This window comes from Microtus oregoni, unplaced genomic scaffold (assembly GCF_018167655.1).
Source record: "Microtus oregoni isolate MIOR12 unplaced genomic scaffold, Mior012 000034F_ref0000314, whole genome shotgun sequence".
Lineage (NCBI taxonomy): Eukaryota > Metazoa > Chordata > Mammalia > Rodentia > Cricetidae > Microtus > Microtus oregoni.
In genome coordinates, this window is record NW_024543093.1 from 13,393,212 (window position 1) to 13,537,390 (window position 144,179).

The following is a 144,179-nucleotide window of genomic DNA, read 5'->3' on the forward strand; positions in this document are numbered from 1 at the left end:
AAAAATAACTTCAGGAGAATGTTTGAGGCTCTTAAAGAGAAAATGAAATATTCCCTCAAAGAAATGGAGGAGAAGACAAGCAAAAAATTACAAGAGATCCGCAAACCCTTAAGGAAAACCAAGAAAAAGCAACCAAACTGGTGAAAGAAACAATTGAAGACTTGAAAAATGAAATAGAGACAATAAAGAAAGCACAAACCAAGAGAATTCTGGAAATGAAAACTATGAGAAAATGATCAGCAACCACAAATACAAGCACAAATAGCAGAACACAGGGGATGGAAGAGAGAATTTCAAGTGCTGAAGATACAAAAGAGGAAATAGATTTATTGGTCAAAGAAAACATGAAATGTAACAAAAGTTTAACACAAAACATCCAGATAATATGGGATAGCATAAAAAAAAAACTTCAGAATAACAGGGATAGGAGAAGTCCAACTCAAAAGCACAGACAATTTTTTTCAACAAAATCATAAAAGGAAACTTTGGCAACCTTAAGAAAGATGCACATAGGAAGACACAAGAAGCTTGCAGAACACCAAACAGAGTAAGTAAAAAAGAAAAGTCCCACCCCACATAATATTCAAAACACTAAACAGAATAAAGTCTTTACTCCCAGAATGCCTGAGGCAGAGGAAGGTGAGCTCTGAGTTCAAGGCTAGCATGGTCAACACGTTGAGTTCCAGGACTACAGCATGAAAGCCTGTCTCCAAAAAACAAACAAATAAAACAAGGAAAGAAATAATGAATTAAAACTAAAATGAGAGTCAACATAACTACACACATAAGAGTAATAAATACAACATAAATATAATCCACATTCAAGTTAACTTTCAAATAAAAAACATTTTTTTATTACTAGAAAGCACACTTATCTTCTCTCAGATGAACATTCTAAAGATTCCCGACCGGATAGAAATTACATTCTCTGAGAAAATCAACTCTCTGAGGTTAACAGAACGAGAGGAAATATAAGTATTTTTCTCAGGTACTGCAACACTGTAAATGACTTGTTTATAGAATTGACACTCCCAACCCCTTCTGTTTAAAACAGCCTGCAGCAAACAAAGAAGCAGCCACAGAAATGCAATGCCAATTTGATTCCACTCTTGGCCACTGTCCATGGCATTTGACATACTGCAAATTTTGAAAATTCTATTTTGGGTCTCACTGCAAACAAGTAAAATGTGAAGCAGATTTAAATGTCTCCCTTTCTTCAGACCCGTAAACTTGAAAAATTGCAGTCAGGAGAAAAGAAAAAAATCTCCTACAATATTGTTTTAAAAAGGTAGGGAGAAGGTGGGGAGGGAAATGAAAAAAACATAGAGGATTTCTGTAGTGCCAGCCATGATAAGCTAAATATGAACAGTTCACCCAAAGGAAGTTCTTTCCTTCCAACCATTATCACCTGCCAGAGTAGAGCTCAGCCATTGATAAGTTTAACGGGGCCTGAGTCTCCGGAGTTACTTGTTACAGGATTGACACTCCCAATCCCTTCTATCTATTATCAGCCCACATCCAAACAAGCAGCAGCAACAAAAATAACAAGCCACGCATTTTTGTTTTTTTTTTGTTTTTTGTTTTGTTTTGTTTTGTTTTTCAGACAGGGTTTCTCTGTGGCTTTGGAGCCTGTTCTAGAACTAGCTCTTGGAGACCAGGTTGTCCTAGAATTCACAGAGATCCGCCTGCCTCTGCCTCCCTAGTGCTGGGATTAAAGGCATGTGCCACCATCGCCCGGCTTCATGAAACTCTTAAACAGTCCCGCCGACCTTCGCACATTCTGCAGCTTTCCAAAATTCTAATTGGAGCCTCAAAAAACAAAAATGCTGCAAACAAATAAAACATGAAGCAAATTTAAATTTCTCTGACTTCAGACTGATAATTTTCAAAAACTGAAATCAGAAGAACAAGAAAAAAAAATCTCCGACAATATCATCAGAAAAAAAGAAACATGCAAAATCTATGCCGGATATGGTGATAGGGAGTTAGACATATCTTTATGGCAAACTTCATTCACAAGGGGAGGCATGGGGATCAATTCTGAGGCAGACTAGGGAGGGGAGTGAAGGAGAGGAACGAACTCCAGTGTGATACCCGAAAACCTAAATCAGCCCAAAGCCAGGCACGAGAGGAGAACGGACTATGAAAAACGCACGACCCTACACAGTACAGCCTGGACTCAGCATCACCAATCCTCCAGTGCAGCAAAATCTGTTTGGATGCAAGTCCGGCATGGACGCACCCAAGACGGGTGGCGATTGAGGAGGAAGCAGCTTCTCCAGGACTGAAAAGCAGAAGACCAGGGGCCCATGGCGGCCTGTGGGCTGCACAATTCAAGAGCACTGGCATAGACATTGCTGGGCTAGAATACTGCCTTCCACTGGACTTCATAGCACCAGGGGAAAATTTCACTGAGGGTGCCATAGAGAAGCTACTGCCCCAAACTCGCCAGGCAGGATTCCAGGAGCCCAATGCGCACTCACCATTTCGTACTTCTGATGGGTTTCAGTTTCCTCCCTAGAGGCCTACAGTCAGCAGAACAGACAGAAGTCCAAAACGAGTCCTGACAAGGATTTCCTCTGCTAAGCCATACTTTAAAACATGACTATCACAGATGTTCTTCATATGACAGTGACTGTTTCAACTAATCTTATCATGATGTGACCGACTGTCCTCACAGCTAAACAACCCCCATATTGGTGAGTTCTAAAATGTTCCCTTGAAGAAGATGATCACGTCTGGGCTTATTGACCATGTATAGCACATATGGAGGGATGGAGGAAGGCAGAAATTTCTCAGCTTCTCACCATGTGCCCACAGATGAATATCTGCTGAGAAAGCCTGTCTCCCAACAGAGCCTGCTGCCAGGAGCCAAGTGGCCTCTTTGGTGGACAAGGCCTGAGAATAACATGAACAAGTTCTCCCTTTTGGGAAGGTCTGGGGGAATTTAACCCATTTTTGGCAAGGGTGATGGATAGATTGCTGTATATTTGGGACATGACCCCAGGAATATCTGTGCTACCGGCTCACCTTGCTTTCCTTACACAAACCATACTGCTGGCTGCCTCGAGCTTCACTTTCTTAGAGCCCAATAGATGAGATGGCTGTTGCATTTGGAAAAACTTTCCCCTGATGACTCTCTGGATGAGCTAGGGGATGTTGTTAAAAACGTACAGTGGACATGATTCAGCTGCTAAAGTCTTTGATGCTTCGGTGTAACTGTGAATTCAGGATTTCCAAGGACAGGATGTTGTCTGTCCAGTTTACCCTGTGACTAGTTTGAAAGAGTCACAATAGTTCAAGACATGACAAATTTGCATAATTGTCCTGAAAAGAAGGATCCTAACCACAAGAGTCTAAGAGACATGTAATGAAATAGATGATATCAAGAGTTAATGAGAACAGTCTATGAATGGTAAAAATGAAGCAAATCACAGAAACTCAAATGCCCTCCTTTCTAATAACTGTGTCAATAATGTAGGACTCAACAGTGCAGGAAGCTGAGAAGACAGGGACTTGAGAACAAGAGATAAGCAATGCCAATTACGAAAATTAAGTTTCTAAGTTATGTAATCTAAAGGATGATAGGGGAAAACCTGGTATATCCTCCAAAGGAGATACAGAAGTATAGAATATAGAACAAAGTGATTCAGCCTTGGCTGATGAGTTGATTGTGAGAGTTTAGACTTCACTACAGCTAAATATTAATCACCAAAGCTAAATTTCTCTTTTGCTTTGCACCACACTGTAACTGCAAAGTCTGCCGACTGGGCACACTCTTCTACCTGTAGATGTGCCTAGTGAGAAAACTTCCTTTGTTGCTTGCTTTACTGCTCACGCTTGTGATATTAAAGTTATAAATCAAGTAGGTAAAGATTACCAGGGGGGAAGTTGGGGCACAAAAAGAGAAGGAAATAAGGGAACAAACTGGCAATTATTTTAATTGTTATTAGAAACCTAAGGAAACAAATATGAGTGTAAAACTGTTCCTGCAAACTATTGAAACTATGAATAAAAATGACTCATGCCATCCGGGGCCACAGCCACTTGTTTGCAACAGATGTTCTCAGTTTTCTTTCTTTCACCGACTTCACACATCCATCCCAGGTCATGGGACCCATTAGGAGCAAGGCTCCTAGCAGCCTGTGTCTCGTGGGCAAATGATTTCCAAAAGGAGAGACTGCATAGCACGGTTTCCTATAAGGAGTTGGTGCAATGTCCTCATTGCAAACCCGCCCCCATCAGCCCTATGAAGGATCTCTGCTAGCTTTCTCCCATTGCACACCTTCCCTGCATAGCAGCAAAGTAGGTGCCACTTGATAATGAGCTCTTTGTCTTCTGAAGTCAGACTCCACTCTCCTTCCTGCTTTTTGTCTTCTGTATCCTGAAATGTAGTACTAGTGAAAATGCTATTTTTGTCTCCAAAGATGTTCATCCTGTAAAATGTTTAATTCCTGATTAAATATTCCTTCATGCAATATCTTCTACTTGGAGAAGCCTAGACCAAAATAAGCAAACTACAATGCAATTCCAAGCCCTTCACTCGCCTCACAGAGCTCCCAAAGGGCAAACCTAGGAATGCTTTTCAAATATCCTGGTTTTGCCACAGAACTGGTAGTGAAAAGAAGTCTGATATAAAATTCTCTTCCTCCGTGACTGGGAATGGTGACAACTGTGACACCCTCTTACGGAGTAAACCATTTGATCATTGATAAACATGATCATTTTTAATGGACAAAACATACACAGAGTGATCAAATTTGCTTGCACGATCCAGCCTAACACCCAAGCATTTGTTTAACCTTATGCAGTGCATGGCTTAGGGTTCAAAACTAAGGAAAATATAAATTCATAAAGGTGCTGATAGGAAAACTCTAAAGCATCACAGACATAGCTCTTAAGGAGTCTACCAACAGAGTACACAGTCACTGACATTCACACCTTTGGGAGCCCACAGAAGTGAATCCATTCCACCTTAGCTGAAGGTCAGAGAGTTTCTGTGATAAATGCCATGACCAAAAGCAACATAGTGAAGAAATGTTAATTTGGATTACACATCCATGTCACAGTCCAACACTGAGAAAATCCACAGCAGGAAGACAAGAAGAAATCATGGAAGAACTTGATTAGTGGTTCCACTGTAGACTGGATAATGAACAGATAACTTATATAATAGAGGACCACCTAGCATGTGATAGTGGTGCCAAATATGTACTAGTCCCCCAGCCACCAATCAAAAGAATCCCTCACAGACATGGATGGTCACAGGCTGTACTGACCAATACAATTTCTAAATTGAAGTTCACTCTTCCAAGGGAACTTGGAATAAAATCTCAATCAAATTCATCAGTACACTATGATACCAAGCATTCATTTTCTAGAGTCAATCTAATTTTCCAATACAAACTGATTTTGTAAGAAATTACTTTGAAACCATAGAGATGACATTGTTAACAAATTCAGTACTCATTTGCACCACAGTGTCATTATCAGAGACTAGTCTACAGTACAGGTCTGCTCTGTTGTCCTGTGACTGCCATATATACGCTATGGGACACATACGCCTAAATTTTCATTGACACTCTTTCTCATCATCTCCCACTCTCTCTCCTTCCCTCTACCTCACAGTATGAAAAGAAAGGCATGAATTATCCCTAGAGTTGGCTCACTGAAGGAGTTAGAGTCTCTTGATCATTTCCTGTCACACATGATCGTTTGCCTCTCTGCCTGGGATTATGCAACACAAAGGATATCAGTAGAAGTAAAGCAATGGGACTTTCTAACAAAAAGAAAGTATAGGAATTAGACTGCATTCTTTTTAAATAATTGTGTGTGTGTGTGTGTGTGTGTGTGTGTGAAAGAGAGAGAGAGAGAGAGAGAGAGAGAGAGAGAGAGAGAGACTCAACATGGCTTCTGGGAAGAACTCTGGTCACCCACGAGAACATAAGAGCTCTTAACTGCTATACATCTCCACACTTATGTTGTTGGTAAGTTCTTTGTTCTGTAGTATCCTCCTATAACTACATACCAAGACATAAATTACTTAGGCAAACTGAAAATTATCATTTGTACATGACTGTGAATAGACATTTTTGCCATTTTATCACTCAGGAAGCTGAAGCCAGGGTACCTTCAAAGCAAGCCTTAGATAAAGAGCAATTCAATAATAAAACTGTTTAAAATGAAATTTACTATTGGTATTGAAGATATTTATGGACCTAACCATCAAAACAAATGGAAATTGAGCAAGACCAAACCTGACTAGAGATTAATTTCCAAGAGGTGGAATAAGGTAATAAATCAGAATAGTCAAAAGACATGGCATCGAGGCATGATTAAGTTCCCAGAGTAGATACATGTACATGTGCACTTCCAACAAGCCAACATGGTGAGACTCATCATTTGTTAGGCAACACACAGTCCTTGCAGGTGGTGTTGGTGGTCAAATATGTATGAAAATCACAGGACATTGGTTGACTTGAAAATCTACTGTGCTTAAAATAACCTGCCCAAAGCACACACAGATGATTATCTATGTGGACAATATCCCAGTGTTTATATTGGATGCAAAGTTGAAACTTTGTCAGTCTTGTGAGAGAAATATTTTGTGATATCAGCACACATAATGACAAAAATTTCTTGAGGAGACACAGAGGTCACACTGCTAATTAGTTTCCCCTCTCTCATCCTGTGATATTTTAAATTTATTAGTAGAGCATGCAATACTATATGCTAGACTATATTACATCATGGGACTTTTTCTTACCTGTACCTGAATTTCATTTGATTTATAATTATAAATTCTTATATAAACATAATTAGCATTGTTGTCACCACACCCACAAAAGGGAGTTTTAGTTTGTCCAAGATGAACCTCAAACATATTGTGCTCTTTCTAATGCATCCTAATAGGATAATAACAAGGTCACATCTTCCAGTTTTCAACAGTTCATAGTAAAATTTAAATGTGGAGTAAGGCTATCCTCAAGTTTTTTAGAACTCATGTGTGAGAAATATTATGTGGTAATGAAATGAAAATGTGGTAAATATATACAGTGTAAAATTGTTACATGGATATAAGCGTTTAGGTTATTAAATTTGATTGTAGTTAGATGGGTTTTGGAAAATATCATGGGTGAGTGAACCTGACACAGAAGGAAAAAACACATTTTTTCTTGCATGCAGATCCTAGCTACAACATATTCATGTATGTATTTAACCATATGTACAGGAAAGACCATAAAGATGGGGGTTATTAGAGGGAAGAAGAGTTTGTTATAACACATCACATAATATATTGGCAGACTGTATAGCAGTGGGTTAAAAGGTATAAGCAGAGGGCAGTTTTAAGATTTGAATAATAGGGTGTGCATGTGTATGTGGCAAAAAGTCACAATGTCTGTATCAGAGAGAAAGCTAGTTTGAAACCATGGTTAAAATATAGACGATTCGATGGATATTTGTCCATTAATGATCACTGCTGCCCCAAGTGCTATTGGTTACTAATGAGAAATTAGTGCTAAGGTTGGGGCAGATTCCTACTATTTTTTGACCCAGGAGGAACCAAGGTATCCCTCAAATTTCAGGTTATTGCCAATATTCATTGTTGCCAATTAGAAAGTTTTTGCTAAAGGAAGCATATGGTTTGGACACAGTACATTGAAAAACCAAGTTGTAACTTAGCTCGAATTTTTCTTTCCGATAACTAGCTCCAAAATAGAAGCCCTTACTTTGCCACCTGGTAGAAAAAAAAATCCCAGTTCTTACCAGCAGTAAATCCAGTAAACCATAATAACAACTGGTCAGAAAAATATATGTATTTTCAAACACTAGAATGAATATTAGAAGAATAAATCACTGCTTTTTCACTAGATTTGTGAAGACCACGAAAGACAAAATACATATGTGAATTTCTTAAACTACTCATTTTTATGTAGTTTATGAGTAAGAATGTGTGTATGTTTGTGTGTATGTGTGTTTGTTTGCTATGTGTTTGTACATGATTCCTGGGGCAAGAAAAGTATAACTGATGTGTACAATGTGCAAAATTACAGTGTAACTCACCAAATGTGGGTGGTTGGAAAAAAAATGTGGGCATTTTGAAGGACAAGTATGTGTTTTTAGCAACATTGTGTTGTAAGGAGGCTGCTTGTTGGCTCCTAGCTCCTCATCCCTGAAATAACCACACAGAAATTATGTTATTTAAGTCACTGCTTTGTACAATAGCTCTAGATTCTTCTTGGCTAACTTTTGTATGTTGATTGAACCCATCTCTTTAATCTGTACATCACCACAAGGTCGTGACATACCAGCAAAGTTTCAGCACCTCTGTCTCTGGCGGTGGCTCCATGGCTTCTCTCTAACTCCTCCTTCCTTCTCCCAGCATTCACTTTAGTCTTCCCTGCCTAACTCTATTCCCTGCCCAGGTCCAACACAGTTTTTTTTTTTATTAACCAACGATATTCACAGAATAGAGGAGAATCCCACACCACCTCCCCTTTTATGTTCAAATAAAAAGATAGGTTTTAACCTTAACATAGTAATATTATATACAACAAAAAAGGTATTAAGCAATAATTACAGTTGCAATATTTATATCTACTTTATCTTTTTATCATAACTAAGGATATGTCAAGTTGGGAGCATAGGCCCCTGCCCCTCGCATCTATCCCAGCCCCCAGGCCTGGTCTGGACTCCAAATCCCAGCAGGCCAGGGTATTTAAGTGATCCCCCAAAAGAGGAACAAGTGGTCTCCCTTTCTTCCTCTGGGGTTGTTTTTCTGCGGCTTCCTGGTTTCCCCCTGGGGGCCACCCAAGAGTGCAGAACTCTCATTAAACCTAGATATTTTTTTTTTAATTCGGCTTATTTTGATTTGGCTTGGTAGGGAATTTTTGCATTGGCAAGGAGCTTGTGTTAAGAAATATTCCTAACATTTTGGAGGTTCCACCGAGCTAGGGCAGGCCATATGTTGAAAGGCCCCTAGTCTACAGTTTGAGCTCTCTACGCCACGCTTAAAACGGGCTTCTGAGCTACAGCAGCTGCATCTTGGTGGGTCCCTTTTCTTGTCTATGCTATAGGGTTTGGGGGGGACCCATTTGTATTTATTTTTGTTGTTTTCAGATTCCTGCTGAAGTCGTGAGCTCACGCAGGGAATTCGAGTCCCAGATGGTGGTCAATTTCATGGGATCGGGCTTGGCTGAGGTGGAGATCTGTTTGTTCCAGGACTCCGGGCATCCAATCTCTGCTGCCCCTTTTGGACCTAAGAGCCATTTTGGAGGATGCTCTAAAATGGACTTAGCCACGTGGTTGAGCATAGACTCTAAAATGGGCACTTACAGTTCAAAGCCATGTCTGCTGTTTCTCCTGTAAGCCTCTTATAAAAATCTTTTAAAATTGAGCCTATCTGATACAAATAAACAGAGCTTACTTATATATGTCCATGGTTTTTGGTCTCTGTGCTCTCATCCCCACCCCCTTAGAAGCCATTGTCTTACAGCACCAGAGGCACTGGCCCCTCCCCCACTCTCTCAAGCTGACACTTCCCAACCACCCCCCCTCCTGCGGAGCAATATTCTTTCCCCTGCCTTTCCCAATTTGGAGGTTCATGGTCAACTTCCACCTTCCCCTCCCCCTCCTACCTCTGCTCCACTCCTGGACCTCCTCTAAGCACTGGGCTAGCCCATTGCTTGCTCCCTTTTCTCTTTTAAATCTCTCTCAGGTAGAAAAGCAGCTAGGTTCCTTTTCTACTAATCATTCTGCTTCCTCAGTCAGTACCAGATATTAGGAAAGAGTTTTTTATTTTTAAAGCCTCTCTATATAAACTTGAAATCAGGAAATAGTGAAGAATTCATACAAGAGAAAGACCATATTCATGTAAATGATTGGATAAAGACTCTAGATATCATAGTTGCCATCAGTTTCAAAGAGAAAAAAAATCTTTTTCATTTTAACCTCGAAGAACGTAGTTACTACCATGTTCCCTCAAGACTGATGGTGGAAATAACTACACTGTGGTCTCTATTTTGCAACATTTGAAGTCGATTTTAAAATATGCTATATATGGCAAATCCACTTGCTAAATTTTATTTTGATGTCCTTATATTTATTCTGTGACTTTGCTCTTTCTCCATTGTGCTTCTCCTTAATGATAGTTATTTTTCTGCTGCAATGTATTAAATGGGATATCAATCACCAAATGTGTCAGTTTGTGATCATAATTTGCAAATAAATCTGTCTGTGAAAGGGTCAAAAAAAAAAAAAGGTTGAGGATGATCCCCAATCTCTTAAACGGGAATTGGTGAAAATGGCCTTTAAAGTTTTTAATGCCCGAGAGCAATCAGCTGAGTCTTTGACAGACAAAACTACAACAATCTACAGGCACAGGCCTTAGCAGCTGCCCTAAGGTCACAGGAAGGGGGACAAGGGAAGTCAACCACAGGGCTCTATTAAGTGTGGCCTAAATAGTCACGTGGCACGATATTGCACTACACCTGAGTGCCACTGTGTAGGCTTGTCCTCTATGCCAAGCCATGGAGGTCCAGCCTCATCACCATCGGCAAGTGAAACTGTGCCAGCCTTCAAACGTCTCAGCCTTGCAGAGGATTGAAGCTGCCCAGACTTGGTTTATCCGGTCACCCTCTCTGAAAGACCCTACAGACCCCCTCCTCAAAACCCATAGCTAGCATGCTCCCGGGGGAACGTCCTGTTTGCTTTAAAAAAATTCTCCGGATCAGCAGCCAGCCTGCTCCCCTAAGAACATCCCATGTGCCTGAGAGAGCAGGAGATAGGAAGACTGCAAGGCAAGATGTCAATAAGATAGGATGTCAACAAAGCAGGTTAGCTATAAGATAGGAACAGGATGATTGTTGCCAGGCATCCATGCTGAGAGAGGAAACCATTCATGCCCCCGCCTCATTCTGGTCGACTGATAACCACGCTTTTGCTTCTGTAAACTTGCTTTTTGCTCTTCCCTATAAAAAGCCCGCCCTCCAGTTGGCAGGTGCGCAAATCTTCCAAGAGATCTTGCTGCCCACAGGTACCTGTGTCTACTCAATAAACCTCTTGCGATTTGCATCCATGCAGTCTCAGCCTGTTCCTTGGCGTTGGGGAGGTCTCCCTGATAAAAAGGTCCTCTCCGAGGGTCTTTCACTCTCCTAGCCTAGGGTCATGCTACAAGTGGCGGGTAAGTCCATTACTTTTATTCTCACTCAGGCCTTAAGTTTCCCTCACCAATTTCAGCTATGGGGGTAGATGGGACCCGTTCCTCCCCACTTAAAACTTTGCCACTGCCCTACCATCTTGAAGGACATTTTTTTCTCATTCTTTCTTAGTGACACAGGATTACCCAGCACATTTACTGGGTGGGGATATCCTTAGCCACTTGCCCAAAGCTTTGTTATGCTTCTTGAAGCCCCTTTTTAACCCCACCATCTCTTCTATTTTACAGGTTCACTCCTCCTGCCAGATGTGTGCCCAGGTCAACCCACAAGGAGCTCTCCACATACACCAGGTTCATGGACACCAACCAGGCAAAAAATGACAGGTTAATTTTACCCATATGCCTACTCATAAAAAACTCTGTTATCTCTTAACACTTGTGGACACTTTTACAGGATGGATAGAAGCATTTCCGGTCTCCAGGGAAACAAAAGATGTGATGACTCACGTCATGGAGCTCATGTCAGAAGCTCTCAACATCTTTTGGATAATGGGACTCATCAAACAACAACTAACCAAGCTCTCCACTGAATTCAGGTTCTCTTGGCCCTTGCCTCAGGGCCATCCCACGTTCCTCCTATGGGCCTGAGCCCTTTTGAGTTGCTTTATGGCAGGCCCTTTCTCCTTAACCATCACCTCCCAGTTCAAACTCCTTCACTGGCGGGATACCTACCCTACCTCTCCCTTTTAAGGTCCCTTTTCAGTTCACATGCTGACAGTTGTCTCCCTGCCCCAACACCAGTGGGCCCTAATGCCCCTAAACCTGCCCTGCTCTCCCCAGAGGACAGAATACTCTTTAAACAGTTAACTCCTAGGTCTCTGGAGCCTCGATGGATAGGACCTCACATGGTAATCCTCACCACCCCCTTGGCTGCCAAGCTCTTGGGACACCCATGCTGGTACCATCTCTCCAGGTTCAAGCGGACACCTACTCAAGACACTTGGTCTGTCCAGAAGACAGGACCCTCCGGTTTTCCAGGACGCTACGATGAAGGGCCTACCTGCTCCTCATTCTGGTACTCACCTTTAGCGATAACAATTTTTTTCCTAGACACCTGCCTTCTCATCTCCCCCAAGGAACAGATGCCTGCCTTCTCTGGAATGACAGTTCATGGGATGTCTTTCCAGCCACGCCTCTCTCTAAACGTGGACACCTGGCTCTCCCCTTCCCCACACTGCCCCGTGCCTGCAGGAAGTAGCCGCATTTGAGTCTACACCCCCCTTTTTTTTCCCCAAAGAGAGCCTAAATGTTTGTCATAATTACCATTCCAGTTTTCTGTCACCCTATAGCCAAAGAGTCTGGAATGTCAAGTTGGGAGTGTAAGCCCCTGCCCCTTGCATCTATCCCAGCCCTCAGGCCTGGTCTGGACTCCAAATCCCAGCAGGCCAGGTCCTGACCCCTGCCTGGGGGTGGGGTTAGGACCACTCCCCAGGGTATTTAAGTGATCCCCCCCCAAAAGAGGAAAACATGGTCTCCTTTTCTTCCTGCCGAGGGATTGCATTTCTGCAGCTTCCTGGTTCGCCCTGGGGGCCACCCGAGAGTGCAGAACTCCCATTGAACCTGGATATATTTTAATTTGGCTTGTTTTGATTTGGCTTGATTGGGAATTTTTTGCGTCATCAGGGAGCTCATGTTAGGAAATATTCTTAACAACTATAACTATAAATTCTTCAACTCCATTAAAGACTCCAGAAGGATATAATACATAAGTAAAGAGGAGGTGGATTGTAAGCAACTTCCAAAACTCTTGAAATGACAGAGACATCTTGTTACCTGGACAGTTACCAAAGTTCTTATGTACCATTGGAGCATCCATCTTCAGCCTATAGGCCCATAGCATTTAGCAGACATTTTGAAGAAGCAGCAAATTTCAAAGACGGTTCAGCCTATATTGGCAGTTTGTCAGTCTTTTTCTTCTGTGCCCCAAACAATGTCATCTCTTTAGACCTCTTTTCAGGTTCTTTCAACTTGGTCTACAAGCTGTGACTGGGGAGGACATTGTGCATAGGGCAGAACATATATATTATATATAATTTTCCAAAATGCCTTAGAGGATGTTTATGAGGAATGGAAGGGGAGGGTGGTAGATGGGAAGCAGAGGGGGTACCAGTGAAGAGGTATGTAAAATAAGTGCAAAATTTTTATTTAAATGAAAAAATAATCATAAAAATTATAAATGCTCAACGGATACCTCAGACATATTACTAACTAGCTCTTACAACTTAAAGTAAGCTATTCTCTCTAGCCTCTTCCTGATTTATCAATGAAATTCAGCTACAAAGAAATATTCTATCAGAACATGGTTTGATAGAAGGAATCAACTAAAAAACAAGTGTATTAATGCAGACTCAGAAAGCAAATTCTCTCTTCTCCTCTCTCATTGAATCTCCTAACTCCAAATCATCACACATAAGAAGTAACCAGGAGTAATCACAGAACTCACATCTTGCCTTCCTAATGAAAACATAATGGAAAGTAAATCTTTTGCACAGGAATGGGCCAATAATAAAAGTTCTCAATATTTGAATGAGCTCCTTTTAAGCTGTTCATTTTTAAAATTTTTGGAATAATTTCCAGAAAGTATTTATTTATGATATAAATTTCAAGTATATAAAAAATTTCACAACATTACTATCATTTAAAATAACTGCTTTTTTATAATTTTGCTATAAAAGCTTCTTTTCATTACACTGGGTTCTCTTTCTCTGGGTTTCTGTCCTGTATCTGCAATGCATCAGAGTGAAGCATCTTTGCCAGGGAAGTGTTATACTGGGCTTGGAGACGCAGAGGATTGGAGTCTGTGGTGGTGGACCAAAGGCATGGCAGCAACAACAACTGAGAACTCACATGAAAATCTAAAATCAGCTGGGCAGTGGTGGCACACACATTTAATGCCAGCACTCGGGAGGCAGAGGCATATGGATCTCTGTGAGTTTGAGGCCAGCCTGGTCTACAAGAGCTAGTTCCAGGACAGGCTCCAAACGCTACAGAGAAATCCTGTCTTGAACAAAAAAAGAAAAGAAAAAGAAAAAAAACACAGGAATTATTGCACATATTGCAATTGGTTTTCATTTTATATATAGAAAGTATTAGGAGTTAAATTACATATTTACACACTTCATAATCTCTTTTGTTCCATTTTAATTTTTTATTTCTTAATTATATCATTACTCCTACGAATATTTTATTTTCTTACGCATTGGTATCTCTCTCTCTGTGTATGTGTGTATGTGTGTGTGTTTATTGAGAAGCCTATGTGATTGTTAGAAGACAGCTTCGGAAAGTGATACACTATTTTCACCACATAAAATCCAGGGAGGCAATGCAGATAATCACATTTACTGGCAAGAATCATTACGAGCTGATACATCTCATGTTCCCAGAACATTCTTTGATTACCCACAAGAGAAGCAAATTTACCAACACAGCATTACAGAGTTACTACTGATGTTTGTTCTACACACTACTTCTTTTCACTGTGAGATCACAATGGACTTCAGCAGGGACTTAAAACACAGAAATTCTGGAACACACTACTAAAAATTAAAGGACAAACACACTTAAGTTTCATTCATTCTAAACACTTTGAATACTTTTCCACATTTATTCTAAATAAAGGTTCTCACCAGTGAAAAAAGTTATTGAGTATAGTAGGAAATGCGGTTGCTAAAAGATTTTTCACATGGTCATACATGTAAAGTCTGTCTCCAGAGTGAATTCTTTTTCCCCCCCAGAGTGAATTCTTTAGAACATCATAGCAACAGGAACTCCTGAAGACTTGGAACAATACTTAAATGTATATATTCATTACAATTCTTTCCAGGATAGATCTGTGCATGAGGGTTACAGAAACTGGATGTGCTAAAGACTTTCCCACAATACAGACACTGTGTGAGATCTTTATGCTTGTTAAAATGACAAGAACAAAGAAATAGTTTACATACCATGTTTATATACAAAAGGTTTCTATCCAGTGGAATGGTTATACTCTTATACTAAGTGAATCTAGTAAAGGCTTTCTGACAGTGGTTACACACATTAGGCTACTGACTAGTGTGAAGAGTTTCAGACCTGTTACGATCACAAGAGCAGCTGAGGGCTTTTCCACAATTCTTATGTGCATAAGTCTTTACCTTCAAGTCAACTATTTTATTTATGCCTGTTAAAGTCTACAGAATGAACAGTTTCCACATCTTTTACACACAAAGAGTTTTTCCTCTAGTGTGTGTTTTTTTTTCCATGCAAATCAGGAGAAGTTGAAGTGTTAAAAGGTTTCCTGTAATGTATACGTGCAAAAGCCTTCTCTTCAATTCGAACCCTTTCTTGGATGTTCAGCTGACTGGAGGGGGTAAATGTTTTCCACAATGCGTACATGCATAGCACTTCCCTTCAGTATGATCTCTTTCATGAACCTTACATGAATAGAAATTGGTGAGGGGTTTTACACAATGCTTACATGAATAAGGCTTCTCTATCGTGTGACTTCATTTATGTATGTTATGACTACTGAGGTCACTGAAGGCTTTTCCAAGATGTTTACATGCTCAAGACATTTCTCCTGTGTGAATCCTTCCATGACTGCTCAGGTGACTGGAACAAGAAAACACCTTTTCACACTGCTTAAATATATATGACTTCAATGTGAACTCTTTTCATGAGTCTTACAGGAAGTGAAATTGGTGAAGGTTTTTTCACAATGCCTACATGAAAAAGGTTTCTCTGCAATGTGACTCCTTCCAAGTCTGTTACAACTACTGGGGTTGTTGAATGATTTTCCACAATGCTTACATGCATAAGGCTTTTTCTCCAGTGTGAATTATTCCGTGGATATTCAGATGACTATGCCAGGAAAACGTTTTTTTCACAATGCTTGCATGTATGAGTCTTCTGCTTCCTGTAGTGTGGCTCCTTTTGTGTTTGTTACACCTACTGAGGTTGTTGAAGGCTTTGCCACAATGCTCATGCACAAGGTTTCTCTGCAGTGTGGCTCCTGTTATGTCTGCTACAACTACTGGGGTGGTTGAAGGCTTTTCCACAATGCTTACATGTATAATGACTCTCTGTCATGTATACCCTTTCATGAATGTTACAAGTACTGGAACAAGGGAATGATTTTCCACAACTTACATGCATAAGGTTTCTCTCCAGTATGAATTCTTTCATGAATGTTACAAAACGCAGAACTGGTAAAGTTTTTCCACAATGCTTGCAGGCTTAAGGTTTCTCTGCAGTGTTGATTTTTTCACGTCTGTTACAACCACTGGGGTCACTGAAAACTTTTCCACAATACTTACATGCATAAGGCTTTTTTCCAGTGTGAATTATTTCACGGATATTCAGATCACTGGAAGAGAAAAAGGCTTTCCCACAATGCTTGCATATATAATGCCTCTCTGCCATGTGCATTCTTTCATGAAGGTTACAATACACAGAACTGCTGAAGTTTTTTCCACAATGCTTTCAGGCATAAGGCTGTTGTCCAATGTAATTGTTTTCATGACTGTTATAAACACTGAATTTGGTGAAGGATTTTCTAAAATGTATAGAAGCATATGGCTTCTCTACTTTGTGAGTTACTTTTATCTCTCAAAACATGTTACATATTTAAATGTTTTGCCACATTGCCTACAAATGTACCTTTTCTCTTCAATATGACTTTTTTCGTAGTTGGTAATGTCACTGGAATCAGTGAAGGCTTCTTCACAGACATTACATACAAATTGTTTCACTTCTTTATAGATTCCTTCATCATTCTGGCCATATGGGAATTTTACTAAGACATCCTCATTGAGTTTATTTTCAGTATGACTTCTCTCCTGAGGCTGATCAAAACAGAGACTCCTACAGGCTTCATTACACTGTTGAATTTTACAGGGTTTCTCTTTAGGAGAAGTTTCAAATACCTGAAGTGATTAAGAATAACTGATATCTTTCCAATGTTTCTGATGTACAAAAGTTTTTGCTACAATTCCCTTATACAGGGGTGGTTTCCCTCTAGATTTTTTCTCTTAGATACTCATGTAAAGATAAATGACCAATAATGTGTCTTACATGCAACGGAGTCTCATGAACTCTTATTCTGGAATGCATTTCTTTATTGATCATACTGTCTGGAATAGGTTGCTGGTTTGTATCACAATCATTTTGACATTCATATCATTGGTCTTTCACAATCCCCTGATATCTGCAAAAAATAAAAAAAAATAACAATAAAAAAGAGAGGAAAGCAATACTGTAGCCAAGAGAAATATTGGAGGCTGGCCTGTGTGGAACACAACTATACTATCTCAGAGGGAAGAGAACAATGGTATCAATGTGAAGAACATTATGTATGGCATGGAAAGACCCAGCCATGTATAAAGAAGTAGAGGACTGCTTTTATTTTTCTCAGATTTTTTTTTTTTTTTTTTGATTTTTCAAGACAGGGTTTCTCTATAGCTTTGGTGCCTGTCCCGGAACTAGCTCTTGTAGACCAGGCTGGCCTCAAACTCCCAGAGATCCGCCTGCCTCTGCCTCCCAAGTGCTGGGATTAAAGGCGTGCGCCACCACCCCCCGGCTTTCTCAGAATTCTTAAGGAGCTGTATCACGAACTTTGTGGTTAATAACAATTCTCAATCTTTAAGAAAACCAGAATTAATGACAAGGATTTATGTGAAGAGCTCACAAATTCTGATACACTTGATATGAAGAATTTCTTGCATTTTTTGCCTATCACAAATGTTTCTGACAAAAGGTTTGCATAAAAACATAACTCAGATACAATTGATATATAATTTAACTAAGAGGTGTAAAAGGATGAACAGGGAGAAAAAAATCCTGGTCTCTGAGGACAAAAATAGCAAGCATATAAAGTGGAGAACCACTGTGGCATGCCAGCATTCTAAATACTCAGCCAGTGTGGGTTAGTTAGTCATCAACTAGACCCATCTGTGGTCATAGGACAGGGTCCCTCAATTGAAAAATGACTCAATCAGATTGGCCTGGAAACAAGTCTGTGAAACCACTTTCAAATTCCTGATAAAGGAGGTTTTACTGTGTTGGGTAGTGTGCCCATGGGAAGGAGATCATGTTCTGTGTATGAAATGTATGTGCTAGTTAGTTTTGATCTACTTGACACAAACTAGAACCCACATTTGGGAAGAAGCAACTAGACAGCAGAAAATGGCTTTATCAGATTGACATTTAGACATGTCTCTGGTAGCTTTGTCTTGATCATTGTATGAGGTGGAGTGGCCTAGTTCACTATGGGTGGTATCCCCCTAGAGATGTGGGCTAAGGCTGAGTAAGGCACGTAGCTGATTTAGGGATGATGATCACTCCTGTAAACAGGATTTCTCCTTCACTTCTACTTCACTGCCTACTTCCAGATTCCTGTCATGCTTCAGTTCTTCCCCTGACTTTCCTTTATGAAGGGACTGTGACAAGGAAGTGTAAAATTGTCCTCCACCACACACATGAAATACACAAATATTGAATGTCACAATTCAAGGCTCCATTACAGGAATTTGTGTAGACTCATTTTTCACTTAGGTATATTTGGAGCACTTGGCAGGTTCTTAAATGTCCCTTAAGTCCCAAATGTATAATATAAATTATTATTTTATTGAATATAATTTACCCCATATTCCTGCTGAGACCTTTAGAGTCCTCTTCAGTATTTTCTTCTAGTGTTTTTTCTACAATAAAATCCAGAGAATATATTATGACACATTCATATTCAACATAAAAATAATTGCAACCTAGTTCTTAGGATATGGGTATGCACACTAACTAAATACCCACATCAAGAATTCAATACTAACATAACATGCATAAGCAGGAGACAATTGTTCACTGACTGAATAAGCAATGGGAACATGCAATACTTTTTACCTATGGAGATCAGGTTCAAAAACGTGTCCTTCACGTCTCTGTAGAGCTTCTTTTGACTAGAATCCAACACAGCCCACTCTTCTGAGGTGAAGTTCACTGCCACATCCTCAAATTTTACTGGATCCTATGAGTACACACATTAATTAGGATGGTTAATTTTCACTGACAGACTGACAGGATACAGAATCATCTTGCATGTATGTTTCTGAAGATACCTCTGAGTTATTATATCAATAGGATTTACTGAAGAATATCATGGGATGCTATCTTGATTACTTGATGTCCCACTGTCTCATTTACTATTTATTAGCGTGTCACTCACTAGCAGCTTCACACTTCTGAATTTTATGAACTCGACTCTTCAATTGTGATATGAAATAAACTGCTTCTTCCCTAAGTAACTTTTCTCATAATAATCTGTGACTGCCAGAGGAAAAGCCTGATATAAGGAACAGCAAGGCAGGAAATCCAAGCAGAGAAGAGGAACAAAGAAGGCAGAATCAGGGAGCTTCCATAAAGCTGCTGAAGGAGAAAGAAGCCAAAAGTTTTCAGGTAAGCCACAGTCTTGTGGTGATACATAGATTAATAAAAATGGGTTAACTTAAGATATAGAGTTAGTTACTAAGACTGACCTAATAAGCCAAAAAGCACATAATTAATATTAAGCCTTAGAGTGGTTATTTCATAAGCAGTTGTAAGAGCTAGTGAATGGGACCCAGTGGGTGAGGACAAACTGGTCCAGGGGGACCAGAGGACTGGAGAATATTTGTAGCTACATAATGGTGGCCAATATTTGTCCGCATACATCTACATAAAGCCTAAGAAAGCTTTAAAAAAAAAGGGGCTTTTAGACCCACAAATGCAGGAGTCAACTGGAGCTTCTTGGTAGCCACATTTTTTCAGAGAGCCTCTGCTTGCTGGTGGCTACGAGAGACACTGCTCCTTTAATACATGGCATCCTGGATCATGCTGGTATCAGGCTCAGCTCTGGCGCTTTTGGTAGGTCCTAATGTGGAGCATTTATGGGGTTTGTGGGAAGCTTGTAGCAAGTGCTTGCTGGAGATGTGCTGGCAAACATGATTTGCAGAGCTAGTGGTAAATTTACCTCCACCATATTGAAAGGTTGAGAGAGGGGAGTCAGCATCCACAGTGTCAATAACCATACTGCTTACCATTTAAAAAAACTAAACCAAACAAAACACTCCTTGTCAGAAAAGTATTTCAGAGACAAAATAGGACAGAATCAGACATAAAAGAACTTTAAATGAGCAACAGTGTGCTTTAAAAGGGTGTACAGGCTTGGGAGAGAGTGCAAAAATGAGTATAGACAGGTATAAAAAGAAAGTTTTAAAAAAAGTCTTTAAAGGGACAGTAAAAATTATGTAAAACAAATAAGTCACATATAAATGGAAAATACACAGAGAATCTGAATTGTGCACATTATTGTGTTTTCTTCGAATTCTTTACTGCAGAGATACATTTGATTCTAGGGACTGCTAAGCTAAACCAACATACATATATTGAAGGTATCTTGACTTCAAAATTTGAGTTTAAGAATATGTTACTTTGGAAAAGAGGTTCTGCTTTCGTTTCATAGGTGATGAGAACTTGTAAATTCTTTACACACAAATATGTTTTGATAGAACAAAAGATCTCCATGTACTCTAAAAATACTTCATCCAACAAACAACAGGAATCAGTTTGGAGAAAACAATACACAAATTCCCAAAATGATTCTTTATAAATGTTTGCTTTTATTTAAAGTGGGTTGATTATAAGTAGTTAACAGTCACAGTCAATGTCTTTCTTAAAAAGGGGGTGGGGTGGGATATGATATAGAAATAAATACTTTTTTGTGTTTTGTTTTGTTTTTAGAGACAGGGTTTCTCTGTAACTTTGGAGCCTGTCCTGGCACTAGCTCTTGTAGACCAGGCTGGCCTTGAACTCACAGAGATCCGCCTGCCTCTGCCTCCCGAGTGCTGGGATTAAAGGAGTGCGCCACCACCGCCAGGTTGAAATAAATACTTTACATTGGTATGAACTTGGGTTTATTGATACAAATTTAAGGTCAATTTTTTTATATGTATAGTTCTACTATTGCTTAAATTATTAGATTTATATAGCTCATTTAAAAATGCAATGCACAATTAAAAATTAAGCTTAATAGTCATTTATAATTGTGAAACCCTTACCCCTTATTCTCAAAGGGGCAAGAAGAAATTTCCTAGCAGAGTGTTTTCCCAGGAAGATAGTGGCCTTCCCCTCTCCCACCTGGGAGATTCTGAACACAAGGTCACTGAGCTCAGCCAAGCCAGCCACCTGGTACAGGCTGATAAAGATGGCCTAACTCAGGAACAGGGGCCTTGCTCTAAAAACAAGAAAAAAGCTGACTTAACAGAATGGGAGGGAGCAAAAGTCCTTGCATCTGTGCCAAAGCAGCTTCAAAGATTCTCTTTGTAGTTATGCCTTTAAAAGCTTACCCCACAGAGGAGATACAACTCTTCTCTACCTCGTTGTAATAAGGATGGAGATGAGTTCCAAACATGTTTGTATTATGCTGATTAAACCTTGCTTATTACAGTCTGAGCCTCTCTGGTGGTCTCTCTCTTTGGGGGTTGTAATATGGGCACAACAATAATATTCAAACTTATAATCATGTAAGTTATGTTTCCTAGATATACAGAGGTATATTTCAGTTAGATAATCTTCAATACTTCAAAGTCCTACAGCATATGGCATTTAAAGGGTTTTAAGAACTTAGACTGTTCTCCACAGTGAGACATATCTGCTTTGGCAGCACTAATTCCTTCAGAGAGGTTGATGGGCAACTGAACATGAAACTAATGAATCCCTGAACAGAAAACCAACCAATCCTTGATCACTAAATGCAGCCAATTTGAGCTTAAGAGACTTCAAATCTGAAAAATTCCCATCCTGAAAATCTTTTCCATAAAAGAACTCCAGCCCTGGGAAGCCTGATCATTTGGCAGCTGCCCATCTCCACCTTGGCAGAAGCAGCCAGTCTCTGGATTCTGCCCTCCAAAATAAATCCCTGAAAAAGTTTTGGGTGAAAATCTTCCTCGCCTGAGTGAAACAGAGTCTTTCCTGAGAAACTCGATAGGGAAGTAGTGAAGAGAAGCAACAGACACCTCTGCTGAGAAACTCACTTAGGGTAGTAGAGCAGAAGTAACTTTTTGCAGGAGCCAGTGCATATTGCTACAAGTCTGTGGGGGTTGCCCCTTTAGCAGCGTGAAGCAAAAGAAATAACAACTAGAGCCATAGCTGAAAAGAACCAGACACCTCTCCTGAGAAACTCCCCAGTAGGGTGGAGGACAGAAGCAATGGACATCTCTGCTGTTAAATTCCCTTAGGGGTGTGGGCAGAGCTCAGCTGTAATGGCTCTCTCTTGGAGAGGTGTAGAATTGGCATATCTGGCAAGGAGACTCACCCACTGGGTCCATGGGTTATTGCTGTTACACATGCTATTTTTGGAAGGACCATGATAGTGCTTAGAACTTTCAACTGGAAAAGTCAGAGAGTGCTCAAAGTTTAACGATCGGTTTTGGCAGATTGGGATGTAAGAATGTTAAGAGCAATGGAAAAATGAAAGCCTGGCCTTTTCAAGTTTGTGAAGGATGTCCTGGCTGCAACTTATGTCATACACTTGATCACCATGGCTGATGTGAAAGGCGAAGGAGTGTCCCCTTCCACCCTTACAGCTCCAAGTGGATTGATTCCTCTTGCAGCTGTGTGTTTTGTCAAGGGGAGAACCTTCCCTGAGTAGAGGAACAGCAGCTGTGCTCCCAAGTAAATGCTCAAAGGAATGTTTAAGAGTACCCTGAAGACTCGTTTAGTGTTCAAGCAAAAGTTTATATTAAGAATCTATATGGTTCTTAATTGCAAATTAGGTCGGTAACCAGACCAGCTCAAGAATAACAGTGATATTTTAATGTTTAAAAAGGGCAAACTCACGCTACAAGAGTGAGAGGTCTGACGTTCTATCTGTCCGGTGGGCACAGTGCAGAGAGAGCAAAGCAAGTACCTGGTTGCTCCCAGTTTTTCTACCTGGGCCCCAGGAAGCCACACCCTAACTAGATGTGATTGGTTGACAGGGTTTCCCCAGCAGTTCTTAGCAACTTTGTCCTAGATCCCCGGGCTAGAAATCAAAGTCACCTTCACTGACAACAGGAGCGGCAGGAAGAGACCAGGACACTCCTTGACTGGAAATGGCTGAGTCTCTCACTCACTGTACAGCTGTCCACTATTCCTGAACATGGGGGATGCTCTGGAGTGTAGTTCTTCTACCCAGAGTCACTCCATTGGAAATAAGCAGCTTTCCCTCTCCTAGTCCTTGGAACCTTGCAGCAGAGCCTGCTCCAGTGCTGAGGGGACTGGAGAGGTGAGTCAGGGGCCACATAGAGGGACAGCCGGAAGTGCCACTCTCTGGGACCTTTTCACAAGGACAGAATCCAGCCCCCCACTCCCCAACTTCCCTAAGCTTTTCTGGCCATCCAGCTGGGTGTGTTTCTGCTGCTGGGCTTTCTTTACTCCAACCCCACCCTGCCCCCAAGCCCACCTTTTCGCCATGATGTCCTTGGAACCCTGCAACACAGCCTGCTTCAGTGCTGAGGGGATCTGAGAGGAGAGTCAGCATGCACAAGCCCAGACAGCCGGACCTTCCACTCTCCAGAACCTTACCAGAGGGCCTGAACTTAGGGACTCCTCCACAACTCCCTAGGTTTTTTGCCAGCCAGCTGGGAGTAGCCCTGCTGCTGGAATTTCCCCCAACCCACTCTGCCCCCAAACCCCTTTTCACCCATGAGATCCTTGAAATCCTGCAACCCAGCCTGTTCCAGTGCTGAGGGGACCTAAGAAAGGACAGATCAAGGAAAACTCCCAAGTACTCAATCAGCCACAGCAAAAATTGGACCAAGACGCCAAGACTCTGCTGGCCTCATTTGAAGGAAGGGATGGGTAGGAACCAATGCAATAATTCCTCCAACATCCTGAAAACCAGTATGGTAACACCAGAATCCAGTGAACACGCAACAGGAAGACTTGAACTTCCTAACCCAGAAAAAGAAGAAGGAAATGACTTTAACTGTAACATTATGAAAATGACGGAGACCTTTAAACAGGAAATGAAAAACTCCCTTAAAGAAATGGAAGAGAAGACAAACAAAAAGTTAGAAGAAAGTAATAAATCCCTAAAAGATACCCAAGAAAACCAAGAAAAAAAAAACAATCAAACAGGTAAGGGAAACAGTTTAAGACTTGAAGAACTAGGAGCTGGAGAGATGGCTCAGTGGTTAAGAGCACTGTCTGCTCTTCCAGAGGTCCTGAGTTCAATTCCCAGCAACCACATGGTGGTTCACAACCATCTGTAATGAGATCTGGCGCCCTCCTCTGGTGTGTGGGCATACATGGAGGCAGAATATTGTATACATAATAAATAAATAAATAGATAAATAAATAAAGACTTGAAGAACAAAGTGGAGGAAATAAAGAAAACACAAACCGAGGGAAGGCTGGATATGGAAAATCTGGGTAAAAAAACAGGAACTACAGAGACAAGTATAACCAACAGAACAAGAGATAGAAAAAAGAATCTCAGGCGCTGAGCATACAATAAAGGAAATAGACTCATTGATCAAAGAAAACATTAAATCCAGCAAATTCTTAACACAAAACATTCAGGAAATCTAGGACACCATGAAAAGACCAAACCTAAGAATAATAGGGGTAGAAGAAGGAAAAGAACTCCAGCTCAAAAGCATAGAAAATATATCACAAAAAATTATAGAAGAAAACTTTTCCAACCTAAAGAAGGATATCCCTATGAAGGTACAAGAAGCTTACAGAATATTAAATAGACTGGATAAAAAAAATCCCATGACCATATAATAATCAAAACACAAAACATACAGAATAAAGAAAGAATATTAAGAGCTACAAAGGAAAAAGGTCAAGTAACTTATAAAGGTAAACCTATCAAAATTAAACCTGACTTCTCAATGGAAACCATGAAAGCCAGAAGGTCTTGGATAGATGTGCTGCATACACTAAGAGACCATGGATACAAGCCCAGAGTATTATACCCAGCAAAGCTTTCTTTCACCATTGATGGAGAAAACAAGATATTCCATGACAAAAACAAATTTAAACAATACATACTCACAATCCCAGCCTTACAGAAAGTACTAGAAGGAAAACCTCAACCAAAGGAAGCTAACGACACCCACAATAACAGAGACATCTGATAACCCTCCACCAACACAACTCAAAGAAAGGAAACAAACAAACATTACCACCAAAAAATAACCAGAGTTAACAACCACTGGTCATTAATATCAATAATATCAATAGATTCAATTCACCTATACAAAGGCACAGGTTAAGAGAATGGATACGAAAACAGGATCCAGCATTCTGCTGTTTACAAGAAAAACACCTCAACCTCAAAGACAGACACTACCTCAATTTAAAGGGTTTGGAAAAGGTTTTCCAATCAAATATGGACCTAAGAAACAAGCAGGTGTGGCTATCCTAATATCTAACAAAATTGATTTCAAACTAAAATCAAACAGAAGAGATGGAGAAGGATACTTTATACTCAAAACAGGAACAATTCATCAAGATGAAGTCTCAGTCCTGAATATCTACGCCCCTAATATAAAAGCACACACTTATGCAAAAGAAACATTACTAAAACTCAAATCACACATCAAACCCCACACAATAACAATAGGAGATTTCAACACTCCTCTCTTGCCAATGGACAGGTCAACCAGACAGAAACTTAACAGAGAAATAAGAGAACTAACAGATGCAATGAATCAAATGGACTTAACAGACATCTATAAAACATTCCACCAAAACAGGAAAGAATATACCTTCTTCTCAGCACCTCACAGAACCTTCTGTAAAATTGATCACACACTCGGTAACAAAGCAAACCTCAACAAATACAAAAAAATTGGAGTAACCTGTGTCTTATCAGATCACCATGGAGTAAAGTTAGAATTTAACAACAATACTACTCCCAGAAAGCCTACAAACACATGGAAACTGAACTGCACTACCCATGGATCAGAGAAGAAATAAAGAAAGAAATTAAAGTCTTCCTGGAATTCAACAAAAATGAAGAAACAACATATCCAAACCTATGGGACACTATGAAAGCACTGCTAAGAGGAAAGTTCATAGCACTAAGTGGCTGCATAAAGAAAACGGAGGAAGCTCACATTGGAGACTTAACTGCACAGCTGAAAGTTCTAGAAAAAAAGCAGCAGACTCACTCAGGAGGAGTAGAAGATTAGAAATAATCAAACTGAGGGCTGAAATCAACAAAATAGAAACACAGAAAACAATCCAAAGAATCAATGAGACAATGAGCTGGTTCTTTGAGAAAGTCAACAAGATTGACAAACCTTTATCCAAACTAACCAAAAAACAGAGAAAGAACACCCAAATTAACAAAATCAGAAATGAAAAGAGAGACATAACATCAGACACTGAGAAAATTCAGAGAATCATTAGATCTTACTACAAAAGCCTGTACTCCACAAAATTGGAAAATGTAAAAGAAATGGACATTTTTTTAGATAGACATCATATACCAAAATTAAATCAAGACCATGTGAGCAATTTAAATAGACCCATAAGTCATGAGGAAATAGAAGCTGTGATCAAAAACCTCCCAACCAAAAAAAAAAATAAAATAAAATAATAAAAGCCCAGGACCAGATGGTTTTAGTGCAGAATTCTACCAGAACTTCCAAGAAGGGCTGATACCTATACTTCTTAATGTGTTCCACATAATAGAAACAGAGGAGTCATTGCCAAACTCTTTTTATGACGCTACAGTTACCCTGATACCAAAGTCACACATGAAAGAGAATTACAGACCAATCTCACTCATGAAAATCGGTGCAAAAATTCTCAATTAAATACTGGCAAACCAAATCCAAGAGTGCATTAAAAAAAAAATCATCAATATGATCAAGTAGGCTTCATCCCAGAGATGGAAATTCTATCAATGCAATCCATCATATAAATAAACTGAAAGGAAAAAAAAAACTATATGATCATTTCATTAGATGCCAAAAAAACTTGACAAAATTTAACACCCCTTTATGCTGAAGGTATTGGAGAGATTAGGGATACAAGGATCATATCTAAATATAATAAAAGCAATATACAGCAAGCTGACAACTAACATCAAATTAAATGGAGAGAAACTCAAAGCAATTCCACTAAAATCAGGATAGGACAAAGCTGTTCATGCTCTCCATATCTCTTCAACAAAAGACAAGATCTTGGAAGCAGACAAGATCGCCAGGCAAAAGTTTGGAGCATGGAGGTAGGGAGGGTAGAGGGAAGGGGAGTGGGGGAGAGAGGGGGAAAACGGGAGGGTCAGGGAGAGCTTGGGGGAGTGGGATGGTTGAGATGGAGGAAGGAAGGATATGGGAGCAGGGAAGGAGTTATCTTAATTGAGGGAACCATTTTAGGGTTGGCAAGAAGCTTGGTTCTGGAGGGGTTCCCTGGAGTCCACCGGGATAACTCCAGCTAGGACCCTGGGCAGTGGAGGAGAGGAGGGTGCCTGAACAGGCCTTGTCCGGTAGTCAGACTGATGACCATCTTGAATATCACCATAGAACCTTCCTCCTTCAATGGATGGAGATAGAGACAGAGACCCACATCCGAACCCTGGACTGAGCTTCCAAGGTCCAGCTGAAGAGCAGGAGAAAATATGAGCAAGGAAGTCAGGACCACTAGGGGTTGGTTCACCCACTGAGACAGTGTGCCTGAGTTAATGGGAGCTCACCAACTCCAGCTGGACTGGAAATGAACGAGTATGGGAGCAAACTGGACCCTCTGAATGTGGCTGACAATTGGGATAGACTGAGAAGCCAATGATAATGGCACTGGGATTTGTCTCTACTGCATGTACTGGCTTTTGGGATCCTATTCTCTTTGGATGCATACCCTCCTTAGCCTGGATGTAGGGGGGAGGCCCTTGGACTACTCACAGGGCAGGGTGCTTTGCCCTCTCTTCGGATTTGAGGGGGGTCGGGGGAAGAGTGGGGGGGGGCAGGAGGGAAGTGGGAGGAGGGGAGGAAGTGGGAATTGTGATTCGTATTATTCATAAAGTAATAAAAAAAAAGGGGGGGAAACGAGTCTTAGAGCAGGGCATGGAACTGACAGGGAGATTCTGGCCCCCCAAAATCAGCGTAGATCAGGTCGTAAGGACTCCAGAGCCAGCAATTCCAGAGGTGCACGCTGGAGCCTTTGGGTGCAGTGCAATGTGTGAGCGACCCACCATTCCCGCTGCACAGTCAGGTGGCCCTCAAGGACCTGGAGTCATGCTGCCCCGATCTGAAAGACTCTTGGGACTTCCACGTAGCCCAGATCTAGAGGCCAGGGCATTCTTGGGGTCCCCAGATCTCAGGGAATGCCACATGAGCTAGAAGAATCTCACAAATTTGAGGACCCTCCCAAAAGTACCCACAGCGAGAAGCCAGTAGGGGAGCCGCTGAGGTGATCCGAGTCCCCCAAATCGTTAAGAATGCCCAGCAGGGATAACCGCTGGTGGTCAGGAAGTAGGGGAATATGGTGGCCTCCCTGAGTATTCAGAGGTGTCCTAGCAGGGCAGGGGGCACGAGGTCACTTACGCTGCTGTTCTCGCCTGTCCAGTGCACCATTGCCTGGTTGTGTGTCGCGTCCCCCTTGAGCACGAACGACGTGCTGATGAGAGAGACCTGCATGCGGGAGGCAGAAATGGCCACCGGCGCCGCCAGCGCCCTGCGCCCCTGGCCCGGAAATAGGACGCCATCGGCGCTGGGACCAGAAGCAAGACCTGGACCAGGACGCGGAGCGCTGGGCTCGGATCCTCGTGTCTGGGGATCCTCGCGATCGCCGGATTTCGGGCCTCCCGCGTACAGCAGCCGGGTGACCTGCACGCTGGGACCCAGGCTCCCGGACTCGGGAGAGTGCCCCGCCGCCCCGCTGGCAGCCACCAGCATTAGCAGCAGCAGCGGCAGTGGCAGTGGCAGAGGCCACAAGCGCGGCCAGCGCGGCGGCGGCGGAGCATGGGAGCTCGGGGCCGGCACGGTGAGGCCAGGACGCTTCGGGGCTCCTGGTGTTTCCCGGTGCGCCATGGTCGCGGGTTAGCAGCGGCGGTGCGGTGTGGGTGACACCGCGGCCTGGAGAGCGGGAGGGCGTTGGGAGTTGGAGCAAGAGCGCACAGAAAAAAACCAGGAGGAATGGAGTGCGGGAGGAGGGGTCTCAAAGCCGCCACGCAGCCAATGGAACACCGCCACCTGACGGCTGCGCGCTAGCCACCACAGCTTTGGGCTGGGCCAGACCAGAATGTCCTGAGCACAGTCACACCTCCAAGACCCCCTTCCTTCCCTCTCAGTGACTCCCAAGCTCAGCCTAGATCCTCCTCTTATTCCCTCTTTCCATTCTCCCTGCCTTTCTCGGGAGGTTATGGAGCCTCTACATTTGGCCAGCAGAGTTCCAGGCACTTGGGGCACAACGGGATGCAACAAAGGAAGACAGGCCACACCCAAGTAGCCTGGTTAGAGGCCAAACAATTCAAGGGCTCCCCATCAGCAAAAGTGGTGAGACCGCCTCCTCTGGTAGCTTTTGGAGAGGTTCAGAAGGATACCTTGAGAGTCGTGAAAACCAGAGATGCTCCAAGCAGTTAAGGACTGTGCAGAAACCTTGGGGTGTCACCTCAAGACCAACGCAGTATCTCAGACATGGGCTTTATCTCCCACCCCCAGGGGAAGCCCCTGAACAGAAGAATAAACCTGTGTAGGGGTATCCAGGCGAGAAGGACAGAGAAAGGTCCCAGCCAGATGGTACAGACCACCACAGAACGCATGGAAACTAGATGCAGAGTCCACTATGTTCAGTCAAAGTCACTTGGCTGCTTTCGTTCCTTGCTTATGAAAGCAGCCATCATTACCAGCCGCTCTGCCATCCAGACGGGCTTGTGAGAGGCTGACCTGCCAAACAAGCTCTTACGTGTCATTGACTACTATCCCTTGAAGAGCGTTCATTACTGGAAAGAGTCCAGGTTTGGGGGACTAGAGAGTAGCGTTTTGAATTACAAATAACCAGGCATGAATAACGTCCTGTGGAGGACTGCAAGAAGAAAGGCTAAGAGCTATTAATATTTGAAAAGTCACCTTAGTTGTTATCTGCTGATGTTGAATCTGCTGCATGAGACATTTAAAGACATTAAGGATTAACAATACCACTCAACTAGATAAGGCATATGTGACCATTTATGTGGGATTCTATAGCCCTTTTATATTATTCCAAACCTTTTCAAAAAATGAGTAGTTGAAGTGCATAACCTCTGCCCTTAATAAGCCAGTGAGAGCAAGAATGAGGAATACATGATTATCCATCTTGGGTTATTTCCTCCTTAGTAGAAGTACGCTGATTCATGTCTGGGTTTACATCTCTTACTGGAACCCATATTGGCTTTGTGGCAGGCTGAGGAAAAACACAAGCATTCCCTTCTCTCATGGCTTAGCAGGGAGCTGGCATCTGCCTGTAGAGGGAGATAGGATCTCTCCATCTGAACAAGTGCATTGGTGTGATCCCTCACAGGAATACACAGTGCTTCTTAGCTGGGCTGAACCCCTTACCATCAAAGCTGAGAAACTTCATATGGAAAAGGACCTCTGTTAAAGCCAGATGAGGATCTCTCCTAGCCTCTGGTGAGAGTCCTAGTGAACAGCTTATTAAGAGCTCTGTTGGTCCTCTCCACAATGGCTTATCCATGTGGATTGCAGGTGATGCCAGTGGTGTGGGAAAACTTCCAAGAGCCCAGAAAGTCATTGAATCATTGAGAGGCACAGGCAGGGCCATCATGGACCTCAAGGTTATCAAAGAAAACTCTATCATCAGTAGTTAGGACAACATCCATATTCTCCACGATGTCTCTGCCCCAGAGGTTTCTAGGTACCACAGAAATGATAAGGTGAATGGCTTCCTTGTTGCCATCAAGGTCTCTCCAATAGATGGGATTGGTGGAAACTTTTGAATCTTGTTGGCTTCCTACACCACTAAAGGGAGGCACAGGTCTAAATTTCCAATGGGGGAAGTGGAGTGCTTCCATTTGTTTATATGGTGACATCACACCCATGTTCACCAAGCCTGTGAGAGCTTTTTCAAAAAAAATAAACAGTTAACATTGGGTATCATGGAAAAATGAGCAATGTCCAATTGATTTTTAGATTACCAGAGCCTCCTCTTACTGGTGCAGCTGAGGAGTGCCCTGCCTAGAGTTTAAAGGGGTAGGTACTCCAGCAGATTGTGATGTGCAATCCTTTACCCAATGAAATCTGTTATTGCATCTGGTGCATCATGTGCTAGGTTTTGCCCTGGGATAGTCATTCCATAGATGGCCTGGTTTGCTGCATCCCCAGCAAGATCTATCTACTTGAGGAGCCTTGGATATGTTGTGGACACCCTGCCTGTCTTCAAGAAGGGCATCCAGGGAAGTTGTATGGACAGCCATGGGACCACTACTGGGGTCAAGATCTCTTGTGACCAATACCCACTTGTGAAAGTCCTTATTGCAGACCACTGTGATTGCATTATGGGCTGGACATTCCCAAACCATGACTGATGGATGGGATGAAAAAAGTTCCTTATCCAGTGATCATGTCAAGGGTCACTGGAACATTAATTAAGAACTTGAGCTTTCTCTCAATCTTTGTAAACTGATTTTTAAGCTAAGAAACATGACCAGTCCCTGCACAGCATTGAGAACAGTATAGAACCCAAAGTAAATCTGTACTTGAATTGTCCATTGAGTGATGACCTGTCCATTAGTCATGGATTGGCCTTCAAGCCTGTTACCACCATTTTTCTAACCTGGCCTTCAGAGCTCTTAGCATATGTAGGCTGTGGGACCCTTCAGCATACTTCTGCAATCTTATTCAAAAGACAGGGAAACATTTATTGATTTTTTTTAACATGTGTCAATGAGGAAGTAGAGTGGAGAGTAGACCAGCTAGGGAAATGTTAATCAGTTTGTTTGAGGACAAGACTGTAAAGCAGCTTTATCCATGTCTATCTTGTCCTTAGGAATAATTCTATTACAAACTGACCATGAGTTTAACATTTGAGTCACAAAAGGGGAATTTATACCATGTAATAGTATCGCTTCCTGCTGGCATAACTGGATATCAACATGTAGAAAAATGAAAACAGACACATATCTATCTCCATGCACAAAACTCAAGTCCAAATGGATCAAAGACCTCAACATAAAGCCTTATAGAACCTTATAGAAGAGAAAGTGGGAAGTACACTTGAATGCATTGGCACAGGGAACCACTTCCTAAATAGAACCCCAGCAGCACAGACACTGAGAGAAACAATTAATAAATGGGACCTCCTGAAACTTAAAAGCTTCTGTAAAGCAAAGGACATGTTCAACAAGACAAAACAATAGCCTAAAGAATGGTAAAAGATCTTCACTAACCCCACATCAAACAAAGGTCTGATCTCTAAAATATACAAAGGACTCAAGAAATTGGATACCAAAAGATCACATAATTCAATAAAATTGGAATACAGACCTAAACAGAGAACTCTCAGCAGAGGAATCTAAAATGGCTGAAAGACACATAAGGAAATGTTCAACATCACTAGTCATCAGAGAAATGCAAATCAAAAGAACTCTGAGATTCCATCTTACACATGCAAGAATGACCAAGATCATAAACACTGATGACAACTTATGCTGGATAGGATGTGGGGGAAAGGGAACACTTCTGCACTGCTGGTGAGAATGCAAGCTGGTACAGCCCCTTTGGATGTCAGTGTGGTGATTTCTCAGAAAACTAGGAAACAACCTTCATCAAGACACAATAATATCACTTTTGGGTATATATCCAAAGGATGCTCAATCGTGCCACAAGGACATATGCTCAACTATGTTCATAGCAGCTTTGTTTGTCATAGCCAGAACCTGGAAACAACGTAAATGCCCCTGGATCGAAGAATGAATAAGAAAAATGTGGTACATTTACACAATGGAGTACTACACAGCAGAAAAAAATAACAACAGGTTGAATTTTGCAGGAAAATAGATGGAGCTAGAAAACATTATTTTGAGTGAGGTAACCCAGACACAGAAATACAATTATCACATGTAATCACTCATAGGTGGTTTTTAAACATAAAGCAAAGAAAGCAAGCCTACAAACCACAATCCCAGAGAACTTACACAATAATGCAGACACTAAGAGAGACTTACATAGATCTAATCTACATGGGAAATAAAAAATATAAAAAGACAAGATCTCCTGAGTAAATTGGGAGCATGGGGACCTTGGGGGAGGATTGAAAGGAGAAGGGGAGAGGCAAAAAAGGGAGCTGAAAAAAAGTAGAGCTCAATAAATATCCATAAAAAAAAGTGTATCAATTCCTTGAATCTCCTTAAATCTAACATGGGCACAGGCATTCAGTTTAGCTCTTTTAGTAATTTGGCAATTCCTGTTAGGTTACTGGATATATTAAAATTGGATTTTGAGAACCTTAGGCTGTTCTTCCCTAAACGTAAAATTCAGTGTTGAGATTGGTTCTCCATTAAATTCCTCATTTGTACATGAATATCTCAATAATTTATTTTATTAAGTTTTTCCTATACTTGTATCTTGGTAGTCAAACCAAACAACTTCTTAAGAGATCAACCAAGATTTATCAAAACAACATCAAGGTAGTCATAGTGGTAACTAGTAGTATGTTTATCCAATTTAAGTTGATTATCCCTTCATTTAGTTGTTTCATTTTAAAAACATACATTATATAATCATAGAGACATAATTTTCTCTACTGCAATTTTGCTTTGTATATTTTAGCATGGGAAAACTCTCCCTTTTAACCAATTCCTACCTCTAAAATTTCCATTTTTTTCACCTAATCTGCTACTTATGATGATGAAGAAGTGAGGCTTCTTCTCCACAGAGCACTAATATCTTGATAGAACTTCAAGGCAGCTATCTGGCTTTGCAGCAGCCCAACAAGAAGCTTCCTGGAAAGTCCACCAGGACAGAAGAAAGGAAAATCTAACCGGTAGTGTGGTGACTCCAGCAACATGTAGCTCTGGCTGCTACCAGTGGTGCAAAGAGACAGGCAAATAGGCTTTTCATTAATTCAGACCTCCAAAAGGTGGGCACCAGATGTCACATGAATAATAAAAACCCAGAGACAATATTGAGATTCACGCTGAAGACCAGAAAAGCAAAGCAGTCAAGCCACTAAAGATTTTTACCTCTATCAAGGCTCAGACAAAGGGGTGACCCTATTCTCAGCATAACTGTAGACTGCAATGCTCCCCTCCAAACCTCAGACTGCAATGAGCTCTTGTCTTCCCTGCCTCACATGCCTCTCTCCATCACTCCTGTCTCCACCTCCCTAGTGCTGGGATTAAAAGTGAGTCCCAAGTGCTGGGAGTAACATTATGTGAGTTCTATTTATCTTTTAGACTAACTCAGTCTTGTTTAGTCCAGGGTGGCCTTGAGTCATTGGATTAAAGGTGTGTTCCACTACTTTCTGGCCTCTAGCAGCATAGATTTGCACCCTGATCTTCAGGCAAGCTTTATTTATTAAAACAGAAATAAAATATAACTATGATTATGAACACCTGATTTTTGACATGGAGGCAAAAATTGTACAATGGATAAAAGAAAGCATGTTCAACAAATAATGCTGGCATAACTAGATATCAACATGTACAGGAATGAACGTAGATCCATATCAATCCCCATGAAAAAAAAGCAACATCCAAATGGATCAAAGACCTCAGCATGAATTCAGTTATACTGAATGTATAGAAGAGAGAGTCATGAGTAGCCTTGAATACATGAAAACAGAAGATTCCCTTCCTAAATATTACAGTAGAAGCACAGACATTAAGAACAACAATTAATAAATGAGACCTCCTGAAACTGAGAAGCTTTGGTAAGGCAAAGGACATGGTGAATAAGACAAAAGGACAGTGAATAGAATGAGAAAATTTCTTCACCAACCCTGTATCTGATAAAGGGTTGATGCCTAAAATATGTAAGGAACTCAAGACACTAGACATCAAAATACCAAATAATCCAACTAAATATGGGATGCCGATCCAATCAAAAAAATTCTTAACTGAAGAATTCCAAATGACCAAAAGACACTTATGGAATTTTTCAACATCCTGAGCCATCAGGGAAATGCAAACCAAATTACTTTTATATATACCATCTTACACCTGTCAGAATGGCTAAGATCATAAACACTGATAACAGTTCATGCTGGAGAAAATGTAAAGTAAGAGGATCACTTCTCCACTACTGATGGAAGTGTGAATTTGTACAGCACTTTGGAAATCTGTATGGTGATTTTTCAGAAAATTGGAAATCAATATACACCAAGACTCCCACAATATAACCTTTGGGCATATACCCAAAGGATGCATATTCATACCACAAAGATATTTGCTCAACTATGTTCATAGACCTAGAAAGATACCATACAATGTGGATGTTAAACATAAGGCAAAGGATAACCAAATTATAATTTACAACCCCAATGAAATTAGATTAAAAAAAAACGTAAGAGGAATATACATAGAGGGTCCCAGGAAAGGAAAATAGTTAAGATCTACTTACTGGACATGGAAGGGAAAAAAAAGAAGGAATGGGGGATGGCCATATGAGGACTTAAGATGGCTGAGTTGGGGGAGCGATGGAGAGAGGGAGCAATGATAGAGTTATATTGATAGAGCAAGCCATTATGAGGTGAGGGAGCAACCAGGTGTTAGGGAAATTGCCAGGAATTCACAAAAATGACCCAAGCTAAGACTCCTAGAAATAGTGGAGAGGGTACTTGAACTGACCTTCTCCTATAATCCAATAGGCGAATACCATAAGTGTCATCATTGAACCTGCACCCACTAACGATGGAAGAAGAAGCACAGACCCAGAGTGGAGCACTGGGCTGAGCTCCTGGAGATTAGTTGAAGAGGAGGAGGGATCATCTGAGCAAGGGACAACAAGATCATCACTGAGAAAACCACAAAGACAGGTGACCCAACTAGTCGTAGCTCATGGACTCAAGATTGACAGTTAGGGTTACTACATGGGACCAAACTAAGTCTTCTGAATGTGTGACAGTTGTGTCTTGTTCTGTTTGGGGAACCCATGGCAGTGGGACCAGGACTTACCCTGGGTACATGAGTGGGCCTTTTGTAACCCATTCCCTATGGTGGAACAACTTGCTCAGATTTATATAGGGAGACAGTCCGGGTCCTGTCTCAAACTGGTATACCAGACATTGTTTTCTCCCAAAGGGAGGCTTACAAACTCTCAGGAGTCATCCGGATGGGGAATGGGATGGGCAGAGGTGGGTGGTGGAAAAATAGGAGGAAGTGGCCACTGGAAATGGTATGTAAAATGAAAAAACATTAAAAAAGATTGAGGAGGAATAGATACAACATTTATCCATCGATTAAATCACTCTAAATTTAGAAAGGCTCTGAATCTACATTCCCCCTCCTCATACTGTAAGCAGAAAAAAGAACTAACAGGGGCTTTACAAATGTTCCTTCTTATACCAAACTTCTCATTTTGGTTTTTCTCAATTGAACTGGTATTTGATGATTTTAAATGCTCCGACAATATTGTTGAATATTCTGTGATGTAGTATACTTCTATGAATTACTACGTATTTTTTTGCTTCTTGTTCCTGTAATAAGTATCGTGAATAAAAGCAACTGAGTGCAAGGAAGTATTCATTTAACTTATTGTTTCAGGTCACAAACCGTCATTGATGGAAGCCAGGGCAGGAAGTATGGATTAACTGATGATTGGTTAATATTCTTATATAAGCCAGATCCACCTTTGTAGTGATGGTATTGACCATTCTGAACTAGGCCCTCCAAGATTAATTAAAAGTATCCCTCAAAGACATGGCCACAGGCCCAACTATGCAATATAGTTCCTAAATTAAAGCTCCTTCTTCCAAGGTGATATGACTTTGAATCAAGTTAACAATAAAAATGTATCAGCACATGATCAGAGCTAACAGATTGTGTTTTCTGAAGTCTAGAGGAAACACTGAATGCCTTTGACCTGCAATCAAAGAGATTTATGTGCCACCATGAGCCTTGGGGGCCATTCTTAATCAAACCACAAAAAGAGTTAAAAATTGACGAGGGATTTTGACTGCTTCTCTCACTGAGAAACTTTATATAAATGTTAGAATAAATGAAGGTGGGTTTAATTTTATCTCGAGCTCAAATGTTTCACCCTGGATTCAAAATGTGCAATGGTTTCAGTAAATATGACTAACATTCAGCCTCACAGAGATGACCAAAAGGAAAAAAATTACTCTAAATTTCTGAGCGAATTAAATAACTATCATGGACAACTCAAATGAAGATTTATTCTGCCTGATATTGGTGGTTTGGTTTTTATGAATAAGAGGTTCTTTGGTTTAGGAACTGTCAAGCCAAATGGCATAACTTCATACATATACACATATACCTATGTATGTATAAATTTATAAGTGTGTATGCATTATATGTCACAATTATAATGTAGACAGAGTTTTTGTTTCCAATAAGCCCACTCCTAAATAACCACGGACACTTTTAAATTTTAAATTCTTGGCTTATAGCTCAGGCTTATTAGTAGCTAGCTCTTACAACCCATTTCTGCCGCACCAGTACAGCTAGCACAAAATGCTAGCAAAGGATGTCAGGATTAAGGAAAAGACACTTTGGATGTTGCAGAATTAGAAGCCTTTATTGTACATCACCAAGGGGGGGCGGGTTATACCTAACCCAGATAGGTAGGCCAACAGGATGGACAACTCATCACCAGATCCTTGGGTTAGGGGCCAAGAAAATGTGTACTCAGGAAGCAGGGTTGGTAAACAACTGTGAGAGCAGGAAACTTGCAAGTTTCTCAGAAACTAAGAACAAGGACAAGAAAGGTCATCTACAGGGGAAGTGAGTAGGTAGGCCAGGACTCCATTAGGACCCAACACATTTCTATTAATTTATATATTGCCATATGGCTCATGGCTTTACCTCTCCTTCAGCATGTGTCACTCCCTCTATTTCTCCTGGCGACTCTCTGACTCCACCTTTCTTCCCAGTGTCCTTAGTTTGGTTGTTATGCCTATATTTCCTACCTGGCTACTGGCCAATCAAGTTTCTACTAAACCAATCTGAGTGAAAAATCATCACAGTGTACAGCATCTCTCTCTCTCTTTTTTTTTTGTCTCATAAAACAGGAAGGTTTTAACTTTAGCACAGTAAGACACTACCAAAAAAAATAAAATAAAACTTTTAAGTTTTATTCATTTTAAACACTTTAAATATTTTCCCACATTTATTCTAAACAGATTCTCAAAAGTGAAAAAGTAATTGAGCTTAGTAGGAACTATGATGCAAAAAATTTCCCACATGGATATACACGTAAATCTACCTTCAGACTGTGCATGAGAATTACAGAAACTGGATGTGCTGAAGACTTTCCCACATTACAGACACTGTGTGAGAACTTTATGCTTGTTATAGAATCACAAGAACAAAGAAATAGTTTTTTTCCATGTACATACAAAAGGTTTCTATCCAGTGTGAATGTATTTACTCTTGGACCAAGTGAATCTAGTAAAGGCTTTCTGACAATGGTTACACATATTAGGCTACTGACTAGTGTGAAGAGTTTCAGATCTGTTATGATCACAAGAGTAGCTGAAGGCTTTTCCACAATTCTTGTGTGCATAAGGCTTTACTATCAAGTGAACTCTTTTATGCCTGTTAAAGTCTACAGAATGAATAGTTTCCACATCTTTTGTACACAAAGAGTTCCTCCCCAGTATGATTGTTTTTCATGAAATCAGGACACATTGAAGTGTTAAAAGGTTTCCTGTAATGTATACATGCAAAAGCCATGTTCTCAAGTATGAACCCTTTCCTGGATGTTCAGCTGACTGAAGGGGGTAAATGCTTTCCCACAATGCGTACATGCATAGCTCTTCTCTTCAGTATGATCTCTTTCGTGAACCTTCATGAATAGAAATTGGTGAAGGATTTTGCATAATATTTACATGAATAAGGCTTCTCTAAAGTGTGACTTCATTCATGTATGTTATGACGACTGATGTCACAGAAGGCTTTTCTTGTATGTTTACATGCTCAAGACTTTTCCCCCATGTGAATCTTTTCATGAATGTTCAGGTGATTGGAGCAGGAAAACACTTTCACACTGCTTAAATGTATACAAATTCTCTTTAATGAGAACTCTTTTCATGAGTCTTACAAGAACTGAAACTGGTATAGGAGTTTTCATAATGCCTACATGAAAAAGGTTTCTCTGCAGTGTGACTCCTTCCACGTCTATTAAAACTACTGGAGTTGCTGAATGATATTCCACAATGCTTACATAATAAGGCTTCTATCAGTGTGAATTATTTCATGAATATTCAGATGTCTACACCAGAAACAGTTTTTCCACAATGTTTGCATGTATAAGTCTTCAGTTTCTTTATAGTGTGGCTCCTTTGATGTCTGTTACACCTACTGTATTTGTTGACGGCTTTTCCACAATGCTCATGAAGAAGAATTCTCTGCAGTGTGCCTATGTTCATGATTCTTATGACTATTGGGACCGTTGAAGGCTTTTCCACAATGCTTGCATGCATAAGGTTTCTTTCCAGTGTGAATATTTTCATGAATGTTTCAATATAAAGAACGGGTGAACTTTTTCCCACAATGCTTACATGCATAAGGTTTCTCTGCAGTGTGGTTCCTCTCATGTCTGCTACGACTACTGGGGTGGTTGAAGGCTTTTCTACAATGCTTACATGCAAAAGGCGTTTTTCCAGTGTGAATTATTTCATGCCTTTTCAGATGCTTGAGACAGAAAAAGGATTTTCCACATTGCTTGCATGTATGATTTCTCTCTGCCATGTGCATTCTTTCATGAAAATGACAAGCACTGGAAATGCTGTATGCTTTTCCACAATGTTTACATGCATAAGGTTTCTCTCCCGTGTGAAATCTTTCATGAATGTTTCGATAAGAAGAACTGGTGAAGTTTTTTCCACAATGCTTGTAGGCATAAGGCTTTTGTCCAATGTAACAGCTTTCCTGACTGTGATGATGATCAAATTGGGTGAAGTCTTTTCCATAATGTATAGAAGTGTATGACTTCTCTCCTTTGAGAGTTATTTTTTGTTTCTCAAAACATGTTTTATATTTAAATGTTTGGCCACATTGCCTACAAATGTACCTTTCCTCTTCAATATGACTTTTGTCATGGTTGGTAAACTCTCTGGAATTAACGAAGGATTCTTCGCAGAGACAACATACAAATTGTTCCACTTCTTTATGGTTTTGTTCATCATTCTGTCCCTGTGTGTATCTCATGAAGGCATCCTCATTAAGTTTATCTCCAGTATAAGGTCTCTCCTGAGACTGATCTAAACACAGACTCCTACAGGCTTCTTTATATTGTTTTTTCCTGGGTTTCTCTTCAGGAGAAGTTTCAAGTACCTGAAATAAATTCAGAATAACTGATTACTTTCCAATGTTTCTGATGTTTAAAAGCTTTTGCCACAGCTCCCTTATACAGTGATGGTTTTCCTCTACCTTTTTCTCTGAGATACACAATGTAAGGATAAATCAACAATGATATTTGAACAAGCAATGGAGTCTTATGAGCTCTTACTCTGGAAGGCAAGATGTTATTGATCATACTCCCTGGACTAGCTTGCTGGTTTTTATCACACTCATTATGACATTCACTTTCATGGTCTTTCTCAATTTTCTGATTTCTGCAAAAAATGAGAAAAGCAATCCTTTAGACAAGAGAAATATTGAAGGCTAGCCTGTCTGGAACACAACTATAGAATCTCAGAAGGAATAAAATAATGGTATCAATGTCAAGACAAGATGTATTTCATGGTGAGACCCTGCTATGTGCAAAGAAGTAGAGGACTAATGTTACTTCTGTAAGAATTAAAAGGAGCTGTATCACAGGCTTGGAGGTTAAGAACAATTCTCAATCTTTCAGCAAACCAGATTTAATGACACGGATTCATGTGATGAGTTCACAAATCCTGATACACTTGATATGACGAATTTCTTGCATTTTCTGCCTTCCACAAAAGTTTTTGTATAAAAACACAACTCAGATACAAAGATATATAAAATAATCATACATAACGAGTGAACAGGAAGGAAAAATGGTCATGGAGATAGGGTCTGTCAATTGATAAATGGCTCAATCAGAATGGCCTGGAAACAAGTCTGTGAAGCCATTTTCACATTCCCAATTTAGGGGGGCTTAGGATGTTGTGTAGTGTGCCAATGGGCAGGATTTCAGGCTTTGTGTATGAAATGTATCTGCTAATTAGTTTTGACACAAACTACAACCCCCATTTGGGAAGAATGAAATAGACAGCAAAAAATGACTTTATCAGAAAGACATTTAGACATGTCTCTGGCCGCTTTGTCTTGATCACTGTATGAGGAGGAGTGGCCCAGTTCACTATGGGTGGTATCCCTTAGAGGGCAGGTAGCTGATTAAGGGATGAAGATCACTCTAGTAAACAAGATTTCTCCATCAATTCTGATTCCGTGCCTGTTTCCAGATTCATGTCATACTTGAGTTCCTGTCCTGGCTTCCCAATATGATGGAATTCTGACAAGGAAGTTTGAAAATGTCCTCTACCCCAGAATTCTTTTTTTGTCACAGAAGAGAAAGCAAACAAAGCACAGTACCAATGCTCAAAGCCTCATAAGTATGAACAGAAAGTAAAGCCTTTTGCACATGACAAGATGTTTTGTGTAATAATCCAGTGAAAACTTTTTTCAGCCTCATTATCACATGACATATTTGTGATAATAATAGATTACAAGCATAAAATACTCAAATATTAAATATTAAAATTCAATGCTCCATTAGAGGAATTTGTGTAAGATCATTTTTCACTTAGTTATATTTGGAGCACTAGGCATGTTCTCAGTTGTCCCCTGAGTAACAAATGTACAATATGATGTATTTTCTAGTATATATAAATTACCCCATATTCCTACTGAGATTTTTTTTAATTTATTTATTTATTAAAGATTTCTGCCTCCTCCCCACCACCGCCTCCCATTTCCCTCCCCTTCCCCCGTCAAGTCCTGCTCCCTTATCATCTCAAAGAGCAATCAGGGTTCCCTGACCTGTGGAAGCCCAAGGACCGCCCACCTCTATCCAGGTCTAGTAAGGTGAGCATCCAAACTGCCTAGGCTCCCACAAAGCCAGTACATGCAGTAGGATCAGAAACCCATTGCCATTGTCCTTGAGTTCTCAGTAGTCCTCATTGTCCACTATGTTCAGCGCGTCCGGTTTTATCCCATGTTTTTTCAGACCCAGGCCAGCTGGCCTTGTTGAGTTCCCGATAGAACATCCCCATTGTCTCAGTGTGTGGGTGCACCCCTCGCGGTCCTGAGTTCCTTGCTCGTGCTCTCTCTCCTTCTGCTCCTGATTTGGACCTTGAGATTTCTGTCTGGTGCTCCAATGTGGGTCTCTGTCTCCTTTCATCACCTGATGAAGGTTAATATTCAGGATGATGCCTATATATTTGTTTTTGGATTCACCTTCTTATTTAGCTTCTCTAGGAACGTGAATTATAAGCTCAATGGCTTTTATTTATGTCTAGAAACCAAATATGAGTGAGTACATTCCATGTTCCTCTTTTTGGGTCTGGCTTACCTCACTCAGGATAGTGTTTTCTAATTCCATCCATTTGTATGCAAAATTCAAGAAGTCCTTGTTTTTTACTGCTGAATAATACTCTAATATGTATATATTCCATACTTTCTTCATCCATTCTTCCATTGAAGGGCATCTAGGTTGTTTCCAGGTTCTGGCTATTACAAACAATGCTGCTATGAACATAGTTGAGCATATACTTTTGTTGTATGATAGGGCCACTCTTGGGTATATTCCCAAGAGTGGTATTGCTGGGTCCAGGGGTAAGTTGATCCCGAATTTCCTGAGAAACCGCCACACAGCTTTCCAGAGTGGCTGTACAAGTTTTCATTCCCACCAGCAATGGATGAGTGTACCCCTTTCTCTACCACCTCTCCAGCAAAGGCTATCATTGGTGTTTTTTATTTTAGCCATTCTGACAGGTGTAAGATGGTATCTTAAAGTTGTCTTGATTTGCATTTCCCTGATCGCTAAGGAGGTTGAGCATGACCTTAAGTGTCTTTTGGCCATTTGAACTTCTTCTGTTGAGAATTCTCTGTTCAGCTCAGCACCCCATTTTATAATTGGGTTGATTAGTCTTTTACGGTCTAGTTTCTTGAGTTCTTTATATATTTTAGAGATCAGACCTTTGTCAGTTGCGGGGTTGTTGAAGATCTTCTCCCAGTAAGTGGGTTGCCTTTTTGTCTTAGTGACAGTGTCCTTTGCTTTACAGAAGCTTCTCAGTCTCAGGAGGTCGCATTCATTCAATGAGGCCCTTAATGTCTGTGCAGCTGGGGTTATGCGTAGGAAGTGGTCCAGAAAATCCTTTATTGTATAAGATTGTTTTGGCTATCCTGGGTTTTTTGTTTTTCCATATAAAGTTGATTATTGTCTTCTCCAGATCTGCGAAGAATTTTGATGGGATTTTGATGGGGATTGCATTGAATCTATAGATTGCTTTTGGTAGAATTGCCATTTTTACTATGTTGATCCTCCCAATCCAAGAGCAAGGGAGGTCCTTCCATTTTCTGGTGGTCTCTTCAGTTTCTTTCTTCAAAGATTTATAGTTCTTGTCAAATAGATCTTTCACTTCCTTGGTCAGAGTTACCCCAAGATATTTTATGTTATTTGTGTCTATCGTGAAAGGTGATGCTTCTCTGATTTCCCTCCCTGCTTCCTTATCCTTAGTGTATAGGAAGGCAACTGATTTTTTGGAGTTGATCTTGTATCCTGCCACATTACTAAAGCTGTTTATCAGCTGTAAAAGTTCTTTGGTGGAGTTTTGGGGGTCGCTTAAGTACACTATCATATCATCTGCAAATAACGAAAGCTTAACTTCTTCCTTTCCAATACGAATCCCCTTGATCTCCTTATGTTATCTTATTGCTATTGCTAGAACTTCAAGCACTATATTGAAGAGGTATGGAGAGAGTGGACATCCTTGTCGTGTTCCTGATTTTAGTGGGATGGCTTTTTGTTTTTCTCCATTTAATTTAATGTTAGCTGTCGGCTTGCTGTAAATAGCTTTTATTATATTTAGGTAGGACCCTTGTATCCCTAATCTCTCCAAGACCTTTATCATAAAGGGGTGTTGAATTGTGTTGAATGCTTTTTCAGCATCTAACGAAATGATCATATGGTTTTTTCTTTCAGTTTATTTATATGGTGGATTACATTGATAGATTTGTGTATGTTGAACCAGCCCTGCATCTCTGGGATGAAGCCTACTTGATCATAATGGATAATGTTTCTAATGCGTTCTTGGATTCGATTTGCCAGTATTTTATTGAGAATTTTTGCGTCGATATTCATGAGTGAGATAGGCCTGTAATTCTATTTCTTGGTTGGGTCTTTGTTTGGTTTTGGTATCAAGGTAACTGTAGCTTCATAAAAGGAATTTGGCAATGACTCTTCTGTTTCTATATTGTGAAATACATTAAGGAGAATAAGTATTACTTCTTGGAAGTTCTTGTAGAATTCTGCATTGAAACCATCTGGTTCTGGGCTTTTTTTTCAAAGGGAGATTTTTGATAACCGTTTCTAATTCTTCGGGAGTAACAGGTCTATTTAGATCATTCACCTGGTGTTGGTTTACTTTGGTATAAGGTACTTATTTAAAAAAATGTCCATTTCTTTTGTATTTTCCAGTTTTGTGGCATACAGCCTTTTGTAGTAAGATCTAATGATTCTCTGAACTTTCTCTGGGTCTGTGGATATGTCCCCCTTTTCATTTCTGATCTTATTTATTTGCGTGTTCTCTCTCTGTCGTTTAATTAGTTTGGATAGGGGTTTGTCGATCTTGTTGATTTTCTCCAAGAACCAGCTTTTTGTTTCATTGATTCTTTGGACTGTTTTCTGTGTTTCTATTTTGTTGATTTCCTCCCTCAGTTTTATTATTTCCAGTCTTCTACTTCTCCTGGGCGCGTCTGCTTCTTTTTTTTCTAGAGCTTTCAGGTGTGTTGTTAAGTCCCCAATGTATGAATTCTCCATTTTCTTTAAGTGGGCACTTAGTGCTATGAACTTTCTTCTTAGCACTGTTTTCATAGTGTCCCATAGGTTTGGGTATGTTGTCTCTTTATTTTCATTAAATTCAAGGAAGAATTTAATTTCTTTCTTAATTTCTTCCTTGACCCAGGTGTGGTTCAGTAGATGACTGTTCAGTTTCCATGAGTTTGTAGGCTTTCTGGGGGTAGCATTGTTGTTGAATTCTAACTTTAATCCATGATGATCAGATAGGACACTGGTTGACACTGATATTTTTTTGTATCTGTGGAGGTTTCCTTTGTTTCCAAGTATGTGGTCAAATTTTGAGAAGGTTCCATGAGCTGCAGAGAAGAAGGTATATTCTTTCCTATTTGGGTGGAATGTTCTATAGATGTCTGTTAAGTCCATTTGCTTCATTACCTCCAATAATTCTCTTATTTCTCTATTAGGTTTCTGTCTGACTGACCTGTCCCTTGGAGAGAGAGGTGTGTTGAAGTCTCCTATTACTAGTGTGTGTGGTTTGATGTCTGCCTTGAATTCTAGTAACATTTCTTTTACATAAGTGGGTGCTTTTATATTAGGGGCGTAGATATTCAGAATTGAGACATCATCCTGATGAATTGTTCATGTTATGAGTATAAAGTGACCATCTCGATCTCTTTTGATTGATTTTAGTTTGAAATCAGTTTTGTTAGAAATTAGTATGGCCATACCTGCTTGTTTCTTAGGACCATTTGCTTGAAACACCTTTTCCCAACCCTTTACTCTGAGTAGGTGCCTGTCTTTGTGGTTGAGATGTGTTTCTTGCAAACAGCAGAATGTTGGATCCTGTTTTTGTATCCAATCTCTTAGCCTGTGCCTTTTTATAGGTGAATTGAGCCCATTAATATTAAGTAATATTAATGACCAGTGGTTGTTTACTCCGGTTATTCTTATTGTTTTTGGTAGTAGAGTTTGTGTGTCTCCCTTCTTTGAGATGTGCTGGTGAAGGGTCGCTAGATGCCTGAGTTATTGTAGGCAGTGTGGGCAATGTTGGATTCCTTGGGTTGCGGTTTTCCTTCTATTGCTTTCTGTAGGGCTGGATTTGTGGCTACGTATTGTTAAAATTTTTTCTTATCCTGGAATGTCTTGTTTTCAAGTGTTACAAACACTCCTGCTGTGGGAGCTCCTCCATCCAATTGCCTTTAAGATACCAGTAGACATGGGCTTGGTCTCTTATACTATAAATGCAGCTGTAAAGCCTGTGCTTTCTCTCTTGCTTCCAGCTATTGCTTCCAGCTGCAAGACTCTGTACCTGTTTCCCATTTATCAGAGGAAGGACAGTGATCTGTAGGTCTCCCCTAAATAAATAACCCTTTATTATTCAAAATTCTGAACAAGTGTGGGATTATTTTGTGACTTCTGCCAACAAACAGTGCCAAACATGGGGAAAGTACATCCACAGAAAACCTGAGAGAGCTTGGGAATAGAGTTAAGCATGGCTTCTTGGTAGCAGCAATTTCTCGGGTGGGCTCTGTTTGCTAGAGGCAAATGTGTGCCATTTAATAGAAGCCTCTTGATTCAGATTTAGCTTGAAAACTTTGCAGCCCTTTTAAGAGGTCCTGCCAGGAAACACTTAAATTGTGTTGAGGAAAAGCTGACCAGGTGTTTTGTGGTGGTGGCAGAGACCTTGAAATGTCCTAGAGTTGTGGCAACAAACATGACTGGTGCTGGGATCTCCTCCAGGAGGCTGGAATCTCAGAAAACTTAGTAATGGCCTGGATCCAGTCATCAAAGCCCAGACTTTCATACTAGCCATATCACTCAGCAAATTAAAGACAAATGTGTTCAGAAAAAGAGAGATACACAGTAAAGATAGATTTGAAGACCAAGAGAACCATAAAACCATTTATTGTGTGTTTAAAAGTATGTGTAGGCTTCAGAGAGAAAAGTATAAAGTCTTTAAAAGAAAATAAGAAGAAAAAAAAGAGAGTAAGTGGGCGGTGGTGGCGCATGCTCCTAATGCCAGCACTTGGGAGGCAGGGGCAGGCAGATCTCTATAAGTGAGTGGCCAGCCAGGTCTACAAGAGTTAGTTCCAGGACAGGCTCCAAAGCTACAGAGAAGTCTTGTCATAAGAAAACAAAACAACCTATCTACTAAAGACCATCTGTAATTATACAAAACAGCAATGTTGAAACTTAAACATCATTTTACTTTTACAGGATCCCATAGAAAAAAAATCTCCCCCATGACAGCAGAAAGCAATTCTAGAAGCAACATCCCCTCTTGCAACAAAGTTTGTCCTCATGGTTAAAAGACACCATTTAGGGGTTGAATATTATTTGAATAGGGTTAAGGTTGGAGTGGAAATTATGTACGCCTAAAAATAATGGTAATAGGTAGTTTAGTGTATACTTACACTAATAATAGTAATAGAGTAAATACTTGTAAGCTATTATTTATATGCAATTTCCACTGGTATAGTTTCTTACATATTGATATAACTTCAAATTATATTTGTTAGTTCTGTTTACAATATTTGCACACTATGCAAAGTTATTTTGTCATATTGTAATTGTATGCATGCATGTTTCTATCTGTTTGAGATTTTCTGTATATTGATACAATTTTAGAATATATTTATTCATATTACATTATGTATTTCTACCTCTGATTAAGATATTTATATATCATTTACATATGATGTCATTATCGTCCCTTACTGCACAGTTTAAAGATTTTTATATTCTGATATGAAGTCTTAACCTTTATATAGTTAGTAAGTATCATCGGTCATTAGTCATATTTGTTATTCTTTTAGTCATACTAATTAGGTTCTTAAGATACATAGAGATTCTATTGTGTGTACAGGTAACCTTCAACCACCTCAACGTTCTGTAGAATGTAATTTAAATAACTTAGGATTCTGTTGACATGAAGCATGATTGCTCCTGGAAGCACCAATCTATTCCCAAGAGAGTGTTGAGCACCAAAGACAATCTACTTGGAATTTTGTCTTTTTCTTGGCCCAACTAGCCTTTGGGCAAGGAACTGCCCATCCCTTGACCACTGACAGTGCACGATGTCCAGACTGGACAAGCAGGATACAAGAAAAAAGACTGTCAAATCTTGTCAAGACAGGGTAAGATTGTTTTGATAATTTTCCTCCTCTGAAAATGATCTGTCAGTTACTCTAGGCCTTAGCCAAAGTTGGTGGCTTCAGTGTTGCAAATGAGACTTTGGGTGATTGCTAAATGTAACCAGCTGTCTCTGTCATCGACTACACATTTTGGAAGCTGCTTGATTGCACTTCCTGCCTACTCCAGTAATGTAATCTCCCTTCTCAAGTCTTTGATGAGTTTGAAGATTAGATAGTAATAGTTACTACCCTCTTATGACTACCCAAGCCATTTCCAATACAAGACTTAAATTTCTTAGAATACAATGTTTACTAAAACATTTAGCATACATTCCTTGCTTAATATTGTTTATGCTGGTTGTAATTCTAATATTATACATGATATCTCTTTTAGTGTATATAGTTTTGTATTGGGTTTGGAACTCTCTTATTTAAACAAAAGGGAGAGGTTCTGTGTGCCTTTAAGATACCAGCCAATTTGGAAATGGTCTCTTATACTATAAATGCAGCTGTAAAGCCTGTGCTTGCCCTCTTGCTTCCAAATATAGCTTCTGGCTGCTAGACTCTGTTCCTGTTTCCTATGTGTGCAGAGAACTAGGATCTAGGACAGTGATCAGCAAGTCACGCCTAAATAAATAACCCTTTATTATTCATAATTCTGAACCAGTGTGGAATTACATGATTTCTGCCAACACACTACTAGTCAGAAAAGGAATTCAGATACACAATAGGACAGACTCAGACATAAAAGACCTCTAAACATAGCACATTGTGTGTTTAAAATATTTGCACAGGCTTGGGAAAGAGAGAAAAAGAGAGTAGATGTTCCAACAACAGCAATGCTATAGTCTATATTACAGATATAGATCAAAGAGGTTCATTGGGAATAAGAACTCTGTCAGTAAGGGGATAACCCTTACTCTAGTTATGTTCATCATCAAGAACATAACTTCATCCTGTCTTATATGAGATAAATAAATAAACTTGAATATAAAAACTTTTAAAATCTTGAATTAGAAAGATTTTTAAATAAACCTAATTTAAGACTCAAGTTGTCAATTAGCAATGTGACATATTTAGTGGAAACTAGAAGGAAATATTTGATGAAACATAATACTTGGCAGAATATTTTAAGAATATTAATTACTACAGGGAATCTGAAGTAATAGGGCAAAGTTATTTTCTCAATATTTGCATTTTAGCAATTGTAAAGACTAGGGGATCATCTCTGAGATGAGGGCCTTGTTCACCATAATGAAATTGTACCCTTGCATCAAGTGGTTGTGTCCTGAGAGAAATAGGGATCTGATACTCTTTATAGACTCAGAGCTGAGATGATTAATCAAAAACATAATGATCAATGGTTTATCTAACTTTCATAAAAAGAAATAGTGTAATATAATTACACTATTATGTAGAAGAAATTAAGGTCAACCAGAAAATTTGAATTAAATTAAATTTAATATAATAACTTAATTATCAGACAAAAAGTACTATGGAACCAGTGAGAAAAAAAGCACATGTAAACAATACAAATTTACTTAGGTAAAATGAAGACCATTTTAAAGACAAAGACATTGTAACGGTTTCCCATTTTAAAGTAGGATCTTAGATCCTAATATTTTGCTAAATTTGCCATACTAAATAAATCTAAAGCCTATCCTTTAGAAAATATGAATTTAATCTAAGAAGAAAATCATGGAAGCAAAGACATAGAGCTTTATCTGATTATTGATCAGACATTTAGCAAGCTGAGTAGACATCAAAAGCTTGGTATTTCAATGACTTCTTCCTATTAGTTTAAATTGGACAAGAACAGAACTAGGAAAAACTTGTTAATAAAGAAGCTGGCATGCATAGACGGACAATTAGTCTTACTTTTTAATGTGGTAAGCTGAAATTTAGGATAGCAATGCTAATTATTGTTATGTTAATACATAATAGCATAGTTAATTTCATTCAGTTGGAAATATCACATTTCTGTCTGACGGAATACTCCATCAGTTACACAAACAATAATTGTCTATGACAAACATTACCTCTGTAGAAGGTAAACAAAGACACAAGGGGAAAAGTGCCCTTATTGAGAAGGAGCTCAATTTCACAAAATATTCTAAAATTCGTATATCAAATTCTAAAATGCCTAAAACACGTGAGGTCCTGTCAGTCAAAAATTAGGACAGAATGGGACAGGCCTCAAGAAAGAGACCCTTAATTAAGAAGATATTGGCAACTGGTGGCTACGGGAGTGGGACCTAGAAGGGATAAGAAAGTCATTTCTCTGCCATAAGGCAGCCATGAGTACGTTTCCCATGCCCCTGTGGATGGCCACACACATTTGGACAGCATTAAATGAACTCAGTTATAAAAAAGAAAAGAAGTAAGGAAGGAAGAAGGAAAGCAAAATGAAGAGGAAGGAAGAAAGGAAGGAAACAAAAGAAAAAGAAATTATAGTCAGGTGTGCTGGGAGTGTAAGGACTAGATAAAATTAAAATAAGTTCATTGTACTTAATTCCCTATGATAAACATATACTTAAGAAGTTTTGTTAGACCTTTTAATAATAAAACAGAGGTATACAGGACTAGGATACAGGTAAAAAGGTGAAAATTTATGAGGCATGCCTGACGATCTCATACTTGAAGGTAGAAGAGTGGAAAAACTGAATACTTTTCGACCATTGCTTGGAATTTAACCTGCTGCAAGTAGGAAGAAAATCAGGGTGAACTTGCCTCAAAAGTAGGAAAGACAAACACTACTTCACCCGTCATACATCTCTCCGCATATAAGGAAAATTGTCCACACACTAGAGCAGATACATGCACTCATGGTCATTGCTGCTCTGGTCCCAGGAGCTAGAAGAAAATCAGCCTGGATGTTTGTCAGCTGCTGTTGCTAATGAAGATGTGGCTCATGAACACATTAGATTCCCACTTAGCCAGGAAGAATCTGAAATGAAATCTGCAGACAAATTGACTTAACTAGACATGTAACTCTAAAGAGCGAGTTTAATCAGTGTAAGGCATGGTGGTTCAAGACTTTACTCCCAACAAGCCAGGCACATCTTCAGGAACAGGACTGAGCCAGTGAGCGCCCCTAAACCAGGCTTAAGGCATGACCTCCACAGGAGCAGGTAAAAGGGAGGGACCACCAAGGAAACAGACTTATGCCAGAGACCTCTGCAGGACCAGGTGAGAGGCAAGGACCTCCAAAGGACCAGGCCTGAGCCAGCAACCACCTCCAGAGCAGGCCTGAGTCAGCTACCTCAGTGGGAGCAGCCCCAAGCAAGCAATCTCCTTGGAGAAGGCCTACACAACCTCAGGGAACACCAAATGATCTCTGGTGACTGTGAAGGGTCTGGACACAAGAATGAAAATAAAGAAATACAAATATAGACACCAAAGATTAGAATATAGAAGCTTAGAATATAGGAAGACATACAAAGTTGTAAACCTAAGTAAACTACCAACAACTTTCTCAGCAGATCAACAACTTTCTCAGCAGATCAAGGATCAATTATTCACAGGGAGCTATTTTCTCAGATGCTTGGGAAGCCTCCATCACCTTAGGTCATTTCATTTTCCAACTAGCTGTTCTACTTACAAGGCCAGAGCTTCTCCCTGCAAACTATGAGTAGTGTCCTGGTCATCCTTGATAAACTACAGATGTGAACTGAGTTAACTTTTAGGAGACAGAGATACATGATGTCTGGGTTAGGAATGGTCTCTATTATGGGAAACTGGTGCCATCAAAGGGGAGGCATGGGACTCCGGTACACACTGCCTGGAGGTACCCGGAGAGACAGTGAACAAGTACAAACACTGGTTTAATTAATGAGCTCTGATAATTGAGGTTGTAAAGTATGGCAGTTAGTACCTGAGTTTAACCTTGAGATAGTGTGAAAACCTTTCTGCTATCTTCTAAGTTCTCAGCCTAAAAACCAAATAATCCTAATTTATTAACCTTCTAATATAACTAGCAGTTCCTTTCCTGACTAATTGCCTTTTTTGTTTGTTTGTTCGTTTTTTGGTTTTTTTTTTTTTTCGAGACAGGGTTTCTGTGTAGCTTTGGTGTCTGTCCTGGATCTAGCTCTTGCAGACCAGGCTGGGATCGAACTCACAGAGATCCGCCTGCTTCTGCCTCCCGAGTGCTGGGATTAAAGGCATTGCCACCACCACCCAGCTTCTGACTAATTGCTAAAGACACCTGTTTTCTTGCATTTAGTGCTTTCTCTGTAATCTCAACTGAAACATATTTCATGATAGCTGCCTAGTTACCAATTGACATAAGAATTCACTCCCCTCTTTAGAGTCTGCCATGAATAACTCACTGGTCAGGGCAAGGTTGAAAAATTCCTTTTTCCAGACCTAATGTTTGGTGCCCTTAGTACAACAGTAGGTTCAGAAACTAGTCACTGTCACAGTGTCAGAAGCCCGAACTGTCTGTGGTCTCAGCTAGCTCATAAGCTTTGCCCCGTGGTATTTTTTATTTTATTTTTATTAAGTTTGCCCCTGCTTTTTTTTGGAATCTGGTTTCTGGAATAAAGTTTGCTTTAGGTTTCCTAGACTTAGTGGTGTTCTCATCTTTGAACAACCCAACTGGACCCAACAACTGGCACCTGTAGCCCTGACTGCACCATGAGAATCAACCATCTGGGCCTTGAATCCACTGACACCAGGAAGATTGATCACCAGATACACGGCTGCAGCTACAGCAATCAGAGGAAACGATGGGAACACAGGGTAAGAACACACTCCACAACACAAAGAGCATCAGGACACAAACAAAAACTAGTGGCTATCAAACAGCAAGACCTGAACACCAAACATAGTTGAAGAAGGAGAAAATGACCTAAAAAATAACTTCAGGAGATTGTTTGAGGCTTTTTAAGAGAAAATGAAAAATTCCTTCAAAGAAATGGAGGAAGAGACAAAGAAAAAATTACAAGAAATCCACAAATCCCTTAAGGAAAACCAAGAAAAAGCAACCAAACTGGTGAAAGAAACAATTCAAGACTTGAAAAATGAAATGGAGACAATAAAGAAAGCACAAACCAAGGGAATTCTGGAAATGAAAAATATGAGAAAATGATCAGCAACCACAAATGCAAGCACAAATAGCAGAACACGGGGAATGGAAGAGAGAATTTCAAGTGCTGAAGATACAAAAGAGGAAACAGAGTCATTGGTCAAAGAAAACATTAAATGTAATAAAATGGGATAGCATAAAAAAAAAAACACCAAACTTCAGAATAACAGGGACAGAAGAAGTCCAATTCAAAAGCACAGAAAACTTTTTCAACAAAATCATAAAAGGAAACTTTGGCAACCTAAAGAAAAATATGCAAAGGAAGACACAAGCTTGCAGAATACCAAACAAGTGAATAAAAAAAGAAAAATCCCCACCCCATGTAATATTCAAAACACTAAAGAGACAGAATAAAGACTTTACTCCCAGAATGCCTGAGGCAGAGGAGAGTGACTTCTGAGTTAGCTAGGCTGGTAGAAATAATGAGTTCCAGGACTACAGTGTTAGAAAACAAAGAAAACAAGGAAAAAATAATTAATTAAAAATGAAATGAACGTCAACATAACTGCACACATAAAATATACTATAAATACACTATAACTATAATCCACACTCAAGATAACTTTCAAATAAGAAAGAAACATTTTTTCATTACTTAGAAAGCACACTTATCTTTCTCTCAGATGAACATTCTAAAGATTCCCAACTGGATAAAAATTACATTCTCTGTAAAAATCAACTCTCTGAGGTTAACAGAACAAGAGGAAATATTAGTACTTTTCGCAGGTACTGCAAAACTGTAAATGACTTGTTTATAGAATTGACATTCCCAACCCCTTCTGTTTAAAACAGCCTGCACAAAACAAAGAAGCAGCCACAGAAATGCAATGCCAATTTGATTCCACTCTCGGCCACTGTCCATGGCATTTGACATACTGCAAATTTTGAAAATTCTATTTTGGGTCTCACTGCAAACAAGTAAAATGTGAAGCAGGTTTAAATGTCTCCCTTTCTTCAGACCCGTAAACTTGAAAAATTGCAGTCAGGAGAAAAGAAAAAAATCTCCTACAATATTGTTTTAAAAAGGCAGGGAGAAGGTGGGGAGGGAAATAAAAACACCATAGAGGATTTCTATAGGAGCCAGCCATGATAAGCTCAATATGAACAGATCACCTGCCAGAGTAGGGCTCAGCAATTGATAAATTTAATGGGGCCAGAGTCTCATCAGTTTACCCTGAAGCAGTACCTGGTTGCTGGAAGGACCATAAACTAAGATTACCTGAGCACCGCCCAAGAACAGACCATCCCAAGGAAATGCCTAACATTCCAACCACTGTTGGAACAATTTCTTGATAGAACTAGATCCTCCTATTTGTGGAACCTTCTCTAACACCAGGAGCATGGGGGATATACTCTGAGATGATCAGGTGGGAGAGGGGAGGGAAGAAGAGAAAAAAGAACTCCAAGGTGATGGAGGGAAAATCCAAGTCAGCACAATCAGAAGCACAAAAGAAGGAAAACGGCACAGCCCACCCAAGTCCCTACACAGAATCCTCTAGACTCAGAATTATCAACCTACCAGCCATGCAAAATCTGTGTAGCACAGGTTCGCTGGCAAGACCTCACCCAAGAGTTCTGGAGAAAACATGGGGTGAACAGTAAGTGGAGAGAATTGAGACTGGGGATGAGGAGATACATCCTTTATTCATTGATTCATCACTGTAAGGACACAAAGTATAAAACACCTACATCCTCCTCTCTTCAAAAGGCAAAAGGAGAGAATGACAGAAGGCTGTACAAATTTGTCTTCCTTATACCACAGCTACCATAACTAATGGGTTGTATCAACTTCAAACAATTGAAATTTGGTTTCTGGGGCTGGAGAGATGGTTCAATGGTTAAGAGCACTGGCTGCTCTTCCAGAGGTCCTGAGTTCAATTCCCAGCAACCATATGGTGGTTCACAACAATCTATAATGAGATCTGGAGCTCTCCTATGGTGTGGGAGCATACATGAAGGCAAAATGTTGTATACATAATAAATAAATCTTAAAAAAAGAAATTTGGTTTCTTCTGCAATAGTTGCACAATATCTTTGAAGATTATGCCCTGTGGTAGAGTTTTCTGAAATTACTATGGGATTCAGCTTGCTTCTGGTTGCTGTGAAAAATGCCACACTCAAAAGTAACACAGTCTGGCCGGGTGCTGGTGGCGCACGCCTTTAATCCCAGCGCTCGGGAGGCAGAGGCAGGCGAGACCATCCTGGTCTACAGAGTTAGTTCCAGGACAGGCTCCAAAGCCACAGAGAAACCCTGTCTCGAAAAACCAAAAAAAAAAAAAAGTAACATTCTAAGAAATAGTTCATTTGGCTTACAGTTCCATGTCACAATCCAATACTAGACAAGCCAAGGCAGGAAGATAAGCAGAAACTATGGAAGAAGCTAAGTAGAGGTTCTCCTGTTGACTGGATCAGATAATTTTCTTATTTAGTCCAGGACAACCTGGAAAGGGATGGTGCTGCCCACTGTGTACTAGCCCCTCCCCCATCAATCAAAAGAGCCCTCACGGACTTAGCCATAGGTTCCTCTGATCAATACAGGCCTAAAATGAAGCTCCCTTCTCCAAGATGATGCAAGATTTTGTCAGGTTGCCAATAAAAATTTACCAGTACACTCTGACACCAAACCCATTTATTCTCTGGTCTAAGTTTTGAAATCAGAGTTTGCAACCATTTACTTTTGACACCCTAAAGACGAGTTATAAAAAACACTTTATACAGCTAACAAGTTTACTACTCATTTCCACCATGCTTCACTGTCAGAGACTGAACTAAAGTACATGTCACCTCGTGGGCTACACTAGAAATGGGCTAGTCCAGGTGCGAGAGTTAGCCAAGAAGAGGCTAGATAGAAATGGACCAAGCAGTGTTTAAAGGAACACAGTTTCTGTGTAATTATTTCGGGTAAAGCTAGCCCTGCGGAGCTGGGTGGGAACGCAGCCTACCGCAGGTCCTTCAACAAAATGTAGTACTAGTGAAAATTCTATTGTTGCCTCCAAAGAAGTTCATGCGTAGTTACTGATTAAATATTCCGTCATGCAATTTCTTCTACTTGGAGAAGCCTAGAGAAAAAACAAGCAAACATAAGTGCAATACCAAGCCTTTGATTGACTCACAGAGCCCCCAAAGAGGAAGTCTTGGAAAGATTTCCATATATCTCATTTCTGCCTCAGAATTGGTAGTGAAAAGATGTCTGATTTAAAACTCTCTTCCTCCATGACTGGGAATTGTCACACACTCTCAGAGAGCAAACCATTCAGTCCTCTCACATGAACAGTTTTAAAGTACAGAACATACACAGAGTGATCAAATTTGCTTGGGTGATCCAGTCTAACACCCACGCATTTGTTTGCTTATGCCAGGCATGGCTTAGGGTTCAAACTAAAAATAATATAAAATCACAAAGACAATGACAGGAAAACTCTAAAGCAGCAGAGACATAGTGAAAGACTCTAAATGCATTTGTAAGCCCCCCTCAACCCTAAGACATTTTTCTAAAACCTTACACTCACTCCATCTTGAAAAAGGGACAGTCGCACACACACAAACACACACACACACACACACACACACACACACACACACACTGGACTGCTTATCCTCCTGTGTCCTTGTAAATAACCACATGCTGGACTGCTCATCCCCCTGTGTCCTTGAGAATAATCTTCAAACGTAACCCCATTTTGAAAATTGAGGTAAATACAACCCACAGATGTTGACTCAGTTCCTGATGTATTGATTTAGTCACTGAACCAAAGGTGAGGATGGACCACAGATGCTCTCCCTTATCACCTGACCACGCAGCTATTCTACTGCCCTGGAATAGACCAATCACTACTAGTAACCCTTTGAATAAGCCAATCCAATGAGTTGAAAAACAACCTACAGGTTCCCCTCCCCTTGTGTCTGTGGCTTTTCGCTTTAAAAGATGGGCTGTAACAGCTATCGATGTCCTTCATATCCTGAACCTAAAGGACCCTGTCATGACAGAATAAAAATCCTCTTGCTTTTGCATCAATTTGTGGTTATGTGAGTGTTGTCTGGAGCAACTCCTCCCTGGTGTTTGGACTTCTAGTCCAACAATAGTTCTTATGGAGTCTCCCAACACAGTACAGCACTCAGGGACATTTACATGTATGGTAGCCCACAGAGGATAATCCATTCCACCTTAGCTGAAGGTCAGAAAGTTCAGAATTCTTCTAGCTTCTTCAAGGTTATACAACTGAATGTTCAGACCTAAGGTGTGGTTACAAGATGTATTGTTTAGACAAAAAGGATATCTTGTTCTAGGGTGTGGTTACTTGATGTTCAGAGATGTGAGGAGGTAACTACATATATTTGTTCTTTGTATCACAATAAAGAAGACTTTTACCTTTACTCAACCTCTTTTGGATTGGGCTGTATAAGGTCTATGAGAAATAAATTTAGGCAGATCACAGTATTTACTGAATGCCTTCCTGATTCTACCTGCTGTCTCTTGTTTATCTCTGTATTATTTCTCACCCTCCCTTGAAGTATGGACAACAAGTTGGGAGGAACACTGAGAGACACCATAGTGCTGAGTCAGTGTCACCAACCTGGAAGTACTACAAATTCTGAGGTGACACAGGTTTCAGGTGAATTTTCACCACAGTCCCTGAAACCCAGTAGTTTCCCTGGTACAGAACAGGTATGGAGACACCGTGAACAGCTCTGGGAAGTGTGAAACCAAAATTGGAATCTACGACACAGCCCTCTGCAAAGGGCATGGTGGACTTCCAGGGAGCAGCCCCACAACATCTGCAATGTCGCAAACAGTACACACAATTCAAGAAGTCCTGGACACACTTATGCTTTCCTGCTTCTGAATGATCAAGGTGTCCTCCCTGTGAGCCTAAGATCAGTAGAAAACAATGTGGTACAGGTCCAACACCGCACACCTCAGCATCTACACAGGACACAAACTCAATGGCAATGGTGAGGCTTTCTGATTATCCAAGCAGCTCAGTGGGTATTTAATGTCGGGAAGTAGCAGTATGTCTGCATGATGAAAGAGATGCAATGTCTGGATATTCCAGATTCAAGATCCTTAGGACAAAACCAACAAGGATGGAATGAGGTAAACCTGTTTGAATCATTTTCATTTTAGGTTTCAACCTATCTATTTCCTTTTTTGGTTTGTAGACTTCATTTTTTTGAATCAGCTTCTCTCTATTATGTAGCACAGACTGTGATGAATGAAGCACAGGTGAGCTATAGATCTCAGTCTCTCAGCTGCTACTGAATTTTTTATGTTCATCTGCTGTGGAATATTCTGTACACTGTTCAAATTATGCTCTGATTGGTTTAATAAAGAAGTTGACTGACCAATGGCCAGTCAGAATAAGGCTAAGTAGAAAACCCAAACATAAGAAGCAAAGAAGGGCAGAGACAGAGGAGATGACAGCCAACAGCCAAGCAAGTTGGACATGTAGAAAACGAGGTCAAAAGCCATGAGCCACATGGCAAAACATAGAAACATGGGTTAATTTAAATGTAAGAGTTACCTGATGGAGGAAGGTCATTGGTTAAAAAGTAAAGAAACTGCTTGGCCCTCATAGGTTAGAACATAGGTGGGTGGAGTAAACAGAACAGAGTGCTGGGAAGAAGAGGAAGTGAGGTAAGATGCCTCAGACAGATGCCATGCTCCCCTCTCCCAGGCAGACGTGATGAAGCTCCAACCCAGGATGTACGTAGGCTAGAATCTTCCTGGTAAGTGCACCATGGGCTGCTACACACATTAATAGAAATAAGTAATCAAGATGGAAGAATTAGCCAGTAAGAAGCTAAAGCTAGCCGGGTGATGGTGGCGCACACCTTTAATCCCAGCACTCAGGAGGCAGAGGCAGGTGGATCTCTGTGAGTTCGAGACCAGCCTGGTCTACAGAGCTAGTTCCAGGACAGGCTCCAAAAGCTACAGAGAAACCCTGTCTCGAAAAACCAAAAAAAAAAAAAAGCTAAAGCTAATGGGCCAAGCAGTGCTTAAATGAATACAGTTTGTGTGTCATTATTTTGGGGCATAAGCTAGCCAGGCAGCCGGGAGCCGTGCTGTGGGAAGAGGCCCGCAGCTCCCACAACAGTTACCTAGTAATAAGTCTGAGCTATTGACTGAGGATTTTTAATTCATATAAGCTTCAGAGTGGTTATTTTGGAATGGGCAGCCCAGGCAAGAAACTTCTTTCTACATCCATCCATAGAACTTCCTGCACTTTTTAATTTTTCTAGCTCAATTTCTATCACAAGCTTAAGGGGCTGAAAGGTTTATGCTCAATCATTGTGAATAATAATTTCCTTCCTGATGATGGGCATAATCACTGCCTAAGAGGGGGCACAAGATTCCCTATTTTATCAGTTTCAAGGGGAGATTTTGGATTTTCAGTCTTAGTAGTTGGCTTGAATTCCTACATTGTAAATAGCCAAATTTTACAAATTTAAAAATATTACATTCATAAAAAGTAGCCTATTATGTCAATCGATTTTCTATGAGAAGACAGAGGCTATCAGAATTGTCATGGCCCTTATTAACTAAAGGAGAGACAGAGCTTTCATAAGTGGGGTTGTGATGATCTGTTGCATTATAAATACAAGACAAAATACAGCTGGAGACAGTATATTAGGAATGTGTGAACAAAGAAAGAATAAGGTGAAACTATCTGGTGGTGGAACAAATGAAAATGGGTTTAGGGCTTTAAATATTGAATACCAATAGCACTGAAAGGAAAATAAAACCAGAACATGGAACATAATGTAATTCCTCACAGATTTATATAAACGACTCTTAATGGATCAATATAAAGCAAATCTTTACATTATACTTGGGTTGCTTTTGATTGCCCTACCCAGTATATTAACTTACACAGGATTTCTTTGCAAGGCAAACTGATAAACCTTCCTGACTGCATTGTGAAGGCAAGAGACATTATGCTTTATTATTCAAAATTAAGTTTCAATTTATTGTAAGAGCTGAGTTCCTCTCTGTTTCCAGGATCCTGACCTTCCAGAACTCATGACCTTGACTTTCTTGTGGGAATGTCCTTTGTATACTTGACTTTCCCTGAAATTTCCTAGAACCTCCCTGATCACATGGTGACCATATGAATTTCTTTCTGAGGTTTTTCTTTCCTTTCCTTTTCTTCTTTTCTTTTCTTCCTTCCTTCCTTCTTCCTTCCTTCCTTCCTTCCTTTCTTTCTTTTTTTTTTTTGGAGACAGAGTTTATCCCGGAACAAGGTCTTGTAGACCAGGCTGGCCTCGAACTCACAGAGATCTGCCTGCCTCTGCCTCCCAACTGCTGGTATTAAAGACGTGTGTAGAGAGGAGGGATCGGCTTCGGCTTCGTTCCCACAAGGCTCTGGCACAGTGTCTCTGCCTCCTAGGCATTGGGATTAAAGGTGTGTCCTGCTAAACCTTGAAGTCACAGAGGTCAATCTACTTCTGCCTCCCAAGTTTTGGGATTAAAGGTGTGTACCAGCACACCCAACTACTCTCTCCTTTTTTTTTTATACTTTAAGAACTTTAACCTTTAGCCTACATATATTTTTCGCACACTGTAAACCATTTAGACATTTTCTTCTACTTTGATCTTTCTTTTACTGTATATGTCTCTTTTGTGACCACATGAGTCTTTAATTTACCAAGTAATATCATTAGGACTAAAGCTGTGGCTTTGGTGGCTGGATGCAGCCCATTCCTTAGCTTTCCAGCCTCATGGCTGTAGCCATTTGTATCACTACAACTCTATGGCGTTTCAAGGCCACTGCCAGCAAGCAAACTGCAGCATTCTTCTCACAGACCACACTCAGTCGGACTGCCTGCCTGAAAGAGTCAGAGTTTGCCCAGGCAGGATGGCCCAGAAAGCCGGCATTTTAAAATGGCACAGCTTTTTTCCTGCTATGGCTGAAAACCAAAAAGCATGTGTTCAGCTTTTCGTCAACACGGTTTAAGTGTTTTGTGGCAGGACCTCTTAAAAGAGCTACAGGGTTTTGCAGCTAAAGCAGAGTCAGGAAGTCTCTCTTAGATGAGAGCGCTTGCTTGCCTCTAGCAAGCAGAGCAGACCAGAGAAATTGCTGCTACCAAGAAAACATGCTTTACTCTATTCTTTCCCAAGCTTTCTCCGGCTTTCTGTGGATACAGTTATCCACGTCTGGGTGCCACTTGTGGTGATGAGGTGAGCAGGCCTGCTTTTTGTACCACCTGGCTCCTGTATGGTTAGGTTTATACCTGCAATAACAACACACAAATTGCCGGGCGGTGGTGGTGCACGCCTTTAATCCCAGCACCTGGGAGGAAGAGGCAGGTGGATCTCTGTGAGTTTGAGACCAGCCTGATCTACAAGAGCTAGTTCCAGGACAGGCTCCAAAACCATAGAGAAACCCTGTCTCGAAAAACCAAAAAAAAAAAACCCACAAATTGTATTCATTTAAACACTGCCTGGCCCATTAGCTCTAGTGTCTTATTGGCTCACTCTCACATCTTGATTAACCCATTTCTATTAAAGTGTGTAGCACCATGAGGTGGTGGCTTACCAGGAAGATTCTAAATATGTCCATCTTGGGTCTGAGCTTCATTGTGTCTACCTCACTGCCTTTTTCCTCCCAGCATTCTGTTCTGTCTTCCCTGCCTACCTATGTTCTGACCTATCAGGCCAAGCAATTTTCTTTATTAATCAACCAATGAAAGCAACAGATAGATAGAAGATCCACCCACATCAAGGTGGAGTGTCCTAGTGCACTATGGGTGGTATCCCCTAGAGATGTGGGCCAACGTTGAGTAAGGCAGGTACCTGATTTAGGGATGAAGACCACTCCAGTAAACAGGATTTTTCCTTCACTTCTGCTTCAGTGCCTGCTTCCAGATTCCAGTCATGCTTCAGTTCCTGCCTTGGCTTCCCATTATGATGGGACAGTGACAAGGAAGTATAAAATTCTCCTCTACCACAGAGTTGTGGAATTTTTTTGTCACAGCAAAAGAAATCAAACAAAGCACAGTACTGATGCTCAAAGCCTCATAAGTATGAACAGAAAGTAAAACCTTTGCATATAATTGGATGTTTTGTGTAATAATCCACTGGAAACCCTTTTTTTGGGCTTGGTCTCACCTGACATATTTGTGATATTAGTAGATTACACACATGAAATACACAAATATTGAATGTCACTGTTCAATGCTCCATTAAAGAAATTTGTGCAGAATCATTTTTCACTTAGGTATATTTGGAGCATTTGTCAGGTTCTCAGTTGTCCCGTGAATCTCAAATTATTTTCTACTGAATATAAATAACCCCATATTCCTGTTGAGATCTTTAGAGTCTTCTTCAATATATTCTTCTAGTGCTTTTTGTAAAATAAAATCCAGAGAATACATTATAACACATTCATATTCAACAGAAAAATTATTGCAACCTATTTCTTATGATATGGAATAATAGAAAGTGATTAATTTAAGTTTAAGAGTTAGTTAATAATAAACCTGAGATAATAAATAATTAATTTATAATTAATATTAAGCCTCTGAGTAGTTATTTGGGAACTGGCATGTTACGGGAGGTCCTCCCACTCCTCCAGCCTATCCCCGCTGAGATACCAGCCCATTGGGGCGTGGTCTCTCTCCCTTTAAAAAAGCGGCCACTTCCCTCTCCTCTCTCTCTTCACTTCCTGCTCCGCCGGTGACTAGACTCCCTTCCTGGTTGCACAGAGGGCTGACGGTGATCTGTAAGTTTTTTCCCCTTTAAATAAATACCACCCTATTAATCATAATTCCAGACTGGTGTGGCATTGTTTATGACTTACGCCTTCACTGGCAGGTGAGAAATAAGCCTCCAGTTACAATGCTATGCAAAAATTGTATTCTTTTCTTGATATTTTGATTTTCTCATTAAATAATGAATAGATTGAGTAGCAGGAAATGGTACATTACACCCTTTATTTTAGTGCTCTGAAAGCAGAGACAGGTGATGGGAGCTCAGGCTACCGTGGTCTATGCTGTGTTCAAGGACAATTGGTGCTACATAATAGAGAGAAGCTGATTCACAAAAAGAAATAAGCAAGCCAACGGAAATAGAAGGAAGCCTCGTGTGTGAAAAGAGCTCAAACATGTTGACCTCATTCCTACTTCATTGGTTTTGTCCTTAGGATCTTGAATCAGGAATATCTGTACCTTATGTCTCTTTTATCACTTAGGGACGCTGCTACTTCAAATGTCCATGGATATTCAGGACGCCTCACCACTGCCACTGGTTTGAATCCTGTGTATAAGCTGAGGCATGTTTTGTTGGACTTATTATATCACATCTCTTCTCTGATATTATCGGACACCCTGATCCATTGGAAGCAAGAGAGGGTGAGTATGTCCAGGACTTCTGGATTTGTAATTTGTGCATTTGTGGCATTGCTGAGGCTGTGGAGCTACTGACTGTTTGCTCCCCTGGCCATGTGCAGAGTATATCCTAGAGTCTTGTACTGGGTCCATTCTTCCCAGTGTGCTGGAATTGTGTGCAAAGCAGGCTGCTGAGTACAAAGCCTCTAACCCTGTTTTTCTTAGGGAAACTACTTTTTCCGGGGCCACTTTCTTGGTATAAAACGGTGCCTGGAACTTGCAATTCTCAGAAATTGCCAAGCAGTCAAATTGACAACACTAAGTACAGACTGGTGCGAAGGGTCATGGGTGGTATGCTTTCTCAGTGGTCCCTTTTAGAGCCACGGTGATGAGGATTTAGAGTTTTCCTCTCATTCGTTTTGTGATTTTTATATTTTCTCAGTACTGACTGAACCCTAAGCCATGCCTGACATAACACAAAGATAGGCTTTGGTGTTTGGTTAGATCACCCAAGCAAAATGGATCATTCGGAGTGTGTTCTTGTCATTTTGAAAAAAGATCATACGAGAGGACTGGATTGTTCCCTCTTTGAGAAAAGGTCAAGATTCCCAGCCACAGAGAAGAGAGTTTCTAAATCAGATTTCTTAAGCATTGACCATTTCTGAGGAAAAAATTGGCATTTTGGAAAAGTTCTCCTCGACTTGCCCTTTGAGAGCCCTGTGAAGGGGATCATGGGCTTAGAATTGGATTGTCATTTGTTTTTATCTAAGCTGCTTATCCAAGTATTAGACATTCTGTAAAGAAAAACTCAATCAGTAATTAATCATTTTACTGGATGAAGTTCTTTGGAGAAAATATAGTATTTTCTTTAGTATTAGATTTCAGGGTACAGGAAACAAAAGGCTGGAAAGGGACCAGAATCTGATGTCAGCAGACAACACAGGTCATTAGCACATACAGCAAGTGATACCTACTTTCCTGCAGTGCAGGGAAAGTGTGCAGTGGGAGCAAGCAACATGGGGCCACTTCATAGCGCTCGGAGGGTCTTGGTAACAGGGTGTTGAAACAATTTTCTCTGTTAAGCCCTGGCATGCAGTCTCTCCTTTCTGAAATCATTTGCCCAAGGGCGACAGGCTATCTTCTCGGTGGTTATTTCTCTCTGAACTGACCCATAATGACTGAGAGCTTTTTGCCTTCCTCCATCCCTCACTGTTGGGTTTAAGTGATCAACAAGCCCAGGTGTGATAATCTTTTCAAGGAGGTATTTGAGAACTTCTCAATATGGAAATTGCTTATCTAGGAGAACAGTCAGTGACATCATCAAGGCTAAGATTTGTCAAAACAGTCCCTTAAGAGAGACCCAATGTGGTAGACTCCTGAAAAAAACATTTGTGAAATTTACTGTTTATTAAAATTTTAATGTGATTATGGGATGGATGACTCAGCAGTTAAGAGCACAGACTTCTTCTCTAGAGGGTCATGTTTGATTTCCAGCATTCAAATAGTGGCTCCCCCAGTCTGTGAATCAGTTCTAGGGTACACAATGTCATCTTCCGTCCTCTCAGTGACCCAAGCACATATTAGCGTACTGAAGTATATGCAAGAAAAACACTGGTGGGGGCTGGAGAGATGGCTCAGAGGTTAAGAAAACTGACTGTTGTTCCTCAGGTCCTGAGTTCAATTCCCAGCAACCACAGGGTGGCTCACACCCATCTATAATGAGATCTGGTGCCCAGAACACTATATACATAATAAATGAATTTAAAAAAAAGAAAAACACTGGTACACTGAGATAAATTAAATAAACTTTAATGCGTATGTGAGTGACATTATTATTCTCAGGAATATTACAGTGATAAAGGGACTTACCTTGCGACCATGGAAGCAATAGCAGGCATACTGAGGTCCAATTCATTTAGTATCTCTGCATCATCAGTAGAGAATAGAATGACCACTGTGGGCCTCGTTGTTAGCAGTCTGTGAGATCCTAAAGTTTTGGAGTATTTACTGTAGTCAATGAAGGCTTTCTTCATAGCCTTGGGTAAGATTTTTTTTTATTTTCAAAGGTTGTTTTTCATAACTCAGAATCTGAGAGGGTGGAAGATGGCATTGTACATCCTAGAAAATGATTCAAAGACTGTTGGGAGCCACTGTTTGCGTGCTGATGGAGTACTCAAGATATGTATGTCTATTTTATCCACGCAATAAGCAATTAAATTCCCTTACTAGTGTGTTTCAATCACATTGGTAGAAAATAATACTTTGAAACATAGGTTGTGAGGCTGTCATGGGCTTTTGTCTCATCCTTTAACTTTTTGGTTTCCTATCAACCCTATTTGGGGTTTCTGTGCTTGAATCTACCTGGCCCTGCTCATATACTGAGTTCTGTTTCTTCCCTTTGAGTCAAGAAATTGGAATGTACAGGAAAAAAGGAAAAGAAAAGAACAGAAAAGAAAAGAAAAGAAAAGAAAAGAAAAGAAAAGAAAAGAAAAGAAAAGATCAGCTTCACAGAAAAAGCAAGTGGGGAATACTGGGTATTCTCAGAATACTGCACCCAAAATCTCAGAGCATGTTCTTACCAAGCAATGAAATCCTCAAATGGAATAGGTTTATTTCAGAGCACAAGACCTATATGTTAATGTGTTCTTTGTTTAGTTTATTTGGTTTTGCATTGCTTGTTTTTTAAATAATTTTTTTCTAGACAGGATATTTTTAGGTAGTATGTGCTGAAGTTCTCTGTATAAAGTGAGCCTCCAATTTAGTGATCTTCTTGCTACTTCCTCAACATTTCAGGGACTAAAAATGCCTGCCACTCATTGGGCTGCGTGGGGAACGCATTTAATCCCAGCATTTGGGAGGCAGAGGCAAGGGGATCGACAAAGCGAACTCCCGTCAAGGAAAAAAAAATGCTTACCACCATGTCTGTCATATTTGTTTGGTTTGAATCAGGGTCACTACAAAACTCTGCCTCCCTTAAAAATACTGGCAGTAGTTCTTTCGCCTGACTTTTTCTAAAATGTTTAGCACTTAACGGTGACAGAGCGGCTGACGTACAGTTCGCCTATCAGGGACCATATTACTAAAAGAAAAAACTGTCCAATGAGGAGCGTGGATAGTCAGAGCTTGAGTCCAGGAAGCATTTTTTTTTTTTTTTTTTTTTTTTTTTTTTTTTTTTTTTTTAACGCTTTGCTTAATATACGGGATCCTTGGGAGACCTGTTTTGGGTGACCTTATTTTCTGCTGAGTGCAGTCCTCTTTGGGAGGACACCTGGCCACGTCAGATGCACGGAATGGTGAGTGCGCTTTGGGCTGTTGGAATCCTGGGGGCGGGTGTGGGACTCTAGCTGCTTTGGAGTTAAGTGACCTGGAGTTTCCCTGGTGCCATGCAGTCCAGTGGAAGGCGGAGCCTGGCTCAGCAATGCCTGTGCCCACCTGTGCGTGCAGTGTGCACCCCGCAGGCAGCCTAGAGCCTCGCGTCCCAAGCACTTCTGTCTGGGTGAAGTTGCTCCATCGCAATCACAGCACTCTTACAGAGAACCTGCGCCTACACAGATTTTGCAGCGCGGGCGGTTGGTGATGCTGTGTCCAGACTGCGCTGTGTAGGGACCTGCTTGGTCCTTGCAGTTTCCCTTCTCTTGTGCTTCTGTTTGGGCTGATTTACGTTTTGTTTGTTTGTCTGTTCTTTCGGTTGTTTGTTTTTTTTGTTTGTTTGTTTGTTTTTGTTTTTTGCACGATATCTCCTTGGATATCCCTTTCCTCTCTCATCTGGTCTTCCCTTTCCTCTCTCATCTGGTCTTCCCTTTCCTCTCTCATCTGGTCTCCCTTAAATTGTTTCCCATGCTTTTTGCTATTAGAGAAGTTTCCCACCAAATCGCCTTAACACCTATCTCATCCTGTATGGTGTTTGCCCTTTTCTTCCATTTTTTCAAATGATAACTGTGAGAATTTTTAATTGTCCTCCTACCTGCAGATGGCCAGAATTACCAGTTTGAAGAGAGAGATTTCAATTTGCTTCATTTTTGTTTTGCAGTGATCTTTTAAGAATTTTGGAATTTTGAAACGTTTTCTCCAACTTTACAGAAAAGGCCAGTGAAGCTCGGAAAGAGCTTTATGGAATTGGCATTGTATGTTTGCTGTACGCTGCTTTAAACAAAAGGGATTGCGAGTGTCAATTAATTTTCTTTTTTATCTTTTTTCTTTTTTTGGTTTTTCAAGACAGGGTTTCTCTGTAGCTTTGGAGCCTGTCCAGGAACAAGCTCTTGTAGACCAGGCTGGCCTCGAACTCACAGAGATTCGCCTGTCCCTGCCTCCCTAGTCCCTAGGATTAAAGGCGTGCGCCACTACTACCCCACCTAACGAGTGTCAATTTTCTAACAAGTTATTTCCATGTTTTCAGTCCTTGGGAAAAAATTAATATTTCATCCCTTTCCCTTTGCCTCTGGATAGTTGGTTTATGTAGGTAGTGTAATTTCTGACCATTTGGGAAGCTTCAGAATATTCATCTGAGAGAAAAACAAGTGAGCTTTCTACCTAGTAGAGAAAATGTTTTTTGTTTGAACATTGGCTTGAGTGTGGGATACACTTGTAATATATTTATTATGTGTAGTTATTTTGATACTCAGTTAATTTGTAATTAATATTTTTCTTTTTTTCTTTCGGAGGCGGGGTTTCTCCATCACTGCCTGGCTATTAGGATCTGTTTTGTTTTGTTTTGTTTTTGGCAGTAGGGTTTTTCTTACTGTAGCCCTGGATCTCCTTGTGTTGACTAGCCTAACCTTGAACTCAGAGATCGCCCTTCTCTGCTTCATGCATTCTGAGATGAAAGTCTTGCATCACCATGCCTTACTTTGTGGGCTCTGGTTACCTGACTCAGTGTAATTACATTTCCATTATCACCCATCTGCTGGGAATTTCATTTCAGTTTTCTTCATTGCTGAGTGGAAATCATTATATTTATGTGCCGCATCTCCATTATCCAGACATCACCTGATGAAGATCCACGCTGATTCCTTTTTCACCAACTGGGACTAGAGCATCAATCACCATGCGTGTGCATGTATCTGTTGTAGTGTGCGGACTCTTTTCAGGAGAAGCCCAGAGAGGTTTGTCTTGGTGAGATGCTATTTCTATTTCTTACTTTTGAGGCAGGCACACGTTGATTTGCTTGTTAATTCCAGCATGTTAAACTCTCACTAATGGTGAGTATGTATTCACTTTTGCACACATCCTCAATAGGGTTTGAGGTCTTTGGGGTTGCAGGGCAAGCTTTTCACCTGCTTAACTGTTTTTTAGCTCTGTGGACATCTGTTTTGTTGTTTTGTTATTAAAAAGCCGAGCAAAACTTTTAAATATAGTTTTATTCCTTGGAATGTCCTACATATAAGTGATATATGTTAATCATAGTTAGCCTGTACACCCTAAGAATACTTGAATCTTAATTTTGTGTGTTTTTGTTTTTATTGTCTGCCTTTATTTGTTCCTTTCTTCCTTTCCCTTCCTTCTTTTCTTCCTTTCTTCCTTCCTCTCTCTTTACCTCCCTCACTTCCTTCCTTCTTTCCTCTTTTTCTTTGTTTTCTATAACTCATGGGTTCGCTTAGTGCTGTCCAAGTGTGTGTGGCCATCCACAGGGAATGGACAACCTACTAGTGGTCACATTCCAGAAGAAAAATAGCTCTGCACACACACACACACACACACACACACACACACACACACACACACACACCCCAAGTCACCAGTTGCTGATACCTACTTAGCTGGGGTTGGCTTCTTGAAGACCAATCCCATTCTGCTCAGTGTTTTGACTGACGTGATCTAAAGTGCTGGATTTTGAGTTCGATAAATGCATTTTAGAATACTGTGAAATTGAGCTGCTTCTCAATAAGGGTATTCTCTTTCCCCCTGTGTCTTTTATCCATTGATCGTCTAGAAAACTGCAATGTTCTTATTTGTCTTAGGCAGTTATTAAATTATGTAAATTATGTAGTATCAAATCGACTAGAAATCAGTTGTTTCTAACTAAATAAAGTTGTCTATGCTCTTAAGTATTAAGCTAACAATAATTAATATTTCTAAGATAAATTTTAACTCATAAAAAGTAAGACTCCTCTTTAATGACAGGTTTTTCCAAGTTCTGGTCTTGTCCAATTTAAATTAACAGGAAAAAACTAATTTAAATAGAAAGCTGATGTCTGTTCTGTGTACTTAAACCTTAATAATTATGAGATTAGGCTCTATCCATGTCTTTGACATCAAGGTGTTCTACTCAGATTATAACCATGTTTTCTAAAAGACAGGCTTTCGATTCAGGATGGGTAATGCTAATAAAATATGAACTAAGATCTAAACAATAGCCTAAGCTACAACTGAAAAATATTACAATATCTTTGTCTTTAAAATGATCTTGAAGATACGTGTGTATATGTAGTGTTTTCTTGTACTTGTGTTTTTATATAATTTCCATTCTACAATTCAGCTTATAATTAAGTGATCTTTAAATTAAAACTTCCAGGTTGGCCTAAATTTCTTTTAGTTCACAGTATAATTAAAGCTTCCTTTTTATTGTAGTTAGATAAAACATTAGTCAATATGTTATTAAGTTAGTCATAATCTCAGATCTGAGGCTATAAGAAGTCTAAGATGTTCTTGTTTCTTTTAAGACATAGTAACTTGTATGACAAAATTTCATTATTGTCAACAAGGCCCTCACCTCAGAGCTGATCCTTTAGTCTCCGTGATTCCTAAAATGTAAAGATTGAGCAAATGACTCATCCCTGTGATCTCAGACTTTCTTAAGTAGTTAATATCCTTAAAACATAAACCCCAGGCAGTACATTTCTTCAAAATAATTGCTTATAGTTTCCAGTAGATACGTCATATCTCTAATTAAAAATCAAGTCTTAAGTTTATTTAAAATCATTCACTGTCAAGGTTTAGTAAAGTATACAGCAGTTAAATTTTATTTTCATTAAAAATCATTAGAAAATGGATAAGTTGAAGCTTGAGATGTAAAAAACCACAAATGTGTTCACCTCATTCCACACCCTTGTGTTTGCATAGCAGGCCCATTTCTGTTCTGTGTCTGCACAGACCTAGGGATTCCCTCAATCCCATTATTCCTCTACCCTTATCCCTTTTAAGGATATCAATCAACTGTATTGAGTTTGGAATTAGGATCTTAAATCAGGAATATCCAGGTTTTCTGTTTCTCTAGACAGTCAGAGGTGCTGTTACTTCCCTGTTTCAAATGTCCACTGAGGTGCAAGGATATTCATGAAGCTTCATCACTGCCACTGGGGTTGAATTCTATGTAGAAGCTGAGCTGTGTTGTGGTGGAAAGAGACCAGAGTCTGATCTCAGCAGACAACACTGGTCATGAGCACAGACAGCAAATGACACTGATTTTCCTGCTATGCACTGGGAGCAAACTGTCTGGGACCCTTCATAGGACATGGGAAGGGACATGGGAATGAGGAAGTTGATGCAGCTTCCTGGGTTGTGTTTGTATGTAGTCCTTCCCTCCTGAAATCATTTGCGCAAGAGAGACGAACGACTCAGCAGACATTTTCCTCTTCTGAAATTAATATTGCTTTAATTAAAATAATGCTTAAGGAAAATTAAGCAAAACCTAGTTTCTTGCAATAAAGGTGTTATACATAAAAGCTTACAAACTATCATTACAAATTTCAATTTAAAGGTCAGTTACTCGTGAGTGCTGTGTGTGTGTGTGTGTGTGTGTGTGTGTGTGTACACACCGGTTAGCAGGCAGTGACAGAACAGTAGAATATATGACCCAACTTTATTTCTTCTACAGGAAAAATAGCTCCATAGTAGGGATTGTGTAGAACAGTTGTGAGACCATGATTGAAGGGAAGAAAAGTATTAGGTGTTGCTAATCATAGTGGCTCATGATTGAAATCCTAGCACCTGCAAAAGTGGTGTAAAGAGTAAAGAAACGAGGAACTATTCTTAGAATAACAGAGGTTACGCTAGTGTTAGATAAACCAGAGTATTGAGACAGCTCCTATTTTTTTTAAATAATGTACTTATACCCCACTAAGTCTAATTATTGCAGCCCTTATTTACAGTGTGCTCGGGGCCACATTCCTAAAGAACAGTGACTCTCCCTTCCCTAGAATCCATCAACCAAAACTAGCATCTTAGTAAGGGCTGGGGCTTCAAAGTCCACCTCCGTGCATTGCTGGAGCTTTTCACAGCCAGGATCACATGGAGATCTGATGAGTGTGGCCACAGCAGTTGTGAATTCAGGTGTGCAACAGCTGTGTCACATGCAGAACCCAGCATTTCACACTTCTGCTCCCCCTTTTGCAATGTTTTCTGAGCTTTCAGGGTTAGGGGTCAGATAGAATTATCACGTCTATGCTGAGTAGTCATGGTTGCTTGTTTTTACAATTTATTGTTTTTTTAATATTATTTATTTATTTATTATGTATACAATATTCTGTCTGTGTGTATGTCTGTAGGCCAGAAGAGGGCACCAGACCCTATTACAGATGGTTGTGAGCCACCATGTGGTTGCCGGGAATTGAACTCAGAACCTTTGGAAGAACAGGCAATGCTCTTAACCACTGAGCCATCTCTCCAGCCCCTTGTTTTTACAATTTAAATTGCAATGCATCTCTGTATAAACTACCATTACTACAATAAAAAGCTTCTCTGAGCCAGGTTGTTAGCAGCAGAAATCTATGGATGGATCACAAATATTTAGAAGGCAGTGTGTCAACACAACCACTTAGAAAAACAGTAGGTTCTCTCTGAGAACTTATGACTTCCGTAGCCATGGGTTTTAACTCTGTTAAAGTACCAGGTATGTTTTCCCTTCTGTGGAACAGGCCTGAAATTAACTGGCAATAGTTGCTTAGCTTCATCAATATTCTTTCCTATTGGCATATCTTGTCTGGCATCTATTTTGTAGCATTCCGGTTTACCTCAGGATACCCTGGTTTCATAGTATATTTCAACACTATGACCGATGGGCAACTGGGACTTTCCTGGTCAGCTCGTGGTTGATTTCTCTGTGTCGTGCAATCCACAAGTGTTGTGTCTTTAGCAGTAGGATTTTATCATTTTCCTTTTCTGGGCTACCAACAGCAATAACAATAGGCTATATCGTTTTGTGCCTTGGAACCCTCTCTGACCAGTGACGTGTGCCTGACACTGACATTTTATTTAGTCACTCGTGGATTTTGGGACCAGCTTTTTCTCTAATGTGTGGTGATAGTGGCTTGCTCAGAGCTTTGTGGGTTTGTGGTTAGACTGCTCTCCTATATGCAGAATTCAAAATCTGGTCTACACAGAAAGACAGAGTTCCAGGAGAGCCAGGACTTCATAGTGATGCTCTGCTCTTCCCCCATAAAGGTATTTTTAAGTAGCTTACAAGCTAGTGGTGTTTCAGACGGCTTTTAAAATACATATGTAGCTTTCTTTAACCCACTTCCTAACCCTACTTTCCTCTATTCTGCTTTCATCCATATTTAAACCTTCGGCCTCCAGTATTTCCTCCTTGTTCATTCACATCACATAATCAGTACTATCCCCACTGGCTATATGCCTATATATTTATCCTGTTTTGCAAGATTCTACTGAAGTCACCTCCTACTGAAAAGTTTCTGGACAACAAAGAAAAGGAACTCAGAGGAGAGGCATTTCACAGAAAATCTTTGTAAGGTATACATATGTCAGAGGATTTGTGGCTGGAATATATATCAAATTAAAAATAAGGCAACTAAATATCAGGAACTCAAACAGCATAGTTAAAAGAAAAAATGGACCACGAACTGGAGAGACGGCTCAGTGTTTGACAGCACTGGTTGTTCTTTCAGAGAACCCAGGTTCAGTTCCCAGCACCCAATGGCAGCTCACAACTGTTTGTAACTCTATTCCAGGGGATCTGACACACTCACACCAATGCACATAAAATAAGTTATTAAAAAAAGTGGACCACATAATATAGGTGTAGAGAGAGTGAACAACCTTGTCTTGTTTTGGGTTGTAGAATTGTCTTTCTTTCATCTAAGTTGTTGCTCCTGGGATCACTGTAAACTGCCTTTATTATGTTGAGCATGCCCCTTGAATCTCTAATTTCTCCTGGATTTTTATCATGAAGTGTAGTAGCAGGCCGCCCAGACTCTTGAAATAATCACACAGCAACTGTATTAATTAAATCACTGCTTGGCCCATTAGCTCTAGCTTCTTACTGGCTAACTCTTACATATTAATTTAACCCATTTCTATTAATCTGTGTATTGCTATGAGGCTGTGGTTTACCGGGTAAAGTTCTGGCATCTTTATTCAGCAGGATTACATGGCTTCTCCCTACTCTGCCTTTTCCCAGCATTCAGTTTAGTTTTCCCCACCTAGCTCTGTTCTGTCCTGCTCTGCTATAGGCTCAAAGCCGTTTCTTTATTCATTAACCAATAAAAGCAACACATAGACAGAAGGACCTCAATGAAGAGTTGTTGGATTTTGTCAGATATTTCTTGAATACCTTTTCATTTTTAATTGTGTTAATATGGTTCTTCTCTGTGCTGTTTAGTTAATTTGGACAAGGGTCTGCCAATCTCATTTTTTTTTCAGTGACAAAACTTTATTTTACTGATGTTTGTATTGTTTGTTAGTTGTATTTTATTGATTTCAGCCCTGAGTTTGATTACATATTATCTTCTACTCATTTTGAGTGTGATTTCTTCTTGATATTCCAAGTGTGTTGTTAAGTTATTCTTGAGATCTGTTTGATTTTTTTTGTATGTAGGCAATTTGTGTGATGAATGTGCATCTTAGAAATGTCATCATTGCCTTCCCTAAGTTTGTGCATTTTGTGTATTCATGCAATTCTAGAGGGTCTTTCATTTATGAATTCTGTCTTGACATATTTTTATTAGTGTAAATTGTATAATTTTATCCATATAATTGTTTATTCTGTAGTTAGTTGTTCACATCCCATGGAGTAAAGTTTTCTGTGGTTTCTCTTGTTGATACTCAGTTTCACTTCATGATGCTTAGATAAAATGCAGGATTGTATTTCAGTTTTGTTGTTTCTCAGTAGACTTGCTCTGTGCCTAAATATGTAATCATTTTGCAGAGTTCCATGGGGTCTCGAATATAAGGTATATTCTTTTGAATTTGGGTGAGATGTTTTGTATTTCTTTAGTTCATTTAGTTTATACTGTGACTTAGATCCAGCATTTCTCTGCTTAGCTTTATGTGGATGATCTGTGTATTGCTGGGAGTGGAATAGTAAGTCTCTCACTATTATTGTGTGAGCGTCAATAGGTCAATTAAGCTGTAGCAGTGTTTGTGTTTCTGTTTGCTTGTTTAAACAAACTTAGAAGCCCTTGTTTTTGGGAAATAGATGTTAAGAATAGAAATGTCCTTTGAATATATGGTGTCTTTTCCTGTATCTTCTGATTAGTTTTAGTTTGAAGTCTATTTTGTCAGATATTAAAATGGCTACACTGAAGGGCTGGAGAGATGGCTCAGAGGTTAAGAGTGTTGCCTGCTCTTCCAAAGGTCCTGAGTTCAATTCCCAGCAACCACATGGTGGCTCACAACCATCTGTAATGGGGTCTGGTGCCCTCTTCTGGCCTGCAGGCATACACACAGACAGAATATTGTATACATAATAAATAAATAAATAAATAAATATTAAAAAATAAAATAAAATGGCTACATTGGCTTACTTTTGGATCCATTTTCTTGGAATAATCTGTTCTATCACTTTTCCTGGAGGTGATGTCTATCCTTGATGTTGAAGTGCATTTCCTGGAAGCAGCATACAGACCCTGTTTCCACATCCATCCTGTTAGTTTGTGTGTTTTTATTCGGGGAATTCAGACCATTGATATCAACCAGCAGTGTTTGTTGATTTATTTATTTATCATGTATGCAGTGTTTCTCCTGCGTGTATACCTGCATGCCAGAAGAGGGCACCAAACCTCATTACAGATGCGAGCCACTATGTGGTTGCTGAGAATTGAACTCAGGACCTCTGGAAGAGCAACCAGTGCTCTTAACCTCTGAGCCATCTCCCCAGCCCTGTTAATTCTTTTTAATTTGTTTTTGTTGTTCTTTCAATGATACTGGTAGTTTTGGGGTGTGTGTGTGTGTGTGTGTGTGTGTGTGTGCGCGCGCGCGCACATTATTGCTAAAATTGGCCAAAAACACTCCCTCTCATATGAAGAGCATCTATGATGGTCATGTTTTGAGACCCAATTTGATAGACACCTAAAGAAAGTATTGGTGAATTTTACTGTTTATTTCTGTTAAAATCTTAACGAGAATAAGGGATGGAGAGATGGGTCAGCAGTTAAGAGCACAGATTTCTTTTCCAGAGAGCCATGTTTGATTCTCAGAATCCACTCACACAGTCTATGACTCCACTTTCAGGGAATGTAATGTCTTCTGGCTTCCCTTGACACCAAACACATATGAAGTACACTGAGGTACCTGCAATAAGAAAAAAAATTCATACACATGAAATGAAATAAGTCTTAATGTTCATGTGAGTGACATTATTTGTCTAATGACTATTGTGGTGTTGAAGGAGTTATTCATGGTCCTGGAAGCAATACTAGCCAGAATGAGGTTCCAAGGTTAAGTGACTTAGTATCTTTGTATCATCACTAAAGAATGGCCATTGTGAATTTTTATTTTATTTTACTTTTAGCAGTCTGTGAGATCCTGAGGTTTGGGTGTAATTTAGTGACTGGAGGTTTTCTTTATGACCTTGGGCAAAGAAAACCTTTTCTGAAATTTAAGAGATGCTTTTCATAACTCAGAATCCAATTGGAATACTCCTGCCATGTATGTCTATTTTGTCCATGCAGTGAGTAATTGTATTCCCTCGTTGGTGTGTTTTAAGTATATTGGCAGAGAATGAATATATTGAAAATGAAATGAAAGACCTCATCTCTAATATCTGAGGTTCCCTATCAAGCCCTATATATTGTTGCTGTGTTGGAATGTACTTGGAGCTTTATATTTTGTTTTCTTTTTCTTAGAAAAGGGTATTCTCCTGAGCACCTGTTTTGGGTGACTTTGTGTTCTGCTGACTTCTGGCATCCTCAGGTGGACACCTAGATATATCAGATGCACAGAATGGTGAGTGTGCCCTGAGCTTCTGGAATCCGGGGATGGGGGCAGGTGAATGAAAAATAGAAGAGAATATGACTGCTCCCATATATGGTAGAGGAGATGGTGTGTGTGTGTGTGTGTGAGAGAGAGAGAGAGAGAGAGAGAGAGAGAGAGAGAGAGAGAGAGAGAGAGCGCAGCCAGGGGCATCTGGAGTGATCCAGAATTAACTAGGTCATGTTAGGAGAGAGAGTAGGGAAAGCAAGAAACAAATAGAAGAGAGGAAGGAGATCAGGGTATCAGGTGGCCAAGAGGCAGAGAGGCCAAGATACCAGAGTAGCCCAAATGACTGAATTATAAGAATCAGAGAAGCTGGGGAAAGGAAAACCCAGCCTAATCACTGGGTTGGGTAGGAGTGAGGTATGCCAGTCCAGTCGACACTGTAACAGGTGGACTGGCAGCCAGCATTCTCTTTGATATGTTAATAGACACTTTAGCAATTTGTCCAGGGTTTGAGACCTAGCATGTGATTTGCAACACTAGCTGTTTTGGAGGCCTTTCTCGCTAGCCCCTGAAGTTTCCCCAGGTGCTATGCAGTCCAGTGGAGGTGAAGTCTGAGAGAGCAATGCTATGCCCATGTGCTCTTGAAGTGCGCACCCTGCAGGCAGCCTTGAGCCACTGTCCTTGTGAAGCTGCTTCTTTGTAATCCCTAGCACTTTTTTTTTTTGGTTTTTCGAGACAGGGTTTCTCTGTGGCTTTGGAGCCTGTCCTGGAACTAGCTCTGTAGACCAGGCTGGTCACAAACTCACAGAGATCCGCCTGCCTCTGCCTCCCGAGTGCTGGGATTAAAGGCGTGCGCCACCATCGCCCGGCTAAAGTCTTTTTTTAAAAGTTGTACGATTTGCCTTTCCAGTCTGTGCGAGTTTGAGGTATAGGTAAAGGGATCATGCAGATTCTTTTTTTTTTTTTTCCGAGACAGGGTTTCTCCGTAGCTTTTTGGTTCCTGTCCTGGAACTAGCTCTTGTAGACCAGGCTGGCCTCGAACTCACAGAGATCCGCCTGCCTCTGCCTCCCGAGTGCTGGGATTAAAGGCGTGCGCCACCATCGCCCGGCATCCCTAGCTCTTTTAACTGAGTCTTTGGATGAACTTGTCTGAATATAGATCTTGCTGGGCCTCTGGGTTGGTGATGCTGAGTCTAAATTGTGCTGCATAGTTGACTTCAGTGTGCTTTATATTTATAATGTATTTATTACACTTTTGTTTGCATTTACATTGATTTTTCTTTTAATTTATGTGTAATATTTATTGTCATTTCTCTATTTCATTTTGCTTTTGGTGACAGGGTTTCCCTCTATAACACAGGAACTCCTGGTACACACTAGACTAGCCTTGAACTCATACATCCTCCTCCTCTGCCTCATATATTCTGGGATGACAGGCTTATACCTCCTTGCTGGATTATCCTTTTTTTTTAATGCAGGGATACTTGTGTAACAGAAGACTGGGCTGGAAATCACTTTATAACTAAACCTTGATACTCCAAACTCTTTCTCCCATTCCCATGCTTGTTTTCTCTTCTTCAGTCCTATATCCACCACACTATCTACACATCCCACGCATTCTGCTACCCCCACAGATCTCATGAAATGTTTCTTTTCCGTGGTCTCTATAGATACTCATCCAGTTTTGAAACATGGGTAACAGATCAGACATAGAACCATATAAAGGAAATACAGACAGCATTTAACTTTGCGTGCATAGGTTACATGGTTTGTTATAATTACATTTCCAGTTACATCCCTTTCCCTGCAAATTCCATTTTGGTTTTCTTTTCTGCTGAGTGGGATTCTGATGTGTACCTGTGCCTTTAGCTGGTCTTTCTTTGGAGCACCAGCTCCCAAGTTATGACACAGAGACTTATTAATTATGAACGCTTGGCATTAGCTTAGGTTTGTTCCCAACTAGCTCTTAAAATTAATCTGTTTATATTAATTACATTCTGCCATGTGGCTCATTACCTTTCCTCAGTATGTATGTCTGACTTCCTCTGCATCTGATTGGTGAATGCCCCGCCCCTCAGATTCTTCCCAGAGTTCCTGTCTCTGCCCGAAAGTTTGACCTATCTTCTGCCTAGCTATTTGCCATTCAGTTCTTTATTAAACCAATCTGAAGTGCCTTAGGCAGGTAAGGAAGAACAGAGAGACACATCTTCACATATTGTGTGATCAGATACCCCCAATACTTCCCCTTTTTGTTTAAAATAAAAAAGGAGAGGTTTTAACTCTCAGTTAAACTGTATACTATACAGGTAAGAATTACATTCATAATATCCAGTTTATTTTTATTTGACAACTTTAGAAAAAGTACTCTATTATCTATCTATCTTGGTGAGTCCAAACTTTTGTATCTAAACCACTTTCTACCATAACTTGTATTAGTAACCTAAAATATCTTTTTAGACCTAAAAACATTTTCTTAGATAAACAACTCAAGCTTTTATGTCTCTTAACCTTTATGAACTGTGCTTCCCTTTTGTGAGTTTCTTTTCTGATTGGTAATGAGGAAAACAGTAAAACTGTAACTATCTAGTCTTTAACCCTATCAGTGACCAGGGAAGGCTAAACTATTTCCTGAGTAAACAAGAAGGGCAGAAAAAGCAACTTCCAAAACCATAGAAATGACAGACACAGCTGGCTTCACCCAAGTTTCCTCTGCAATCATGGGGCATCCATCTTTAGCCTGTAGACTTACACAATCTGAATTTTGAGGAACTATCCTACCTTGTCTTGGCAAGGCTTAGCAGTAGACTTTCATTGTGTTCTGCTTGTCCAGTTTAGACAGCATACTGTCAGTAATCGAGGCAGGGAAAATTTCTTGCCTAGTGGCTAGCTTTGTCATGTTGAAAGCAAACTCCATATGGGTTTCTTTAATGTCCACCATCTTCACCGAAATATATTGGTACTGCCAGGAGCATACATATCTCACTATCATGAAAAGCCCTATGTTTTTAAAACATCTTAAATGCCATATTATGTAGATCTCTGAAGTGTTTGAAGACCACCTATCTATCTAAAATATATCTCTGCTTAACCCTGAAAACATACCTAACATGACTAAATGTTTGATTGTTATAGATGAATAACTATTAACCTGCATTTCTTTTTTTTTTTTCTTTTTTGGTTTTTTTTCGAGACAGGGTTTCTCTGTAGCTTTGGAGCCTGTTCTGGAACTAACTCTTGTAGACCAGGCTGGCCTCGAACTCACAGAGATCCACCTGCCTCTGCCTCCCGAGTGCTGGGATTAAAGGCGTGCGCCACCACCGCCTGACTAACCTGCATTTCTTAATAATCCTAAACAGTTTGTAATAATAGCTTTCAAGGACTTTATACTTTACGTTACTGTAACATGAAGGGGCCTGCTTGTTGGCGTTTATGTCCTGCCCAGTTCCCCACAGCCGGCAAGCCCCAAAGAAAATCACACAGAGATCTCAATAAGTTATAATACTGATTGGCCCATTAGCTCAGGCTACTTATTAGCTCTTGTAGCTTATATTAACCCATTATTCTTATCTGTTTTTAGCCACATAGCTCAGTACCTTTCTCAGCAGGGTAGTTCACATCTTGCTTCTTCAGTGGTCTGGGCCGAACTGCGGAGGGAGCTTCCTGCTTCCCAGAATACTCCTATTCTCATCGCCCGCCTCTACTTCCTGTGTGGTTGACCTGCCTATACTTCCTGCCTGGCAAATCAACTTTTATTTAAAATATGATTGACAGAATACAGACAATTCTCCCACACCACATTACATTTCAAAATGAGCTGCATACTACAATACCTTAAAGAAGAGTAGAAACATATGTACAGTATATTATAACAAAAAAACCTTAAATTTGTATAGATATACTGAAATCCATACCAGTGTAAAATATTTGAGACTAGTAGTTTCTTTTAAGCATAAAAGTAGACTCAATAATCTACCCTTTTATTCTGTCATTCCTATATTCCCTGCCTCCTTATTTTTTCACTAGATAGGAGAGAAAGAAGGATGGATGAAAGAAAGAAGAAAAGAAAGAAAGAAAGAAATTAATTTCTTAATCTTACCTCCATTGTTTAGTTTCCTCCCTGACTATAACTGATAACAGCTTGTAATGACAAGCGTCCGTAACCCACCAAAAGACCAATACCCACTAATTTCACCTCTTGGGGATGTGTCATGTTCTTAAAATTATTTCCTGTAATTTGGCAGCAATGGTATCTTTAGGTGAACCTGAGAAAAATGGATAATAGTTAAGTCCTAGCTATACACAGCATGCAAAAAGATTCTATGTTTGAACCAACAGGATTACATTTGGTAAGCCTTGTTAACTGAGCATGCATTTCCCATAGTCATCTGAGTTTAGTACTGTTGGAGGGAGGTTGCTTGTGGTTCCCGGCTGCCCGGCTAGCTTACACCCGAAATAATCACATAGAAACTATATTAATTAAATAACTGTTTGGCCCATTCACTCTAGCTTCTTACTGGCTAACTCTTATATTAATTCAACCCATTTCTATTAATCTGTACATGGCCACGTGACAGTGTCTTACCTGCAAAGATTTGGCATGTCTGACTCTGGTGGCTCCATGGCATCCCTCTCTGACTCTGCCTTCTTCCTCCCAGCATTCTGTTTAGTTTTCCCCACCTAGCTGTTTCCCTATAGCTCTGATATAGGCCCAAAGCAGTTCCTTTATTCACCAATGAATGCAGCACATAGACAGAAAGACCTCCTACATCATAGAACTGTGCAGGCCCACTTATTTAGAAGAGGAAGTTGTGAAAACATTAAAAGAAAAATTCTTCTTGAGCATTCCCCAGAGAACAGTTTGCTCTATTGCACATACACCTCAAACTACTTCATTTCAAATCAGCTTATTTCACATTATCCTATGTTTTCCAAAGGTATTTGAAGGCAATGAGGAGTTACTGAGGCATAACTAAAAGAAGTAACTTGTTGCTATTTTAAAAGCAGACATAGACACAGCACACCAAAGATAATTCTTCTGTGAAGGATACCCACAGATCCCTAAGTTCATTGTTCAGAGAGGACTGTGTGAAGAGACCATGCCAATGGAGTTCCATGTGCTCAGCTGTCTGCTCTACACTTGTCCCAATGACTATTAATCTTGTTATCTCTGATAGCAGTTCTCCTTGTTGAAAATTTTACTTGCTTGTATTCTTTTCTTCTACCAAGGACTTGACAATCTTTGCTTTCAAGTTCATTTCAAACTCTCTGATGTACAGAAGAATGAAGTTATATTCTTGAATTCAATAACACAGGAACGGCTCTTCCTCTAGTTCCTGACTAAATCCTCACTTCCCACTGAACCTTGCTGACACCTGTCTCTGCTGTAGGCATTTATTTTTAGCAGTTTTGTCCTCTAAGTGTCTCCCTGACTGATTCGTTCAGTTCTGCATTTTGTGTGTTCTCAGGTTGTTTTGTTTTTGTCTAAAGAGAATTTTCTTGCCAGTTCTTCCATGTTCCTTCCACAACAAGTTCTAATGCCAACAGAGGACCTGTTAGTTTTACTTACAACAAGGGTTCAAGTTTTTAAAAAATCTGCTTCTTGTATTGGGCTTCTCATCCAGTTGTCATAAATGACTCTGGGTAATGTGGCTTAAAGCAGAACTGAAGGTACAGTCCATTAAAGGCACAACAGTGGAGGGGCTGGTCACATCACACACCATCACAAACAGTGTAGTTGTGTAGTTTCTCAGCTCGCTCCTTCCACTGATGTAATCCCTATATAGTTCACAAAGGGCTTCATCTCAAGGGTGTGTCTGTGTGTATGTGTGCCTTGCCCCATAGGCTCATGTATTTGAAACCTTAGTTCTTAGTGAAACTCATTGAAAACTATTAGGAAATTTTGTCTCAGTTAGGAGGTATGTCACTGGGGGTGTTCTTTGAGGTTTAAAAGCTCATTTCTGGCATTCTGTCTGTCTTTTTGTCTGCTGCCTTTTCCAGGAGTAAAACATGCAGGCACTCTTCTAGCTCCGTGCCTGTCTGCTTCCTGTCGTTGTAATCATGGACCAACCCTCTAAAGGGTAAAGAAGTCCAGATTAGATAATGTCTTTGATAATAGCCGCCTTGATCATGGGCTCTCATCTCAGCAACAGAATCGTAACGGAGACTGTGTATCTGCCTTTCTTACAATAAGAACTCAAGATAGCATTCTACAGGTGTTTCGGAATTAACCTTTATTGACATCATCATTTAGAAGTGTCCTCAGAATCCGCAGTGCTCAGTGATTCTGTATAGCGTCAGCCCACAGTTACAGGTAACCATATAATATGTGCTCTGTTTCAGGAGTCTGTGACCTTCGAGGATGTGGCTGTGAAATTCACCTCAAGAGAGTGGGCTTTGTTGGATTCCAGTCAAAAGACACTCTACAGAGATGTGATGGGGGAGACACTTTTGAACTTTATGTCCATAGGTAAAAACACAACCTGTTCCCATTGCTTATTCAGTCAGAGAGCAACTGTTCCCAGTTTGTGTGTGTAGTGTTGTGATTTGGATCCTTGAATTGAACATGTGGTTAATTTAGCGAGCATGCCCATGTCTTAAGAGTGGGATTGTAATTTTTTTTTAATATTGAAGATGTTATAATGAATTCTTTGGGTTTAATTTTAGAAAAAGGACTAGAACAAAACATTGAAGAGAACTACAAAGATCTCTGCAGAAGTCTGAGGTAAATTATATTCAATAGGAAGCAATTTATATCTAACATTTACAAGTGAGATGATGACCAAGAACCTACTAAATGATCTATATCTGTCTAATTGTACATTGAATCTAACCCCAAATTCCTATATCAGAGCACTGAATTATCTCATTCCCTGTTTGTGTAATCTGTATCATCTACAATTTGTGAATATCACTAACGTGATAGAACATTAATCTGAAAGAGGTTTTCCAAGAGTTTGCTACACAAAATCTTCCTGTCATATTTAAACTTATTTAGAATCATTCTGTATACCTTTTTGAGGCTTTGAATAGAAAGTGCTATGTTTGTTCCCTTTCTTTTACTGTGAAAGAAAACAACTCTGAGGTGGAACTCACGTTTAGTTTACTTACCCTTCCTTGTCACAGTTCCATAATAAAGGGAAGCAGAGAGGAACTGAAGCAGCGGTAATGGAGAGATGCTGTGTACTGTGTGCTCATCCCTTATTCAGCCACCTTCCTTTAACCCCGGCCCACCTCTCTAGGTTACAACATCCATAGGAATCAGGAGATGTCTCCACAGACATATCTGTCAGTCTTCTCAGATGTGTGTACTAGCTTCTGTCAAGTTCATGGAAACTAACTAGACCCCCTTCACCTCTTGCCAACATTACACACACACACACACACACACACACACACACACACCCCACATTATTAATCTAGAACCGTTCATGGCTTGTTTCTTCCTAAATACTCTTAATCTTACAATATAAATCACACTATAACATTGGAAAACATAGGTTCTTATGAGATATCACAGGAACTGCCCCAGTAGAGCCTCTGAGGTACCTTCCATCATCCCTAAAACCACAGAAGTCAGACTTCCATCATTACTGTCAGCATTCCTGACCTCCAAGCTCCTGGGACAGCTCTTTATTCTCAGACTCAGTGACTAAGGTCATCTAACCTAAGTTTCTAGACATTTTCACAGACCTAAAAGCCACGTGGTCAGCTCTGGTAAATGAATACCCCGTGAACCTGGTAACCAACTTCTGTTTGAGAGTCCTCTTTGTTCCTGTGATAATCACCATGACCAAAGTCATCTTTGGAAGCAATGGGGTTTATTTTGACTTACACTTCCATGTTACAGTACAACAAGGAAAGGCAGGACAAGGGCTCAGAGTAGGCAGGAACCTGGAGACTGGAATGGAACTAGAGACTATGGGGGGAATATTACTTACTAGCTTGCACCTCATGGATTCCTGAGGTATCTTTCTTATAAAACTCATACCCACCTGTGCAGGGGCACACATCCCACTATCGTCTAAGCCCTCCCTCATGAGTCAGGACTGAGAAAATGCTCCCGAAGACTTGTTTACAGCCCAGTGTTTTTGAGCCATTTTCTCAATGAAGGGTCCCTATTCTCTGATGACCCTAGATGCTTCTGGTTGATTACAAACTAACCAACACAGGTTGAGGACATAGAATGCCAAGTGCCACAGTGTTCCACAACTTTATGTGAATGTCATAACTTTCTCTTAATGCTAAGACCTGTGACTGGATGTTTACTCCATTTATGTCCATTAATTATGTTAGGTGTATGCATATGTGTACGTTGTACACTTCTTATGGTAAAAAGATTTGTGGCGGTCAGAAAACACCAATAAATTCTTCAACTCTAGACTAACAGGAATTTGTGAGTTCTCCACATAAATGTTGGTCATAAAACCCTGGTCTATTGGAAGAACAAGAATTGCTCTTAACCTCCAAAACTATGTGTTTGTTTGGTTTTGGGTTTTTTTTTGTTTTGTTTTTTTTTTTTTTTTTTTTTGACACAGGGTTCCTCTTTTTTAGCCCTAGCAGTCCTGGAATTAGCACTGTAGATCAGGCTGGTACTGAACTCACAGAATTCTGTCCACCTCTGCCTCCCTAGTGCTTGATTAAAGGTGTGCACCACCACAACCACCACCACCATTCTGCTACCTCCATAGTCAACACTCTGTTTCTTTACAGATAATGGATTTCACAAATGGTTACACTGTCCTCAACATAGGAGGCATTATGCTACAACCTCTCTAATAGTAAAGTTGTAGCAGACTTCTAGTAGCCTTCAGTGTTTCCCTTTTTTTAGAGTAATTGTCTTCTCGTTTCTTGCAGAACTCAGTTGATTGAGAAAGATTGTGGATATGAATATAATATTCAGTGTGATGACAACCTTGAGCCAATTCTAAAGAATATGGTTAATGAAGACATGCCTCCTGCAATAACAGGATATGAAAGCCAGTTGCATGTAAGAAGCATCATTGGTCATTCATTCTCACCTGTATATCTCAGAAACCAATCTAAAGGGGAACAATCTCACTGTAAGGAGTCCTTTACACATCAGAAACATTGGGAAAATACCAGTCATTCGGAATCACTTCAGGTACTTGAAACTTTTCCCAGAGAGAAACCTTATAAGAATCAACAATGTAAGGAAGCCTTTAGGAATCTCCTTTCTGATCAGCCTCACAAGAGAACACAATGTGGAGATAAACTCAATGGGAAAATATTAAGGAGCTATACATGTAGTGCAGAAGATAATGGAATCCATACAGAAGTGAAATCGTTTGCTCATAACCACAGTGAAGAAGCCTTCATTGATTCCAGTGACCTTATCACCCCTGAAAAAAGTCATATTGGAGAGAAAAAATACACTTGTAAACAATGTGGGAAAACATTTAAGTATGCTTCGTGTTTTGAGAAACATAAAGTAACTCACACTGGAGAGAAGCCTTATGCGTGTAAGCAGTGTGGAAAAGCCTTCACCAGTTCTAGCTGGTGCAACACTCATGAGAGGGGTCACAACGGAGAGAAGCCTTACATGTGTAAGCACTGTGGAAAAGCCTTCAGAAGTTCCAGTTATTGCAGCATTCATGAAAGAACTCACACTGGAGAGAAACCTTACGCATGTAAGCACTGTGGCAAAACCTTTGCCATTATGAGGTCTCGTAACTGTCATGAGAAAATTCACACTGGAGAGAAGATTTATGCATGTAAACTTTGTGGAAAAAGCTTCCTTAGTCCCACTTCTTGTAGCATTCATGAAAGAATTCACACTGGAGAGAAACCTTACGCATGTAAGCATTGTGGCAAAACCTTTGCCAGTTTGACTGGGTGTATCACTCACGAAAGAAGTCACACTGGGGAGAAGCCTTACACATGTAAACACTGTGGAAAAGCTTTCAACAATTGCAGTTATCGGAACGTTCATGAAAGAATTCACACTGGAGAGAAACCTTATGCATGTAAGTACTGTGGCAAAACTTTTGTCATTTTGGGTTCTCTTATCACTCATGAAAGAAGTCACTCTGGAGAGAAGCCTTACGCATGTAAGCACTGTGGAAAAGCCTTCTCCCAAGCCAGTTATCGTAACATTCATGAAAGAATTCACACTGGAGAGCAGCCTTACGCATGTAAGCACTGTGGCAAGACCTTTGCCATTTTGAGTTCTCGTAACACTCATGAAAAACTTCATACTGGAGAGAAGCCTTATGTGTGTAAGCATTGTGGAAAAGCCTTTATCAGTTCTACTTGGTGTAGTGCTCATGAAAGGGGTCACACTGGAGAGAAACCTTATGCATGTAAGCACTGTGGCAAGACCTTTGCCATTTTGAGTTCTCGTAACTGTCATGAGAAAATTCACACTGGAGAGAAGCCTTACACATGTAAGCATTGTGGGAAAGCCTTCACCAGCTCTGGCTATCGTAACAAGCATGAAAGGGCTCACGCTGGAGAGAAACCTTAAACATGTAAACATTGTAGAGAACATTTGCCAAATTCAGTTGGTGCTGCAACTCTCATGAAAGAATTCACACTGGAGAGAAGCTTTATGCATGTAAAACCTGTGGATAATCCTTCACCAGTCCCTCTTACCATATTACTCATGAAAGAATTCACACTGGAGAGAAAGTGTTTTCATGTAAAGCATGAGGAAACTGTTCAGTCAACTTTATGATCATTCCATCAATGAAAGAATTCACTCAAGAATGAAGACTTATGCATGTAAGCATTGTGAAAAATCCTTTTTCTGCCCTAGTAATTTAACTTGTAAGAGTTGTCATATTGAACAGTTGATATATATATATATGTGTGTGTATATATGTATATATATATACATATATATGTATACACACACGTATACATATATATATATGTATACACACACATATGGTAGAAAAGCCTTCTTGGTAATTAGACTTATGTGACTAAGCATTTTCTGGTTATCATTTATGTAAACTTTTTTTTTCCCTAAAGTTTATAGTTTCTGTCAGTGTGTTGTGTTTGTGTGCCCATGCATGTGAGAACCTGGAGTCAGAAAAGGGTGTAGGATTTCCAGGAACTTGAATTAGAAGCAGTTGTGAGGTGAGTGAGCTCAGTACTAGGGTTCAAACTTCAGTACTTTGGAAGAGCAGTAAGTGCTGTAAGCTTTCCACAGTCACCGTCTCATCATCAACTACATTCATGGAAATCTTGTACTTCTTACTTCTCAGTATTCTTCAAGCAAAGATTTGGAGTTCTCTTTTTCAGTTTTTACTGATGCTTTTATTTATTTTGACAGTTTCTTGTAGTTCTATACTATTTTAGTCATAAGTAAGGAAATAGTTTTCATAATCCTTCTGCAGCCCCAATAGTTTTTGTAGAACCACAGGGGAATTGAGACAGACAAAAGTTAGAAACTGCAGGAGGTCCTCGGGATCAACATATAAAAGGCAGTGGCAGCTGAGAGAATGGGAGTTTTGATGCATAGGAGTTTTATTCACCTAAGTGAGCACTCTTACAACCCCCCAGTTAGATTTTGGAGATTGATGCTAAGTTAATGGCCCATGACATCTTCCCTTGAGCACATTTCCCTCCTTCCTGCCCCCTTTCACTGTTGAGATATGGCTTGCATTTCAGGCTGCTCCATAGCTCCCTCTTGTGTACGTACAAGTCTACACAAGATTGTGTAGATACACAGGAAAGATAAAGATACACCAGAGCCTGGAAGATTCGCCTGCAATGCAAACTCAGGTCACCTCACTTATTGTACCTTAATGCATGTGTAGATAATATTGTCCCTCTGGTGAATATAAAGGTGTTGAAATAACTTTATTTACAGCAGAAGCAATAGCAAGCATGGCGAGCTAGCAGAGTTGAATTCTTAGGTGTCTCTACCTCATCACTAGGTAAGGACCTCTTTGTCGGCTCCATCTTGAGGCTTGGGAGTTTTTCTTGTGTATGTAGACATCACTCCTATTTGGGGGCCAAAAATTTCTTCATCTCTATGGTGTGGGAGAAGAATTTCTTTCTTTTATTTTGGTTCCAAGTACATCTAAAAGTGTCTGGACATTTATCTTTTTATTTTTATTAATTTCATTCTACATTCTAACCACAGTTCTCCCTCCCACCCCTCTTCCTACCAGCCCCTTGTCGTCGTCCCCCCAGCCCAACCTCCATTCACTTCTCCCAAAGGGTAAGGCCTCCCCTGGGGAGTCAATAGAGTCTGGCACATTAAGTTGGGCAGAACCAAACCTTTCCCCCCTGCATTAAGGCTGAACATGGCCTTCCACAATAGGGAACGGGCTCCAACAAGCTAGATAGATCATGTACCAGGGATAGATCCTGGCCCCACTCCTGGGGGACCCTCACAGCAAGCTACACAACTGTCTCCCACATGCAGAGGGCTTAGTTTGGTCCCATGTAGGCTCCACAGCTGTCAATCTAGGGTTCGTGAGTTTCCACAAGGTTGGTTCTGTTGTCTCTGCAGATCTTCATGATCTTGACCTCCCTTGCTCATATATTCCCTCCTTGGCCTGGTAGTTGGTTGTGGATCTCTGCACCTGGTTCCCTCAATTACTAGGTGAAGGTTCTGTGATGACTCTTTAGATATTAATCAATCTGATCACAGGGAGAGACCAATTCAGGCACCCTCTCAACTATTGCTGGAGTCATCCTTATGGATTCCTGGGAGTTTCCCTAGTACCAGGTTTCTCCCTAACCCCATTATGGCTCTCTATATAAAAATATCTCTTTCATTGCTCTCCCACTCTTTCCCCAGATCTCGACCATCCTTCCATCATGTTCTCATCCCCCATCCTCTCCTCTTTACTGCCCCACCTCGCCCCCAGTTTACCCAGGAGATCTCACCTAATTTCCCTTCCCAGGGTGGTCCGTGCATTCCTCTTTGGTCCTCCTTGTTACCTAGCCTCTCTGCAGCTGCGGATTGCAGTCTGGCTATACTTTGCTTAACATCTAGTATCCACTTTATTTATTTATTATGTATACAATATTCTGTCTGTGTGCATGTATGCAGGCCAGAAGAGGGCACCAGACCTCTTTACAGATGGTTGTGAGCCACCATGTGGTTGCTGGGAATTGAACTCAGGACCTTTGGAAGAGCAGGCAATGCTCTTAACCTCTGAGCCATCTCTCCAGCCCCCTAGTATCCACTTTATAACTCTTGAATAATCTATTGAGTATTGCTGCCATATAATTTCATTTTTCTGTGCATTTAGTAATTGTATTCTCTTGTTGGTATTCTAATTTTCTTTTTATAAAATGGTTGAGTAGGACATGGTAAATGAAGCCTTTTATCCCGGTGCTTTGGAGGAAGAGGTAGGTGATTTGAACGCCAAGCTAGCCTAGACTACATTGTGTGTTTTAGGCTACTCTAGCTCCATAATAGAGAGACTCTGATTCAAAAAACCAAAACACACAGCTGAACAAGGAGATGGATAGGTTTAAGTATAAGGTGTGAAAAGGTCCCATTCCAGATTATTGTGTTTGCATAGCAGACCCCTCCTCCTCATTCCTGGATCTGGAGAGAATTCAGAATTCCTTCTACCCCAACTGCACTGATTTTGGCCTCAGGATCTCCAATGAGGAATATCCAAGCCATATGTCTTTTTCATCAATCAGGGATTCTTTTACTTCCTTGCATTAAATGTCCACCGAGGTGCATGGGCATTCAGAAAGCCTCACCACTGCAGCTGGGTTTGAACCCAGTGTAGAAGCTGAGAGATGTATTGTGTTGGTCCCATCCGACATTCATTTCTGCTGATTTTAGTCCCACAGGACACCTTGATTTACTAGAGGCAGGAGAGAGTGAGTGTATCCAGAGTGCCTGGAATTTTAAGTTGTTGTCTGGGACATAGCAGAGACTGTGCCTCTGCAGCTTTGACATTCCCCTGGCACTGTGCCAACAGGACTACCCTAGAGGGTAGCGTGTTGCTTTTCTCCTTTCCAGAGCACCGTCATTGTGCACAAAGCCAGAGCTGTGCTGCACAAGGTCCCCCACCCTGTACTGTCCTGGCAAACAACTCTGTCCAGGCCACGTTCTTGCTGTAGTGAAAAAGCATGTGGAACTTGGATCTCATCAGAACTTGGAGAGCTACCACGTTGGTGGGACTGAGTCCAGACTGGTGTGGAAGATTGTGGAGGGTGTCCGAAGCTTTGGCATTAGGTTATATTCCCCAAGAAAAAAACTCCTCATTGTATGTGTGTGTGTTTGGTTAAAACATGATGATGTTTATAAAATGATAATAGGAGAGGGTTGGATTGTCCCCTTTGTGAGAGTGGGCCAGAATTCCTCATCACAGAAGGAGAGAATTTTCAACACATCAGGGGAGGCCAGCTCCAGGGTATCAAAAAAAAAAATGTCTCAGAGTAGTGAGGGATTAGGAACATTCTTATCTTAGGGTCTTTAGAAATAAGTTCCTATCTATTGGAGAGCTAGACTTTTTCTATCTAAGGGGGAAAATAAGGGACCACACTTTCAGATGGTAACTTTCTCTTTTAACGAGTCTTAAAAATGCTCTCTGACTCATTCTGTCTGCACAAAGCTGCGTATCTCCATATACTGATATAGTTTCTCTTTACAAATATACATCTCTCCTACACGGCCATACATACCTATTTTCACATGGCTACACATCTGTCTTTTGCATACATTTCTCTGCTACATCTCTTTTCTGTACAGCTTCCTCTTCCTTGTCTTCACACATAGACAAATCTCCACCCAGCCATAGCTATACAGTTCATTTACATAGCTCATTTACACAGCTGTACACCTCATTTGCATAGCTCATTTACACAGCTGTACACCTCATTTACATAGCTCATTTACACAGCTGTACACCTCATTTGTATAGCTCATTTACACAGCTCTCTCGCCATACAGCGCTTCGCACAGTTCCTTCATACTCTCTCACACAGCTCTTCACATGGTTCTTACGTAGTAGCGGCTCTTTCCATAGCTCTCTCACACACATACTTCTCCACTTTTCCCACTTCCCGCTCTCCCTCACACTTCTGCGTCTTCATCTCTCATGAGGTCAGCACATAAACACACTTGGCTCACTTCTGCTGCAGCTCTCGCAGAGCTCCGCACAGCCACCTCTCTCCTTACTGCTGCTCCTCTCACGGCCACACTCATTTTCAGGGCCCGGCCCATTCTCCCAATACAAAATCAGTCATGGAATTTCTCTTAGGCTAGTGATGGTGCATTGACCCGTGCATGTAGCTCTAAGTAGGTGAGGGTTCCCGGATGGTAAACAATTGGCTGGACTGGGAGCCTGAGACTGGGACTATGTGCAAAAAATCAATTACTGAGACAGTTATGTCTAATAAAGTTGCTTCTATCCTGACCTTAAATCAGCAAAACAGCTGGGAAAATGACCTCATGTATTTGTCTCTAGGAGCAACCAAATATTCATCTCTAAGGGCAACCAGCCTCCTTTGAATCTACTTTAAAGTCCAAACAGCTGTTTGTGTAAAAGACTGTCTTTGTGACTGAGAATCCTCTGTCAGTCTGAGTAATGTAAAATATCCTACTATTATTTCTGTTCATCAAAATTATATAGATTAAGCAGAAATCATCCTTCTAACCATCCACAGCTATATGTGTGCCCTATAAGTGTAAAACATACCATCAAAGGGCTGTGGAAAGAACCCCACAACTGTTCTTATTAAGGAGGTATAGTAGTGGTACCCGAGAAAGTTATTGACAGAAAACAACCAATCATTTACAATCAACCCTACGGCTTTGCCAAGTGGGGCTCTTCAGGTTGGTCAGCTTGTTAAACACTAGTTGTCATTGCTGTATATTCCCATGACCTCTTGCAACCAACAGCACTTGGCAAACTTTAAATTAGAATTTTCTTTTGCACTAACCATTTCTGAGGCAAAAAAAATGGGACTTTTTGAAAAGCTTTCTCGGGCTTGTGCTTTGTCTTGTGATTGCATTGTTGATTGTTTTGCTCTAGGCTTCTCCAAGTAGTGGAAATTGTATGAAGGAGTACTTAATCAGGAATTAATCCTTTTACAGGATGGAATTCTTTGGAGCCCAAAAAATACTGTTTTCAATTTGTTAGATTTTAGGGTGCCTGGGGACAGAAGGCTGGAAGGAGGTCAGAGTGTGACTTCAAACAGAGGACACTGGTCATTAGGATACATAGCAAGTGGCACCTAAATTCTTGCTGTGTAGGGAAGCTGTGCAATGGAAGAAAGTCACCTGAACCTTTCTAGGAGGGGCATGGGAATGAGGAAGTTGGATCATCTTCCTTACTGAAATTATTTGTCCAAGGGAGACAGGTTATCTTGGGAAACAGACTTTCTCAGCAAACATTCCTCTCTGGGATGACCCATAATGGTTAAGAATTTCATGCCTTCCTCCATTCCCCCCATGTGGAGATTAAGTGATCAACAAGTCAAGATGTGATTATCATTTTCATGGGGGCACTGTGGAAATCCCCAGGAGGGAAATTACTTAGCTAGAAGGACAGTCTCTCAATACATGACTAAGATTAATCAAAACATTTTCATATGAAGAACATCTTTGATGGTCATGTTTAGAGACCAAATTTATTAGACTCCTGAATAAGATATTTGTCAATTTTACTCTTTACTTCTGTTATATGGACAATGTGAATAAGGGATAGAAAGATGGTTCAGTATTTTTTCTGGACAGGATTAATCCTCCATCAGTAACCATGTCTCTAGTGGGTTGACATCTGAACACTAGTTGCCACCTGCTCCTCATGGTCCCTGACAAGACTTGAGTTGGTGGAGGACAAAGATGGCTCCCCCTAAACTTCTTGGTCTAGGCAGAACACATCACCTAGGAAGCTGCCCACTGCCTCTGGTCGGGCATTTTACCAAGTGCTGACTGAGGGTTCTAGGCCTGGGCATGGGAGAGAAGAAAAGCAATAGCTCTGCACCATACTTAGTGGCTTGGGCAGTCAGGACTCAATCAAGCACCACTTGAGACCCTGCCTAGAACCCCAGGGTAGGGTATTTGGGTATCATTGTGAGAGAGGGGAAGTGGTAGAGAAGGAGAGGCAGAGTGGATGGTGGGCTGGGGAGAGAGGTGCATCTGGAGAGGTGAGTGTTGTGGAAGGAAGGGGCTGTCATAAATGACCTGCTGATGGCTGGACATTGGCTGTAAATAAGGCCCAGGTCTTGTTCCCGGGCCCTGGAACAGCCAAGGGGGCATGTGCTGACAACCATGGCTCCTGTCACTGTTGGATACTGCGCATGGCCCTGTGATCTGGGCCCCTGTTGGTATCTGAGGGCCAAGCTGCCACAGGACCCATGTTGTCTGGGGGATGTCGGAACTACAGGTTGCCTGCAGGATAAGTGTACATGGGCAAAGGCATTGCTGGGCCACAGGCCAACTTCCAGTGGACTTCACAGGCCATTACAAACTTCAGCTAGTGTCCCAAACTGGCCCCCTGGTTCCTAGCAGCTCAAGGCACATTCACCATTTTGTCTTGTGATGTGTCTAGGTGTCCCCCAAGAGGTCCTGGGGGTAACTATTTGCTAAACAAAGCTGAAGGAAAGAGAGAGAGAGAAAGAGAGAGAGAGAGAGAGAGAGAGAGAGAGAGAGAGAGAGAGAAAGGTCTGTAGGGGAAGCGCACTATGACCATTCATGCTCTTGGTCGGAAAGTAAGTTCCTTTTAGTAGTATGGTCCCTGATTGGCCAACTGTAACCATACCACGCTCCAGCCTATAATGTCAAAACATTGCAGGAAAGTACAGGTGCAAGCCCATAATTTCTGCACTCCCAAGAAAGGAGTGAATTGAAAGCCACTCATGGCTACACGATGAGACCCTGACTCAAAACCAATTTCAGAAGCCAGGTATGGTGGCAGCTGCTTTTAATCATTGATTCCTGAGACAAAAGCAAGATAATCAATAAACTGGAAGCTAGCCTGTTCCAGAGAACTAGTTGTAAGGGCAGCCAATAATACACAAAAGAAATCCTGTCTAGAAAAACCGAAATAAATAAAAAGAAAATAATAGATTTTCTGTACCCCATAAATAGGTTTCCCCACTGACATAATAATCCAGATCAAGCCGAATTAAAAAGTAAAAGAACATGGTTATTTGAGCAGAGCAACTCTTGGGTGAGTTCTCCAGCCTGAGGCAGGAGATGAGGCAGAAGTCACATTCCAGAACTAAAGCAGGGAGGTTCTATAGGTTGTAGGCATGGGTGATGTCTGCCACAAGCTGGGTTTATGCCCAAGTATGGTCAAAAACTGAATTCTTTAGTGGGGGCCTTGGGCAGCTGGCAACTTCAGGGAAGGAGCTGCCTTATCCCTGAAGAATGTAGAACTGGGCTTTTTGTTGCCTTCCCTTTGTTCAGAGATTCTTTGAGTCAGTGGGGTTTTGACAGACAGGAATGGGGCTTTCTGGCTCAAGCAGTAGCTCAGCGAGTGAGCTGGATGTTCCCATCAAACAAGAAGGAAGAAAGGAGGAAGGGAAGGCGAGAAGGAAAGAAAAAGGGAAGGAAGAGAAAGAAGCAAGTAAAATATAAACAAAAACAACAAAAAACTAGTTGAACAAAATCATTAACATTAGTATTGAGCTCTAAATTGACCTCTTCGATCTAGGGATGCCATTGCAATGTAGGACAACATTCTCTATCATTTTCGGTGCATTAGCTCCCTTTTCTCAAACCCAGTATTCACCTGTCCCTATTCTATTAAGTAATGTCTTTAAGCCTTAAGCTTGTTCTGTACATTCCAAACTCATGGCCCAAAGGAAAAAAAAAAAAACAAGACTTCACTGTAGGTGCAGGCCTAGTTAAATTCAAGCACAAAGAACCACATATAGGGCTTGTACTGCGTGGCTTTGTGGGTCAACTTGATATAAACTAGAATCATCAGAAAGGAAGGAACCACAGTTGAGGAAATGCCTCCATGAGATCCAGCTCTAAGGCATTTTCTCAATTAGTGACCAATGCGGGAGGACACACCCCATGGTGGGTGATACCATCCCTAGGCTAGTGGTCCTGGGTTCTATAAGAAAGCAGGCTGAGCAAGCCAGGAGAAGCAAGCCAATAAGCAACACATCTTCATGGACTCTGCATCAACTCCTGCCTGTGGATCCTGTCCTGACTTCCTTCAGTGATGATCAGCAATGAGGGAGAGCCAAATAAACATTTTCTTCGCCCATCTGCTTTTTTGTCACGGTGTTTTGACGTAGCCATAGAAACCCTCGCTAAGACATGTTGGTGCTACACAGTGGGGCATCACTCTGATTTGGGGGAGGGTTCTGGAAAGACTCTGCAGCTTTGGGCTAGAAGAGCCATCTCATTGAGTGTTAAGAGCTCAGTGGGATGTTGTTCTGTGAAAACCTGGAAGGTAAGAATGTTGAGAGCACTACAGAGAATGGAAGCTCCTTGGGGAGTTCCAGAAGGAAGTTTAAAGGCTGTCAGGGCCATTTGTTATTTTGAATTAAGATTCTGTGGTTCTGGTTAGCCGGGGCTGAAAATATCAGCTGTGATTAACAAGATAGCAGAGCACTAAAGTGAAATCTTTTTGTTACTAAAACAATTGATGCTGTTAGCTGAAGTGATTAAGAAGAGACCAGCATCCCTGGTAAAACTCTAATGGGAAGTTTTTTCTGACAACAGACAAAAGCTGTGTTCCAGAGACGGCCATGGCTGTACCTTGTGTTGGCAGCAGGACCTGGTAATGTGTAAGCATCACCAAGGTGATATTAGTTTTGCAGCCGTGAAGGGATAATAGAGACTAGTTGTGACTTGGCACTGTGACAAGAAGAGACCATGCTTCTGTAGCATTTGAAGGCCCAAGACTGAAGGGGTCATGCGAAGAAATTGAGGCTCGGCATCATGACGAGAGCCAGTGAGAGGATATCGGTGAAAGTGCAGACCAGTTGCAGCAAGGGACCCCAGCATTTTGTATGTGCCAATACCATGAGAAGAGCACCAAGAACAGTAGCTGCAGAGGGGTGGAGTCAGCCAGAGTGTGGAAGATGAACTGTGTGTACTGCGGAGGGCAGAACCGGATAAGGAACCCAAACCCTTTGGAGGAGTCCAGGAGATAGTGAGTGAATCTCAGATAATTAATTGAGTTATTTATACTGTTGGACTTTGGTTTTGCTTTCTTCAGATTGTGTGGGTGTCCTGGTTTTTCTCTCTTGAAGAACGTATTTAATTTAATTTTGACTTTTAAAGGAGGCCACAGATGAAAGACTTGTACTTTTAAAAGAGATTGAATATTTTCTTTTATTGTTTCTTTGTGGATTTTACATCATTCTGATCCCACTTATTTCCCCATCTCCTCCCATCTGTCCTCGGCCCTTGCCGCCTCCCCCTCAAATCAGACAAATAAAAAAAAAAAAGAAAAAAGAAAACAAAGGAGAAGAAACTTGTCATGGAAGCTGTCTGTAGTGTGGTCCATTGAGTCATAGCTTACCCTTTCGTCCATTCTTCTTGTCTTGCAAGTGTTTGCTCCCTTATGGTCACTGCCCAGGTGATCTCTCCAGCAGTGCCTCCACCAGCTTACCCAGTGCTGCCTGCAGCTCGGAGCTGGGTCAGTTCTGCTCTCAGGTCCTCAGATCTGGGTCACCCAGACATCACCAGGGCCAGCTCTACAGTGTTGCCCAGGCAAGGTCCAGGGCCCTCCCTCCCAGTTGCTGTAAAGGGCATACAGTGGGAGGAGGGGGAGAATCAGCTCTTCAGAACTCATGCCCTCAAGGTTGGCTCGCTTGTGCCCCTGGCAACGGAGTCAGCTGAGACCGCTGCCCATGTGGAGTATAGAGCTGTGTGTGCTCCTGTGTGCTGCAGCTGGTGAGGGACGGGGCTAGTTATCCCACTCTCATAACCCCAGAGTTAGCTCTCGGCTGTCGCAGAAGGTAATGAATGGGTGGGGGCAGGAGGACATATTTTGGTCACTCATGCCACCACCTGGCAGAAGAGGGGGTCGGGGTCGGCTCTACTGCTCTCTCACCCTCAGGGCCTTCTTACCTGCATCCCCAGTAAGATCTACTGTGCTGCCTAGGTGAGGTGCATGCCTGTGGTGAGGGGTGGGACCGTCTTTCCCAAGTGCAGGGGCGAACTCTCCCCTGAGGGGATAAGGTCAGCTCTCCAGATGCAGTATCCAGTGAGGGTAGGACAGTGGGTGGGGCTGGCTCAACCCAGCACGGCTCCAGTGAGCACCTGTGCTAACATGGGCCGTGGACTTCATCACAGACCCCAACTGCGGGAAGACCATGGACTCAGATACAGCCCTGGGCAGCAGCTCAGGCCCAGAGGTCATCATGGCCAGGTCAGTATAGCCCTAATGGTAGCATGAGTCTCAGACCCTGGGCATCTGAGCCCTTTTGGTACCAGCATTCACAGACATCAACTCAGTCCATGGCTGTTTCAGGGCCACAGACCCAGACATGGCCCTTGGTAGCAACCCTGGCCCAGATGTCTCCATGGTCCCAGATTGTCGTTCAGGTCACTCAGATCATCAGTATGCATCCCCACCCCACCCTCGTGTGGCAGTATGGCCCTCAAAAATCAACATGGCCTCAGGTGACAACCCAGAACCCCGACGTCGACTCTGTTTTCGATGTTCTCAAAAGGTACAGACATCAACACAGTCTCTGGGTGTGGCGGGGCCATGGACTCAGACTTGATCCTCAGCCACAGCCCTGGTCCAGATGATACCATGGCCCCTGCAGCACCATGGGCCAGGGATGGGCAGGATCAGCTCTGTAGCTCTCATGCTCTCAAGGCCGGCTCACCTGTGCCCCTGACAACTGGGCCAGCTGAGCGTGCTGCCCAGGTTGGGCACAGGGCTCACTGCTGTGTGCTGCATGGTGAGGGACCATAACTGAGGCTCCCCAGCAGATACAAGGAGGATTAATTAAGGATGGGGCTTTAAGTCAGTACAGAATTTTAAGAAGAGAAAAAAAAGATTTTTTTGTGTACTAACCTATAGGATCATAGGAAGAATCTGTGTAATTAGTAATAGAACGTTTTTTAAAGGCAGTGTGGTCCCTGGGCTGTAGAGTTCAGTGTGGGAACAGGATGTAGAGACCTCTCGTGGTTGCTTGCGAAGTTGGGGGTCTTGTCTTTCCACTGGAACACAGTGGAAACCCGGGAAGATCAGGCTGTTTCAGGCTCTCTGAGACAAGCAGGCAGTTTTGGGCCATCTGTGTCTGGAGAACATGCAATAGATCCTCTTGGAGTGAGAGGGCGGGGCGCAGAGGAGCTGCCAAGACAGCTGCAGTGGCCAGAGGAAGAGAAGTCAGGAACACTTCTAAAATGATTATAAATCTGGTGGAATAAGTAGATGTTAATGGCAGAACATGAAGTGAAGGAATCCCGAAGAGGAAACTTTTTCTCTTGGGTGCACACTTGGAATTTTGAAGTGCAAGGTTTTGGCAGATGAGAGAAGGGCATTCCAGGCCAGAGAGAGAGGGACAGTCCTCCCCCTTCTCCCCAAAGAAATAGGCAGGGGAGAAGACAAACTGTAGACAAGTAATACACATTTGAGTTCATTTTCCCTGTGATGATGTGGTGGATAGAGACTGATCTCTGGAAGCTCGTAAGAACCTTATAAACATAAGGTTCTTATGAGCTCATAAAAACTCTTAAGAGGCAAATATGTCATAGTAGAAGTTTGGAAACCTAAAACTAATTTTGATTAAAAGCAGTAATATCCCCTTCCTTGTTTAGAAGGCTGTATGTATATAAATTAAAGAGCTATCGCCATCATAATCAGAATTTATTTATTTATTTTTTAGTTTTTCCAGACAGGGTTTCTCTGTAGCTTCGAAACCTGTCCTGGAACTAGCTCTGTAGATCAGTCTGTCCCTGAACTCACAGAGATCCACCTGCCACTGCCTCCCGAGTGCTGGTATTAAAGGTGTGTTCCACCACCGCCCAGCTAAAATCAGGAGAATTTTTACATTTTATATTTAAAAAATAATTAAAGGGAATATGAAATACTAAGCTTGTGACTAGATAGTATATCTAGCCTTGGTTTTATAGGGGCAATGATTATAGATGTTGAATTTAGGTTTTGAGATTATTTTTGGAAAGGAGTAATTTGGAGAATTGACCCTGTCTTTTAGTAGATTAAGGAAGGCACTTACTCCAAAGTATACATAATTAAAATTGAGCCTTAGCAGAAACTAGAACACGGCATAGTTTTGCTTATGAGAGGTTTAAACATTTTAAATGGTGGGGATCTAAGTAAGGAATTATTTTTTTTTATTTTTTTTTTTTATTGAGAAAAGGAGAAAAAAAAAACAAGTTTCCACCTCCTCCCAGCCTCCCATTTCCCTCCCCCTCCTCCCCCCCTACGCCCCCTCCTCCCACCCTTCTCCCCCTCCCCCCACTCCTTTCCCCCTCCCTCTCCAGTCCAAAGAGCAGTCAGGGTTTTCTGCCCTGTGGTAAGACCTAGGACCTCCCACCTCCGTCCATATCTAGGAAGGTGAACATCCAAACTGGCTGGACTCCCACAAAGCCATCACATTACGTAGGATCAAACCCCCGTGCCATTGTCCTTTGCGTCTCATCAGCCCTCATAGTTCGCCATGTTCAGAGAGTCCAGTTTTATCCCATGCTTTTTCAGTCACAGTCCAGCTGGTCTTGGTGAGCTCTCAATAGATCAGCTCCACTGTCTCAGTGGGTGGGTGCATCCCTCGTGGTCCCGACTTCTTTGCTCATGTTCTCCCTCCTTCTGCTCCTCCTTGGGACTTTGGGAGCTCAGTCCAGTGCTCCAGTGTGGGTCTCTGTCTCTATCTCCATCCATCACCAGATGAAGGTTCTATGATGATATGCAAGATATTCGTCAGTATTGCTCAAGGATAGGGTCATTTCAGGTTCCCTATTCTCAACTGCCCAAGGAACTAACTGGGGACCTCAGCTTGGGCACCTGGGAGCCCCTCTAGGGTCAGGTCTCTTGCCAACCCTAAAGTGGTTCTCTTAACTAAGAATTGTGGTCCCGTGCTCCCTTGTCCAACCTTCCTTTATCCCAATCCTCCTGCTTTCCCAAGGCCCGACCTCCTTCCCTTCTAACTTTTCTCTCCCCATCTCCCCTTACTCCCAACCCTCCCCACCCCAAGATCCCAATTTTCTCCCCGGCAATTTTGTCTACTTCCCTTAGCCAAGAGGATAACTATATGTTTTTCCTTGGGTTCCCCTTCTTACTTAGCTTCTTTAGATTCACCTATTGTAGACTCATCAATAATATGTTTATAAATAGAGTTTTAAATATATATGAGAATATATTCAAATAATCTTTGAATTTTATTATTCAAATAATCTTTGAATATATTTGAATAAAATTTAAATATTTGTCAATAATTTGTATTTTGAATTCTTAATAGCTTATAACTTAAGTAAATTTTTAGTAAGTTGTATAGTTTATATTATACAACTTATCTTTAACAGTTTATTTTTTATTTGAATTTATTATATATGTATGTATTGTATGTTGTATAAATATATATTATACATATATCCACATAGTACAATAATTAAATAAGTCATCCAAACAATTATTTAGGTAATTAATCATTAGGCTGTATTTAATTATCTTTAATAGTTTATGATTTAAGTAGTTATTTTTTATAGTTTATAAGTCTTTTTTGTGTGTGTGGTTTTTCGAGACAGGGTTTCTCTGTGGTTTTGGAGCCTGTCCTGGAACTAGCTCTTGTAGACCAGGCTGGTCTTGAACTCACAGAGATCCGCCTGCCTCTGCCTCCCGAGTGCTGGGATTAAAGGCGTACGCCACCACCGCCCGGCATAAGTCTTACAGGCTTGAAACTTTGTGCTTTATCGCTGCTAAATTTAGACTAATAAATAGTAATGAAGTTATTTTAATATGGAAGCAAAAGCTCTCAACCAGAAATACAATATATAAGATTGTTAATCAGAAATACAATATACAAGGATATTGGTAATGATGAATCCTTTATAATATATCATGAGTTAAATCAGGCATAGTAGAAAGATCAAAACAGCTGCTTTGGGGTGAAGAAGGGGGCAAAGTGTATTTTAAACTGTTATGGGGATAGCAGACCGGATATGTAAATTCAGGTATTTATTAAGGAGAAAAACACAGCTGAAGCTGAAGAAAGAGCTAAGAAATTTTTTGGAATAAGATAAGAAGCAAGCAGTAGCAGCTGCCTTTTAAGGCTGGAGGGCTGGGAGGCCAAGGAAGTGCAGGAAAGTATCCGGCTACGGAGATCTAAGCCAGCCGGGACTGCCAGTGAAAAGAGCCAGGAGCTGGAGTGTGGGGCATGGACACAGCCGCGCGGGCGAGTGTAGGCGATTAGACACAGAGAGTAGGCATTGTGAATCAATGGTTCTGCAGTCCACTGGGACGTTTCCAAGTAAACCAAGAAGCCCTGTAGAAGTTTTACAAATCACGGAGAGAGTATCCTTTCTCCAGGATTTGGTCTTGGATGGGCTAACCGGAAGTTCCTGTACGCGGCCACGTATTTTATTTTATTATTATTATTTTTTTGTAAACAAACCAGGAACCGGGATAGCCTCATCCGTAAAGAGCGAAAGGCAGATTTTTAGTGTAGGAAGATAGGAAGAAAAGCTGTAGGAATCGTTTATGAAATGTTGGGAAGTCATCATTTGAGCTTTTTTTTTAATTTTTTTTTTATTGCGAAAAGAAGAAAAAAAACATAAACAAAAAACAAGTTTCCACCTCCTCCCAGCCTCCCATTTCCCTTCCCCTCCTCCCACCCTTCTCCCCCTCCTCCCACCCTTCTCCCCCTCCCCCCACTCCTCTCCCCCCCCCCTCCCTCTCCAGTCCACAGAGCAGTCCGGGTTCCCTGCCCTGTGGTAAGTCCTAGGTCCTCCCCCCTCCGTCCATATCTAGGAAGGTGAACATCCAAACTGGCTAGGCTCCCACAAAGCCAGCACATTAAGTAGGATCAAAACCCCCTGCCATTGTCCTTGGTGTCTCATCAGCCCTCATTGTTCGCCATGTTCAGAGAGTCCGGTTTTATCCCATGCTTTTTCGGTCACAGTCCAGCTGGCCTTGGTGAGCTCCCCGTAGATCAGCTCCACTGTCTCAGTGGGTGGATGCACGCCTCGTGGTCCCGAATTCTTTGCTCATGTTCTCCCTCCTTCTGCTCCTCCTTGGGACCTTGGGAGCTCAGTCCAGTGCTCCAGTGTGGGTCTCTGTCTCTATCTCTATCCATCACCAGATGAAGATTCTATGATGATATGCAAGATATTCGTCAGTATTGCTCTAGGATAGGGTCATTTCAGGTTCCCAATCCTCAGCTGCCCAAGGAACTAACTGGGAACCTCATCTTGGGCACTAGGGAGCCCCTCTAGGGTCAAGTCTCTTGCCGACCCTAAACTGGCTCCCTTAACTAAGAATTGTGGTTCCGTGCTCCCCTATCCACCTTTCCTTTATCCCAATTCTCCTGTTTCCCAGGTCCCCCCTCCTTCCCTTCTACCTTTTCTCTCCCCATCTCCCTTTACCCCCATCCCACCCCATCCCCAAGATCCCATTTTCTCCCCGGAAATTTGGTCTACTTCCCTTAGCCAAGAGGACAACTATATGTTTTTCCTTGGGTTCACCTTCTTACTTAGCTTCTTTAGGTTCACCTCTTGTAGACTCCGTGGTCCTTATTTATGGCTAGAAACCAATTATGAGTGAGTACATCCCATATTCATCTTTTTGGGTCTGGGACACCTCACTCAGGATAGTGTTTTCTATTTCCATCCATTTGCATGCAAAATTCGAGAAGTCATTGTTTTTTACCGCAGCGTAGTACTCTAGCGTGTATATATTCCATACTTTCTTCATCCATTCTTCCATTGAAGGGCATCTAGATTGTTTCCAGGTTCTGGCTATTACAAATAATACTGCTATGAACATAGTTGAACAAATGCTTTTGTCATTTGATAAAGCATCTCTTGGGTATATTCCCAAGAGTGGTATTGCTGGGTCCAGGGGTAAGTTGATCCCGAATTTCCTGAGAAACCGAAACACTGACTTCCACAGTGGTTGCACAAGATTGCATTCCCACCAGCAATGGATGAGGGTACCCGTTCCTCCACAGCCTCTCCAGCAAAGGTTATCCTTGGTGTTTTTGACTTTAGCCATTCTGACAGGTGTAAGATGATATCTCAAAGTTGTTTTGATACCCTACAACAGATGGGCACAGGAGATCGCTTCCTATGTATAACCCCAGAAGCACAGACATTAAGGGCAACATTGAATAAATGGGACCTACTTAAACTGAGAAGCTTCTGTAAAGCAAAGGACATGGTCACTAAGACACAAAGGCAACCTACTGACTGGGAGAAGATTTTCACCAACCCCACAACAGACAAAGGTCTGATCTCCAAAATATATAGAGAACTCAAGAAACTAGACTTTAAAATGCTAATTAACCCAATTAAAAAATGGGGCACTGAACTGAACAGAGAATTCTCAACAGAAGAAGTTCAAATGGCCAAAAGACACTTAAGGTCGTGTTCAACTTCCTTAGCAATCAGGGAAATGCAAATCATTTGAGTTTTTAAAGCAGCTGAAATAGTCTGTTCTCACAACCCAATGTTGTCATCCTGTCAGGGAAACTTGCTCTGTTATTTAAAGGAGGAGCACCCGGGCTCAGGGGCTCCAGGCTGCTAGGCAGTTTCCCGAGTTTAAAAAGCGCAAGTTTAACCGTTTAGCTTCCAGTGAGTTGTAGTAAAGAAAGCTGTTCTGGACGGGCAGGGATCTGAACTGCCAGCCGGTAAGACCGAGGGAGACCTTGGCAGACGTTATTAACCCTTGTTTACATTCTCAGACAGTCTTGTTGAACGGTTAGTTAAAGTAACAAAGAATGCCAATTAGGATAGGAAAGAGAGCACTGAAAGAGGGTTGATGGAAAAGATTGTTCGTCTTTAACAAAGCATTAGTTCCTTTGAACCAGTAACATTCCACTGGTGAGAACTCTTTAAAGAGCTGTCAATTCGGAAGTGTCTCTGGGACACTTCCAGAAGGGTCCTTTGGGGTGTCTTCGGCCGGGGTTGGGGGGCAGGTGGTTAGGGAATTTTATCTTTGCTCACTGCCTACAAGATTTCAGCACCTCGGGTTTTGCAGCAACCTTCTTGGTGAGATCTTACTATAGCTGATTGATTAGGGAGACCTCAAATATGTTCCCCCAGGAAAAGCTGTCTCTGCCAGGACGGTTTCCAAAAATTATCTTCCTAATAATCCTGTTCAGACGCAAAAATATCAAGGTTTATGTAGGGTGCCAACCCACTAAACCTCTCAGGACCCAAAAGTGACACAATTTCCAGTGAAAGCTAGCTTTAAGAGGTCTGAGGGTAAACAAATCAGCTCATATACATCTTTCCATCATGTCCCTCTATTTTTCCAACATTCTCCCCAATGCTCTCTCTCAATGTTCTCAATGTTCTCTCGATGATCTCTCAGTCCCATAAAGGACAGTTTATACACGCAGACAGGCACAATTGGCAATTCCACAGGCAGTAATAATGATACTGAGGTGCCTTTCACAGAACCACGAACACCAATAATTCTGACAAAGCAGGTGCCAGTTAGCTTACTACTGTCTCAGAGGGGGCCTGACAGTGGAGCTCCCTGGGAGATAGCAGGACGGTTAATTAAGGATGGGGCTTTACGTGATTAACACAGGGGCATAAATTTTATCACTAGGGTCCACATCTCACAGCAGGGGAAGTATGTGGACAGTAAGGCAGAATCATGGTTTGACATCTACAGAACCAGAAACTGTTCTATGGAAAGTCTTTCCAGTGAGCAGTCATACAGATGTTGACAAGAAGACCAAGCTTTCGTTACTGTCTGGCCAAAATGGAAGCTCTCCCCTGCCACTATGTACCACAGATTCAGTCATGATGCATGCTACCAGGAGAACACGGCAGACATATTAGCTTATGGGAATCTTCAGTTCAATATTTAAGATCATGCACCGCACCAAAAATTTTGAGTTCTTTCGAATATTGTTGTTGTTCATATTTTAAAGAAAACATAGCATCTCCAAATTTTGTCATAAATTATAATAGTTAAATGTATTATTGACTTAATTACTAAAGGATGGGGCTTTAAATCAGTACAGAATTTTAAGAAGAACAAAATGGGGAGGGTTTGTACAAACTACATTTCTTAAGTGTGACTGGTTAAGCTAGAAGGTTATCATTGATAACCATAGAGATAAAGGGAAGAAAAACTGCAGTGTTGTGTATTCACTGAGTACTTCTATTCTTGCAACAACTGAACACACCAGCACAACTTCTACTCAGTTCCTGTCTTTTGCCATTCTTACATGGTCTATTTGCAAAGCTCCTCTCCTTGTTGGATAACTGTGGGGTGCTAACTTTATGTAGATTTCACTATGAGAACAAAGGTTTCTTTGAGTGAATACTCTCACACCAGGGCCCCACAGTTTGGGAAAAGATCATCCAGTTACCAGTACAGAAAGAAGTAATACCCAATAATCAATATACTGCAGGGGTTATCTGGGATGAATCCCACTATGGAAAGGAGAGTGCTGTGACTTCACAAGAGTTCTACAAAAATGACAACTATTCAGAAGACAGGTTCTGAATGCTTGCAAATTAGGTGCTAGTCTAGAGACTGTCCACTGTACTCTCACTGTATAACACATGTCCCGCAGCAGGAAAGAGGTCAAAGATAGAATCCATACAAGAGAAATTTGTGTGCTTGGGTTGCATATCTCAGCATAATTATATTTCCAGGTACATTCATTTGCTTGTAAATTTCATTTCAGTTTTCTTCATTGCTGAGGGGAAACATTGTGCTTGTGTGCTACATCTCCATCATGTGGACATCGGCTGCTGGAGACCCAGGCTAATTCTTTTTCTGGCTATTGGAACTGGAGCAGCAATGATGACTGTGCACGTATCTGTTGTACTGTATGGACTTTTCATTACATGCGGAGAAATGGATAGCTTGATGAAATAGTATTTTTATTTTTCTCTCTATGAGGCAATCTCACATTGATTCGCTTGTTAATTTCAGCAGTTTAAACTCCCACAAACAGTGAGTAAGCATTCACTTTTATACACATCCTTGATAGGGTTTGAAGTCTTCAGGCTGCCACTGTAATTCTTTACCTTCTTACCTATATCCTAACCTTGTGGATATCTATTTTATTGTTGCTATTAAGTAATCAAACAAACCTTTAAAATTTATTTTTATTATTGGGACACTTACCTTTAAGTGATTATTTTCATCATATCTAGTGCTTACATCCCCAGTACACCTAGTTCTTAATTTTTTAAATTTATTTTCCACTGAGTTCAGTAAGTGCTGTCCACATGTGTCTGAACAGATACTAGAACACTGGCGACATACTAGTGGCCATATCCCTGAAGTAAATAACTTGCCTTTCCCCAAGACCATCAACTGCCAAAGCCTTTCTAGCTAGCTGTGTCCTTCTTGAGGACCAACCCCGTTCTGCCTAGTAATTTTACTGACATAATCTAATGTGTTTGGGGGATTTTAGAATGTGATACAAATATTTTAGAAAATTTTTGTGAAATTGAGCTCTTTCTTGATGATAGTATTCTTTCCCCTTGTGTCCTTGTCCCTTGACCTTCCATAAAATGTTGTTAATATTTAGCATAGACAATTATTTTTAAAAAATATTTATTTATTTACTTATTATGTATACAGTGTTCTATCTGTGTGTATGCCTACAGGCCAGAAAAGGGCACCAGACCTCACTACAGATGGTTGTGAGCCACCATGTGGTTGCTGGGAATTGAACTCAGGACCTTTGGAAGAGCAGGCAATGCTCTTAACCGCTGAGCCATCTCTCCAGCCCAGCATAGACAATCATTAATTTTTTAACTGATGTACTATTTAGTCAATAAGAAATCAATTGTTTGCAATGAAATAAATTAGTTATGCTGTAAAGTATTAAAATAATATTTCTAAGAAAAGTATTAACCTATAACATTAAAAAGTAATACTGATAACCAATCTATCCATGTCCTTTTCTTAAATGACTGGTTTTCCCAAGTTCTAATCTTGTCCAATTAAACGAAAGTAAAAAAAGTGGTTTTAATCTCAAGCTGGTGGTGTCCACCCAGCGTCCTTACACGTTTACCAGCTATCAGATTAACCCCTAAGTCTCTCTCCCTCCAAACCTCTCCTCACCATGTGATCACTCCCATTCCCATGCCTGATTGCCTTCAGTCCACATGCAAAATATGTTCTGTTTGTTTTCACAGGAAGAAACATTCATCCCCTTAGAGACACCCTTGTTACTGAGCCTTTCTGTTTCTGGGTTATAGCATGATTATTCTTCACTTAACAGCTGATAGCCACTTACAGGTGGATACGTGCCATGTTTGTCTTTCTGGGTCATGGTCGTCTCAGGATGATTTTTTTTTTCTATTTTGATACATTTGCTTGCAAATTTCATGATGTCATTGTTCTTAACAGCTGAGTAGTACTCCATTTGTAAATGTACCACATTTTATTTTTTCATTCTTTCGTTGAGGGACTTATAGGTTGTTTGTAGTTTCTAGGTATTATGAATAAACCCACTGTGTACATAGGAGAGCAAGTGCCTTTCTGATAGGATGGACCATCCTTTAGGTATATGCCCAGGAGAGGTATAGCTGGGTGTTAAGGTAGATTGATTTCCAGTTTTCTGAGGAACTTCTTCATTGATGTCCATAATGGTTGTACAGGTTTACACACCTGTCAGCAACGAAGAAATGTTCCGCTTACATCGTAGCCAGCATGAGCTGTCAATTCTTTTATTGATCTTAGCCATTCTAACAGGTGTAAGATGGAATCTCAGAATTGTTTTGATTTGCATTTCCCTGAAGGCTAATGTTCTTGAACATAACTTTAAGTATTTCTCAACAATTTGTGATTGCTTTATTGAGAATGTTCTGTTTATATCTGTACCTCATTTAGATTATTTTGTTGGATGATGTCTTGTTTCTTAAGTTCTAATTTGTTTTAGATATTAGACTTCTATCAGATGTGGAGTTGAAGAAAATATTTTCCTCTTCTGTAAGCTGCTGTTTTGTCCTATTGATGGTGTCCTTTCCTTATAGAAGCTTTTTAGCTTCACACGGTCTCATTTATTATCTAAGTGCTTGTGCTACCAGGATTTTGTTCAGGAAGTTATTTCCTGTATCAGTGTGTTCAAGGCTATTCCCCATTTTTTCTTCTGTCAGGTTCAGTGCATCTGGTTTTATATTATGGACTTTAGTGAACTAGACTTGAGTTGCATGCACAGTAATAGATAGGATCTATTTGCATTCTTCTATATGCAGACATCCAGTTATACCAGTACCACTCATTGAAGATGCTTTCTTTTTTTCTATGTCTTTCTAGCTTATTTATCAAAAATTAGGTGTTCATAGGTTGTGGATTTATATTTAGGTCTTTGATTTGATTCCATTGATCTATGTGTCTGTTTTTTATGCCAATACCATGTGTTTTTTTAAAATTTCTTTTGCTCTGCAGTAGTGCTTGAAATCAGGGATGGCGATACCTCAGGAAGTTACTTCCTTTATTGTACAGGATTGTTTTAGCTATCCTAGTTTTTTGTTGTTTGTTTGTTTTTCCATATGAAGCTGAATATAGTTCTTTCAAGCAGTATAAATAATTGTGTTGGAATTTTGAGAGGGATTGTGTTGAATCTGTAGATTGCTTTTGGTAGGATGGCCACTTCTACAATGTTGATCCTACCTATCCATGAGCATGAGAGATCTATCTTCTTCTATTGTCCAGTTTTCCTTCAAAGACTTGCTGTCATGCACATCTCTCACTTGCTCATCTAGAGCTACCCAAAGATATTTTATATTATTTGGGACTATTTTGAAAGTTGTTGTTTACCCAATTTCACTCTCAGTTTCTTTGTTATTTGTACTGATTATTTTGAGTTAATCTGTGTCCAGCCACTTTGCTGAAGGTGTTTATCAGCTGTAGGAGTTCCCTGGTGGAAATTTTAGTGTCACTTGCATATCATCTTAGAATAGCAAACTTGGATTTCTTCCTTTTCTTTTTTTTACATTATTATTTTATTTTAATATTTATTTATTATGTATACAATATTCTCACTCATATTTGGTTTCTAGCCATAAATAAAGGACATTGAGCTTATAATTCATGTTCCTAGAGAAGCTAAATAAGAAGGTGAATCCAAAGACAAACACATAGGCATCCTCATGAATATTAACCTTCATCAGGCAATGAAAGGAGACAGAGACAGAGACCAACATGGGAGCACCGGACAGAAATCTCAAGGTCCAAATCAGGAGCAGAAGGAGACGGAGCACGAGCAAGGAACTCAGGACCACGAGGGGTGCACCCACACACTGAGACAATGGGGATGTTCTATTGGGAACTCACCAAGGCCAGCTGGCCTGGGTCTGAAAAAGCATGGGATAAATCCGGACTAGCTGAACATAGCGGACAATGAGGACTACTGAGAACTCAAGAACAATCGCAGTGGGTTTTTGATCCTACTGCACGTACTGGCTTTGGGGGAGCCTAGGCAGTTTGGATGCTCACCTTACTAGACCTGGATAGAGGTGGGCGGTCCTTGGGCTTCCCACAGGTCAGGGAACCCTGATTGCTCTTCGAGCAGATGAGGGAGGGGGACTTGATCGGGGGGGGGGGAGGAAAATGGGAAGCGGTTGCGGGTAGGAGGCAGAAATCCTTAAAAAATAAATTAATTAAAAAAAAACAATATTCTGTCTGTATGCCTGAAGGCCAGAAGAGGGTGCCAGACCTCTTTTCAGATGGTAGTGAGCCACCATGTGGTTGCTGGGAATTGAACTCAGGACCTTTGGAAGAGCAGGCAGTGCTTTTAATCACTGAGCCATCTCTCCAGCCCGGATTTATAATGAGTAGATATGGAAAGAAATTTGTTTTGTATGTTTAGTATTTTGAATAGTATGTGATGTCTTAGGGTGTTAATTGCTGTGAAGAGAGAATGAAAAACTTTGTCTTGTTCCTGCTTTTAGTGTAATTGCTTTGAATTTTTCACCATTTAAGTTGATGTTGGCTGTAGGATTGCTCTAAGTAGCCTTTATTGTGTTGAGGTGTATTCCTTATAGTCCTGCTTTCTCCAACACTTTTTTTAAATTTATTTATTTATTAAAGATTTCTGCCTCCTCCCCGCTACTGCCTCCCATTTCTCTCCCCCTCCCCCGATCAAGTCCCCCTCCCTCATCAGCCCGAAGAGCAATCACAGTTCCCTGCCCTGTGGGAAGTCCAAGGACCACCCACCTCCATCCAGGTCTAGTAAGGTGAGCATCCAAACTGCCTAGGCTCCCCCAAAGCCAGTACGTACAGTAGGATCAAAAACCCATTGCCATTGTTCTTGAGTTCTCAGTAGTCCTCATTGTCCACTATGTTCAGCGTGTCCAGTTTTATCCCATGTTTTTTCAAACCCAGGCCAGCTGGCCTTGGTGAGTTCCCGGTAGAACATCCCCATTGTCTCAGTGTGTGGGTGCACCCCTCGTCGTCCTGAGTTCCTTGCTCGTGCTCTCTCTCCTTCTGCTCCTGATTTGGACCTTAAGATTTCAGTCCAGTGCTCCAATGTGGGTCTCTGTTTCCTTTCATCGCCTAATGAAGGTTAATATCCAGGAGGATGACTATATGTTTTTCTTTGGGTTCACCTTCTTATTTAGCTTCTCTAGGATCGCGAATTATAGGCTCAATGTCCTTTATTTATGGCTAGAAACCAATTATGAGTGAGTACATCCCATGTTCCTCTTTTTGGGTCTGGCTTACCTCACTCAGGATAGTGTTTTCTATTTCCGTCCATTTGCATGCAAAATTCAAGAAGTCATTGATTTTTTTACTGCTGAGTAGTACTCTAATATGTATATATTCCATACTTTCTTCATTCATTCTTCCATTGAAGGGCATCTAGGTTGTTTCCAGGTTCTGGCTATTACAAACAATGCTGCTATGAACATAGTTGAGCATATACTTTTGTTGTATGATAGGGCATCTCTTGGGTATATTCCCAAGAGTGGTATTGCTGGGTCCAGGGGTAGGTTGATCCCGAATTTCCCAAGAAACTGCCACACTGCTTTCCAAAGTGGTTGGACAAGTTTGCATTCCCACCAGCAATGGATGAGTGTACCCCTTACTCCACAACCTCTCCAGAAAAGGCTATCATTGGTGTTTCTGATTTTAGCCATTCTGACAGATGAAAGGAGACAGAGACAGAGACCCACATTGGAGCACCGGACTGAAATCCCAAGGTCCAAATCAGGAGCAGAAGGAGAGAGAGCACGAGCAAGGAACTCAGGACCGCGAGGGATGCACCCACACACTGAGACAATGGGGATGTTCTACCGGGAACTCAATAAGGCCAGCTGGCCTGGGTCTGAAAAAGCATGGAATAAAACCGGACTCCCTGAACATAGCAGACCATGAGGACTGCTGAAAACTCAAGAACAATGGCACTGGGTTTTGATCCTACTGCACGCACTGGCTTTGTGGGAGCCTAGGCAGTTTGGATGCTCACCTTACTAGAGTGAGGTGGGTGGTCCTTGGACTTCCCACAGGTCAGGGAACCCTGATTGCTCTTCAGGCTGATGAGGGAGGGAGACTTGATTGGGGGAGGGGGAGGAAAATGGGAGGTGGTGGTGGGGAGGAGGCAGAAATCCTTAATAAATAAATAAATAAATATAAAAATTAGCTATACAACTATAAACAAAAAAAAGAAAGAAAAGAACAAACGTCTTACTTCAGTTTCTGGTACAAGATTTTAGGCTCAGATAACTAACTGTTTATGTTTTAGACCTGAAATTTATGTGCTAACAGGAAAAAAACAACTAACCAAGTCTGGAAAGAAATGGCTTTATTCCCAGATAACCTTGGGAAAGGCTTCACAAATAGCCAGGACTGCAGAGAATGGTCTGGCCTCAGAGCCTTGAATAAAAAGTTACACGCTTTCTATAGCATGAATTTTAATTGGTATTAATAATAGAAATCCAGAATCAGCTATCAGGGGGTTAAAGCTGAAGGGTCAGTGAAGCAGAGCAGCCAACCACTGGAGTTCTTACCTCTATCAAAAGGACAATCCTGCCCTTAGACTGCCTCCTCACACTCACTGCCTCAGACTGCTGCTTCTTCAGACTGACTGCCTCGTCTGCCTGAGCTCCTATCTCCTTCCAGCTTATATTGCCTTGTCAGTGAGCTAATGATAGAAAACAGGCTTCTAAGTTTCTCTCCATTTTGTGGAACAAAGGTTTAACTCTAAAGGTATATTTTATTCACCATAATTACACAGTATAGGAGGAAGTCATCCTTCTGTTGATTCACAGGAACAACAGTGCCCAGTAAAGGAGGAACACACTGCCAACAACTGTGGGAAGAATCCCGTTGCCATTTTTTGGGTGGGTGGTACCCACAAGAGAATTACAGAAAGAAGTCCATTGGCATTGGTCTCATAAACCTTGTTCATGAGTCTATCACCCATGAGATGGTTATTCACCTGGTGTGTGGACCTTCTTAATATCAGTTGTCATCTACTCCATATTCCTACTGTTCTACTTTACCAATGACTCAAGAGTCAGAGGCTGGGGTGAAAATGTGCTAACTCAGAGAGCCAGGGAAAGGATCCAGGTGTTTCTTCCTCTTCCACTGATGCCACAAAGAGAAAAGACCTTTCTCCAATGCCATCTCAGAACAAAACTTCCCCAAGTAGACATCCTTCCGTTCTACTTCCTGTGCTTCTTCCTATCCATCTTCCTAACTTACTCACACTGCCTATGGGTTTTGCTTTTCCTGGTTGCTTACTCCATCTCCTGACCTGTGTTTGATTTTAGTTAATCCTGTTTACGATAAGCAGAAAACTCTTGGTTTGGAGGTGTGTACTAGGACTGAGCCACACCACAGGAAGAATCAGTTTTTTCCAGCAAACAACACAATCAAGGGGTTCATAGTGTGATCAAATATCCTGCAACACAAAATAGATACAGATAATGGGATATTGGCTCATCCCTAGTTCCTGAGGATTCCTTTCAGGTCCTGTCCCAAGCTCCAGTGCTTGAACCCATATGAAACCTGCTGCTACCCAAAAATCCTGATTTTAGCCAGTCGGTGGTAGCTCACGCCTTTAATCCCAGCACTTGGGAGGCAGAGGCAGGTTGATCTCTGTGATTTCGAGGCCAGCCTGGTCTACAGAGCTAGTTCCAGAATAGGCTAGTCTCCAGCTAAGTGATCTTGTTGCTTCTGCCTCAGGACTGCATGGATTAAAATATACCTACCACTATGGTAGGCTTAGTGTTTGACTCTGATACAAAGTAGACTTGTAGCCCTGAATAGCTTTGAATTCTCAAAAGACCACCTTCCTCAAGCATGCTGGCATTAAGGGTTTGCATCAGAACTTCCCTAATATGTTTTGATAGTTAATACAAAGGATCAGAGTGAAAACAGTTCCCCATTCAGAGACCTTAGTACTAAAAGGAATGAACTGTCCTCACACGTGGATAGTTATACGGTGTAATCACACACACTTTGGGTTGCCAGGTCACAAATAATGACACAGAGATTCTTTATTAATTAAGTAAGCTTGGCCTATACCTTGGACTTGTTTCTAACCAGCTCTTATGACTTAAATTAACCAATTTTCATTAATTTATGTTCTACCACATGGCATTATCTCTTTTCCATCTTAAACCTCTTGCTTCCTTTCTGGGTTTCCTTAGCATCTAGGAGGCCTAGATTCCTTCTCTTCTGTTCTCTCCTCAGATATACCACCTATGCCTTCCACCTAGTTATTGAACTTTTAGCCTTTTATTACATCAATCAGACATTGTCAAACAGTGTACAATTATCTCACAACATTTCTCCTTTTTGTCTTTTTTTTTTTTTAAAGTGACTGTGGACTTGGATTTTTTGGAAGGATTTCAGCTGAGGAATTGGTACAAAAATTGTGATGGCTTTCCAGCCACCACCAACTTCAATTTCCTTGGCTGCGGTGATGTTGAGTTCCCACAGCTGAGCCTTAAGATCCGAGTTCATCTCCAGCTCGAGCAGTACCTGAAAGATGCCTGACTAGAACTCGTCCAGCTTCTCGCCATTGGGCTTGACGATCTTGGTGCTCGAGCTGAACATGGCTTGCCCTTAGAGAGTGCTGGCTTGGAAAGAGGCCCAGCTCTCGTGAGAACTAAAACACAATTTTTTATAGACCTTGAAAGAACTACAGTCGATTTCATGGGGGAGGGGGGAATTCAAGATAACTGAAGCAACCCTGAGTAATAAAAGAACTACCAGAGTTATCACTATTCCTGATTTCCATCTGTAAAGATAACAAAACCTGCATGTTATGTGCATAAAAACTGGCACTTTAACCAGTGGATCCAGATGTAAATCCACACATATATAGACACATATATGGACTTTTTGATACAGAAGCCAGAAATACACACTGGAGAAAAGAACAACACCCTCAACAAATGGTGCTGACCTAACCCAATGCCAGCATGTAGAAGAAGGCAAATAGGTTCATATCCATCACCCTGCACAAAACTCAAGTGCAAGTGGATCAAAGACCGCAACACAAAACCAGATACACTGAACATGATAGAAGAGAAAGTAAGGAATTGCTTTGAACACATTGACACAGGAGGCAATTTCCTAAGTAGAACACTTGTAATAGGCACTAAGGTCAACAGTTACTAAATGGGACTTCATGTATAGAAAAGGGTCTGTAAGCAAAGGACACTGTCAATAGCACAATACAGTAGCCTAAAGAATGGAAAAGATTTTCACCAGCTCTACATCTGGTCGAGGGCTAATATCCAAAATATACAATATATATAGCTCAATAAAAACAAGTTTTTAGGGCTGGAGAGATGACTCAAAGGTTAAGAGCACTGCCTGCTCTTCCAAAGGTCCTGAATTCAATTCCTAGCAACTACATGGTGGCTCACAACCATCTGTAATGAGATCTGTTGTCCCTTGAGGAAGAGATCTGATCAGTCATCCTCATCAACTTAGACCATGAAACCCATTATGGACAAGTTCAACAGAACCGCAGTGTATGGGCTGCCCATGCAAGCCTCAGCATTGCTGGAGAATAAATTTCAAATTTCAGTCTGTGCTACATAATAAGACCACATCTCAGGTGGCCTTATTATTAAAAAAAACATTTTTTTAAAAATGGGGTACAGATCTGAATAGAGAATTATCAATAAAGTAATATAAAAATGTAAACCCAGTGAAGGACTGGGCTTTACTTATTGTTTAATGGGAATTTGCTAAGAGTTCTATCTATTGGTAGGAGTCATGACTCACAATCTTCACAAATATAGAGTTCTGTCAGGCCACGTATCCAGTCAAGGAAATGACGGAAACGCTGTGATCTGAGAAAGCCTGTTTCCCTAAGGGTTTGGGGAGTCGATGGAGAAGAATAATTGATAGAATGGTTACTACTCCACTATGACAGTTTATGCTACAAAAAAGACAGGGTCCTTGAGCCATCACCTGTGCACATTGTATTAATCTAGAAAAATGTGAGGGCTAGTCTTGGTTATCCACTGGACCATATCAGGAATGAGCTATAATCCAGAAATGGAGGGTACACTTCTGATCTGGATCTTGAGGCAAGAAGACAACATACCTTTGGTTTGTCTCTTGAGGCTGACGGTTGATACACACCTTTAATTCAGATCTTGAGGCTGGAAGAAACACCTTTATTCTGGGCCACACCTTCTGCTGGAAACCTGGCACGGCCATCTCCTATGGAAATTGTGAAAGTCATTTAGAAACGAAACCATTGTTTTATTTAACAAATTCTTATAAGGTTATGAATGCAAATATTACAAAGGTTGAATATCAGCTACAATGGTTCCTAAGTCAGGCTTAGGCTAATTTGCAAGTAATAGGACTGACCACCAATAGCTAACAACACTCTGATCAAAGCCTGAGGAGTTACCTTCACTGATTCAGATAGTATCTCAAACATGTTGAAACCTCAAATTGTTGCCAGCCTGAGAACTGGCTGCTTTATTATGCTTGCCTAAGCTGAAATGTTCTGTAAAATTCTAGGAATAGGGATATGTATTGTTGATAATCTACTCTGTCTGTGCCTAACCTGTAACCGTGGGCATGCTAGTAACGTAGGCCTGAAACAGAATGCTGTGATCTGTGTCTCTTGAGAAATCATGAATGACTTTAAAATCGGTATAAATAAGAAAGTTTCTGATTGCTAGTCAGTCTGGGTTACAAAGTCTGGGTGTCGGACTCAATGCTCCCCTTGCCTGATCCTTCTTCCATCCTCTCTGGGACCTGTTCACTGTTGGTGCTGGCTGCCAGCAGAAGCCTATATAAAGACAAGGGAAGAAGGAATGGGATGTGTCTGTTCTTTGCCAGCTTGCCCTCCGCTTGTTAGCACATCCATCTCTTCACCGGCATTGAAGTTTACTTCTTTGGGATTCCAGCATATACAGAAGGCCAGCTGAGACACCCAGCCTCATAGGTGTGAGTAACTACTAGATTTTTGTACTTTCCATCCAAAAGTAGAGTGCAGCATGTAAGTCATTCCAAAAAATTATATATATTTCAGAACTAGCATAGTAGTACTGGAAAGCATTACCCAGCAGGGATGAGAGCTTCCCTTTAGTTGCAGAAAGAGTCTCCCCCTTTCCCCTTTCCCCATAAAAACAAAATAAAATAGGTAAATCTAATGTGGGTGTGAGTGACATTATAATTCTGGAGATTATCTTAGTTTTGAAAGAATTATTTCATGGCTCTGGAAGCAATAGCTGGCAAGGTAAGTTCCCAAAGATAAATTGTTTGGTGTGTCTGCATCATCATTAGAGACTGCCCGTGTGGGGCTCTTTCTTGGTAGTCTTTGAGATCCAGAGGTTTGGGGGTATATACTCTAGCGAATGGAGGCTTTCTTCATGATCATGGTCAAAAAGCAAAACAAAAAGACAACAACAACAAAACCCACCTTTTTTGAAATTCAGGGGTTTCTTTTCATATCTCTGAATTCTTAGTTAAGGACCCCTAGTATGTGTGTCTATTTTATACATCCATTGAATACTAGTAGTCCCTTGTTGGTATGTTTTAATTATATTGACAAAAGAGGGATACACTTAGACATGAAGTGTGAGAAAGTCATGAACTTTCCTTTACCTCAACCGTAATCTTTACTGGGTTTCCTATCAAGCGCCACATGTGTTTCCTGTGCTTGAACCTACTAGGGAGCTGTTTCTACCCAGAAAACCTGCTGTTTTCCTTTGGGGGAAAAAGATTGGAATGGAATGAGCAAACTTTTTTTTTTTTTTAATTTATTTATTTATTAAGGATTTCTGCCTCGTCCCCACAACCGCTTCCCATTTCCCTCCCCCTCCCCCGATCAATTCCCCCTCCCTCATCTGCTCGAAGAGCAATCAGGGTTCCCTGACCTGTGGGAAGCCCAAGGACTGCCCACCTCTATCCAGGTCTCGTAAGGTGAGCATCCAAACTGCCTAGGCACCCACAAAGCCAGTACGTGCAGTAGGATCAAAAACCCACTGCAATTGTTCTTGAATTCTCAAAGACAATGGGGATGTTCTATTGGGATCTCACCAAGGCCAGCTGGCCTAGGTCTGAAAAAGCATGGGATAAATCCGGACTAGCTGAACATAGAGGACAATGAGGAATACTGGAATGAGCAAACTTAAGGCTCCATCTTTATGGAAAGAGCAGGCGGCGAATACTGGGTGTTCGAGGCAGTGAGTGAGTGCATTCCAAATCCCAGAGTGTGTCGTCTTACAATGCAGGGAAATCCCGAAATGGAACAGGTTCATTCCACACGGGGCGGATAATATGTTAGAGCTTTTGCTTTAAAATTTGTTTTGTTGTTTATTTTTGCTTCCTTACTTGATTTGGTTTTCCGAGACAGCTTTTCTCTGGTACCATGTTTTTGGGGTTTTTTTGTTTTTTGTTTTTGTTTGTTTGTTTGTTTGTTGTTTTTTTGTTTTTTGGTTTTTGGTTTTTTTGTTTTGTTTTGTTTTTCGAGACAGGGTTTCTCTGTGGTTTTTGGAGCCTGTCCTGGAACTAGCTCTTGTAGACCAGGCTGGTCTCGAACTCAGAGATCCGGCTGCCTCTGCCTTCCAAGGGCTGGGATTAAAGGTGTGCGCCACCACCGCCCAGCTCTCTGGTACTATGTATGGTCTGTCCGGGAACTAGTTCTCTGGACCAGGCTAGCCTGCACTTACAGATCCCGAATAGAAATGCCTGCACCATGCCGGGCTTTTTTATTTCGTTTTGGGTCAGGATCTTACCATGTAGCCCTGAATGGCTTTGAATTCACAGAAGCTCGCGTTCTTCTGAGAGAGCGAGCAGTCAGGTCTTGCAGCTGAGCTTTCCTAAATTGTTTTGATAATTTTCGCGGACTGAGTACAGTTCGCCAATCAGGGACCATATTACTAAAAGACGCCGAACTGTCCAATCAGGGGCGCGGATGGTTGCAGCGTCCCGGAAGTCATTTTTTACGCTTCGTTTACTATTTGAGGGGAGCGGGGGGGATCCTTGTGATCTGGACCACTTTGTGTTCCGCTGACTCCAATCCTCTTTGAGAAGACACCTAGGCACGTCAGAAATGGTGAGTGTGCCTGGGGCGCTGGAATCTTGGGGACAGTTGGGTTTTGCGTCGCCAGTACCTGGAGTCTTCCCGGGCGCTGTGCAGTCCAGTGGAAGGCGGAGTCTGGCTCAACAATGCCTATGCCTACCTATGCGTGCAGTGTGCACCCCACGGAAACCTTGAGCCCCGAGTGCCCCAGTTTTCTGTTCTGGTGAAGCTGCTTCCCCGCAATCTCCAGCACTCTTGGGTTAGTCCTTGTCATGGACCTTCGCCTACTCAGACCTTGCGACGCTGGCGGGTTGGAAATGCTGAGCCCGAACTGTAGGGACCTGGGGGGTCTGTGCAGTTTCCCTTCGCTTGTGCTTCTGTTTGCTTTGATTTAGGTTTTATGCATTATCACCTCGGATATCATTTCTGTCTCCTCCCATGCCCTCCCCTCCGTCATCTGGTCTGCCTCAGAATTGTTTCCCATGCCTCCTGGTGGTTGAGAAGTTTCCCACAGAACTGTCTCTCCTTAACACCTTATTCAATATGGTTTTTGGATTTTTGCCTTCGGTTTTCTTGTTTTGTTTTTCTTTAGTATTTTTAATTTTATTCTAGATTTATGCGTTTTGTTTTGTGTGTGCGCTTCCCTGCCTATATGTTTGTGTACCACTCGCATGCTTGGTGGTGCCTTTGGTTCTCACGGAACTGGAGTGACAGCTGGTTGTGAACCACTTTGTGGGTGCTAGGAACTGAATCCAGGTCCTCTGCAAGAGCAACAAGTGCTCTTTACCACTGAGTCATCTCTCTAGCCCCCATGTTTTGCTTTAGTTTCACAAAATTATAACGTGCAAGGCATTTTTTCTTGTTTTCCTGACTGAGGTTGTCCAAAGTTACCAGTCTGAAGAAAGATAAATTTCAATTTGCTTCATGTGTTGTTTGTAGTGATTCTTTATTATATATTTTCATTTTATTGAAAACAGTTTCTATTCTTAGACAGCATATTCTGATTATTGTTTCCCTTCCCTCTTATTCTCCCAGTTTCTTTCTATTTGTCCTCCCCTCTGGGTCTACTCCCTTTCTGTCTCTCATTAGACAATAACAAGTTTATAAGAGATAGTGGCCAAACATGACAAAATAAAATATAATGAGGTAAAACAGAAAACATCAGAACAAGGTTGGACAAGGCAACCTCATGGAGAAAAAGAGACCCACAAGTTCACATGTTCGGGTGTCCCATAAGAGTACTAAACTGAAAGCTATAATATATACCCAGAGGACCTGGTTCAGATCCATGTAGGCCCCTAGGCTTGCTGCTTCAGTCTGTGGATTCACATAGGCCTTGTTTAGTTCATTCGGAGGGCACAGAGATGTTAAGAGTGGAAATGCCATCTTGGTATGTTTTTCCACTGATCCTTCCCTGTGTCTTTTAATTAGTTTAGGTTTGAAGACCATTTTATTGTATGCTAAAATGGCTACAACAACTTGCTTTTTAGGTCATTCACTTAGAATATCTTTTTTTCCAATCCTTTTCCCTGAGGTGATACCTGTGCTTGGTATTGAGGTATGTTTCTTGGATGCAACAGAAGGATGGATCCTGTTTTCGCAACCATTTTGTTAGTCTGTGTATTTTCTTTTTTGCTGTTGTTGATTTTTATTGAGCTCTACATTTTTCTCTGCTCCCCTCCCTGTGTCTCCCCTCCCCCTTCAACCCTCTCCCAAGGTCCTCATGCTCCCAATTTACTCAGGAGATCTTGTCTTTTTCTACTTCCCATGTAGATTAGATCTATGTATGTCTCTCTTAGTGTCTTCATTGTTGTCTAGGTTCTCTGTGATTTTGATTTGTAGGCTGGTTTTCTTTGCTTTATGTTTAAAAACTACCTATGAGTGAGTACATGTGATAATTGTCTTTCTGTGTCTGGGTTACCTCACTCAAAATAATGTTTTCTAGTTCCATCTATTTTCCTGCAGATTTCAAGATGTTATTTTTTCCACTGTGTAGTAAGTACTCCATTGTGTAAATGTACCACATTTTCCTTATCCATTCTTCAGTCAAGGGACATTTGGGCTGTTTCCAGGTTCTGGCTATGACAAACAATGCTGCTATGAACATAGTTGAGCACATGTCCTTGTGGCATGATTGAGCATCCTTTGGATATATACCCAAAAGTGGTATTACTGGGTCTTGAGGAAGGTTGTTTTCTAATTTTCTGAGAAATCACCACACTGACGTCCAAAGGGGCTGTACCAGCTTGCATTCCCACCAACAGTACAGAAGTGTTCTCCTTTTCCCACAACCTTTCCAGCATAAGTTGTCATCAGTGTTTTTGATCTTGGCCATTCTTAGAGGCATAAGATGGATTCTCTGAGTTGTTTTGGTTTGCATTTCTCTGATGAATAAGGATGTTGAACATTTCCTTAAGTGTCTTTCAGCCATTTTAGATTTCTCTTTTGAGAGTTCTCTCTTTAGCTCTGTACTCCATTTTTTTTATTGGATTATTTGTTCTTTTGATGACCAATTTCTTGAGTTCTTTATATATTTTGGAGATCAGATTTCTGTCTGATGTGGGGTTGGTGAAGATCTTTTCTCATTCTGTAGGCTGTCATTTTGTCTTGTTGACAATGTCTTTTGCTTTACAGAAGCTTTTCAGTTTCAGGAGGTCCCATTTATTAATTTTTTTCTCTCAGTGTCTGTGCTGCTGGGGTTATATTTAGGAAGGGGTCTCCTGTGCCAATGTGTTCAAGCGTACTTCCCACTTTCTCTTCTATGAGGTTCAGTGTGGCTGGCTTTATGTTGAGGTCTGATCCATCTGGACTTGAGTTTTATGCATGGTGATAGATATGGGTCTATTTTCACTCTTCTACATGTTGAAATCCAGTTATGCCAGCACCATTTGTTAAAAATGCTTTCTTTTTTCCATTTGATATTTTTTGATTCTTTGTCAAAAATCAGGTGTTCTAAAGTGTGTGAATTAATATCCAGGCCTTTGATTCAGCTTCATTGGTCCTCCTGTCTGTTTTTATGCCAATACCAGGCTGTTTGCAGTACCGTAGCTCTGTAGTATCGTTTGAAGTCAGGGATTGTGATGCCTGACTGGCAGGCAAATAGTAACTGAGACAGTGGATCTTCTTGTATTAGATAAGTAATCAAGATAGCCTCCCACACGTATTCTTCAGTTAATCCTATTTAAAGGATCACTTAGAGGTATCTTCAGAAACATATATGCTAGATGATTCTGTATCTTGTCAGCCTGTCAGGTAAAGCTAACCATCCTAATATATGCACTCTTAGGAGCTAGTGACCTCTGAGGATGTTGCTGTGAACTTCACTGTAGAAGAGTGGGCATTGTTGGATTCTACTCAAAAGAAGCTCTACAGTGCTGTGATGGAAGAAACATTTTTAAACCTGATCTTCGTAGGTAAAAAAAAACAAAAAAAAACAAAAAAAAAAAACGTGCTTGTTAGGAATATTTTCTAACACAAGTTCTGTCAAGGCAAAAATCCCAATCATGCTGAATCAAAACAAACTGGGGGGAGGGGCGGGGGCAAGACGTGACCACATGTTAACTTTCCAGGGAGCAGTTTAAATAGGCTAGGGAAGTGGTCCTGACCTCCTCTGGGGAGGGGCCAAGGTTTGGTGGCCTATCTTGACCCTCCTCGGCCCTCCTCAGCAAGGTGTCAAGGTGCAAGGGGCACAGGGGCGGGGCCTCCAAAGGTGGAGGCCAAAATTTACAGTGCTCCCATTGCTTATTCAGTTAGAGTGCAACTGTTTTCTGCTTATGTGTGTAGTGTTGTGATTTGGATTCTTGAAGGGAATATGTGGTAAATTTAGTATGAATACCCATGTCATAAAAGCTAGATTGTAATAATTTTTTATGTTCAATATGAATGTCATAAAGTATTCTGAATTTTCTTCCAGAGAAAGCACTAGAAGAAAATATTGAAGAGGACTACAAAGATCTCAGCAGAAATACAAGGTAATTTATATTCAATGGACAAGAGTTTATGTCAAATATTTGGGAATCATAAACCAACTGAGATCCTGCCAAATGCTCCAAGTAAACCTAAGTGAAAAATGATCCTACACAAATTCCTGTAACAGAGCATTGATTTACCATTCAATATCTGAGTATCCCATCTATGTAATCTATTAATATCATAAATACATCAGGGACATTAAGCTCTGAAGGAGCTTTTCTGGTGGCTTATTACACAAAACTTACCTTCATATCCAAAAGTATTTACTTTTTTTACGTATATTATTCTGTCCTTTCTTATTAGAACTGTCATTTATTTTCTCTCTTTTGCTGTGACAAAAAAAAAAAAACCCACACAACTCAGAGGTAGAGCTCATTTTGACTTACACTTCCTTGTCACAGCCTAATCATAGAAGAATGTCAAGGCAGGAGCCCAAACATGGCAAGAATCTGGATGCAGGAACTGAAGCAGAGGTGATGGAGAAATTCTATTCATTGGTGTGCTCCTCATCCATTACTTAGCTTCTGGCCCACACCTCTAGGGGGACAATACCCACAGTGGACTGGGGCACTCTACCTCAATCAGTGATCAAGAAAATGCCCACACAGATAGACCTAAATGTCAACTTGATAAAGGCATTTTCTCCATTCAGTTTCTCTCTTCTCGGATGTGTGTCCTAGTTCGTGTAATGTTGAACAAAACTAAGTCGCAGGCATCTTTCCTATACATCTCGTGCACTTCTGCCGTGGGCACACTACCCAGCATTGGCAGAGGCCTCCTTTACCAATCAGGAAGGTGAAAATCCACAGGCTTGTTTACAGGCCAAGCTGATTGAGCCATTTTCTCCATTGAGGGTTTCTATTCTCAGATGACCCTAGATGAATCTAGTTGATAACCAACCAAAACGGGCTGAGTATTTAGAATGCCACAGTGTTTCAGCATTTTATGTGATTGTTATTATTGTCTTCCAACAATAGAACTTTTGCCTCCATATTCACTTTTTTTATGCCATTCATTTACTTTATGTGTTCATGTGTATGGTTTCTTGCATGACAAAAACATTTGTAGAAGGCAGAAGAGAGAAAGAGATCCTTTAGATCAAGAGTAACAGGAACTTGTGAGCCCTCCACGTGAATGCTGATCATGAAAATCCGATCCGCTGGAAGACTATATAAATAGTCAACCCTCTACTTCTTTGCACATGACAGGATCTCTACATGCGGCCTATATTGTCCTTAACATTGATGGCATTCTTTAGTTGCCCCTGAGATAGTATAGTATAGTATAGTTACAGTGGTTCACACACACAGTCTCAGATATTTCCCTTGGCCACACTAATGTTTTTCTCGTTTTTTGCAGAACTCTGGTGATTGAGAAAGACTGTGGATATGAATGCAATAGTGAGTGTGATAAGAACCAGAAACCTATTACAGAGACTATCATCAATAAAGACGTGCACCCAGGAGTAAGAGTTCATCAAAGTCCATTGCATGTAAAAAACATCATTTGTCATTCATCCTCACATGGGTATCTCAGAGAACAACCTAGAGGGATACGATCTGTATGTAAGGAAGCTATGGCAAAAGATTTTATACATCAGAAACATTGGAAACTTATTAGTCATTCTGAATCACTTCTGGAACTGGAAACTTCTCCTAAGGAGAAACCCTGCAAAAATCAACAATGTAATGAGACTTGTAGGAGTCTCTGTTTTGATCAGCCTCAGGAGAGAGCTCACACTGGAGATAAACTCAATGAGAATGACTTAACAAGATGCACATATGGCCAGAATGATGAAGGAATCAATAAAGAAGGGAGACCATTTGTATGTAAACTCTGTGAAGAATCAGTCATTCATTCCAGTAACCTTATCAGCCATGAAAAAAGTCATATTGGAGAGAAAAGGTACATTTGTAGTCAGTGTGGCAAAACATTTAGTTATGCAAAATGTTTTGAAAACCATGAAGTAACTCACAGTAGAGAGAAGCCTTGTGCTTGTAAACATTTTGGAAAAGCCTTCACACAATACAGTTATCATAACAATAATGAAAGCAGTCATATTGGAAAGAATCCCTATGCATGTAGACATTGTGGGAAAGCCTTCACCAGTTCCTCTTACCGAAACATTCATGAAAGAATTCACACTGGAGAAAGGCCTTATGCATGTAACTATTGTGGAAAAGCTTTCACCAGTTCTGCTTATTGTAATATTCATGAAAGAATTCACAGTGGAGAAAAGCCTTATGTCTGTAAGCATTGTGGAAAAGCGTTCAGTGACCTAAGTCGCCGTAGCAGACATGAACGGAGTCACACTGGAGAGAATCCTTATGCATGTAAGTTTTGTGGGAAAGCCTTCAGTGACTCCAGTCGTCGTAACAGGCATGAAAGGATTCACACAGGAGAGAAGCCTTATACATGTAAGTATTGTGGGAAAACTTTCACTAATTTTAGTTCATGTAAAGGTCATGAAAGAGTTCACACTGGAGAGAAGCCTTATGTGTGTAAGCATTGCGGAAAAGCGTTTACCCGCTCCAATCAACTGCACGCTCATGAAAGAGTTCACACTGGAGAGAAGCCTTATGCATGTAAACATTGTGGGAAAACCTTCAAAACTTCTACTTGTCGAAACTTGCATGAAAAAATTCACACTGGAGAGAAAGACTTTGTCTGTAAAACATGTGGGAAACTGTTCATTCAGTCTAGTGATCTTAACAAGCACGAAAGAGTTCACTCCAAAGACAAGCCCTATGCATGTACGCATTGTGGAAAATCCTTCAGTGACTCCAGTAGTCGTTACAGACATGAAAGGCGTCACACGTGAGAAAAGCCTTATGTGTGGAAGCCTTGTTGAAAAACCAATTTCAGTTTGTGTAAGACTTCTGAAAGACTCCATACTAGAGAGAAGCCTCATGATGTGAGCATTGTGGAAAAGCCTTCACCCACTACAGTCATCTGAACATTCATGAAATGATTTACACTAGAGACAAGCCTAACTCATGGAACCATTGTGGAAAAACTTTCAACACTTCTGCTTGGTCTAACTTGCATGAAAAAATCACACTGGAGAGAAACCTCCTGTGTTTAAAACATGTGGGTTCATTTAGTCTAGTGATTTTAAAAGCCATGAAAGAGTTAACTCAAAAAACAGGCCTTATGCATGTAAGAATTGTCAAAAAGCCTTCAGCTGCTCTGGTCATCTTACCAGACATGAAATGCTTCACACTAGTTGGTAGCCTAATGCTGCTGCTTAGCACTGTGGATAACCTTCACTATTTCCACTTTGCCCAAGAGTAGTAATAACATTCACATTGGAGAGAAACCCTCTGTTCATAAACATTTGGAAAACGATTTCTTTGTTCTTACTTTATCAAATATAAACTATCTCACATTGGTGAGGAACCTTACCAATAGTAGCAGTGTGGGAAAGCCTTCACCACTTCCAGTTTCTGTAACCCTCATGTAAGAATTTACACAGGAAAGAGGTCTAATGCATGTATGCATTCAAATATTGTCAAAAGCGTTCATAAGTTTCTGTTTCCATGAAGTTCTAAGAATCTACCCTAGAGACAGATCTTACGTGTATAATCACATAATCCTTTAGCAGCCGCAGTTCTTATATTCATTTTTCCCCCCACTGGGGAAAGCTTTTATGTTTTTAACAAATGTGGGAAAAATGTTCACAGTTTTTAAAAACCCTATCCTCTTAAACAATCTGTTCCTGAATTTCCATGTTTCAGACCTATGGTCAAACCCAAAATGATCTCACAGTGAAAGCTGCAATGTGCAGACTTTGTGACAGTGCATTGGTCAAATTGCTTCCGTTGTGAGATATGGAAGAAGAATGTGATTGGAACATGAGATGTCTCAGCTAGTAATGGTTCTTGCCAGAAGATGCGATTATCTCAATTCCCTCATTGGATCTTGCATGGTGGAAATAGAGACCCAGTTCCTGAAAGTTGTCTCCTGAGAATCAAATGCATGCTTCCTAATGAACACAGAAAGAAAAATACAAATGAGTAAAGAATGATAGGTTCATAGCAGTAGAGGCATAACTGACAAATACAGTGTTTTAATGTGGAAAGATACAGATTGTGAGACCTGCAAAAGTGTAATGTTAATGCCCAATATTTTGCTATATATAGCATGCAAACCACTTGCATTATGAACAGTACCTGTATTTCGTTGTTGTTTTTGGTTTTTGGTTCTGTTTTTAACTGTGGCTATGGCAGTAGCTTTGAAAGCAGGTATAGTACTGGTGTGCTTGGGAACTTTGTTCTCATTGGTGGAACAGTTTGAGGACAATTAAACACTATGGCCTGTGGTGAACATCTGTCACTCTCAGCGAGTTTGAGATTTCAAGACAAGACACTCCTAGTCTACTCCCTCTGCCTCCTGATTGTATATTATCATGTGAGTCCTGCCATCAGGCCTTTACTCCTCCTGAAGAGATCCTGACACTCTGCAGCGTCAAGCCCATTGTAACACTTCCTTCTAAACGTTTTTCTACTAGTTGGAATTTATCAGAGCTATGAAAAGGAAATTCAGATATCCACCTTGGGGTTTAAAAAGAACCAAATCCAAGCACACGCCTTTAATCCCAGCACTTGAGAGGCAGAGGCAGGTGGATCTCTGTGAGTTTGACCTCAGCTTGGTCTACAAGAGCTAGTTCTAGGACAGGTTCCAAAGCTACAGAGAAACCCTGTCTCAAAAAACCAAAGGGGAAAAAAAAATATCCAGTAAGAAATTTTCATTGCAAAACTGAAAAATCTGAGTGTCATTTTAAATGAAATAACAGTTGTGAAACTTTTTCATATACTTAAATCTTAAGTCAATAATAAATGAAATACTTTCTGGCAGTTAGTCCAAAGGCTTTAGAAACAAACAGCTTGAAAGAAGTACATTCACATATTGAGCATTTTTATTATTGGCCCATTTCTATACAGGAGATTTACTTTGCATTATGTTTTCCTTAAGGCAAGGTATGGTTTTTGTGTTTACTTCAGTTTATCTCGTATCTAAAGATTTGGAGCTAGGATTTATCTTTCTGAGTCTGGCTTAGCACACGTTTTGTAGTTGATTCCATTTGCCAAATCATTTTCTGATTTAAGATTTTGTGTGTGTGTGTGCATGAATAGTATGCCATTGGTAATTGGGAGAGAGACTAGAGAGGAGAATAGCTGGATGTGATTGACAGGAAGGGGAAAATTTGAAAACCGTGGAGGAGGAGATTCTAGTTAGGGATAAAATGAATACAGCCAATACGGGAGAAGAATGAAGATCTAATGCCAATATTGTTTGGTAATGGTTAAGAAGTAGTTATTTTGGAGCCAGGGAGTGGTGGCGCACGCCTTTAATCCCAGTACTTGGGAGGCAGAGGCAGGCGGATCTCTGTGAGTTCGAGACCAGTCTGGTCTGCAAGAGCTAGTTCCAGGACAGGCTCCAAAGCTACATAGAAACCTTGTCTCGAAAAACCAAAAATAAAACAATAATACGCCTTTAATCCCAGCACTCGGGAGGCAGAGGCAGGCAGATCTCTGTGAGTTCGAGGCCAGTCTGGTCTACAAGAGCTAGTTCCAGGACAGGCTCCAAAACCACAGAGAAACCCTGTCTCGAAAAACCAAAAAAAAAAAAAAAAGTAATTATTTTGTATATATGCAATATTTTATGTCTTGTACAGCGTGATATATACACCTTGTGTAGTGTAATTATACAATATCTATTATAAATAATAATGTTATGTTATACTTGTGTATAATGCAGGTGTCAATACAAGAGTATGTACATACTTGTGGATATACAAACACACACAGATACATATTAAATGAAATTATATCACTTGGCATGACAGTCCCTTCCCCCAGGAACCCTATATTAATAAAAACAACAGCACCAGGCATAAGAAATCTTCATTTGCATTGTTCATGATGGTCCATGTAATTCCCCAAGCAGTTTAAGTAATACTCTTTTCTTTGGTCATCTTTAAGAGGTTATGGGTAACTCGTATTTGCTGACACATTCCATACTTGGGAATTCAGGACTGGAAAAGGTTGAGCTGGATCTAACACCAAAATCACCTTCATTAGTCTGTCATAGTCATAGATGCAATTCAGTTTGCCAAGTGAGAGAAGTGGTCAATAGCCCTCCCCAACTGTAACTTTTGTTGCGGATTGCATGAGAATGGCCCCCAAAGGCCCCTATATTTGAGTGGTTTTTTACCAGTTAGTGGAAATGGTGGGAAAGATTAGAAGATGTCACCTCGTTGCAGAGCATTAGTCACTGGGATGGCTTTAAGGCTTCAGTGCTGACATTGTTCCAAGATAGCTCTTACTCTCTGGCTCCAGCTTTCTGATCTTGTTAGCTGGTATCCATTGCTATGCTTGCCTATCTGTGCCATATTACCTGTGATGATAATTATGGGCTCTATTCTCTAGAACCATGAGTGTTTAAAAATGTTTTCTTTCCTAAGTTATTTTTGTCATGAAATGGGAAATAGCAATAGGAAAATAACAACCCAATGAACCCAAACAGTGATCAGTCTGGCAAGATATCAACACAGGCACAATAGTGTCATCCCTGTCTTGTTGGTGACAAGCTACTGTATAACTTATATTTAGGCCTGTCCAACAAGAAGGAAATTGTGCCAGTACTAGAAATGTAACCAATGAATGAGGGTAGTGATATTACGGATTTTAGAGGACCTACTTCTGCCAGCATAATTCCTGAGTCTTAAAACTTATTTTTATACTCATAGAATTATAGCCCATACCATTTCTTAAATAATCTCTCTAGAGCAAGCAGACAGTTCCAGCCTTGTTTCATTCTTTCCTCTTGCATTTTGAGGAAAGGGGGATGCAGATTTGGATACTTTCTATTTTTACAGTGATATAATCAATAAAAGTTGTGTCTGTTCCTCCTCATTCTTAGTTCCTTCCTGTTGCCTAGAGACTGCTTGTTCATTTCCTAGACGCTCAGACTCCCAAATTGATCACAGAGAAATCGGTATTAATTGCAATATTGTTTGGCCAATAGTTTAAGCATATTCCCAGCTAGCTCCTAGATCCCAAACTAACCCATCTCCATTAATCTGTGCATCACCACAAGGTCGTTGCCTACCGGACTCCAAGGTAAGCATGAGTCCCCAGAGGCTGCATGGCTTCTCACTGACTCTGCCTTCTTTCTCCCAGCATTCAGTTTAGAGTTCCTGCCTAGCTCTATTCTGCTAAGTCACTGGCCAAAACAAATTTATTCATTAACTAATAAAAGCAACGCATAGACAAAAGGACTTCCCACACCTCTTACCAATTTCTTCTTACCTCATATTTTCACCTAGTTTGTTGACATGATCTTAAAAGTTTTTTTTATTGAGCTAAATAAATTTTTAATCTTGTTTATTGAAAGGATGGGTTAATTGTATGTAATACCAAGTCTCAACACAAAGAATGCATGCACATTAATCCCTCTGTTGTGCTATTGATGACTAACAGACAATTCCATTCCCTGGTGTACACTGTGAACAAAATGTCGTCATGCAACTAAGGAAGATAGTAAGCATGATAGAAATAAGGTCAGAGAAGATGTCCTTTAGGGGCTGCACTGACTACGGACTATCTCTTCGTACTGATGTTAAAATCAAATAGTAACCACTTATTGATATTAGTGTTTAAAAGAATTATCCATGACATCTAAATAGTAATCCTTATGATTATATTAGACTTGTAGATTAGTTTTCAGTCATTTAATAGTAGTATCCCCATACAATGGAGCTAAAGAAGGGAACACTAGACCTCCGGAGTGGGTTCTTTTGCCTCACAGCCATTTCACCTTACATAGCCAACTTAATTTACCGTTTTCAAATATTGTGGCCAGATGTTTACATTTTCCCCAGTCATTCCAGATTCAATAAAGTATTAATGACCTATCCGCTAGAACAAATTGCATTTTGTCTTAGAAAAAGTCAAGTTTAAACCCTGGCAGTAAAGGTTCCTTGTAGATTTGTACTTTCTGACTGGGAACCTGGATGAGTACAGTAAATCTGTGTTTCAGTGGATATCCTGCTGTTCTAATTCTCAATAAGCCTTTGGGCCTTGGTTATAGCCAACTTAACTGGAATCAACCAATGCAATAACTCATTTGCATTGTAGTCTCTTTGTAATATTCAAACTGCCTCAGTTACTGTTAAGTTTACTGGGTCTCAGATAAGCAGGAGATCCTAGTCTCCAACCTTTGCAACTATTGACACCTGTGGTGTGATATTTAGGGTGCTATTAATTATTTTATAATATCTTAAAATGTTACTTATTTCTATAAAGCAAATATAACTTTGATCCTGAAAACTAGTTTTTATTGAGATATGAATTAACACTGTTGCAGAAATTTCAACAGTAATTTATGTTGAGAAATTTTTAATTTTCTTTCATTTATGGCAATTCTTATAAGTAATAAGTCAAATCTATATCATTTTGGTATAACTGGAATACACAGTAATTTCATGTTGGATGAAATGCTATGTATTACTTTTAAAAAATATTTTTATAAAATGCTTTAATTTTATTTTCATGTATATGGATGTTTGACCTGCATATTCGTGCCTCATGTGCATGTATTGTGCTTGTGGAGGCCAACTTTGCTCTTTCTCTATAAAATACCATTTTCTTTATGAGGTTGATAGGACATACAACACCAACCAAGAGTCACATTTAAAATCTAAATATGCTTATTCTATACAAATAAAATTGTCTATTCTGATAAGTACTATAATAGTAATAATTATTATCTCATAGTTATAAGATACCTTATCGTATCAACTTATAAGATTTAACTTATAACAATAGAAAATATGGTTGATGACCTGTCTACATGAGCTCTCCTCTTTAATACATTTTCCCAAGTTTGATTGTGTCCAATTTAAACTAACGAAAAAAAAATTAAAGGAAGTCCCAAGATGATGTCTGTTCAGCCTCCTCAAAGTTTTCCCAAAAGTTCAAGCTTTATGTCTTTGACATCCAAGGTTTTCTACTTAGATTACAGTCATATCTTTAAAAGGACAAGGTTCAGATTAAGGATTGTTAATGCTAGTAAAATGTGATCTAAGATCTAATCAGCAGCCTAATCTAAAAGTGAAAATTGATATTTCTTTGTCTTTAAGATGACCTTCATATACTGATTCATATATGTATTATATGCATGTTCTTGTAATTTTATATTTTTCATTGTACAACTTGGCTTATAATTAACTGCTATTTCAATTAAATATGCCAAATTGACCTATATTTCTTTTATAGTGTAAAAGCCTATTTAGTAAAAGTTAGATGGAACATCACTCAATATGGTATGTGGTTGGTCATCCTCTCAGCCCTGAGTTTATAAGTTTAAAATGTCCTTGCTTCTCCCTAGACAGAATACCTTCTATACCAGGGCACATCTTCATTATCATGAGCAAGGCTCTCATCTTGGAAAGGATTCTTTAGTCTCTGCCTTTCCTAAAATGTAAAGACTGATAAAATAACTTACCCCTTTTATTTCAGGGTTCCATAAGTAATTATTATGTTAAAAATATGTCCCCAAATATTCTGTTTCTTCAAAATAATTATGTTTTCAAATAAATATGTCAGAATGCCAGTTAACAAATAGAGCCTTATGTCACATTTATTTAAACATTTTTCCCTGTCAAGCTTGATCCAAGTGTTTTATATATATCAGACAAATAATATTTTACTTTAAAAAAAACTGTTAGATGTATATATCTTATTTTATGTGTAAGAATGTTTTGCCGGCGTTTATGTATGCTTGACTCCTATGGAAGTGTGAAGATGGTGTGAGATCCTTGGAACTAAAGTTATGGATGGTTGTAAGCCAGCAAATGTTGCTAGAAATCGAGTCTTTATCCTCTGTAAGAGCAGTAAATTCTCTTAACCCTGCATCATCACTGACTGTAGCACCAACAGTTCCAAGTTTCAAACAGAGTTTCTTCAATACTTGATTAACTGTCCTTTTGGGTGATCAATATCTGTACCAGGAAACTGATACAAATATGGAAAAGGATCAAAAGAATAATGTTTTGGACCATACCTCTAGTTATTATCAATCTCATTGGAAAACAGGACACTTTAATTTTCCTACAACTCTGCTGAATCTACTGATCAGAGATCAGAGAGGGTGTGATAAGGAAGATGTAACTGGGGGTTTCTCTTCTACCACCTCCTCATTTCCTAGTAACCATCTGAGACTTAATTATAATTGCTGTTTGGCCTATTAGCTCAGATTTATTATCAACTATCTCTTACAATGTAAATTAACCCATTTCTATTCTCTAATTTACCATGAGGCACATGGCTTTTTACCTCACATCTTGCTTCCCCAGTGACTGCTGGTACCTCTGACTTCTCCTTTTTACTCCCTCTCTCTCTCTGCTTGGATTTTCCGCCTAGCTGTATTCTACCCTGACATAGACCAAAGCAGCTTTTTTATTAGCCAGTAGTAATAAAATATGTTCACAGCATACAGAGGGGCCTGCCACGTCATCTCCGCTTTTCTGTCTAGTTTAAAAGGAAGGTCTTAACTTTAACATTGTAAAATTATATATAACAAAACATGTATCAAGCAAGAATTACAGTTATATTATTTAGTCTTATTTGTATTTGGCAAAGCTAAAAAATACTCTGTCTATCCTATCTTTGTGTCTAAACTTCTATATTTATCTTTTATCATAACTAAAGAAAACTATAATTATAACTATTTAGTCTTCAACTCCATCAAAGACTCCAAAAGGATAAAACATTACCTAAGTAAACAAGAAAATGCATTGTAAGCAATTTCCAAAACTCTAGAAATGACAGAGATATCTGACTGCTTGGACAGTCACCCAAAGTTTTTCTACAACCACCTTCAGCCTATAGGCCTACAGTGTCTGACAGACTTCTCTGTTAAGGAGGAAATTTGAAACAGTCCCACTTATATTGGCAGTTTGTCAGTTATCTTCCTTTGTGCCCTGTAGAATGTCTTGCAGACTCTTTCTTGAAACAGGATCCCTGAGGGATTGTCCCATCTTATTTTGGCAAGTTCAGAAGTCAGTTTTCTTTAGGTCAGGGTGATGCTGTCAGAAGATGAGTCTCATGATTGAGAAAAGTCAAAGTTCCTAAAGCATTTTAAGTGTCATATTCTGTAGATCTTTGAAGTGTTTGTAGATTACCTACCTAATTAAAATATCTTTGTATGCCTAGAAAACCTAATTAATATTACTATACATTTGACTATTATAGATGACTATTAATCTGTATCTTTAATTATACATTATATTTTTAAATGAGCTGTATAAACATAACACCTTAAAGAAGATTAGAAATATATATGAAGTATAACAAAATTGACCTCAAATTTTTATCAATAAGGAAAAATCTATACCAATGTAAGTATTTTGAGATTAATAGTTGATTTTAGATTAAAGTAGATTCAATAATCTACCTCTTTCTCCATCATTTTTATATTTTATCACTTCTTTTTCTTTAGAAAGAGATTGACTATGGCCATTAACCATTTAATCCAACCCCATTTATATCAAAACTATTTATAAACAATATTTTGAGAATTGGGGTATAGTTTTCCTGTTCCCTGGAGGCACTAGTAATCTTAAGGAGATCCTGAGAAATTTTAGAATTATAGTTAAATCTTGGCTATAGTAATCTGTGAGGCTGAATCATCTCAGCCAATTACCTTGAAGTTGTTCTGGATGTTGGGTCACCTGGGCCATCGCTCCTATGATGCACCTCTCAGGAGATCTTACTTGATCAAGCCATATTAACCTGGGAGAAATCCACAGCTTTTCAACTGTGAAAACAAAAGCAGACCTCTTTTTCAAAGCAACATAGCTTTAGACCCAAATTTTGAAGTCAAGATATCATTACATTGGTTAAGCTTAGCGGCCCCCACAATCAAATGTTTCTCCAAAGTTAGTTCATTAATAGTCAAAAAAGTCAAACAAAACAATAATATACATAATCCAGACCCTCTGTATTTTCCATCATTATGTGGCTTTTTAAATATTTCTTTTAGTGACCCTTTAAAGACTTTGTATTATTTTTTAAGACTATTATTTATTTCTATAACTGCCTATATCCATTTTTTTCTTAAGCCTACATACAGTTTAAACACACAGTGACCCTTTTAAAAGGTTTCTTTTTTTGTCTGTATCGGTAATCATTTTCTGACTAGGAGAGTTTTTGAAATGTTAAGCAGACATGACCAGGACCAAAGTTTCAGCTTTGGCTGTTGGCTCCTACCCATTCAGCGTTCCGACACGGCCAGAGGTCTATTTACTCCTAGCTCTTGCAGCCATGGTCAGCACCCCAACTCTGGGAAACAACAGGTCCATGCCACCTCCTAGCAGCTTGTAGCACATTGCCCATAAACCCTTTTTGTGACTTCACTTCACTGTCTACCCCCATTCCAAGGAGATGAAATAAGCAATCCTGGGTGAACATTCTGCTCTCCTCTCTCCTGTGAACCCCAAAGGACCCCTGTCTTATCCCCATTCCTAAGCGTCAGCTTCAACACCCAGAAACATATTTTATCTGGAACCCCCAGTGGTCACAATTATCAGATCCAAATACAACTGCCTACCAGGCAACACATAGCCATCAGACTCTGTGAAAACCCAAAGAAAAACCAGACACCAAGGAACAAAACACTCATCCAACGAAGATAAATCCAGAAATCAGTACCTAGACCTATAATTCACCCCAAACTCAGATGCCTCGATACCAGTATAAAAACACAATGAATAACATTCAGGGCAGTATGTTTTCACTACAGCCCAGCTATCTTGCAACAGGTCCTGAATATCCCAACATAGTTGAAGCACAAGAAACAGACTTTAAAACTGACTACATGAATATTTAAGAGGTCCTTAAAAATGGAAGTGAAGCCAGGCGATGGTGGCGCACGCCTTTAATCCCAGCACTCGGGAGGCAGAGGCAGGTGGATCTCTATGAGTTCGAGACCAGCCTGGTCTACAGAGCTAGTTCCAGGACAGGCTCCAAAGCCACAGAGAAACCCTGTCTCAAAAAAAACAAACAAAAAAAATGGAAGTGAATAAATCCCTTCAAGAAAGCCAAGAAAACAAACAGAGGAAGGAAATTAATTAAAATTTTGAAGATATGAAAATGGAAATAAAAGTAATTAAAAAACAAACTCAGAAAATTCTGGAAACAAAAATTTAGGAATTTGAACAGCAGCTACAGAGGCAAGCTTCACCAACAGAAGGCAATAGGTTGAAGAGAGAATTTCAGGTGTTGAAGAGACAATAGCAGAAATAGATATATCCATCAAAGAAAATGTTAAATTTAAAAAACGCCTGATACAAAACATTCAGGAAATCCAGGACACTACAAAATGATCAAACCTATGAAAAATAAAAATAGAGGAAGGAGAATGTCACGTCAAAGATTCAGAAAGTATTTTCAATAAAATTATAGAAAAAAATTATCCTATCCTAAACAAGGGCATGCCTATAAAGGTACAAGAAGCATATAGAACACCAAGTACACTGAACTAGAAAAGAAAGTCCCACTGAGAACTGGTGGCACATGCCTTTAATCCCAGCACTCAGGAAGCAGAGGCAGTTGGATCTCTGTGAGTTCTAGGCCAGCCTGGTCTACAAGAACTAGTTCCAGGATACAAAAAGACAATTAACACATGGACTCACTCATAAGTGATTTTTAAACATAAAGCAAAGAAAACCAGCTCAGAAATCACAATCCCAGAGAATCTATACAACAATGAGGACCCTAAGAGAGACATACATAGATCTAATCTACATGGGAAGTAGAAAAAGAGAAGATCTCCTGAGTAAATTGGGAGCATGGGGACCTTGAGAGAGGTTCAAGGGGAGGGGAGAGGCAGGGAGGGAAGCAAAGAAAAATGTAGAAGTCAATAAAAGAATTCATTGTATAGTTAAACAAAAGAAACATACAAACTAAAAAAGGAAATGGACAGGTTGAAGCCTAAACTGAAAACGATTCAAACATGTTTACCTCATTCCATCCTTGTTGATTTCCTCTTACGAATCTTGAATTCGGAATATCCAGACCTTGCATCTCTTTCATCAGGCAGAGATACTGTTACTTCCCTTAATTAAATACCCACTGAGCTGCTTGGATATTCAGAAAGCCTCACCATTGCCATTGAGTTTGAGTCCTGTGTAGATGCTGAGGTGTGTGGTATTGAACCTGTACCACATTGTTTCCTGCTAATCTTAGGCTTACAGGGAGGACACCTTGATCCTTCAAAAACAGGAAAGGGTGAGTGTGTTCAGGACTTCTGGGATTATGTGTTCTGTTTGTGACATTGCAGATGTTGCAGGGCTGCTGCCTGGATGTCCCTCAGGCCATGTCCAGATTCCAATTTTGGTTTCACACTTCCCAGAGCTGTGCACAAGGTCTCCACACCTGTTCTGTATCAGGGAAACTACTGGGTCCCAGGCCACTTTTTGACTGTAGTGAAAAGGCACCTGGAACCTGTGCCACCTCAGAATTTGTAGTTCTTCCAGGTTGGTGACACTTTCTCTAGACTATGGTGTCTCTCGGTGTTCCATTTCACTTGTTTACATGTTCATGGCACAACTTTTAGGGAGGGTGAGGTTTAAGAAAAAGATAAACAAGAGACAGCAGGTATAATCAGGAAGGCATCCAGTGAATACTGTGATCTGCACAAAATTATTTCTCATAGACCTTATATAACCCAATCCAAAAGTGGGGGAAGATGAAAGACTTCTTTACCATGGTACAGAGAACAAATAAGTGTAATTACCTCCTAACACCTCTGAACATCAAGTAACCCCACCCTAGAATGAAATATCCTTTTATCTAGGCAAAACATCCTGTAGCCACACCTTAGGTCAAAACTTTCTGTTGTATAACCTTGAAGGAGATGGAAGAGCTCTGAACTCTCTGACTTTCAGCTAAGGTGGAATGGATTCACTTCTGTGGGCTCCCACAGGTATGAATGTTGGTGAGTGTGTACTCTGTTGGTCGACTCCTTAAGAGCTATGTCTGTGATGCTTTAGAGTTTTCCTGTCAACACCTTTATGACTTTATATTTTCCTTAGTTTTGAACCCTAAACCATGCATTGCATAAGGTAAATAAATGCTTGGGTGTTAGGATGGGTGTCCCAAGCAAATCTGATCACTCTGTGTATGTTCTGCCCATTAAAAATGATCATGTGAGAGAATCAAATGGTTTACTCTGTAAGAGGGCATCACAGTTGTCACCATTCCCAGTCACGGAGGAAGAGAGTTTTAAATCAGACTTCTTTTCACTACCAATTCTGAGGCAAAATTGGGATATTTGAAATGCGTTCCTAGGTTTGCCCTTTGGGGGCTCTGTGAGGCTAGTGAAGGGCTTGGAATTGTTGTTTGCTTGTTTTTCTCTAGGCTTCTCTAAGTAGAGGTAATTGCATGAATGAATATTTAATCAGGAATTAATCACTTTACAGGATGAACTTCTTTGGAGAAAAAAATAGCATTTTCACTAGTACCACATTTCAGGGCACAGAAGACAAAAAGCAGGAAGGAGAGTGGAGTCTGACTTCAGAAGACAAAGAGCTCATTATTAAGTGGCACCTACTTTGCTGCTATGCAGGGAAGGTGTGCAATGGGAGAGAGCAAGCAGAGATCCTTCATAGAGCTGATGGGGGCGGGCTTTGCAATGAGGACATTGCACCAACTTCTTATAGGAAACCCTGCTATGCAGTCTCTATTTTGGAAATTATTTGGCAAAGAGACTCAGGCTCCTAGGAGCCTTGCTCCTAATGGGTCCCATGACCTGGGATGGATGTGTGATTTCATGAAACAAAGAAAACTGTGACCACCTGTTGCAAACAATTGGCTGTGGCCCCAGATGGCATGAGCCATTTTTATTCATAGTTTCAATAGTTTGCATGAACAATTTTACACTCATTTGTTTCCTTAAGTTTCTAATAATAATTAAAATAATTTCCAGTTTGTTCCCTTACTTCCTTCTCTTTTTGTGCCCCAAATTTTCCACTGGTAATCCTTACTTACGTGATTTGTAGCTGTAATATCACAAGCATTAGCAATAAAGCAAGCAACAAAGGACGTTTTCTCACTAGGCACATCTACAAGTAGAACAGTGTGCCCAATCGGCTGTCTTTACAGTTACAGTGTTATGCAAAGTGAAAAAGAAATTTAGCTTTGGCGGTTAATATTTAGCTGTAGTGAAATCTAAACTCTCACAATCAACTCATCAGCCAAGGCTGAATGACTTCATTCTATATTCTTTACTACTCTATCTCCTATGGAGGATACAACAGATTTTTCCCTATCATCCTATAGATTACAAAACTTAGAAACTTTAATTTTAAGTTGGCATTGCTATCTCTTGTTCTCAAGTTCCAGTTTTCTCAGCTTCCAAAAGTATTGAGTCCTACATTATTGACACAGTTATTAGAAATTGGGGACACTGTGGGTTTCTATGATTTTGCATCATTATTCCCTGTTCCTAGACTGTCTCATTAACTCTAGATTCATCTATTCATTTGCATTTCTCTTAGACTCTCATAATTAGGATCGTTCATTCCAGGACAATTATGCAAATTTGTAAAATCCTGAAGTATTGTGACTAACTCAAATTAGTCACAAAATGCACTGTGCAGGCAACATCCTGTTCCTGAGAATCCTAATTTCATAGTCACACCTGAAACATCAGAGACTTTAGAGGATGAATCAGATTCACTGTACGTTTTTTTTTAAATATTTATTTATTTATTTATTTATTTATTATGTATACAGTATTCTGTCTGTGCATATGCCTGCAGGCCAGAAGAGGGCACCAGACCCCATTACAGATGGTTGTGAGCCACCATGTGGTTGCTGGGAATTGAACTCAGGATGTTTGGAAGAGCAGGCAATGCTCTTAACCTCTGAGCAATCTCTCCAGCCCCTCACTGTACGTTTTTAACAACATCCCCTCTGGCTAATCCAGAAGAGAGTCATCGGGGGAACTTTTTGCTAGTGCAATAGCCATCTCTTCAAATGGGCTCTAAGAAAGTGAATTTAGAGTCAGCCAGCAGTATGATTTGTGTAAGGAAAGCAAGGTGAGCAGGTAGCACAGATGCTCCTGTGTCATGCTCTTAATATACAGCAATCTATCCATCACCCTTGCCAAAAATGGGTTAAATTCTCCCAGGTCTTATCAAAAGGAGAACTTGTTCATGTTATTCTCAGGCCTTGTCCACCGAAGAAGTTACATGGCTCCTGGCAGCAGGCTCTGTGGGGAGACAGGATTTCTCAGCGAATATTCATCTGTGGACTGACATGGTGAGAAGCTGAGAAGTTTCTGCCTTCCTCCATCCCTCCATATGTGCTATAAATGGTCAATAAAGCCAGAGATGATCATCTTCTTCAAGAGAACATTTTAGAGCTTACCATTATGGAGGTTGTTTAGCTGTGAGGCGAGTCAGTCACATCATGACTAAGACTAGTTAAAACAGTCACTGTCATATGAAGAACATCTGTAATGGTCATGCTCAGAGATGCAATTAAGTTGTGAGTCTAGCTTTTTAATGGCTCAATCATCTCAACACCCCAGGGTAGCCATCTGAAGGAAGAATTGGTGAATGTTACTGTTTATTTCTGTTAAAATCTTAATCTGAATAGTAGGTGGATAAATGACTCAGCAGATGATACCACAGACGTCTATTTCAGAGGATCTTGGCTAGTTTCTAAGATCTGTAGCTAGCTCTAAACTGTCTGTGAGTCCAGTTTCAGGGGATACACAGTCATCTTCTGGCCTCCCATGGTGACAGGCACACATGGGCACACTGATGCATATGCGAGAAAAACACTCATTGTCATAAAAATGAAATAAATAAAATTTAGTGTGTACTTGACTGACATTTTTACTCTAGTGAATACCATGGTGTTGAAAGAATCATTTTATGACCCTGGAAGCAATAGCAGGTATGATGAAGTCCCAAGGTGTCTTTGCATCATTATTTTGAGAATGACCATTGAGGGTTCTTTCTTAGCAGTCATAGAGTCACTGATAAATTGGAATATTTGATGTAATGAGTAAAGGCTTTCTTCATGACCTTGGACAAAACAAAAAAAATCAACAAAAAATTGCTTTTCATAACTGAATCCTTAGTGGAGTACACATGGCATGCATGTCTATTTTATCTATCACTGAGCAATTGTATTTCCTTGTTGGTGACTTTTAATTGTATTAATAGAAAATAGATGCATTAAAGCATAGGTTGTGAGTCAGTCCTCGTCTTTTGCTTCATCCCTAAATTTTGAGATTTCCTATCAATCCTATATGTGGTTTCTGCACTTTATCTCCATGAGCCTTACACCTACACTGATGTCCAGTTTTTTTCTTTAGGAGCAAGAGATTCGAGTCTATAGAACAAATTTCGGGATCTAACTTGAAGGAAAATGCAGGTGAGGAATGACAGATATACGAAGAAGTGAATGAGTGAACCCTAGATTCTAGGTTCTTGACATGCCAAGGTTCTAAACCCAAAATGAAATAGGTTTATCCCAGAACGAAGTATTTTAAGGTGTTTATTGCTTTTTTAGAAATAAATAAATGAATAATAAAAAATGTATTCTCTGTCGTTGTTTTCTTATTTTGCTTGATTGTTTTTGTTCATTGGTTGGTTTTTGGTTTTGGTTTTGAGAGTGGCTCTCTTTGGTTAGCATTCGCTGCCATAGCACTAGCGCTCTAGACTAGGTGAGTCTCTTCTTTAGTGAATTTCTTTCTTAGGCTTCAGGATTTCTGGATGTAAAAATGCCTGCCACCAGGTCTGGAAAGTTCGTTTGGCTTTGAGTCATGGTTTCATCATGTATACCCGAATGGCTTTAAATACAGAGAACTCTGCCTTTCCCAAGCGTGCTGGCATCAAAAATTGGAAACTGCTATTTCCTAAACGTTTTAGATACTTTAGGCTGAAGGGGCGGAGTAAGTAGAGCTCGCCAATCAGGGACAGCTTCACTAAGTGGAATGAGCTGTCCAATGAGTAGCATGGATAGTCATAGTGTGCTTCCCAGAACACCTTTTCAAAGTGTGGCCTAGCAGAGGGAATCCTTGTGAGGATTCATTTTGGGCTTCTATGTTTTCTGCTAACTTCAGCCCTCTAGGGAGGAAACTGAGACCCATCAGAAGTACGAAATGGTGAGTGCACTTTGGGCTCCTGGAATCCTGCCTGGCGAGTTTGGGGCAGTAGCTTCTCTATGGCACCCTCAGTGAGATTTTCCCCTGGTGCTATGCTACCCAGTGGAAGGCAGTATTCTGTCCCAGCAATGTCTATGCCAATGCTCTTGAATTGTGCAGCCCACAGGCAGCTTGAGGCCCTGGTCTCCCGCTTTTCTGTCCTGGTGAAGTTGTTTCCCCTCAATCGTCAGCCATCTTGGGTGCATCCATGCTGGATCTTCATCCAAACAGATTTTGCTGCACTGGCGGATTGGTGATGCTGAGTCCAGGCTCTACTGTGTAGGGTCGTGCGTTTTTCATAGTTTCGTTCTCCTCTCATGCCTGGGTTTGGGCTGATTTAGGTTTTCGGGTATCACACTGGAGTTCTTTCCTCTCTCCTTCACTCCCCTCCCTAGTCTGCCTCAGAATTGATCCCCATGCCTCCCCTTGTGAATGAAGTTTGCCATAAAGCTGGGTCTAATTCCCTATCACCATATCGGGCATAGATTTTGCATTTTTCTTTTTTTCTGATGATATTGTAGGAGATTTTTTTTCTTTTTCTTCTGACTGCAGTTTTTCAAAAGTATCAGAGAAATTTAACTTTGCTTCACGTTTTATTTGTTTGCAGCTTTTTTTTTTTGCCTCAAATTAGAATTTTGTAAAGCTGCAGAATGTGGAAAGATCGGTGGGATTTAAGAGTTTCATGGTAGTGGCATGGTATTTTTGCTGCTGTTGCTTGTTTGGATGTAGGCTGATTTAGATAGAAGGGATTGGGAGTGTCAATCCTGTAACAAGTAATTTAGAGTGTTGCAGACCTTGGGGAAATATTAGGATTCTCTTTCCTTTAGCCTCTAGTTAGCTGGGTTGGGTAGATAATGTATTATCTTTCTACTGGGGAAACTTTAGAATGTTCATCTCAGAGAAAAAGAGTGCTTTCTGCCCAATGGAAATATTTTTGAACATCGACTTTAGTAAGGAATTATTTATAATATATTTATTACTCTTGTATGTGTAATTCCTTTCCTTTTCATTTTGCTAATTTATAGTTAAGATATCACTATTTCTTTTTTTTTGATTTTTTTTTTAGTTGTTCGTTTTTGGAGACAGGGTTTCTTTGTGTAATCCTGGAGCTCATATATATACTGTATAATTACATTTCCAGTAATATCCATTTGCCTGCAAATGTCCTTTCAGTTTTCTTCATTTCTGAGTGGGATTCAAATGAGGACATGAGCCACACATCCATGGTCCAGATGTCAGCTGATGGACATCCAGGCTGATTCCATCTTAACTATTGGCTCCAGAGCATTTTGTTCTCAATTCGTATTCTGTTTCTCTCTTGGTTTTCCGAGACAAGGTTTCTCTGTGGCTTTGGAGCCTGTCCTGGAACTAACTCTTGTAGACCATGCTTGCCTCAAACTCACAGAGATCTACCTGCCTCTGCCTCTTGAGTGCAGAAATTAAAGGTGTGTGCCACCCCGGCCTGACAC

The 144,179-nt window shown here is 40.5% G+C and overlaps 4 protein-coding genes across 4 annotated transcripts; 2 read left to right on the forward strand and 2 right to left on the reverse strand.

The window, feature by feature from the left end:
* Window positions 1-14,541: 14,541 nt before the first annotated feature.
* LOC121432417 (VPS10 domain-containing receptor SorCS2-like) lies at window positions 14,542-29,383 on the reverse strand. The gene is made up of 4 exons (XM_041630384.1): window positions 28,765-29,383; window positions 19,091-19,214; window positions 18,837-18,894; window positions 14,542-17,402 (listed from the first exon to the last, which is right to left on the reverse strand). Exons 1-4 carry the CDS (start codon window positions 29,248-29,250, stop codon window positions 17,375-17,377), a joined length of 696 nt encoding a protein of 231 aa, XP_041486318.1. The 5' UTR covers window positions 29,251-29,383; the 3' UTR covers window positions 14,542-17,374.
* Window positions 29,384-39,854: 10,471 nt separating this feature from the next.
* LOC121432316 (zinc finger protein 14-like) lies at window positions 39,855-65,906 on the reverse strand. The gene is made up of 3 exons (XM_041630171.1): window positions 65,743-65,906; window positions 40,846-40,951; window positions 39,855-40,670 (listed from the first exon to the last, which is right to left on the reverse strand). The coding sequence occupies exons 1-3, from the start codon at window positions 65,904-65,906 to the stop codon at window positions 39,855-39,857; spliced, it is 1,086 nt and encodes a 361-aa protein (XP_041486105.1).
* A 1,155-nt stretch (window positions 65,907-67,061) lies between these two features.
* LOC121432406 (zinc finger protein 2 homolog) lies at window positions 67,062-97,295 on the forward strand. The gene is made up of 7 exons (XM_041630367.1): window positions 67,062-67,166; window positions 68,853-68,985; window positions 76,893-76,992; window positions 83,305-83,431; window positions 83,629-83,686; window positions 85,819-87,705; window positions 96,599-97,295. Exons 3-6 carry the CDS (start codon window positions 76,981-76,983, stop codon window positions 87,446-87,448), a joined length of 1,827 nt encoding a protein of 608 aa, XP_041486301.1. The 5' UTR covers window positions 67,062-67,166; window positions 68,853-68,985; window positions 76,893-76,980; the 3' UTR covers window positions 87,449-87,705; window positions 96,599-97,295.
* A 22,152-nt stretch (window positions 97,296-119,447) lies between these two features.
* On the forward strand, window positions 119,448-128,914 carry LOC121432456 (zinc finger protein 14-like). The gene is made up of 4 exons (XM_041630448.1): window positions 119,448-119,544; window positions 122,798-122,924; window positions 123,425-123,482; window positions 124,843-128,914. Exons 1-4 carry the CDS (start codon window positions 119,542-119,544, stop codon window positions 126,302-126,304), a joined length of 1,650 nt encoding a protein of 549 aa, XP_041486382.1. The 5' UTR covers window positions 119,448-119,541; the 3' UTR covers window positions 126,305-128,914.
* The last annotated feature ends 15,265 nt before the right edge of the window (window positions 128,915-144,179 follow it).

What these genes read in the sequence shown, in the direction of transcription:
- LOC121432417 (XM_041630384.1), bottom strand. Translation starts at nt 29,250, where the DNA reads ATGGCGCACCGGGAAACACCAGGAGCCCCGAAGCGTCCTGGCCTCACC. An exon ending in GGACAGGCGAGAACAGCAGC is followed by an intron (nt 19,215 to 28,764) that starts GTAAGTGACCTC and finishes GTGTACTCATAG; the next exon opens with GATCCAGTAAAATTTGAGGA. An exon ending in TTTGAACCTGATCTCCATAG is followed by an intron (nt 18,895 to 19,090) that starts GTAAAAAGTATT and finishes ATTTTATTGTAG; the next exon opens with AAAAAACACTAGAAGAAAAT.
- LOC121432456 (XM_041630448.1), top strand. An exon ending in TTTAAACCTGATCTTCGTAG is followed by an intron (nt 122,925 to 123,424) that starts GTAAAAAAAAAC and finishes ATTTTCTTCCAG; the next exon opens with AGAAAGCACTAGAAGAAAAT. An exon ending in GATCTCAGCAGAAATACAAG is followed by an intron (nt 123,483 to 124,842) that starts GTAATTTATATT and finishes CGTTTTTTGCAG; the next exon opens with AACTCTGGTGATTGAGAAAG.
- LOC121432316 (XM_041630171.1), bottom strand. Translation starts at nt 65,906, where the DNA reads ATGAAGAAAGCCTTCATTGACTACAGTAAATACTCCAAAACTTTAGGA. An exon ending in ATTGCTTCCATGGTCGCAAG is followed by an intron (nt 40,952 to 65,742) that starts GTAAGTCCCTTT and finishes CATTTTTTGCAG; the next exon opens with AAATCAGAAAATTGAGAAAG. An exon ending in ATAACATCTTGCCTTCCAGA is followed by an intron (nt 40,671 to 40,845) that starts GTAAGAGCTCAT and finishes AATTTATTTCAG; the next exon opens with GTACTTGAAACTTCTCCTGA.
- LOC121432406 (XM_041630367.1), top strand. An exon ending in TTTGAACTTTATGTCCATAG is followed by an intron (nt 83,432 to 83,628) that starts GTAAAAACACAA and finishes GTTTAATTTTAG; the next exon opens with AAAAAGGACTAGAACAAAAC. An exon ending in GATCTCTGCAGAAGTCTGAG is followed by an intron (nt 83,687 to 85,818) that starts GTAAATTATATT and finishes CGTTTCTTGCAG; the next exon opens with AACTCAGTTGATTGAGAAAG.